The sequence below is a fragment of the Hakea prostrata genome, chromosome 3, assembly GCF_041222555.1.
Source record: "Hakea prostrata isolate BN-2017 chromosome 3, UWA_Hpros_2, whole genome shotgun sequence".
Lineage (NCBI taxonomy): Eukaryota > Viridiplantae > Streptophyta > Magnoliopsida > Proteales > Proteaceae > Hakea > Hakea prostrata.
Genome location: NC_142602.1, coordinates 22,206,060 through 22,328,064, shown reverse-complemented (window position 1 = coordinate 22,328,064; position 122,005 = coordinate 22,206,060). Strand labels below are relative to the sequence as shown.

The window sequence follows — 122,005 nt, the reverse complement described above, 5'->3', positions numbered from 1 at the left end:
ATAATTTTTGTGGAGTGATACTGATACAGCTGCTAAGTACTGTTGGCATCGTTGAAATTAACAGTTTCTTCTTCGTAGCTGTTATTTCAAAATCTTGTGTAACCACTGGAATTTTTTTAGGACTTTCGTGTAACCATTGGATTAAGAAAGAACGGATGAGTCTGAACAGATAATGGAATTGAAAACAGCTGAAGAAGAGCAGATGATGAAATTGACCTAAAAAACTTGCATATGAAGAAACTCTGAATACAGATTTCTATATTTAGGAAAGCTTATTCTATTCTACTCGAGATAAGGAACATTAAATTGAGAAAATTTAATCTCACAGTTGAAAAAAAATTAATAACTTAAAGAGTTTAAGTTATTAACCCTAGAAATCAACGTTAACTTATGATTTTCAGTTCCTAACTCCAGAGTTGAAGAAATTTAAGAATTTAGTGAGGTAAAATTTAATTTGAAGGGGGCGGTGAGGTCAAGTTTGATCTTAATGGTAGCAGGTTTACTTGAACATAGGTTTCGTCATAGATCAAAAGAACAACTTCATTTTGCAATTTGTTTCCAACAACAAGTCCTCATCAATGAGAGTTGAGACTTGTTGAATGGGAGAAGAAGCTGCCCAAAGAGCTACTCCTGATGATCTCGAAGTACTACACCTAGACCCCGTTTGTCTGAGCCTTCATTCCTAGCATAGTCACAGTTAAGCTTCACGAAGGGGGGCATTCGCTGAGCACAACATACCTGCCTGTACTGCAAATGAGCCTTCCTTGCTCTATTCATAACTTCATTAAGAGCCCAATCTTCACATTTAAAAACCAAGGCATTTCAAGACAGCCACAGAGACCAACAGATATAGAAAGCCAGGCCCAACGCTTATTTTCCAATTGAGGAAGAACTCTTTCATGCCAAGAATTAAGAACTGCAGCCATACACCCTTGTTGAGCGTCTCCTTTGAAACCAGCAAAGATGCAATCAAACCAGTCCAACAAAATGTGGTCAATGGTTTCCAGCTTATCCCCATATCTCTTACAACTCTGCTTCACCCGAACCTGCCTCTTTGTAAGGTTCTAATTAGTAGTTGCTAGGCCTTGTCCAACAAAACTAATCATGTTTACTGTCTATGTATGCATAGGTTTTCTCCAATCCCTCATAATTCTTCAATTGTCCATTTAGTAGAGCTTTATGACATTTAATCATAAGAACATCCAAAGGTTCTTCCACTATTCCTTGGCCACCAGCTAATTAAGGAGGATAAATAAGAGAAACAATGTAAGTTTGGGTTGATGAATATGAGATCGTCAGTATGTGTGCTGAGAAGCCAACATGCATGTGCATGATCTATACAAAATGTATGTGATGTCCATACGTGAGGAATAGAGCGATAGTCATAGCTATTAGGTGATGAATGCAATCACATTGATACATGTTTATTAACATCCAATGCGTTGAAATTCTGTTGTTCCATTGGTTGAGATTGCATGTGTTATTATTGGCAACCAAAATGTAGTGTGTTCTAAGAATGCATGGCTTGTACTGAAGTGAAGGTCTCATAGAGGGCTTTGGGCATTCGCTATGTTTTTAGAGGGTGATTAATACTATGACAATGGTTTTGAGTGTTTATGAGAAGATTCAAGTCTTTTGGGTGAAACAAAGATTCCTTAAGATGATGGATTTCATAGGTCATTGTAAAAGGGTCATCTTTGATGAATTTGTGGGTAGTCATCCAATTGTTTTTTAGACTTGACTTCAACTGTAAAAATGTAGTTCATGATGTCTTCTTTCCATTGTACTTTTTGGATTTTGATTCCGATATCAAACAAGGAAGTTATAAGGTTTCTCATGAGAGTGTGCGATATGGAAGCAAATTTGGGCAGTGTAGAAATAAGATGAAATTTGGTTTTTTATGATATAATCTACATTCAGAGGTTTGAAAATAATTTTTAAAGAATTTGGAGTCTTTGTGAAAGAAGTTTTATATATCAGGGAGGAAAGTGTAATTTTGAAAGATTGAATGGTACCAATCTAATGGTCATTAGAAAAATATGGATGAAGATCCAATTTTTAGGTTCGAGATTGATGTGCTTGGTTTTGTAAGTGTCCAAGACAGAAAAGATTCTATCACGTGCTTTTTGGTTGGTTGGGAGCATGAAAAGTGGTGCACTATAAAGTATATGATCAACATGATCTTGTGTGTCACAAATTAAAAGTAAGAGTAGAAAAAAATTTTATTCTGAATAATTTGGTGAAGGGTACTTTAATCTTACACCACTTTATCTAACGGTTCAGATCTCACCCGCCATTTTAAAGTCGATATCCAACGGTTGTGTGATTAGATTATCTTTGGGACTCATCCAGAAGATGAAATCCAACAGTTCCTGTATATCAATGTTCATTCTCTTTAAAAGCCCGAATTTGAGCGAAACATAAGTAGGTTTTTGAGGATTTCAGCTTGTGGAGACTAAGAAAAACAAGGAGGGGAAGCCAAAAAGCAAGATTGGTATGGAGAACAAGTTTGGATGCGTATTTTGGTGAAAACGTTGAAGAATAATGTGAGTAATATATTGTAATCTCCCTCATTTGAAATTTTTTTACCTTTCAAGTAGTTGCTTGTGAGGGTTGAGTTGTTTGTGGTTGTGGCCTTATAATTTTGTGGGTGCAAGAGTTTGTTTTGGAGTGGGTCTTTCATGTTTTGAATGTATTAAGAATGAATGCTCTTTGATCATTATATTGATCAAGATTTTAGTTGAAAAATATTGAATAAATACGAAGCTTTATTTAAGGCATTACTTCGTGGATATAGGCAATTTAACCGAACCATGTAAACTTGGTGTCTTGTGTTTCTAGTTTATTTTTAATTGCATATATTGGAGTGCTTTGATTGCAGAGTGGTGGTGCACTTTTTGGTAGACCTAGCCACATTGTGGTGTGTGGTGGATGTACTAATGTGTAATTGATAACTACATGATTATCTTGACCAATATTGTCTTGAGATTAAAAAAACGTCACATCAAAGAGAATTTTAGAAGACACTCCCCCTCCCAATGTCAACTTGGAAGTAATTCTTTTGAGACCAGGGTGTTCCCTTGCATCCAAATGTCAATGGTTGTTAGAAATATATCATTCAAACATGCATTATTGTAATGGGGTTTATTCCTCTTGATTTATGACAAACTCATTCATTATGTTGCGTTCGTGCCTAGAAATCATGATGTGGGGTTGAATCCTAATGTTTGCCGTGTTTAACATGCGTGCATCATCGGGGTTGGGTCGGCTTAGCGTGGTTTTGCCATGGTCCAATCTCATGACTTTGATTAGGATCTTATTATAGAAAGAAATTTCATTAGGTTTCGTTTGATTGAAGGGGAATCAAAGGCAAAGGAAATAATACAAACAAAGGTGGAAGAAAGGAGATTCTTTCTTTCCTGTTTTTTTGGACAAAAGTTTTGTTATCTTCATAAATGTAGCATTATAATCATTACTCTAGAATCCTGATAGATTTGAACCATTAGCATTGATAATGGTGTATTAACATGTAATGCATCATAACAAGGGATTGGGTTGGGCCTGGTAGTGAGGTTTGTCAAGGAAAATCCAATCTCGTGACTTTGAGGAGGATTCTATTGATCATGGCTTATAGAAAGAAATTCAATCAGGTTTTGTAAGGAGAATCAGAGGAAAAGAAATAATGCAATCAAAGGGGAAGAAGGAGAACTTTTTTGGGCAATATTTTTTTTATACTTCAGAAATGTAGCATTGTAATAATTCCTCTATGTGACTAAATGTTTATTTTACATCAATTCCATATTTTTTTCACCATTATTCTATATGTCGTTATCAAATTCACTGTGCTTTTCATTAATTCTCTCTAATTTTTTACCCTCCAGAAAAATTCCATTTGATTTTAACTAGTAAATAAAAAAATTTGCACGTATAAGGTATCATTGCAATTATGATAAGAAATTTCTTTAGCTTATACCAACATATGAAGTTATAATTAAAAAGGGTATTTTTTTTTAAGGTTTGAAGTCTTTTCTTCCATTCCCATTAATCCTCTTGCAACTACATGAAACCTAAGGGAAATGTCATCTCATGGTTGCTTCTCATTGTCTGATTTCAACTGAAATCGACACTCGATCATACTATATTTTGAGTCTTCATCCTGGCTAATTGAATGAATTAATTCATTTTCTAAAAAAATTGAACAAGAGAAGGAAAAAAAGAAGAAGAAGAGAAGAAGAAGAAGAGAAGAAGCTTTAGTTCTCTGCTTCAAAACTTATTCAAGAAATTTATTTAAGACAAGAAATGAAGCTCAGCCTCTGTAAGAAACGGCTCTAGAAGTAAAAAAATAATAAGGTTCCTATTTATTTGTTGTGATTCCCTATTCTTTTCCACATCTTGTTAGGTTCTCATTTAATTTCTATGGTTACTGGTGCTAGGATCAATCCTTGTTTGATGTTGATATTGAGATGGTACAGATGTCTATGGAGTATCATATGTAGAACCCACCAAATAAATATCACAACCAGACGTCCCCATCCATGCATGAACCATCAACTGAATATTATCCAGGTGTTCTCAGTTCTTGGTTGCTCGAACAGTGAAATTAGGGTTTGCACTGTCTTGGGTTGTCTGTTTTTTATATACAGTTGCAGCAGCCAGCAGGTAAGAAAAACGTCATGTTGCAGTACTTCTATTTACAGTAGACAGTTACACCTTAAAACTTTTCTCACTGAAACTGCAAGACAAAGAGAGAGGGAATATGGTGAACCTTGCAAGGTCATCCTGATAGAAGAGAGACGAGAAGAGATATTTTTATGCAGAAGTAGCAGTAAACCAGTAAGGTTCGTATAGTGTAAGGAAGTGGATTTGTGTGGTCGAGAGAGTGAGAGAGAGGACTCTCGGCAGATACTAAAGATCTTGGTGGGAAGAGGGTCATATCGTTAGCAGATAACTGTTCCAACTACAGGGAACATCAGGATTTGGTGTGCCCTTGATGATTGGTTGCATGGAGTAATATTGGACTCCTATTGGGTTCATCTGATCTCGTTGTTCACTTCTTTCTTTTCAGTAGAGTCTCAATCAAGATAATAGCGACAATTGCAAGACAGAGCAAGCAGACGAATTGCCTAATAGGAGGAGGTGGTGGTCACCTTTAAAGCTAGATATGTAATCAGTTCCACTTCCAAGGGTCTTGTAACCTATCCAGAATTCTATAAAGCTTGACCACCGTGCACTTCTAAAGTGTTCCCATCAGATGTTCTCCATCACATATATTTTAGAAGGATCGATAGGGTTTTCTAAGTAAGCAAAACATAAGGAATCAAAAACTTTTCCAACCACCTATCTACCAGAGCCACTTTCCTAGTCGTTATCACTCCCACTATATTTCGCGTCCAATATACAGTATAGGGGGTGTATGGTAACCTTACTCTTCTTTTTTTGTGTGTGTGTTTTTGAGGTATATTTTTGAAATAGAAAGCTCCAAATCATGTATGCGTATTTTGGTCTATTTCTTGTGTATTTTTCTTCTTCATTTTTTAAATGAACCAGCACTATGACATGTTTTTGAGCCCATTTTGAGAAACATTAATATATATATATATATATATTGAAAAGGCGGAGGGATATTCTTGTGTTTTTGACATAAAAAATTACCTCTTTTCTTGACAAAGTTTCTTCTCTATTTCAATCATTTTTTTTTGGACCAGTTACATTACATAGCCGCCCAAGACAAGACATTCGGTGCTAAGTCCACTGTAGTCGAAATTTTATCTCAACAAACTCAGTTCGGACTATATGGTCACTTTCCTTGTAAAGTAAGACATGATCTTGGATCTCACTAAGAAACTTTTAACTACCCTAAAATCCGACAATCAAGGAAGAAGAGTGCCACCCTAATCTAATCACTCATTATTCACTCAACATCCAAATTGACCAGTTTATGTTATATCAACCCTTACTTCTAGGTTAATTATGGTGAATTTATCACTGGATGAAATGTTTAAGTTATCTGGATGTGCCTTGTTTAATTATAAGTTCGTATGAGTCACATTTCTATGGTTTAGATGATGAACACAACCAAAGTTGTTTTGGAGTATTTGAATTGGTTTTTTAGGGTATATATATATATATATATATATATATATATATATATATATATATATATAATCCAGTAAAATTGTGGGTTTGTTTGATTTGATCAAGACTGAATTGAATGATTGTGTCGAGAGATTAGTCCATTGTCCATTGCTAACAAGTCCACAACCCTCTTATATGCCAGGGAATCTCTTCTCCAAATAAGTCAAAATTTTGAGATGAACATTTTACACAATTCCTCTTTTCATTTGCTAAATTGTATGAATGTATGATACCTTAGGCTTGAAATGTCCTCTATAACCCTTGGTGCATTAAATTGTTTTATGGCTAGTGATGCATTACTCTCGATGCCACTTGCTACTGCCTCTCCAGCTCTCCTTTCATACTTGCATGAAATTAAATAAAACGAGCAACTTTGCATCTGTAACTTGAAATCTTCAATTGTGCGTTAGATTTTAGAATCTAAGATTACACAATTGTGGATCGGAACAAGATACATAATTTCTTTGGCTACCCTCGGGGTCAGGGGCGAAGTCCCGCGCGCCTATATTAATTATATAAAAGCTCCACTGAGAATGTAGTCGTGGTGTGCGATAACTGCCCAGATGAACCTTAGATCAAAAAAGAAAAAATAAAATAAAAAACCATCAGTACCTGCCATGCAATAGGTTAAATGGGACTCACAGGAACCCGAAGGTATTGCCTGCCATGTACTAGTCTTTCTGTGTGGGACAGTACGTAGTTTCTCTTCAATTCCTTCCAACCTCACATAAAAATCAAAGGATCCCATTCCGGAAATGATTTCGAGGAAGCGTCCGAAAGATATCTTACCCTACCTGTACAATCCTTTACTGTTTTTGTTCTGAAGTATCCTCCAAAATATTTCTGCATGCAACCATTCATCAATGGAAATCTGATGATGATAACAAATGTCATCCAAACAAAGCCCATTGTTCCTGTAGCTGGAACACTTTGTCCATTAGTCATGGTCCTCTTCCCCACCAAGATCTCCAATATCTCCCAGTAGTGCTCTTCTTCCCATGAGTTCATGACCCTACAAATCCACTTCCTTATACTATACTGACCTTCCTGTCTCCTCTTCAAGGACCACACCCTCTCTCTCTCTCTCTCTCTCTCTCTCTCTCTCTCTTTCTGTCTTTTATTTGAAGATCTTATGTGTAACTGTAAACTTTAAAACAACTCTATAGTGAAGCTAGCTTGACGTTATCCTGATCTCTGATGCTGGTGAAAGAAGCAACCCCACACCCAAGTATGTATATCTCCATCGTTACTGTCCAAGCGAGTAACAATACCTGAATATAACTTTGTTCCTATTAGGTGTGTTATGAGGAAGGAATATTAGGATGGAATTAGGTTTCATGCATATTATATGGGTTCTATATTTGATACTCCAGGAGACCTAGAGTCTAAGATCCTCTCTAACTAGAATCGTTTTTCTACTAATCATTCTAGTCTTTCTTGCTCAAACCTCTTGTGAACACTTGATTTCTTCCAGTTTTACCTTCTTAACTTAGGGAGAATTCTTAGAATTTCTTTTATAACTATCAGTTCAATATTGAAAGAAAGAGAGATCTGGAAACCATCAGTATCGTATATATAGAAAATTAGAAACTGCAAGTAAAAATAAATAATGCTAACACAAGCAGAGCAACTAATGAAAATTAAGATGCGCCTTGTATGTATGAGTAGGTATGATTACATTACGCTCATGGTTCAAGGTATTGAACATAGATTTCATCTATACATAACTGATATAGATATGGAGTGACGAAATACTAGCCAAAATGGTTTGTTTTTGAAGATGAGATCTACTTCACCATTTATGAAAAGTAAGGTTATAGCTCCTCAGCCTCGAACCTCTTTCAAATAATTTATAAAGAAAATAAAAAATCATCACTACAAATGTATAATGGGGAAAACCTTATGAAAGACAATAATTTCATAATACCTTTGTTATGTATTTATGATGACTTATTCATGAAGACTTCAGCTCACTAATGTATGAAGTGAGTGGAAGACACTGTACTTCCAACAGTTCATAAGGCCTGACGATTTGATGTGAACCATCATATAAGATAAAGAGGAATTATCTTACTGTATGCTTTATAACAAGGAAAAGTTTTTCAAAGCCTTCAGTGACTGCAGAGATATTTTGAATGAAAACAACTGATGCGTGCGATGCATTCTACTTTCTAATATGAGTCACCACCGACAGAGTTAATTTTCAAAGATGTTCTTTAGCACAGTTGATAATAAAACTCAAAGAGATTTAGAGAGACGAAATTCTTCCAAGTATACCAACATAAGGTTGTTCTATTGGAAGATCAACACCTTTTGAAATATTCATTAGTAAAAAAAAAGCTTCCTTGTGCCACTTCTTCCACACATGGTCTGCTTGTTGAAATATTTTATTTATATAATATAATTTACAACAATCTTTCGAGATTCAAACACACATAAAAGATCTCATCCAAAGTGCAGGTGTGAGTCTAGATATAGTACAAACTCTCCTATTCTATTAGGGTTTGACTAATAGAGTTTGTATTTCTTTAGTTTTGAATTTGAGTTTGGATCTATTACACTCAAATCGAATACATCCATATTTTTACTAGGTTCTAGACTATTACCATAAGAATCATGTTAAAAATGGTGATACGTGCAATGAAGGAAATCTCAACTTGAAGTCAAAAAAATTGAATGACTATGATCGATCAAAGACAGCATGGTCTATATCCTGCGTTTTCACTTGGGTTTCATACTTCATGGTTGCCGGCAGGTTTAAACCTACAGCGAGGATTACATCTTAAAACGACACAAACCCAGTGATGTCTCCATCCAACTCAATATCGTAAGCAACTAGAAAGATCTCGAACAGAACACAATGTGTCTTGACACAGATAGGTTAGGGCAAGATCTTTGCAAATCATTCCAAAGAGGAAAAAGTGAAGGGAATCTCAGAAAAATCTGGGGAAAACTCGTTGGAATACCAAACTTTGACCCAAACACCATTCTTATTCAAATGGGAATAGTACTACTCTTCAGTCTTCACCAGCTCCCACCCCACTTAGTTCTTGACCTATGCGATTCTACTTAGGACCAGGGGAAGTTGGCAAGTAATTTCATCAAATCTGGACCATATCTCTCCCCATTGACGGGTTTGATCCTTCAGCCAAAATAATGGTAGGTGGGTGAACTTCAGGGTGTCAAACCCTAATCTGAACTGGGCCATTGGGCATCATCCCAATTAAACCAGATTCTTGATGGGTCAACTTCGGAATTTTAATTTTAATTTTTTTTTTGGGGGGGGGGGGGGGGGGGGGTCTAGGGCGATGTTCTGTGGTGGCTTGGCCCAAATTAAACCAACCCAAAATTAATGATCGACCCACCCATATCTAGGGGTGTAAACGGATTGGATTCGGATCTAATAGTGGTAATAGCATATCTGCATCATATTATATTTGGACGGATTTAGATAATATCATATCGATTTTCGGATGGATTCAGTTGGATTCGAATGATAATCGGATAGTTATTTTCTTAAGTAGATTATTTTAAATCGCCATGTATACATATTGAATATATGTTTTCGATTACTTGTTAACATCTTTACCATTTCATTTGTGAGACTAGATTTGAAATTTAGGAATTTAGCAACTTTGGTAGTTACTTTTAGTAGAAAATCTATAAAAATAGTCACATAACTCAAGTAAAAAGTTATAAATCAAGAAAAAAATTCAAATAAATAAGTTAATCAGATAATTTTATCTTACAGATAATAATCAGTAAAAAAGAGGTATGCCATATCCGTATTCTATAAGTAATCGAACTGATTCAGATATCACTAAATGGATGCGGATTTCAGTTTTCCATTTACACCCTTACCCGTATCCAAATCGAACAAAAAATAGGGCTAAATCCTGCCTAGCCTATTACTCGTTGGTTCAAGATGAACCAAACCGTATCACATTGAAGTCCAACATAGTTGGGCCATTGACGTTCTTTGGGTCAATTTGGAATCTTCCGAGACTTTAAATGTTTTACGAGGGGGTCTTGGTCCGGATCTACATCCTCTATAATTCATTTCCCTGCAATTCCCTCCCAGGATTGTACCATGTGGCATTTACGTAATCCAACGGTTACCCAATTTAAAATAAATTTGAATTTTATTTAAACCCACCCATAAATTTGAATTTTATTTAAACTCTAGGTTGTTGAGTAACCGTTGGATTACTTAAATGCCACATGGCACAATCCTACGAGGGAATTCTGTCTTGGTCCACTTGTTTATTGCAGCGTGGGAATTTATTTCCCTGAGAATAAATCTATGTGACTTTTGATGGTTATGATTCTGTTGTCTGGTTTGGCCCGGTATCTTTGACAAAAGAAATTACATGTGCATCCAGACACCAAGATTTTCCTCTGCATCCAAAGATTTTATCCTCGTTTTTCCAGCGAGTCTGCCGACCTTTCTTCTCTATATTATAAGTACAAATACTCTTGAGTGTATCTATTCTATCTCTCTTAAGTTTTCTCTACTCTTTTGAGCTTTTCTCTGCACATCACAGGAAAATGGGTAAGAACAAGAGCATTAGTAGTTGTTTCATGGTGATTTTTTTTGTAAAACGTTTGGTATTGATGATAGGAAGACCAAGAAAGCCATGGCCTCCTTCATTGCCACGGGAGCTTCAATCACTAGATGTGGCTCCGAGGCTTCGTGTTGATTCGGACGCCATTAGCATGGCCTCTACCGATTTTGGCAAACTGAGTCGAGTGTTACCTGCTGCAGTCCTCTATCCATCGTCTGAGGAGGACATTGTGGCTCTCGTGAGATCTTCTTACGCTTCTTCCCCTGGTCCTTTTACCATTGCAGCAAGGGGTCAAGGTCATTCGCTGCATGGACAAGCCATGGCTCACAGGGGTGTTGTTGTGGACATGAGAGCCATGGGCATTAAGCGCCATGGAAATGGTGGATTAGGTGGAAGGATTAAAGTATATGAGTCAGCTTTGTATGTAGATGTTGGAGGAGAGCAGCTGTGGATCGATGTGTTGAATACAACGCTTGAGCATGGGGTTGCACCCAGGTCCTGGACGGATTATTTGTATCTAACAGTTGGAGGAACCCTCTCGAATGCCGGCATAAGTGGCCAAACCTTTCGCCATGGCCCTCAGATCAGCAACGTCTACGAGTTAGACGTCATTACTGGTATATATAACTCATCTGCTTCACACATATCTTATTATCAAGCTATCCCAGTGTCTCTTGGATTCCTTTGGCTATACTAACTGAATGAACCTGCAGGGCGTGGCGAGCTGATGACCTGCTCCAGACACATGAACTCAGAGTTGTTTTTTGCTGTACTCGGAGGACTTGGCCAGTTTGGAATCATCACCAGAGCAAGAATTGCCCTAGAGCCGGCTCCAACCAGGGTAATATATATATATACAATTTTTCCTTCTTGGGTAAATGGGTTTTTAATATAAAAATTCAAGGAATATTTAGGTCTGGGAGATCATTTTCTGGAATTAGCAACTCTAGCTTTGCATTGCAATGCATGTTTGGTTCGCTTAGAAAACTACAGTGGTAACTTTTTAACCCACTTACTTGCCTGGGTGACAACTACATACATCCAGAAAAGTATAAGAAATCAAGGATCTTGATTGATCTATGGTTAACTGGGTTTGATTAGTGTTTGTAGGTGAAATGGACACGTATGCTATACCTTGACTTCTCAGCTTTTACAAGAGACCAAGAACATTTGATCTCCGTCAACGTTAATGGAGTGCAAGGGATGAAGGAGGGATTGGATTATGTGGAAGGTTCTCTTGTTACGTCCCTGAGTCCTGCTAATAACTGGAGATCCTCATTCTTCTCCCAGGCTGACCATTCCAGAATTACTTCTCTTCTAGCTACCCAACATGGTGTCCTTTACTGCTTAGAAGTGGCCAAATACTACGACCATCTCAATGCTGATACTGTTGATGAGGTATCATATATTTGTCTTTGCAATCAACTACCTTTTTCTCCCTCTCTCTGTCTGATATTTGAATGAATTGTGGATCAAAAGACCAATGGAATGGAATTTTCATCCCATCTGACACAGGGACAACGAGATCAAATGGATGGAGATTCCATTTCATGCATGTGAGTAAAGTATCCAGGCTTGAACGTGGAAAACCTTAACATGTTCTCACAAACTCTCTCTCTCTCCAGGAATTAGATCGGTTGCTGACAGGTTTGAGCTTCATTCCTGGTCTGATCTTTACAAAAGATGTGTCCTATGTAGATTTCCTAAATAGGGTTCGAAGTGGAGAGCTGAAGCTTCGTTCAAAAGGACTCTGGGATGTTCCTCACCCTTGGCTTAATCTCTTCGTACCCAAATCTCGAATCTTGGACTTTGATGCAGGTGTTTTCAAGGGAATCCTTCAACAGACCTCGGACCTCGCTGGTCCTATCCATGTCTACCCCATGCTTCGAAGCAAGTGAGTAATGAAGAATTAGTTATTGAAGAAAGAATGGTGAACTAATCAAAGTAATCAACTGTGTTTATTCTGAACTGTTCTTGAATCAAATGCACTTGGTTTCGCAGGTGGGATGATAAGATGTTGGCATTAATTCCAGGTGAAGATATCTTCTATATTGTTGGACTACTACAATCTAGGTCAAGAGAGTTACCGCATGAATGCAGAGAAGATCATTTATTCGCATTGGAGGAGCAGAACAGGAAAATATTGAAGTTCTGTGACGAGGCTGACATTAAGGTGAAGCAATATCTTCCCAATTACAGAACTAGGGCAGAGTGGATGAATCATTTTGGTTCCAAATGGGAGTTATTCAAAGAAATGAAAGCCAAGTTTGATCCATTAGCGATATTGTCTCCGGGTCAAAGGATTTTTAATTAATTTTTAATGTTAATGTTGACGTTTTCACACTATGGGGTTGCTGATCAGTAGTTAATGTTAATGTTTATTTATATATTTAAATATCTTGAAAAACTAGCTAGCTTGGATGTTAATGTTATCTCGCATCATGGAAGGGAAATATTTTTGGTGCCCTATACTCTTTAATTATATTTCATTCTTATTGATGCACTCACTATGAAATCTAGATCCTTTTCAGTGACATTTAAACACTGGAGTAAGGACCCATAACTGATAACAGGAAATAAACATTTCAACTAGAATGATCGAAGTTCAAAATATAAGGGTTATTATAAATTATTTGGAAATACTTATATGGTAAATATAAGCACTTTTTAGAGAATGAGGGGTTTTCTAGGAGACAAAGAAGAGGAAATTTGACTTTCACCCCTACAAATCTACCCTTTACCTTAGAAACAGTAGTGATAATCCCTATTTAATTTTCTTTCTTTTTTAGGATTTCTATGCCCGCTAGACTGTAGCTTAATTACATTTTGTTCCTTATACTTTTGAAAATTACTAATCCCCCTTTGCCGTTAAGAAAAAATTAACCCCTAATTAAAAAGATCGGGCACTTTTTTTGTTCTTATTAATACTGGAAATGGAGGCATTAATGTCTTAGCAAGAATTCAAGCTTGACCAACAAGAATCAAACCTATGTCTTCTTCACTGAGTGATGTTGGCTTACCAATCAAGCAACACTACATTGGCTATTTATTTAATTTCTAATTTGATGTCAATAGGTTCTCTTTCTTTTCTTCTACTTCTTCTTTTCTTTTCCCTAAATGATGATAATGTTATATTTTAAAAGTTTCTTAATTCTAAAATGGTAAAATAGACATTAAACATCTAACCCTAACGATCTCTTAACATTGTTAGAACTGAGAGGACAACAATAATTTTTCAAATAGTATGAAACCCTTCAGTAATTAAGTTATTGCATAGGGGAAATATCAATTATGCCTTTATTTTTCTTTTTTGTTGATTCAGCCATGTAAACCATGTTATTCAGAATGAGAATCACCTTTTCAGAACAAGAGACAAACAAAGATTTTCACTCAGAAGTAATGTTAACCAGATATATCTACAACATCCTTTAAACACATCATATTCATCAAGAGTTACTGAAATTTATATTAATTAATTTTTCATCTATATCATTTGTTGTGGGAGGAATTGTTTTCTCGTTTGGTTCAGGTTCTCTTTGAGCCCGGTTCTCCTGGGTTTGTTGGAAACAAAACAAAGGTAAGAGTGGGCCATCTCTAAGGACGGGAAGCCACCTCCAATGATTAAGTAGTCCTTGAAGAAGAAGTTGAGAACTCTTTGAAGAATAAATGCTCAAAGACGATGCAGGAGATTAATGGAAGGAATGTTCTTGGTGGAGTTATGAAGGAGAATAATGGCCGGAGATCCTTGTCCCCCTATCTGTGAGACTCGTTGCTATTTATAACGAACCTGAGACCTCTCTTCGTCTACGATGACAAGTTGATCCCCTAAGAAAGGATTCGGTGGTGGAGATAGTTTCTACACAAGTATGACGCTACACTCTGGTAGCCGCAGCTCTCTGGACAGCTGTTGATCTCCCTCGCGGATTAGAGGGTCAACTCGAGTATCACTTTGATGTGACACTGTTCCTTGGCTGAGGGGACAATAAGAGGCCTTGCGGTACTCGAGACAACCTCAAGCCGAATGAGAAGCTTCCATGCTGTCTTGATCATTAAATAGACGCTGGGGCATTTATTGCTGAATTTAATGCTTAGGGACGACGTCTGAGATGGGATATTCCAAATCCCCTATTTGCCGCTAACCAAGTTGAAAAGTCATTGGGCGGCAGCGCTTGTCATCAAGCTCTGCCATATCTGCGTTGTCTACTACCATCTAAGAAGCGCCTTTACCTGGCTGGCGAGTTTGGCCCGTATGGGTTCTTGAGCCAAAGGTTTGGTCTGATCGACTCGTCCCGGTCTAGCGGTTCTTTCCAAATCACCCATAACACCATTCAACCAAATTCAAGATTTTTATGTGAGAGCATAATGATTACCAAAAAATAGAAAGTATGAGGGAGCATAAGATTCCATCAGCTTTGTGGGGTGCTTGGCCACTTTCTCCTACTCCTACTCTGCAGCTGCTTTTTTATTTTTATGCATTAAGCTTTATCTCCTGTTATTCACAAAACTAATCACAGGGCATTTGTCTTCCCTATTTTTTGGTTTCTTCTAATCTCTTAAAATCATTCAACTTCTTTTTCTTTTAAGAAATCATTCAACTTTTCATATCTTATATAAATCAACCATATTTCATCTGAAATATCAGATCCAAGGTCTTCTGTCAAAAGTGGGATGGAACTGTGTTTTGTACTTCTCACAACATCCCTATTTTTTGGTTTCCTCTAATCTCTCAAAATCATTCAACTTCTTTTTCTTTCTTTTTTTTTTTTGTAAGAAATCATTCAACTTTTCATATCTTATATAAATCAACCATATTTCATTTGAAAAGTCATATTCAAGGTCTTCTGTCAAAAGTGGGGATGGAACTGTGTTTTGTACTTCTCACAATGTAAAAATCTAAGTTTGATTGTTGAGCAGCTATAACCCTCAAGTTGTTGGAGAAGAAGAGATCAGATCGATGAACCCCAGGAACAAAAGATTGGGCCTTTGAAGGAGACTTGCAAAATCAAAATTCCCTACACATACCATATTAAGTTGAGTTCCACTCATACGAATGTGATTTCTCTATGCTGACAATAGAGAAGAGAAAATTTCTTGCATGATTTTTCTTTTCATAAGAAAGAAATGAAATCCTTACAGCATTTATCCCTTTGGATTAGCATGAGGAAGGTATTTTCAACTGGGACAGTTACCCAATTAAAAAATAATAATAACAATAAATAATATATATATATATATATATATATATATATATATATATATATATATATATATATATATATATATATATATATATATATATATATATATTTCGAAAAAAATTATCAAGAAAATGCATATTCACTTTCTTACCTAGAATGATATACATATAGATTTTTCGAAAAATTTTATCAAGAAAATACATATTCACTTTCTTACTTAGCTAGAGTGATATACTTTTGAGGTTTCTCTACTTGTATCTTATTAATCAAAGAGGTTTTTAAATATCAAATCTTGTGGCACGAATTATGAATACATGACACTTTTAAATATCAAATTCTTCTGGTACAAGATATTTGGAACGCCGTTCTCTTAAAAAACTTTATCCATATGAAAATTTCATGTATATGAAACTTGGTTTATGGGTGACAGATGGAAACAGTTTCAAGATCTCTTAGGTTCTTTTTGGTATCAATTCTCATTCTCTGTTATGCGTATTTAAAAGAAATAAGTACAAGAATTCATTATCGGTCAAGAATGAAAAATGGTTTAGTGAATTTTGTTAAAAATAAATTATGGAATGAAAAATAAGTTTGGTGTGTCAAAATTAAAAATGGTTAGAAATTGATAGTGAGCAAGTGAGAAAAAAGAGAAAAGAAGAAAAAAATATGGTTTTTTATAAAAGAATGTGTATTGACTATTTTACCATTATCTCAACTATAAAATTTTAAGTAAACTTTTGTATAAATGAAGAGAATGAAATTCTTACCATAATCCATAATAGACAAAAAGTCTATTATGGATTTTGAAAGCTTTTCTATTATTTTAAATAAAAACAAAATTGATAATAGATGCCAAACAATTTAAAATAATAAAAAATTCTTATAATTGAGAATGATAATTGATACAAAAAGAGCCTTAATTACAGAATAGGAGAAAGAAAAGAACTCAAGAAAAGTTAGCGTGGTTCGGTTAATTGGTTGTGTACTTTTTCAACCAAAGGGACGGAATTAGGATTCAACATTGGGGACCAAAGAATAAAAGTTCATATCACTTTCCTGTTGGAGAAGCACTAATGTTTTTTTGCCGTAGATATTGTGTGGGCCCTTATAAGACCCACTGGGTGTCCACCTCCGAATTATTTTATTATATTAAGGTAGGGGTGTCTATTTATAGCCCGAACCGTTAAAACCGAACCGAATCCGACCAGACCGAACTTTAATGGGTTGTGTTTGGGCTGAGGGTGGTAGAGCCCGCACCAACTCAAACCCAAACCGGAACCCGTTATAAACCGTTTTACAACCCGCTTTATAGTTTTGCATTTAATATTTTTTTTTTTTGGTAATGGCATTTAATATTGTTTGAGTCATCATATTACCGCTAGGTAGTTGGAATAGACTATCAGAAAAAATGAATATGAATTCAAAGATCAAATAGTTTTCTACTACTTGCAAACAATTTGAAGGTTTAAGCATGAATGTCCAATTGAATGTACCAAGTTTGTTTAAATTAAGTAAATATTTATCTAATCCAAATGTATTTCTTTCTTTGCATATTAAGCTAAATACCAACAAAAAAATAGACGGATTTCATATAAGCGGAAAAATTCAACATTCTTACAAAACAAGAACTCAATTTTAAGACAATCAATCATAGCACAAGTTGGAATTTAAAAATATTTTTAGTTTGAAGATTTGTTTTAGGAGGACTATTAGGTGGAGCTTGATGAATGAACTTGTAGTTTCTATGTTACTACTTACTATCTGAGTTCTTAATTTCTATAAAGTGGGTATAATTTTTACATTGTGGAATGACTTTTTATTATTTAATGGGAATTGATTAATAACAATTTTGCTTTTCATAGAATTTTTGCTCTTGTTGCATGATACTCAACTATTTATTTTTCTTGCATACAATAAATTGTTAGTCCAAACCGTTAGTCGACCGAAGTATAGACCGTTAGCCAAAACCGTTAGTTAGAACCCAAACCGAAACCGTTATTTTTCTAACGGGCCGTGTTTGGGCTGGATATATTTGAGCCTGAAACCGTTAAGCCCAACCCAAAACCGCTCCAACCCATCGTTGACACCCTTACCAAACCGCTCCAAACCACATCGTTAGATGCATCCCTATATTAGTAAAAAAAAAAAAAAAAAAAAAAAAAAAAAGGGGGGGGGGATAGGTCCCCTCCCACCCAATGTAATGTAGCTCCGCCTCTACTTCAACCTATGTCCACAGTGAAGAGCAACTGCTAGTTTTCATTATTTCATTTAAATTGTATTTGTACATGACTTCATATAGAATTTACAAGAGTTTCTTGCCATGCTACAACTCTGGAAAATATTGCTGCTGGGATAAGAGTGAGTGATGGTGGAGTGATCGATACAGCTCTTCGCAACTGTTATTTCAAAATCTTGTGTAACCACTAGATTTTTAAGGACTCTTATAGATGTAACCATTGGACTCGGAGAGAACGGAAGGATGAGCAGAAAATGAAATTGATCTAAATATAACTTACATGTGGAGAAACTCAAGGTACTCGACCAAAGATAGGTTACAAGAAATTGAGAAAATTTAATCTCACAGTTGAAAAGATTTGATAACTTGAACAATTTAAGTTACTAATCCTAGAAATCAAAGCTAATTTGATGAGTTTAAGTTTCTAACTCCCGAATTGAAGAAAGTTAAGAACTCAGTGCAGTAAAGTTTGATTTAAGGGATGGTGACGTTAAGTTTGATCTTAATCATAGCAAAGCTTATTTGAAAATTGGTTTTTTCATAGATCAAGAGAACTGTTAAAATATTAATCAAATATTTCACATAAAATGAGCTTCATTGATTGTGTTATACTTTGATTTGGTTTCTTTATTGGTCTGATATGGGTATTATATGGTTACTAAAATTCTTATATGGACCGTTTAGTGTGGGCTAATAGGGACCGTTAGATCTTGATGGATGATCTAACGGATTTGCCTATATAAAGGATGCTAGGTCCCTTCTTTAAACCCTAATTATTATCACATTATTCTCTATGTTAATTTAGAGAGGTTATACAATCAAACCAGAATCTAGAGGAGAAGATCTAACATCAAGTCGATCATAGAATCAACTTCTACCTTAAGTTCGTTCCTAATGGAAGACAAAAGAAGATATTCCTGCACATCTCCAATGGATCCTAAAGAATTTATGTTTATCATAATCTTGTGATATTATCATACTAAAGTGTTTTTAGTCAATCTATGCGATCTTTGATAGAAATATTCTTACAAGAACAACTTCATTAGTTGCGTTAAAACTCTGAATGAAATTCAATTAAAACTCATCATGTTAAGTGTTTATGTATGTATAGGTTTTCTCTAGTCTCTCATAACTGTTCAATTTTCCATATGGTAGAATTCTATGACATTTAATTATAGCAGCCATAATCGAAGGTTTATCCACTATTTTTTGGCCGCTAGCTAATCACCAAGATTAAGGAGGATATAATTAATACAAATAATGTAAGAATACAGTTTACGAATATGAAATTGATTGTGTGCATAGAAGCGAACATGCTTCATGCATGATCTATGCAAAATGTATGTGAAGTCATACGTGAGGAATAGAGTGGTAGTTGTAGTAATGGGTGATGAATGCAATAGCACATATAAAGGTGTATTAACATACAATGCAATAAGTTCTTTTGAGACCGCGGTGTTCCTTTGCATGCAAATGTTAATGGTTGTTGAAAATATGTCATTCAAACATCCATAAGGTATATATATAATCTAAACCCCTTATTATAAATATCTTATGGATGTCTTTTGACAAAAAAAAAAAATCCATAAAGGTATGTATAACAGTTTTTTAGATCCATAAGGTATATATAATCTAAACCCCTTATTTAGATCGTATATGTCACGACTCCAGTTTTCACAGGTTTGGTGGGGGCCACATTACAGACATCCAACCAGGGTATCATGATTGTTTCTCTCAATATCAACCTATTTATAGCCACTAAAAATATTGCTAAACTAAACATTTTCAAGGACGAAAATAGATAACTTGTTTGCCAATTTAACTCATATACATATGTACACGGTCCAAAGTCTTGTCTTATTGACATTGAGTTTCACCCGTGCCTTGGTTAAATATATACAACCTCAAAAGAGTTATATACATTTGACAGTCCAATTTAACAAAACATCAGTGTGTGTTTGTACTTTTTTTAAATCTCTGAATAAAGTGTTGTTTAACAAAACATCAGTTGCAAAAGAAATTCTCATCATTTACTTTAAACTATACTCTTGGATGTTAGTATCTTTGTCTTTGTCATGTATCTGGGGACCTGTCAACATTCACAATAGTGTATTTTTACGGGCCCAGTAAACAATGTAGACAATCATTGTAAGTAAATCAGATAAATCCTCATGCATCCATTATCACATCAAAGTCTTGTAACATTATGCATTCCAATTTTCTTTTCATTTTCCTATTCTATTTCTTTATTAATCCAAGCCTAAGTTCTACCTATAGAGATTACACCTTCAGTTTAAATCACACAAGTGGCATCAGTCTTAAAGGTTCTCATTAAGAGATTCTTTTTTCAATCTTTTGGCACAATGCCAAGTGTTCTCCACAGGATATCATCATTGGTCTAGTCTATCTTTCCACTTTTTAGTATCGCTTCATACTTCCCATTTGAGTACATTAGGTATAAGGACTTACAAAAGTCATTAACATTTTATTTCTTTTTTTATTCTTATTATTTCATCTCTTTTCTTTCCTGTTTTTATATTCAATTTCAGTCTTGCATTACTATACCTTGTCCATTTTAATGTATTTCTTGTATTTCAATTATCACTTAGCCTTATCTGAATAAGACTAGACATAATTCATACAATCCCATAATTTAAACAAGAAAGCACGATAATTTTAAATTTAACAAGCATAAACATCATTTCAAATTCTTAATTTAAAAGTTCAAGAATACTATCAGCATTTCAATCAAGTTCTTAAGTTGTCATTTGATCTCATGTACTTCTGTTCTATTCACAAAGCAATATATCATACGTTTCCATAAATTGCATAAGTGAATAAATAAGGTAGATTTTTATATTAACATGTGAATGCTACCTTTTTACTAAATGGAATCACCCACTTATGACATACATTGGTTAGTCAATATCACTTGCATGTTCTTGTTCCGGATGCATCTCTTGATTTTGACTTAGTTAAAGTCCGTCTTTCCACATGTATTTAGGATGATTATCGTCTATTTTAGAGTATGCTGGAACAAAACAGCCTTCCCTCTGTTTTTTACGTTCTCTCTTTTTTCTTCTCTCTCCTCCCCACTTCTCCTCTCTGTGTTCTATTTCTCCTCTTGCCCTTTTCTATTTTTTAACCGTTTGTCTTTGTTCTCTTTCTTCTCCTGTCTTTCAATTCTCTCTCCCCTCTTTAATCATTTTCTCTTCCCTTTCCTCTCCTTAACTTCCTTCTACACATTTTCTGTATATATAAGTATTAACACCTCATATCACCTTTTTCATAAGTTCACCACGTTAGGTGGGAGGGAGAGGGGAGGTGTCATCTCAACCTTCTCTCTCTCCATATAATATACTATATAATAAATATATGTATATATTTATACACTTAACTAGTGGGTTTACTTTATAGGCTTTTAGGCTCACTCTATTTTCTTACACAGAGCCCACATAGGGATGGAAATACTAATATCTTCAGGTTTAGAAAATTATGATGAACATTTATGATGAACATTTCTTCGTTTTCAATTAAGTCTAATTTCATCGTTGGAGGACCCACAACTGATGTCCGATCTCAACCTAAGTACTAATTGGAATCCAATTCTATTTAACCTATAATTTAATTACACTCAAACCATTTGGTTAAACCATCTTGACACATGGTCCAACCACCATAATCCTTTAATAATCTTGTGAATTGAAACATTCCAACACAATAATAAAATAATTAAAAAAATATGCGGAGGGTCACAAGATATGATTTGTAGACAAACTCATTCAATTATTGACAATTACAGTATCATGAACCTAAAAAATCATGAATGATGGGAATAAATCCTGATAGACCCGAACCAATAGAATTGATAACGGTGTATCAATATGCAGTACATTGTAAGAAGCTTGGATCGGGCATATCAGTGAATTTTGTCAACAAGTCCAATCTCATGACTTTCATCAGGATTCGATTACTGATGGCCTATAAAATGAAAGTCTGTTAGACTTTGTTTGATTGCAAGGGAAATCAAAAAGAAAATAAATAAAATGCAATCAAAGGGGAGGGAAGTGAATTTTTATACTCAAGAAAGAAAGGTTTGTAATCATTACTTTATGGGGCTAAATGACTCTCTTTACATCAATTCCATTTTCCCCCCATCATTCCATATTCTTATTATCAAATTCACTTTACTTCTCATTCAACTCTCCATGATTTTTTACCTCAAACGAAAATTCCATCTGATTTTAACAAGTAAATAAAAAATTTCATGTAAAATATATCATTGCCAATTATGACAAGAAATTTATGTAGCTTGTACCAGCATATGGGATTATAGTACAAAAGGTTTTATTTTTCATTTAAAATATTTCACTTCAATTCTAATGTCAAATGCTTTAAGGCTTCCATTTTGAGTTGCCAGTACAATTGCTCTCCAGTTCAAAATTTATTCAGGAAATCTACCTAGGATGACAAATATGAAACCAAGAATGAAGATCAACCCTGTAAGCAACTTCTCTAAATGTATAAAATGGTTCCTATCTAAGTAAAACTTTTGGTTTTATGTTGTTACTGCTTGTGATTTTCTGTTCTTTTCACCATCTTGTTAGGTTCTCATTTTCTATGGTTGCCAGTGTTTGGATCAATCCTTGTTGATGTTGAGTCTATAGAATATCATATATAGGACCCACCAAATAAGTACGACAATGAGACGTCCCCATCCATGATCCATGCATGAACGAACGCATAGTTTCTTTTATCAGAAACAAAAGTCTATGATCAACTGAATATTATTCAGGAATTCTCAAATCTTGCTTGCTGGAACAGCGACACCGTCTTGAGTTGTTTGTCTTATAGCAGTTGCAGTAGATTAGAAAAATGTCACGTTTTCTGTACTTCTATTTACAGTATAAAGTTACAACTAAAAACTTTTCTCCTTGAAACTGCAAGAGAAAGAGAAAGGGAAAGGGAAATATGGTGAACCTTGCAAGGTCATACTGATATAGAGAGAGAGAGGAAGAGATCTATGCAGAAGTAGGGCGAGAGAGAGAGAAAGGACTCTGGGCAGATACTGAAGATCTTGGTGGGGAAGAGGGTCATATCGTTAGCAGATTACTGTTCATACGACAGGGAACATCTGGATTTGGTGCGTTCTTGATGATTCATTGCATGGATTACTATCGGTCCCCTACTGGGTTCCTGTGATCCTTGTTTGCTTGTTTCCTCTTAGAGTCTCAATCAAAAAAAGAACGACATTATCAAAAGATTCAAAACAGAGCAAGCTGACAAATAGCCTAGTACGAGGTGGTGGTGGTGGTACCAGCTGGAAAGCATCGGTTCCACTTATCCAGAGTTCTATATACTCTGAATTCTAAAGCTTGGCTATGCACTTCTAAGTGTTCAACTTAATATAATTTCATATATTTTTTCAAGTAATAAAATTTTTCCAGTGACGATTTAGATGTTATAGTCTTTTCCTTTTGAAAATTGTTTTCTACTGTTTTCATCAAAGAAAGATAATCTGAGCATAATTGGTAAAACTTGTGTTCATACATGTTTTTGAGAAGGAGATTATTTATTTATTTATTTATTTGAAGGTAGTAATAGTAAGGAGTTGGAAATTACATGTGAATGAAATTTGTGTTGAGTCTCCTTTTCTGTTTCTAATTGTGAGACTTGTTGTTTTGCAAAAATCTTCTCAACGGTACAAATTTGACAAATTTGTTTTCCAAGAACGATAGAATAATCCATTTTACCAAGCACTTTTTGGTCGTTTTTTGTGTTCTAAGAATGGCAAAACGTCAAAAATAGTTGATTTGCCCATTACACAACGTGCCCCAACTTTCCTAACCTATTCCTTGATCATAGTCACACCCACTTCACTTTGTGGATGGTAAAATAATTGGAGTCTTCCTAAATTTATTCTCTTACTTGGTTGAGTGTGAGTGGGATACTAGCTAAGTTGTTACGGTTGAGAGAAAAAGAAAATCATAAATGAAAGGAATACAATGGAATCGTTTAAAAAAAAAAAAAAAAAGGATTTCCTCCCCTTGCTCTCTATCACTTTTTTCTGAAAAAGAAAGTTGATCATTTACCTCCATCATCGTGATTAGTTAATTTGGAACGTATACAAACCATTGACTATAGGAACACAAAGAGACACCTCTTGTGGATGTTACTTTATTTAATGCATACCATACAATGGATGCAAAGATTTACTCTAGTGGTTAAATATGTCAATGGAAAGGGTCTAGATTCTATAATGACTGCATCAATAAGAATGAAACCATTCTATGCACACTACAAAAAAAATTGTTTTTAGTGGCGGTTTTTTCACCACTAAAAGTGCTAGAAACCGCCAACATTAGTTTGGTAACGATTTAAAAAACCACCACAAATCGGCCATGAATTGTGCCATGCGTGTAACGTGCAATTAGTGGCTTTTTTTTTTATCATCTTTAATACAAAAAAAAGCCACAAATATTCATATAAAGATGTGCAATATAAGAACCATTCACATGAAATCCACTATCAACTTGAGTAGTTCCTAAAATTTTGATGATGTATGGGAAGATGATTTTCTCTTCTCAATTGTGGATTTACTCCTAGTAATCATAACCACTATGGTAGGGTATGGGGGCACCAAAATGATTTTCCTTTCTTAATATAAGAGAACATTAACATTTTTATTGATTGCATTATATTAAAAGGTGAGGACTGTTACATATATACCATGAGAGTCGAGGTGATGGCCATTTACCAACTTAGACAACCCTACGATAACATTAACATTAAAATTAAGTACTGACTATTCATTAATTATGAACTTTCAATAGGAATAAAAGTTAATTAAAAATCCTTTGACCAGGAGACAATATCGCTAATGGATCAAACTTGGTTTTCATTTCTTTGAATGCCTCCCATTTCGGACCGAAATGATTCATCCACTCTGCCCTGGTTCTGTAATTGGGAAGATATTGTTTCACCTTAATGTCAGCCTCTTCACAGAACTTCAATATTTTCCTGTTCTGCTCCTCCAATACCAATAAATCATGATCTTCTCTGCATTCATGCGATATCTCTCTTGAACTAGATTGTAGTAGTCCAACAGTATAGAATATATCTTCACTTGGAATTACTGCCGACATCTTATCATCCCACCTGCAAAACCAAATGCATTTGATTCAGGGACGGTTGAGAATAAACCCAGTTCGTCACTTTGATTAGTTCACCATTCTTTCTTCAATAACTAATTCTTCATTACTCACTTGCTTCGAAGCATGGGGTAGACAAGGATAGGACCAGCAAGGTCGGAGGTCTGTTGAAGGATTCCCTTGAAAACACCTGCATCGAAGTCCAAGATTCGAGATTTGGGTACGAAGAGATTAAGCCAAGGGTGAGGAACATCCCATAGTCCTTTTGAACGAAGCTTCAGTTCTCCACTTCGAACCCTATTTAGGAAATCTACATAGGACACATCTTTTGTAAAGATCATACCAGGAATGAAGCTCAACCCTGTCAGCAACTGATCTAATTCCTGGAGAGAGAGAGAGAGAGAGTTTGTGAGAAGCATGTTAAGATTTTCCACGTTCAAGCCTGGATACATAACTCACATGTATGAAATGGAATCTCCACCCATTTGATCTCGTTTGTTTCTGTGTTAGATGGGATGAAAATTCCATTCACTTGGCCCTTTGATCCACAATTCATTCAATATCAGACAGAGAGAGGGAGAAAAAAAGTAGCTGTAAAGACAAAAATATGATACCCCATCAATAGTATCAGCAGTGAGATGGTCGTAGTATTTGGCCACTTCTAAGCAGTAAAGGACACCATGTTTGTTAGCTAGAAGAGTAGTAATTCTGGAATGGTCAGCCTCGGAGAAGAATGAGGATCTCCAGTTATTTGCAGGACTAAGGGACGTAACAAGAGAACCTTCCACATAATCCAATCCCTTTCTCATCCCTTGCACTCCATTAACGTTGATGGAGATCAAATGTTCTTGGTCTCTTGTGAAATCTGAGAAGTCAAGGTATAGCATACGTATCCATTTCACCTGCAAACACTAATCAAACCCAGTTAATTATAGATCAATCAAGATACTTAATTCCTTATATTTTCTGGGTGTATATATGTAGTTCAGTAGTTGTCACCCATACATGTTTCCAAAGCGAACCAAGCATGCATTGCAATGCAAAGCTAGACTTGACCTAAACATTCCCAAACTAGTTTGTATATTACCCATTTACCCGAAAAGAAAAACATGTATATTACCCTGCTTGGGGCCTGCTCTAGGGCAATTCTTGCTCGGGTGATGATTCCAAACTGGCCAAGTCCTCCCAATACAGCAAAAAACAACTCTGAGTTCATGTGTCTGGAGCAGGTCACAACCTTGCCATGCCCTGCAGATTCGTTCAGTTAATATAGCCAAAGGAATTATACGAATTAAGAATAGACGTTGGCTAGTCAACAAGGGCCACAAGTACTGTTTTCCATCTATCTTCCCTTCTTCACATGTGGTCAAGTGAGAGAGGACAAAAACTATTGGGTGGATTGAGGGTCTCACAGGTAGGATTATTCTCTCTACAGCAAGGACCAGCAAGAAAGGATGGAGGAGCAGATAAATTAAATGAACAGATCGAAACAAGATACGTGTGAATTGAAGCAGATGAGTTATATATACCAGTAATGACGTCTAACTCATAGACGTTGCTGATCTGAGGACCATGGCGAAAGGTTTGGCCACTTATGCCGGCATTAGAGAGGGTTCCTCCAACTGTTAGATACAAATAGTCAGTCCAGGACCTGGGTGCAACCCCATGCTCAAGGGTTGTATTCAACACATCGATCCACAGCTGCTCTCCTCCGACATCTACATACAAAGCTGATTCATATACTTTAATCCTTCCACCTAATCCACCATCTCCACGGCGCTTAATGCCCATGGCTCTCATGTCCACAACAACACCCCTTTGAGCCATGGCCTGTCCATGCAGCGAATGTCCTTGACCCCTTGCTGCAATAGTAAAAGGACCATGGGAAGAAGCGTAAGAAGATCTCACGAGAGCCACAATGTCCTCCTCAGACGAGGGATAGAGGACTGCAGCAGGTATCACTCGGCTCACTTTGCCAAAATCGGTAGAGGCCATGCTAATGGCTTTCGAGTCAACACGAAGCGTGGGAGCCACATCTAGTGACTGAAGCTCCCTTGGCAATGAACTAGCAGCAGGCCATGGCTTTCTTAGGCTCGTTATCATCAACACCAAACGTTTTACAAAATATATCACCATGAAACAACTCCCAATGCTCTTGCTCTTACCCATTTTCCTGTGATATGTAAAAGAAAAAAGCTCAAAAGAGTAGAAGAAAACTAAAGAGAACTAGATTAGATACAATGAGATTTGGGCTTTGGTACTCGGGGGTATTTATACCGATAATTATAGAGAAGAAAGGTCTGAAGACTTGCAGGAAAACGAGGATAAAATCTTCGGATGCAGAGGAAAATCTTGGTGTCTGGATGCACATACAATTTCTTTTTCTTTTTTCAAAGATACCGGGCCGAACCAGACAACAGAATCATATCCATCAAACGTCATATAGATTTATTCCTCATAGAAATTAATTCCCAGGCTGCAATAAACAAAGTGGACCAAGACCAAGACCCCTTGTAATTTGTAAAAGACATTTAATGTCTCGGAAGATTCCGAAGTGACCCAAAGGATGTCAATGGCTCAACCATGTTGAACTTCAACCCGATCCGGTTTGGTTCATCTTCGGTAATAAATAGGTTGGCCAGGGTTTGGCCCAAGTTTCGGTTCGATTCAGATATGGGATTATCACTAATTTGGGTTGGTTTAATTCGGTCCAAGCCAATACCAAACATCGCACTAGATCGAAAACCGAAGTCGACCCATCAAGAATCTGGTTTAAATTTGATGGTTCTCAATGGCTCGGTTCAGTTAGGGTCTGACACCCTGATCAACTTCACCCACCTACCATTATTTTGGCTGAAGGATCAAACCCGACAACGCACAGATATGGTCCAGATCTTATGAAATTACTTGCCAACTTCCTCTGGTCCTGACTCCTGAGTAAAATCTTATCGGTCAAAAACTAAGTGGGGTGGGAGCTGGTGAAGACTGAGAGAGTAGTAGTACTATTCCCATTTGAATAAGAATGGTTTTTGGGTCAAAGTTTGGTATTCTAACCAGGTTTTTTCCCAGATTTTTTTTTGAGATTCCCTTCACTTTTTCCTCTTTTAATTGATTTGCAAAGATCTTGCCCCTAACCTATCCATATCAAGAAACGTTGTGCTCTGCCCGAAATCTTTCTGGTTGCTTACGATATTGAGTTGGATGGAGACATCTCCTGGTTTTGTTTCGTTTTAAGATGTGATTCGCCGTGTAGCTCTAAGCCTCCAGGTAACTATGAAGTATAAAACCAAGTGATAACACAATACCATGCAGTCCATGATGAGATTTTTTGACTTTTATAATGGTGATTCGAACTTTTTGACTTCAACCTGAGAATTGTTTTATGTACAGTATCCCCATTTTCACATAAATTCTTATTCTAAAGAGTCTAGAATCTAGAACAATGAATGTATCCAATATGAGTTTTTATCAACTGTGCAAAGGAACATTTCTGAAGATCATCAGTTTAGTTGATGACCGACTTATATTAGAAAGTTGAGTCGATCACATGGATCTAGGGTTTAGTTTTTTTATTTTATTTGGGTAAAAGGATGTAGAGATTGTAATCATACTGGGAAGTTTTCCTCTTTTCACATTAGGGATGGCCTTTTTCTCCATGTTAAAATGATAATTTACAAATAAAAATATTAACTAAGCAAGCAATCAAAGGTTACTAGCATATGCCTACCTAACCGAAGGCTTTGAAAAGCTTTTCCTTATTTTATAACATAATTCTCCTTTATCTAATATAGTTAATATCAAATGGACACAACCCAATCTAGGTCTTAGCTAGATATGAGAATTGTTGGAGTGCACTATCTTCCACTACGAGTCTTTCATTAGTGAGTTGGTTCTGAAGCCTTGATTATGAAGGAGCTAACCGTAGAAGAAATTGTTTTGGGATTTTAAAGTTATTCTGTAAACAACTTTCTCCATAGGATTTTCTCTATTATACATCTGGAAGATGGTTTTTTTCCAATAAATTATCTGAAAGAGGTACAAGGCTAAACAGCTATAACCCTACTCTTCTTCGGATCCACATCCTCTTTAATTTCTTTTCATACAATTCTCTACAATTCCCTCATAGGATTGTGTCATGTGGCATTAAGTAATTTAACGATCACCCAATTCAAAATAGAGTTTAAATAAAATTCAAATTTATGGGTGGGTTTAAATAAAATTCAAATTTAGTTTGAATTGGGTGACCGTTGGCTTATTTAATGCCAAATGGCACAATCCTAGGAAGGAATTGTAGAGAATTGTAGGAAAAAGAATTACAGAGGATGTGAATCTCTACTTTTCATTAATAGTAAAGTAAACCTCATCTCACCTTCTATATAAACAAAAACAAATTGTTATAGGAAAAATTCACGGACCTAGTTCAAGCCGGAACCAAAGAATCAATATAAATAACCCAATTCGACGGTTAAATGAAACAATGAATATGAGCCATCAGATCAGGACAAAAGAATCCGATGGTTGGCCAAGGCTTCAATACGTATGACGATGAGTACATATAGAAAAAGGGTGGGAGTTCAGGTAAGAGGTTAATTCATTTTTCTGTTCCGAAAGACTACAGTGAGCTTTCTCTTTGCAATTCCATATCTAAGTGCTCTGGCATTCTCCCCTTCACAATTAAAGCTTCTTAACTAACTTGATCTTCGGAGCCAGGTTGATGACAGCAATTGGCTCCATGTCTAATGAATTCTCCTAATGGTTGCAGAGTTGAAGTTGTTCAGTGACTTTCAGACCAAGCAGCTCAAGTCCGAACCAAATCAAATCCTTTTAGTGTTGGAGTTGGGTGGTTCATCAACCTACTAAAGGTATGTGCAAATACCTTTAACCATAAGCTCAATATAATCATACCTACTCATACATACAAGGTATGCCCTAATTTTCATTAGTTGCTCTGCATGTGTGCAAATAATTATTCATATTTAATCACTTTTCTAATTTTCTAAACAATACTGATGACTTCCGGCCTACTCTTTCTTTCAATATTGAACTTGATAATTGTTACCCCAAAAAAAAATTTTCAAAAATTCTGCCTGACTTAAGAAGGTAACACTGAAAGCAAAGAGCATCAAGTGTAGATGACAAGAGGTTTGAGCAAGAAAGACTAGAATGATTAGTAGAAAGACGATTTTGATTAGAGAGGATCCTATAGTTGACTCTAGGTCTTCGGGAGTATCAAATGTAGGACCCATAAAATAAGTATTGACAGTGAGATGACCTCGAACCATACATGTGCACTGTGAAACCTAATTCCTTCGAAATATTATTCCTTCTCCATAACACACCTAATAGGAACGTACCAAAGCTGTATTCAGGTATTCTTACTTGCTTGGACAGTAACGAGGGAGGTATATTTGGGTCCCGGTTTGCTTGTTTTACCTGCAACAGAGATCTGGAAAACGTCATGCGCGCACTGTATATACATTTGTTTTACAATTCACTGCAGTGACACAGAAAATCTTCAAATAACAGTCAGAGAGAGAGATAGACGGTGAAAGTTGCAGAGGGTACCTGATCCTAGCTTGGACAAGAGACAGTAAGGTCCGTATAGTATAAGAGGATTTGTAGGGTTATGGGAAGAAGAGGACTACAGGGAGATACTGGAGATCTTGGTGGGGATTCTGGGCATGCAGAGTGTTCCAGCTACAGGGAACTAACTGTACAATGGATTTAATTTGTTATCCTCATTAGATCTCCTCGATCCATTGATGAATGAATAATGGTTGCATGGAGAAAATATTTTTGAATTGGAGGATAATTCACTAGGGAAACGTGCAGCTAGCAGGATTGGGCTCCTCTCTAAATCATTCCAGTTGTCCACCAAATTCATACTGCCACTAGTAGGGTAACATATCTTTCCAATGCTTCCTCGAAATCATTCCCGAAATGGGATTCTTTGATTTTTTTATTTATTTATTTATGTGAGGTTGAAGAGAGGAGAGGAGAGAAAACTGGATCCCACACAGAAGAAAGAGTGAACGTGGCAGACAAATACCATGGGCGGTCCCGGTCCCCAAATGAAAATGGTTTCTTGTGAATCTCATTTAAGACATGAATGGCATTGCAAAACAGACCAAGCTGATCACTTTAATATTAACCTAGTGGCAGGTGCATGCGATGGTAGCTCTCTCTCTCTCTCTATATATAGAAGTTCTGTATTCTGTTCCGATCCACAATTTTGTACATCTTAGATTCTAAAATCTAACGTACAATTGAAGATTTCATGGGGCCCTTGCAAAGTTGGTCGTTTTATTCACTTTCATGCATAGAAAAGCTGAGGCAGGAGCAAGTGGCATAGGGCATAATGTATATGATGCATATGGGGTGGTCCATGAGGTATCTTGGGGTTCCGGATTTAGAATATACTGCAATTCGTCACATTACCCAAAACAAGCCCGTGAGAAGGACTCAGTGCTCCATAGTGACGAACGTCGTTTTTTCGCATTTCGGGATTGTTTTGAGGGTGTTTTGGGCATTTTACTGTTTTCAATGACATTTTTGCAATTTTGTATTTTTTAAGGTTTTCTTAGCCCTATAAAATCATGTTTTGTGCGTCTTTTAAAGAGCAGCTGAATATTGTTTTTTTTCAATAAATTTTTGAGAGATAGAATTCTCCATTTCTATCCAACCTTTTGTTTGGCCTTGTTCTTAATTGTTTCGACATCAACATCCATGGCCATAGCCATAAAATGGTTTAATGCACCAAGGAATAGATCAAAAGTTTACAGTGATGTTGATTTCCACAACATCTATTTGCCTTATGTTTCTGCATCTTTACTTCAATTAAGTGCCTCAGAATAGTCCTAAATTGGAGATGTAAAATTCTATTTATCATACGTGTGAGACTTGTCCTTCAAAAGGCTGCACATATGACAGCATTTCACATTCTACTGTGGTTGAAGCATAGATTTTGAGCATGCAGTTTCTCAAATGTATGATAGTTTTTACTTCAATCCTTATTCATGGAATAATATACCACAATGTTAGAAAAAATAAAAAATAATGTTCTACACAAATAAAATTATGGATTTACTTTTTTTTTTTGGTAGAAAATTATGAATTTATTCCGATCATACTTATATATACTACTATTATAAAAGTACAAACTCATAAAGGATGGTTAGATTTTACTATTCCTAAAATGCTTTCAATCATTTACTAAAAGGATATGACTAATGATATCTAAAATTGTAATTTTATTTTCATTATTTTTTATTTAATTTTATATTAATATTAATTATAATTAATCTTCTCCACTAAAACTCAAACTAAGTGTTTCTTGATGATATTCATATATAGATTCCAAGTGTCTCAATTCCCATTAGAATTAAATTTATTAAAGACATCCCTCATCCCTAAGAAAAGAAAAAAGAAAACGAATAGAAACACCATTACCAATAAATCAATCAATTATTTACAAAGGCTAAAGTGCAGCTGAACTAAACGTTAGATAAACGGCTCTAAATATTCCTTGTCAAATTTATTAAACTAAATTTGAATCGTACAATAAAATACATATTTTTCCTCCCATATTTATGGGTTGGTTAAATTTAACTAGTATCACCGGTTGTGAATTCTCATCAACGGTAACATTGCCTCTTTCTTCTTCCTCTGTTCATTCTAGCTCATCACTGAAAACCCTATGATTCTAGTAGTTCTTTTGTTGTCGTCTTGAAGACGCTAGTAACCGCAGCGTTGTTTTTCTACTTCTTTTTTTTTTTTAAATTTAACCGGTGATAGAAGGTAGACGATTCAAATTTAATTAATAGATTTGACGGTAGATATTTGGAACGGTAGCTAACATGTTCACATGTCCGTTCAGCTACACCTTCCCATTTACAGAACCAAACAAACAAAAATGCTAACATGTTCACATGTCCGTTCAACTACACCTTCCCATTTACAGAACCAAACAAACAAAAATAACCACTTTAATTTTTAGATGTACGCTTTGCAGAGATGTAAGGTGCCATTCTAGGATTCCATTTCCGAGTACCATGGCCAAAATGCACTCCTACTTCCATCATCTCTTCCAAATTGATGTTCCAATATCTTTTTGTCATTTCTCTCCACACTTTCTCTTTTTTCTTTTTTTTTCTTTCTTTTTTCTCTTTTTTTTTAAAGAGACGAGATACCTTGAAATAAATAATTGTTACGACGGAACTTTCTACGGATCAAGCCATTAATTCCTTTTTATTCGTTATTATCTTTATTACCATTACCAACTCAACGAATCAGACAAAATAGTTAAAACAAAATGATAAATCCACTCTTAGGAATCATACTAGAGCAAGGGTAGAACCCAAGACCTCTCCACTAAGAAGCATGGATTTTTACCACTCAACCAACCTTGCATTTGCTGCATGAGTGGTATTTTACTAGTACATATAGGAATCCACATACATAATATCACCAAAGTCCAGAACTTTTCTTTTTCAAGCCGACGTGTGCAGGGCTACAATTAATTATTATTATTATTTGGCACAATAATTTTATTCAGAAGCGGGAACATGCATAGAAGAGGAAAAGCCCTCCTTCAACCACGGAGGGCTTCAACGATGTTGGTCAGCTTTGAAGGGTAGATGGTGATGAGGGTGGTGGTAAAGTTCTACTGGTTAGCTTAGCTGAAATGCCTATTTGTGAAAGAGAGCAGCCCAATCCATACTTTTCTCGAAAATTTTTGGGGAGAGATTTTTGGTGGTTAGGATATATTGTGGTTCTTTCACAGCTCACTACATATTTAGGAGAAGGGTTTACTTCCAATCTATCATTCACATTGTGTAGAGGTAGATCTTTTAAATATATGATAAAGGTGTGAGGGAAGTAAATAGAAAATCCAAACTCAACATTTGATATCAAAGAAAATTAACTAATATCATCCAAAGATTATGATACATCTTTCACAAAAATTGAATATGGACAATCTACAGTACAATTAAAAAGTTGTGAAAAAAATTAAGAATAATTTTTTTTTATATATGAATTTTACTTGCATATACAATCAAAAACCCACCGCATGATTCAAACCCACAATCACAAGGTTAAGAGTCTTACGCTCTACCAAGTGACTTAGACAGGTTTGACATGTAGAGTAACGAAGTCAATTAAGATTTATTTACATTGTTTCCTCCTAGAGGTCAAAAACATGGGATATGACTATAGCATTAGGTTTGGTTTGCTCCAATCTCTCAGTGCCTAATGTTATACATCCATAATATTGAGAATACGTCCGATTACTAAAAGAATGCGGATATAGTATACTCCTTTCTTACCGATTATTATCCATCCGATAAAATTATCCAATTAAGTTATTTATTTAGAATTATTTTTCTTATTTTATAATTTTTTAATGTGATATGTGACTATTTTCTAGATTTTTTACTAAAATAACTACCAAAGTTGCTGAATTTTAAATTTCAAACCTAGTCCTTAAAGATAAAATGGTAAATATGTAAACAGGTAGGAAAAATTGTATTCATTCTCATTTAGAAAAATCTACTTAAGAAATAACTATCCGAGTACTATCATACTATATATACTACTATTATACCAATACAAACTCATGAAGAATGGCTACATGTTATTATTCCTAGAATACTTTCAATCATTTACTAAAAGAATATGATTAATGATATCTAAAATTGTAATTTTATTTTCACTAATTTTTTATTAATAGTAATTATAATTAATTATCTCCACTAAAACCCAAACTCAAGTTTTTTTTGATATTCATATATAAATTCCAAGTGCATTGCATGTGGTATTTTAATAGTACATATATTCTGTTTCAAACCAACGTTTCAGGGCTTGGCGATGAGGGTGGTGGTAAAGTTTTACTGGTAAGCTTAGCTGAAATGCCTATTTGTTAAAGAGAGCAGCCCAATCTTGTGACATAGGATTCTCTTCTAAAAAAATTTGGGCAGAGATTTTTTGTGGTTAGGATTCATTGTAGTCCTTTCACAGTGCACCACATATTTACGAAAAGGGTATACTTTCATCGTTCACACTGTTCGGATGTAGATTTTTTTAAATATATGGTAAAGGTGTGAGAAAAATACAATCTTTTACCTTTTCAGTTAGAAAATCTAAACTCAAGTTTTGATATTAAAGAAAATTAACTAATAACATCAAAAGATTATGATACGTTTCTTCTTCTTCTTCTTCTTCCACGAAAATTGAATGTTTTGATGGAATATGGACAATCTACAATACAATTGAAAAATTGTTTAAAAACTTGCTCAAAGTTTTACCTGCACATACAATCAAATGCCCACCGTATGATTCGAACCCCACGATAAGGTTAAGAGTCTTGCGCTCTACCAACTGACCTAGAGGGGTTTGATATGTAGAGTAACGAAGTCAATTAAAATGTGTTTACATTGTTTCCCCTCAAAAATTAAAACCCTGGGATATTACTATAGCATGATGTTTGGTTTGCTCCAATTTCTCAATGCCGAATGCTATACATCCATAGTATTGAGAATGATGTCATATTAATATCATCTCCACGGTGAATTTGAAACAAATATGCATAAATAAATATATTCCTACTTTTGTTTATCATTGCATGAATTCTGAACAAAGATTGAGTTGTTTGGAAGGTGATGATAATAAGAGCAAAGAATAAGGATGTAACTTGTAAGGTTATGCAGGGAACTCGAAGGAAATTTATGTTTTGAGATGAAATTAATTACAAAAACAATTTGCTATTTCCAGTGAAATTGAATTCTAAAATGCAATTCGCATGTAATTATGTGAAGAACAACCTTGACGCATCGTATGCTCATAAACTAAATACAAATCACATGCATTGTTATATTAATTTATTTAAATGAGAAACATAATTATTAAAATAAAAGTGTCAAGGAGTTGGGACCCTCTACAGGCAAAAGTAGAAGATGTGCTATCCTCACACATTTCCACCATATATTTAAGAGGGAGTCACCTCTAATGCATTTTATCAATGCTAAAACATGGGCCCTCCAAGAGCGTGGCAGAGGAGTGTTGAGGGAGCACAATCCTCTACCCCGCAAAAATAGAGAATCTGGACTTAGTGTATACTCACTTATCTATTAAGTAATTTGGTTTTACAGTACCTTAAAAAAACTAATAAACTCATTTTGAGAGTCATGATCAGATTAAAAAAAGGGTTAAAATTTTTGCTTTTCGCTTGTGTTGGTTTTGAAAGTGATGATAAAGAGGGTTAAATATAGGTGGTAGGTAGGGGAATTTAGAAGAGATTTATTTTCTTATATGAAATTAACTAACCGCATACAAACACCGATTACATCTACCAATTTCATTAAAATTGAATGCTAAGTGCAATCCGCATGTTATCTTGTGGAAAGCAATATTCATGAATCTCAAGCCAATCAACTAAAACTAAATATATATCTAACAGGGAAATGCATGCATGATTATATTAATTTATTTAAATGAGAAATATAATTATTAAAATTAAATAAATTTGATAAGGTATCTTGCTTGAATAGAGAACCTTACCAATGTCTACTCGAGGAGAAGACATTGGTATCCATGAGGGAAGTATACGGAAACAAGCTGATCTTGTGCAAATGTGATTCATGATAGAGTCTTCCCTAGAGGAGTGGAACATGAATGTTGCGCAGCACCTGTTGCCTACGGTCTAGATCTCGATTTCCACCATTCGCAACACAGTCCTATGCATTAATTACCCAGCACTGAAGTTAAGCCCGAACTTGGACTAGTGCTTACATGCATAGATATTTCAAGCATTAAGTGTCGTTGGTCAAAACAAAAACCATTAAGTGTCACACAATAAATAAATAACACAATCGTGTCTCATGGATATATTAAAAAGATAGAGCAAATTGCATTGGCACCCCGAAATAGAAGCCTTAAAACACTGACGTTGCACTTTATATTTAAAAAACACAAAAATCCCAAAATTGAATTTTTATTGGATATATTTGTTCAATTTATCACTGAAAACCTTTCAGACATAGTTTATTATAGGGCTATTTTTTAAAATAAACAATAATTTAATTATTTTCAATGATAAATTTGACAAATATATCTAAAGAAAATCCAATTTTGAGATCTATGTGCTTTTTAAATTATGTCAGTGATTTAAGGCCTCTTTTTGGGAGTGCCAGTTCAATTTGTTCTATTAGAAAACTAATGCATCGTTCAGCAGAAATTCTGTTGGTAAACAAAACCTCAAACCCACTCCGGAAAGCACTAGAGTTAAACAAAAGAAAATTAGTGTTCATCTCAAACTATTCATAGACATTTCTACTACAAAAGGTAGAATTTTGAGGGGGAAAAAAGAGATCATAATATTTTCATAAGTTTCTAAATGAACAAAAAGACTAATTTAATCCATTTACCATTTATTATCATCCTTTTTCTCCACCTTTGACCAAAAGGCAGTACATGCCAAACCTGAATTGCCCTGAAATGAACCAAAACAGGAGATACTCTTCCTCACATCCAAAGACCATCTAGATACTGAACAATACAGGTTAATTTAGGCCATTTCAATTTACACATTATATATCATTCCGGGGATCACGAAGCAAAGAAAATGTGTAGACATCCAGATAGGTTTACAGCCACGAAGGGGAAAAAGAAAAAGAAAAACCAACCATGTCCGTCATTCATAATGTGCAATGTAGGTAAAACTTTATCAAACACCAATTAAGAATACTAGTCAAAAAAAAAAGAGCTCAGATCTATGTACACAAGACAGCCTTCGCTTTCCTACAGACATTTGAATTGCAAAAACAGGTTTATCTCCAGCAAAAAGGTCAAATAATTAGTTCCTAACCTGTTTACTTAAAAGCACCGTGACTGTGAAGTGGAAGATCAAATGGCCCCAATCAAAAGTCAGCGCCAATATTTTTCTTAAATACCAATTTATGCAGCAGCCACCTTTCTACCATCCTCAATGAAATAAATAGCAGTTCCTGGCACCTGAAAAAAGCAGAGGAGAGACTTATTTCACGTCTGCAGTTACCTAGATGGATGGATCAAAGAAAATTAATCCATGAAAAATGCCAAGCTCTTGCTCGACACTACCTTGCCAGCTACTCAAGAAACATGAGGAATGAGTACCACCACAAAGAACCATAATTTTCATTTTTTGTAAAAAATATTGATGACAAACACAACCACTAGTGTAATGTTTAGGTCCAACACAATTGATAGGCATTGACCTCATGCAAAAACCATATGTGGTACAAATAGATAACGTAACAAAATCACATAACCAAAGATGAACTTATAAATTAAATATTTGAATATCCAAATAATAATTAGTTTATCCTATTTGTTTCTCACACATTAAAAAACCTATTAAAAAAATTCTGCAGTTCAGAATTGTAGAGAATGTAGAAAATGGTATTTCATATATTCTGTAAATGATAAGTACAAGGGTATTTATAACCCTAAGAATATAAATACTATACTGACGGTTTACTTTGTCTAACAAGAATCCTGAACTGAAGAAATGAAATATGAAGCAATATCATTCTTTTTTTTGGGGGTGTTGTGGGGAAACGGGTAGTTGCGATCACAATAAATTCAGAAAACTTTTTCTTCTCCCCCAGTAATGGTTATACTTCAGGAATATTCAAGAGATTTGTTTGCTTTTCAAACTGTAACTAACTTTTGAAATCAAAAGTGTCAAAAATCAGTAACTTCCCATTTCTAGAACTGCCATAATAAGCAACAAGTTTCCTACAAAATGTAAATGCCCAAACAAAATTACAGTTTCAAAATTTTCGAAAACTTTATCTGCTGAACACAGGAATCACCTGGTTCTACTTTTAAATATTTGTGATGCAAGGTGACAGCCAGTTCTATCTTTTCACCCCCTCAAACAGAACAGAGGATTTCTTGAACAAATTTTCATGGCATCATGTTATCCTAATAACTGGATATGGCTGAACATAAAAAATGGAAATAACCACCACAATGTTGCTGATAGAGAATTTTAGTTCACATGCAACAATGCTTGGTTTACAAAACTGAAAATCACTTAAAAGAAGTTAGAGATTAGTTACTTCTAGAAACCATCGCCAGATTTCTAATCATACTCATACGCCCTCCCCCCTTGGGGGGCGCGAATAGCATCAGAATACATCATGAGATGAAGATAGTAGGAACTGAGCACCATACAAGCTCCACTGATCAGTACATTAGAAGCATTGAACTTATTATACAAAATGGATAACATGGTTCAGTTAGCTTAAAGAAGGCATATGATAATATCCACTAAAACATTTTCAGTACAATAGCAACTCAAAAACTCATATTCCCACAAATCAGAGATTCTATATTAGTGAACTGCAGCAAGAAGAGACCCTCACTAAAAGCAGAAGAAACAAAACCATAAGAAGAAGAAGAAACAATGGCCCAATAGACCACAGTCTACACCCATCCAAAACAGGAATAAATTCCCATACCTTAACACTTACCCAAACCCCAAAAGAAAGCACCCATGCCTCTAACAGACCATGCATAAAAGAAAAATACAAAATGAAACTCAATTCACAGGATAACTTGATGCAAATAAGACATCTTCATCTCCTCCATTCATGATGTAGCCTCAATTAAATGAGCCATTAACCAAGCTTGTACCAGAACAAGCTTAATGAAACAAATGGGACAGGCTTAGGGAAATTCAGTTATGATGTATGGGATATCTCTATGGGATGGTTGCAAATGGAGCGTTAAGGTAAGGGATGCTTGACTAACAAATAAAATGATCCAAATGGGATGGAATCGGGTCAAGGTCCACAGATTTGTGCAGAATTCTTGATATGAGGCGATAAGGGTGAATAATTGAGATGGGAATTAAAGTCTGTGGATATAAGGATGGTGAAACTTGGATCAAACCAAGCACTTATGGAGGTAGATGATGTCCAAGTTAGGTCAGGTTTGGGTGGGTAGCCTATGAGATACAAGGTTTCTTGGATTTTAGGGTCTCAAAGTCTTGAATTTCAAGAGGTTCCTAGGGTTTGGCTCATCAAAATCACTAGGATTGGATAGGGTTTCAATGGGCTATAGGGCGGGTTTGAGAAACAGGGGAAAGGGGGGAAGGGAGAGGAGAGGTGTGTGTGGGAAGAAGGTGGGGATGGTGCTGGGTTTCAAGTTTACCTGTTGAAGAGCCTTGTCTTCAAATGTGAATGTGGATATGATGATGAATGGTAGGCTGAATCCATAGCCACAGCCGGATCTCGGATGTTACTCACCAAGAAGCTAGTAAACCAGCTTGGAGGTGACTCAGTATGGATCCCATGCCTGTTAAATATTACTCACCAAGGAACCAATCTAATCCCAGGCTTCGATCAGACAATTCTCACAGATCAGCACCAAAGCTGACCAGCAACTTAGATATCAACTCGCTTCATCCCAACAATTATTTTCTTCTTTTCCCTTTTCTTTTTTTTTTTTTTTTTTTTTTTTTTTTTTGGGGGGGGGGGATGTTGATTAGGGAGGGGTAACTAGATGCCTAATCAGCAATGCGATTCCTCGTCAGAATAGGAACTGGAAAACCTGCTGGACTTTTTTGACTCCTATTTTAGATCTTGGAACTGAAAAGCACCATCATGGAGGCTTTAAAAGCTAATAAACTGATCACATAAGTAATAGAGTCGTTGACCCCCCCAAAAAAAGAAGGTAGTGGACTCTTGTGCTCCTATACCTTAAATTGGACCCAACTTTATCTAAATTAAACCAAAATTAAATCACTGGTTCAATTAACTTGTGTTCACGAGATAAACTAAACCAAGTATGCGGAATTTTGTTCTCCGTTCATGTATCCATGTTTCGACATATTAAGTTGGTCAGTTACAAGGGAAACCCATCCAATGAGGACCCAACCCTTACACATATCAATTTCTAGGTGGTTGACTCCTAACAAAGAAGAGGCCTCTTTGGTGCTGGATCTGCATCAAGCCAATCACACACAGAATTCCCAAAGCTTTATTAACTGGGAAACCTACAAGAACTTCAATTGACTAAACTGGCAATGTTACACTACAAAGGGACATATATTTTAAAAGGAAACATGATCACTCACACAAAATGCATTTTACATGGAAACAAGAACTTTATACCCATAAGCATGGGTCATAAACAAAGCACATGAAATGTCCATCCAAATGAGAGACACTAGCAAAAAAAAAAAGCTACATGCGAGGTTTAAGGAGTAACTATAGAAAATACATACCATTAATGCATCTCACTCCAGAATAAATTTACACATGGAGATAATGTTCAGAAGTGAATATTTTTAAGGGTCAGTTATTATATGCCTATGTGCATCATAGCTGTACTTTGAGCCAAAGTTCCATCATAAAATGCATGTACAGCGAAGGAATATAATAGACTGCCTCTACCATGCAACAAGTTAAGAGACTTTACATCTAAACATGTGTGAATTTTTATATGACAAATTCAAAAGAAGATGGTGAGAGCAATTTACATTCGGCCAGGTCTGTGTGATGAACTCCACGATATCGTAGGATACATCGCCTTGGACATCAATCTGCTCCTTCTCAGTAGGGCCCTAGAATTTTGAATTTCATATAAGAAATGGGCAAAAAAGGGTTCAAGAAACAACTCACAAACACATGGAGTTCTGATGCACCTTAACAACAGATGCTCCAGTAGCAAATTTTTTCCCAAGTTTCTTGGAAGCATCACTGAGTTTAATTCCTGAAACATTATTCCCCACAAACTGAATAATTCATTCATGACCAAAATTTTTAAGAACAGAAATATCTTCCTAATATACTTCTGAATTACAAGATAAACTAGTATTTCTCACCGAAAAGGTCCAGTCCTTTCACCATGGTAACACATTTGCGTTTGTTACGAACAACTTTTTCAATAACAACTTCTTGCTTATCCTATAGAAGGCACCCATCAAGAATAGCATTCTATATCAATCACTATTAAATATTTAACGCCAAACAATATAAATTCAAAAAAGAATATTGGAGGCAGTTGTTGCCACTATTTTCATTCAACTGTATTACTGTAACTACTTAAAACATAAACTGCTAAAGCTCTGTGAGGAAACAAAACAACTAATTTATCAGCAATCTACATCCTACACCTGTTGAACCAAATTAATTCCAATCTAGAGACTCATGATCCATCAAATCCCTTAACGCTTCACACAACCTACTGCAAATCGCAATTCTCTTTTCCAATGTCAATTTTCACCCCAGAAACAAATCCAGATCTTTGTCAATGTTTTTTCCCCCATTAGTCCTAGAACCAAAAACTTGAATCTAACAACCAAGTAAGCAACCAACCACCAGTTCCCTTTTACTCCTTAACTACCCCAATATATTATATCATATCATCAGCTGAACATCATAGATGTTGGACAACCAGCATTCTAAAACAAACTGAAGAGAAGCATCTAAACAAGAAAATACTGATATGCCTATGGCATATCTAGAGTTCAAATTGCCACTCAAAATTATGCAAAACCTAGTGCACAAAAGAAATGCACTAATATAGGACAAGCATAGAAAGTATACACTAGAAATGAATCAAGGGAAAAGGTTGCAATAAAGGACAACAAGTCGAAAAGGATTGTTGGTATGCACAAATACAATAGGGTAAATGCCATGCCAATACATAATATTGTATCATTATTCACTTATTGGAGAAACTATTCAGAGCTCTTACTTTCTTCTTTGTCTTTCCACCAGGAAGACGTTTTACTACTTCTTCCTTCGATGTTGATGTGCCTCCTGATTAAAAGAGAACGAGTAAGCATGTCACTTTAGCTTTCCAGAATGAAATTAATCAAGTTTCAAAAAATTCAACAGAACGAAAGAGAAGGTGAATCAGAAGCTGATACGAAGAGGGCTATTAATTGAACTAGCAAAATCAAGACTAAACAAGTGAATAAAGAAATAAAGGAGACCAAACAAATAGGACCTGCAGGAGCCGCAGTAGAGGACCCATCAACACCGGCTGAAGAAATTCCAACCGACTGGAGCTGTGCGGAAACCTTATCTGCTTCCTTCTCATTTGCTTCTGAAATGATCAAAATTTAACTACATGAGCATACCCACATCCGGGGAGTGTTTACAAAAATGGCATTCAAACAAAGATCGAAAATTTGGATTCCTGAAACTAAAAACGAAGGAAGGTTTAACCTTTGATTAGATCGGGATATATCTCGGGCGCGTTTTCAATCAGCCAGGGTTTACATTTCTCAAAATCCGGACCAAATTCACAGTATTCTCCAGGGAGACTGCAAACCGTACAGTACAGAACGCGAACCGGTTGCGGCTTCTCCGCCATTGAATCTCCTCAGTCCTCACCGAGAGTTCACGTTTGCCTTACCAACAGTAAATGCTTTTAAAGCTCTCCGCCTCTCCCTGCTTTCGTATATCTGCAATACAAAAAGCGTTGTCGGAATGAATTTTGGTTTAGCTCCTTTGGAAAGGGCATTCCAGAAGGAACCGGGAAATAAGTTTCGTAATTTCAGTATCAGGATCGGAACCGTAGATCGGATTGGATCGGGTCGGATCGCATCACAATGGTTCCAAACTCGGATCACACCACTGAGAAGAAAAGTCCATATAATTTAAATACAAGACAAAACTTCGCCCTTGATTCCAAAGAGATTATGCTCTTAGCCAGAAATTGATAGAGCGAAGCAACTAATAACGTAGGTAGAATAATTGTTGCCTTCTATTAGGGGTATTGCTTTTGTCCTACGCATTAATGTGCAGGACACTCAAGCGGTACATCTTGGTCAAGATTTTGAATCCGACGATCCAAAATTTCGCTTAACCGTTTTAATACGCATGACTGAAACAATTTCGTTCTGTTAGGGTACGGTTGTTACTTGCTTGGCCTAGATATGATTGTTTCATCTTCCCTGTAGTCTTGATTTTCTGTTTTAAAAACTGTCAACCTTTGCTGAGACTGAATTTTACGAGTAAGCATATAAGAACTCAGGTCTTACAAGCCACAATCTGGGCCCTCAAAATCTTCAAGCATAAATTCTTCACTTCGTAAATGAACTGTAGCTATCTATCAGTCTCCTGCTCTAGTAAAGTAGCAATCAAGACGAAATGGGGAATAGATGATTCCTTCTTGTTCCTGTTCAATCTCCTGAGATAGAATGAATGTCTAGTTCCATGCTCAATGCTAATGCAAACCAAATTGCTGGTAACATTAGAATGGCTGCTATACCATTACCATACTCTTCACTCTGGAAGAGAAAGGTGCATTTTTTTATTAAAGTGGGTGTTTGTATCTTGTGCCAGGAGACGCCTTATAAGTGAAGAAAAGAAAAAACTATTGAGCATTTCACCATCATGTTGAGAAGGTTACAATTGAGTTTTAGGGTACAAAAGGATGTCCTTAATGATTACAGATGAAAGCCTCCAAAGCTTGACATAACAGAATGAATTAGCTGATTCCACTTGGCTTTGGGTACACAGGAACAAGGAGAACCCAGAAGCTCTGTATCATAGGTGGTTATGAATGACGATTCAAATTGTGAAAGAGCAATGCTACAAGCATGTGTTGAGGCGATGAATAATTCACATGGTGTCAAAGCTGGTGCACTTTTGAACTGCATGCATAGTCTGCCTGATCAACTGAGATGACCAAAAGCTCTGGGTTGGGATCATCAATCTCTAAAATGACCTATAACAAGACCAGAGGAGAGTGAGACAACATCCCCTGAGAAGGAATGTAAATTGTGACGGTATACATTGAGCTGTGATCAGGAAGATGCGTAGTACACAGAAATTTAAAAACTCAGGTTTTGAAACTTCAAAGAAGTCATACCACAACGTTTTCCCCAACTTGAAGAACTGGGCCAGGGACATAAAGGTTACATTGTGGTCCACGTGACTGCAAACAAATATCAAAAGTTTTCAATCAGAAACTACAATGGACGAAGCATTATCTTAGGGCACAATGTCATTAATATATAGAATACAATACTAGCAACAATACATTAGTTTCAGTTGCTAACAGTCACTATTTCCGGGTCAGTGGACTGGTCTCCGAATTGCTGGTTTATGAATTTGGGCTCATGTGACATTTATACGGAGTTTGATTAATTAACCACATCAAATCAACTAACTCACCATGTCCCAAATTAAATGGAGTTGATATTACCTAAACATCCTCATTTCAGCCATTCCTATCTTTTTAGGTAGCAACACTGGTTCCTGTTGCATAACATTTGCCTCTGTACACATTGCAGTTCTTATTGCTACCCTATAGAATTTATTTTTATTTTTTCACTTCTTCATTTATTAAGACTAAATAAACGCCTCTCCACTTTAACTACCCAACTCTAATTATTATTATATGAGTAAAAGGGGGAAAATCATCTGCAACTCTCCCTCTTTATTTATGATTGACCTTAAATAATGAATACTATAAAACATTACTGTACCACTTAACCCTTACTACTTAATTTGCTCCTCATTTTTACAAATTCTACAATTTGATTGATTGACCAGATTTCATATTTTCCTACCCTGCAGCTACTTTCTTCTTAAGTTCACCATTAGCAGAACACAGCACCAGTAGCTCAGATCTATTCCTATTGATTTAAAGTACCACTATATATAAAGCACATTCTTCTCTACTTTCATTTTTGCTCCTAGTTTCCTGTACATCAATATCTGCATAACCATTCCCTATTGTCCACATACTCTTAATGGAATCACCTAGACTATGTGAGACTTTCCCTCTCTCTCTCTCTCAACAGCATAGTGTAAATATCTATATAATTCCCCCTGCTAACTTGATTAAATTTCACCCTAGGGTAGTCTATTGAAGCCTAACTCTCCACTGAAACCTAATTCAAAGTTTAAGCTTTACAGTTTTTCTGATTAAAATTCATGTTCAGAGGGTGTGATTTTACACTGTTTTGAGACCAAGCCTGGTCCACTGAGTCTGACTGCTAGCACATGTACACCTGTTGTGAAGTGGAAAATAGACTCAGGGGGCCTAAACTTACAAGCCTACCATAAAGTGGATTCACCCATGGATAGAGTAAGAGACACTTGAAGTTAAATAATGTTTGAGACAAGGCACAATAATGTCGAATAAAAAGCTTGCAGGACAAAGGTTTGGAAAGTAAATGTGACTGTATAGGTTCCTGTTGTTTCCTAAGGGAAGACTTCTCAGAATGTAATGCTTTATTCAAAGCCCACCATGGGTGTTTATAGGATTACATCTGATGGAAATAAGAAATAAAATTAAACTAGAACAGAGGAAGTTGAATCCAAGTGGGATTAAACAACATAAAGAGAACAGGAGAAGAATTTTCCCTCCTTAAAACACCCCTGACAATAGTTCCCCAGTTCAGCATGCATGGCAATACTGCACTTAGATGATCTGCACGTGGCAGAACCATCATATAATTTGAGTAAAACAGGGTTTGAGATCATAGGGATGAATTATAATAAAACAGACCTCATTGAAAAGACTGGTTTAAAGGACTATTACAAGGATCAACCTTTCACATAAAAAAGTTGACATGTGAGAATAATTCCAGGAAAACAGACAGCCACTGTCATGAACAATGTTGAAAATTGGGCATTTGCCATTATATGATCTTGGGTTAGCAGTGTATCACAATTGGCCCCGATGCAAAAGTTCTTCAGCACTAGAGTTGTCAAAAGTATATAACAAGGTGAGACACACCAGTGTGGGTATGCAGGATCTAAAGGCCTAGCTCCATATATTATACGTAGACCGGATGTCCAGGTATCTGTTGTCTCATATATGTGTGTAGGTGTGCATGGTTGTAAAGGTCAAAGTAAACAAGGGAGGAGAGGCAAAATTTATGTGGGAATGGCAAATGAGAATTCTGGAAGAATCAGGATCACCCTGATACGGCGCCCATGCTGTCTATAAAGAGCTTCAATCCTTGAAGCCACAAATCTGTTATCACCGTACTCAAATCAATCACAGTTAAAAAGTAATTACATTTACATGCTGAAGCCCCCTCAACGAAAAACCTTTTATGGGAAAACAAACCTTTTAAAAATTTATGCAGGACATTACTAATTGTTACAACAAGTTTAGCAAGGGCAAAAAGGAGCAGAAAATAGAACTCAGCATTCGAGAGGTAATTGGTATCTAATTATTGGGCTCTTATTCTCCTTTTTGAACTCTTAACTCCGATGTTCTTGGTTCTCTATATGCAAGGAATAAATTTGGAGGTCTTCACTCATCAATTGTGAAGCCTCCTTGGCTGTTACCATCCTTTCTTCTTTTTCTATTTCTCACTCTCTTTCTGGTTCTCTTATTTTACAAAAATAAATGCTGGCTGCCACTACAGTCTTCATTCCTTTTGTGTGTGTGTATGTTCTTTTTTCTTTTTCTTTTTTTTTTGGGGGGCAGGGGGTTGAGGAGAATCATCAAACACCATCCCAAATTTGCTCAATGAAATTACTAACAATGAAATGGAAGAATATTTTACCGGCCAGAATCTTCCTATGTTGAAACCATTGACAAATGCAACCCCTTTACTCCAGCCATGGAAAGATAAATATGTATCTTTAACTTCATTCAAGGTCCCAATATTGAAGTTCCCTTCATAAAATCCGGGTTCTTTGGGGTTCACCTCTGCAAACAATAAAGAAAAAGAATATGTAATCAATATCAACATTTTTTCCTAATAATTTGTTTCATTCTTTCATTTTGGTAATAAGTTGGACTCATATATGAGCTATCAGCTAAAAACCGAGGCCAGCACCATCATTATTCATATCCACTAACGAGCCTTAGCAGTAGCAACCCAGCTTAAAGACTTATGATATCCACCAACATAACTTGAAATGCCAGGTGATCTCAGTCAACCTACTGAGTGGAATAAAACCAATAGCCATAGTTCAAAATCTTGTCTCACTAAAGTAGTGCAAGCAAGAGAACTTGAAGCTAACGCAGAAAATAATACTTGAGGCATGTCAAGTCAGTCTGATGTAGGACCCACGGCTATCCCCAAGAAGACCCAAGGAAGGTCTAGGGTGGCTGCCCATCTACCAACAGCATAGGGAATTTTGGCCAGCATGGAAGGTACTTTGGTAATTCGGGCAGTCCTAAGTAGTCCAAAAATGTAGGATTAGATTGGCATCTTCAAAATAGGATCTTTAATAGGCAAGAGCTTAGAATTAAAATGTTACGAAAAAATAAGGATTACTATAGCTTTCATTTGAGACTAGATGGAAGAGTAAAAAGGCTAAAGAATTCGATGATTCTAAACTTTGAAATACTAGGGTTAAAAGTAATAAAAGTGGAGTAGGTATAATAGTGGATAAAAATTTAAAGAATGATGTGGTGGATGTTAAAAGATTAGGTGATAGGATTATTGCTATCAAGCTTGTAATGGAGAAAATTATCGTAAATACAATAAGTGCAAATAGGACTAGATGAAAGTCGGAAGTTCCAATTTTGGGAAAATATGGATTGATTAGTGCAAGGAATTCGTCAAGGAAGAAAATTATCATAAAGATTTATCTAAAGGGACATATTCTGATGAAACCCGAGACCTAGGGTTAGGGTTTCTAGCAATCCCCCTAAATTAGGGTTAGCCCAAGAAAGTCCAACAGGGGTTTTTGATCAAACTGCAGGGTTTTGGGATGGTTTTGGGATCCAAACGAAGGCTGAAACTGGGGTTCTAGGACTGATTTAGGCCAATTAGGGTTTTGAGAAAACTCTGCAATTTCAATTGAAGAAGAAGAAGATGCAGAATTTTTCCCAGAACTCTATGGTTAGGGTTTAATTGGCAATGGAAGGTGGGAATGGGGGTTCTAGACTTAGGGGCAATGCTAGGGAAGGGTAATTGGGTTCAAAAGGGGCTATGAATGATGGTCGAATGGGGGAGGGGAACCTGCAGTGATGCAGGAAAGGGGAGGAGTCAGTGGTGGGAGAGGGGGGGGGGGGGGGGGGGGGGGGGGGCGGGAGGGCTGCAACTGTAGGGGATGGGTTGGGGCTTCTTAACTTACTAGCTGGAATTCACCAATGGAAGCTTGAAGGTGTAGATGGAGTTCTCAAACTTGAAGAACAAAGCACACAAAGCCAGCCGCAGGGTACCCAAGAGGGATCCGATGACTTTACCAAGCCAATTCTCAAACTCAACTCATTCAAAAATCAATAACTGAAAAATTACATGAAAGACTAGGCTATTTTTAGCCTCCACAAACCATCCTAAACTCAACTAATGAATCCCTACCAAATTAGGATCCAAATACTACTAAAATAGGACTTGATTAAAATAGAGCTACTTTTAAGACAAGGTTCCTAAAATTAGGGAACCGGGAACCCTATCCTCACCTCCTAAAAACTCCTACTAACAATCAAATACCAAAATTAACTCAACAACTAGGACAGCAAAATAGAAATAAAAACAGAATTAACTTTCCTAAATTAAAGTGGACTTGATCAACCAATTATGGCTCGATCTAGGATAGGAAAATGACCGTTCTACCCTTGGACAAATTCGGCCCTGGGTGGGCTCCTACTCTCGGATTGGCTTGGACCTTCTTTGGGGCCTGTCAAAGGCTGGTTACATTACATTCGGAAAGATCAAAGAGGCTATGAAAGTGTACATGGAGGATATGGTTTTGGAGAGAGGAATGAGGAAGAGATCTCAATTTTAGACTTTGTTGTTGTTTTTTTATCTATATATTGTAAATACTAACTTCAAAAAGAGAGAGAGATATTACATTACTTTCAAAAGCGGACATGATGGAAGCCAAGTAGATTTCTTCTTTAACTAGAAGGTCTGATAGATTGTTTTGCGAGGATTGCAAAGCGTTACCAAGGGAAAGATTAACCGTACAACATAGATTAGTGGTTTTGGATGCGTGTCTAATGCCACAAACTCATAAAAGATAAAAGGTTAATTATCCTAGGATAAGGTAGTGCAACTTAAAATGTGATTACTTGAAATGTTTCACTAAAAAGGAAATTGGGAATTTGAGGGGGCACCAATAAAATGTGGAATGAGATGGCTACTATATTAGGAAGCTAGCTAAAGATGTCATAGGTGAATCAAAAGGAAAGCTTCATCTTTAGACAGAGACTTGGTGGTGGGATGGTGAGGTTCAACCATTCAAGCAGCCATTAAGAATAAGAAAACCAGTTTATGATATGGCAAAGGACTAAGGATGTAGAGGATCTACAAAGGTATAAGTTGGCAAGAAATGAAGCTAAGAAAATTGTGGGTCAAGCAAGGGAGAAGAAGCATTTAGTTTTATAATAAGCTAGGCATGAAGGAAGGGGGAAAAAACAATTTATAAGATTGTTAAAATAAGGGATAGGAAGAGAATAGATCTAGACCATGTTAGATATATTAAAAGTGAAGATGGTAAAGTACTAGTACGTGATAAGGACATCAATAAGAGATGGGAAATTTATTTCTCTTGTCTACTAAATGCATGTACTTCAAGTATTTGTGATTCAAAAGATTACATCATTTGCCATGGAACCGATTTTCGAACATATATATGGAGAATTTCGATGTCTGAAGTAAAAGAAGCTCTAAGGAGGATGAAAGTAGGCACGGCGCAAGGTCATCATGAAATCTCAATAGAAATTATGGAAGAGCTCAGGAACCTTAGTTGACCAAGTTGTTTAATAAGATTATGAGCACAAGGAAAATGCCAGATGAATGGAGGAAAAGCATCATGGTTTCAATTTACAAAAATGAAGGAAATATTCAAAGTTGTAATAACTATAAAAGCAACAAACTAATGAGTCATACTATGAAATTATGGGAGAGAGCAATTGAAACCCGTTTAAGAGTTGAGACAAGTAACACTATTACGGAGAACTAATTTGGCTTTATGCTAGGCATATCTAAAAGAAGCTATTTACCTTATTAGAGACTTTTAGAAGGTACAAAGAGTGTAGGAAAGATCTACATATGGTCTTTTGACCTAGAAAAAAACTTATGATAGTCCCTAGAGTATTAATTTGGCAAGTACTAGAGAAAAGAAATGTCACAAATAAATGTGTAGACATAGTTAAAGATATGCATGATGGTTAAGTGACAAGTGTGGGGGGCAGCAAGGTTGTCAATTCCAAATTACAGTTGGGCTACATCAAGGATGAATTTTAAGCCCATATTTATTTGCATGTATAATGGATGAATTAACCAAAGACTTTCAAGATGAGGTTCCTACGTGTATACTTTTACTGATGATATTGTTTTGATAGATGAGACACAAGTAGGGATCAAGAGAGCAACTTTGGGTTCAAAAGGCTTTCAACTAAATAGAACGAAGACAGAATATCTAGTAACTTTGGTCATGATTGGGTGGATGATAAGGTAGTGAAACTTGATGAGAAGGAGATCCCAAAAAGCAATTATTTTAGGTACCTTAGCTCATTCATATCATAAATAAAAAAGGTGAAATAGAGGATAATTTTTACCAAGGAATTTAAATAGGGGGGATGAAGTGGAGAGGTGCATCTGAGATCTCATGTGATCAACATATTCCTTTAAAATTCAAAGAAAAGTTCTATAGAACCGTCATACAACTCGCTATAATGTATGGTGTAGAGTGTTGGGCTGTTAAGAAGCATCATATAGAATCATAGATAAACTCAATGTAGTAAAAATGAGGATGCTAAGATGGATGAGTAGAAAAATTAGGAAAGATAAGACAAGAACTAGGCTTTCCAAGCCCAATTAAAGCAATCCTTAACTAGTGTGCTCTTAGAGCCCTCTCGATCGAGCCGGGAAATAGAGGCATCAAAGAATCGATTATGATAAAGTGCTTTGCTTCATGGAAGTTGATTCCTAATATATGTCATTAACCGGGCTTCGACAAGCAATAGATCAATGGAAGACAAACCCCTTTCTTTGCAATCAGGCGATCTCCTAAGAAGACTTAACCCTGGCGCATACCCTTATGAGAGGATCAATTTCCAAACTCACGAGTAATCAACTAATCATATTAGAGCCACTCTGGGAGTAGCTCCAATGAATGCTAAGCCAGGAGAAGGTATTTTAAGGTGGCATGGCCACGTCCAACAACAACAACAACAACAACAACAATAAGCCTTGTCCCAACTAAATGGGGTCGGCCGACTTGCCCTCCAACGCTCGTTCGAGCCTGCAGATCAGCCTGCTATACATATCCTTTCTCACCACTTCTCCTAGGTTACTTGGTACCCCGCTCTTTGTCCTTCTATGGATTTCCTTCTCCGGGGAGCTTTATAGGTCTCCGTTGCGGGGTCCCCTCACGCTTTCTGTTATCCTTATGGGGACTCCCGCCACTCTATATGTCGTTTTTTTTTCTCCTGTTTTGCCACTCTCCATCTTGCTCCTCTTTCGCCTGTTTTCTTGTTCTTTCGCCCTCGCCGTCTCTGCTGGTCGCTCCTTTTTTCCTTTGCTTTGGTCGCCGATCCTGCCCGGTGCCTCTCCCTTCTCCCCCTTTTTTTCTTTGGCCTCTCTTCCTCCCTCTTTCTTTGTTGACCTGGTACCTCTCGCTCGGGTCTCTTTTCGTCGTTCCCCCTCTCTCTCCGTCTGCTGTTACCTTTTCTCTTTGTCTCTGTTTGCCTTTTGTTCCGCTAATCTCCTGTTCTTTGGTATTATCCCCTGGGTCTCTCTCCCTTCATCCGCTCCGGGGACCTCATCTTGTGTCTTTGGTTAATTCATCCATTACCTGCTGTATGGGCTTGTTGACCCTTGTGTGCCCCGTTTCGGTTCTTTTTGTCCCCCCGTTCCCTAGTCCCGACCATCATCATTCCTTCTATTCTATTTTTACTTGCCCTTCTTTTCTCGTACTTGCCTTCGCTCTGGGCTCTTCTGCTTTTTCTGGTCTTCCTTGGTCTTTCCTCTTCTCTCCTTTCCATGTCTCCTTTGTTGCCTCCGTTGTGTCTTCCCGGCTCCCTTGGTTCTCCGCGTGTTGTGTCTCCGGGTTTCATTTTCTCTCCCATATTTCATCGTTGGCTCATCATTTTGCCCCTATGTTTTCACTTTGATATCTCCTTTATTTTTGTATTGGCCCCACTTCTCCTCCAATCATCGGCTTTTCCCGTGCTCTCTTTTAACAACTTAGTCACCAAACTAGTCCATGGGTTCCTGTCTTACATAATTCTTGGGTTTCATCGGGCCTTGTGTCTTGCCGGTTTCATCCTCCTTAAGCTTCTTTTACTTCGGACATCGAAATTCTACGGTATGTTCGGCTTGGTGCCTTGGTGAAAAGTGTAATCGTCCGAAACATAAGATAACTTTAAATGCCCCTATACGGAGAAAGCAGTTTAATCCAAATTGAAGGAATTAGAAGAACTAGGGGCAGACCTAAGATAACCTTAAGAGAAGGGGTGAAAAAGGACATGCATAACTTAGGCCTTGTATCTAGTATTGCCTCAAACAGAGATGATTGGAAGAGAAGAATCCATGTAGCCAACCCCATTTAGTTGGTATAAGGCTGCTTGTTGTTGTTGTTGTGGGCAGTCCTAGGCATGCCCAATTTGATCTAATTAGAATCAAAGTTTTATTGGGACTCTAGTCTTAATCTTATTTTGTTAATTGAGTCAGTCCTTGTTAAGTAAGAGTCATAGTCTAGTTAGGAGTTCTATTTAAAGTGGGATTCCTTTATTTGTTGTCCAAATGTCACAAGGAATCTAGTCCTACTCTTATTGTGTAATTTGGATCATCTGGTTGAGATAAGGAAGACTCCTAATTGGATTAGAAGTCCTATTATTTTAGTAATTCTTAACTCTTTTGCTTTCAAAGTTTGAGCAAATATGAGTCCTTTTCAATGTAGGTTACAAATACAGCCTTATACATGTAACCAGATCAGTTTACGTTGAATAAAATTTGATTGTAAGGAGAATTTTAGTGGAGTTTCAAGAAGTCCCAAGGCAGGAAACCTTGAGGCAGCCTGGTGATTGCATTTCTTTTATTTAATTGCCTCTTCCCCAAGCCCTAAACTGTTAAGCAAATATCCCCCACCCTTCCCCCTCTCTTCTCCCCCCCATCACTCCCAACCTAAACCATCTCCCCCATCCCTATGGCACTCTTCTTCCCTAAAGCCCTAACCCTTTTATCTCCCCAGCCCCTCCACCAAATCCCACCCCCTTTTGGAATCCTCACCCCCTCCCCCTCCTTAACACCCATTCCCAAACCTAACCCTAATCTATTGTTTCGTCTTCCCCTACACCCCTAATTCCCATATCACCCTCCTTTTCTCTTTGAATTTTCAGACTTTTCTAAGGACCCAAAATGCAAGGTAAAATCTATGTCAATCTGACCATTAGATCTGTTCCAAACTTTAGGAACCTTATCCCCCTAACCCTAGCAACCTTCCATACCAATTTCAGCCCTATTGGACCAACCAAACCATGGTCTATGCCCTAATTCTTTTTGCTGCCCAAAATTCCCAAACCCTGTTCTAAACCCTAATTCCCTGCAGCCCTAGATTTTCAAACCCTGAAACCCCTAAACAGCCCTAAATCCCTAGCTGTGGGGTTTTAGAAACCCGAATCATGGAGATAAATCTCTGTTTGTAAACCAGGTTGTCCACATGGACTTAGAATTTTGTCTCTTTGGTTGAAAATGCATCACCTCCCTCTAAAAAGCAAAAATAACAAGATTTCCAGCACCAACGTAAAAGGACTTAGTTATTAATCTGGACTTTCTAATATTATTTGGGAGGTGGGAAGTAGGGAGCATTAACTGCATAATTCTATCGCTTTGAGGAAAAAGAAGTTCTAGTTTTCATTACTCCTTTTTCCACAAGTATCAACATCTTAAAGTTTTATGTTTTCTCACTATCACATGGAGATTCTTAATCACGAAAAGTCGAAAAGCAAAAACAAGTAATACCATACAATGTTATGGAAAAAGTAATAGTATGAGCCTAAAAGTTTAATAAGTTTAGCTCCCCAAAAGAATATTATGCTTATGTACAGTTCAATTATTCCACCTTACGAAATATATATTTTCATTTTTCGGAGTATGAGTTGTGATTGTGAACATACTATGGTGATGCTTTAATTTCTTCTGGAGAACTTTAGTGGTTCTTTGATCTTCCACTTGCAGAATTGGATTGACTTCCAGCAGCTTATTCAGATTGTGTAGGGGAATCAAAAACATCTTCCATCCATAAAGAATAAATCCATCTAGAATAACAGATGACAAAATACCCTGTAAAGAAAGCAAAAAAACCATCCATCTGAAGGGAATAAGTAGTTGACTCAAATCACTCGATTTAAACCTTGTTGCAACCAGTTGAAGCGAAATGAATCAGATCACAATATTCTAACGTCGACAACTTGAAGTGAAAAAAGGATAAAAATGCATTTCCTGAGTTGAACCCAAAAATTTTACTGATTGAAAGTAATCACTCTGGTTTTGTCATATGCTTTTGCAACTCTGAGAAGCACAAATACAATTTTCAATTATGGCTATAGATTGAACATGCAGAGAACTATCTTCAAAAATGAATTATTGTCCTTAAACATGTAAGTTCCAACCAACACATTACAGAAAATTTAGAATATCATTAGTGAAATACTGTGTATAAGGTCAATGAGGAATGCTTTCTAGCTCCAACCAAAGCAGCAAAAGACTTGAAGAGGCATGAAAAGTGGAAAGGCAAGTGAGAAGATGAGAACGGAAAAGGAGAAGAAAACAAGCTAAGAGAAAGGTTTTGGAAGAAACGTGTTTGTAAGAGTGTGTTTAGTAATCCTTTTACATGAACTAACACAAAAGTCCCATTACACATATAAGCAACTTTAGGCTATTTCCTAAGAAAGAAGTTCACTTGGGTTATGATTCTACGGCAAGTAGACCATTATTTTGCCCAGGAGAATCTGGATCAAGGAGTAACATATATTTTCTTTGTCAACCTAGTAACTGGTTGACTGATACCTTCACTGAAGGGCTTAGTAGCAAGGTGTTCTATTCTGTTTTATGCAAGTTGGGCATGTGCTTTACATATGGACAAACTTGAGGGGGAGTGTTGCAATTTAGCAGTTTGAGTACTAGTTTAGGTACTATCTATTACGGGTATACTAGTAAATTTAGTCTAAATAAAGCTTGGCTGTGATCCCAAGGGACAAAAACAATTATTCCAGCGATCATTTTCATCACTTGCTGTGTCATCCCATAATCTTGAGCTAGTGTCTAAAACATGGTTGTCAAGGGCGGCAAGGCGACCAAAGCGGTTGGGGCTTTTGCCTAGGCGATTAGTCGACAAAACGGCATCTAGGCCGCAATAAGACAACCAAAGTGGTTGGATCAAAATTTTTCAATACAACTATTTTTAAACTAATTTTCAATACAATTACTTTCTATAATAAGTTAAACAAACATTCAATAATCACATTCATCCGGAAAAAAAACAAGCATTCAAGAATGAATGAATAATTTTCGAATCGGAATCGGAATTGATATATCCCTTTTTTCCACTTTTTTTACCCAACATGATAAATTAATAGATCTCATTATTCCGATTTTCAAGTTATTATCCAATTAATGATTCATTGATTCTCGATGTTGAGTATGGCTCATGCTTCACATTCTATTGCCAACGGACACAGGGGTCCCGCTCCCCGGTAAGCGGGTTGGGGTGTGGGGGCAGCGCCCCTGAGGCCTGTAGAGGTCCTATGTCCTCGGAGTTCCTTTGCAATTTGTGCCTCGATTCCGAAATGACTAACTATTAAATTTATATACAACTTCGTAGAATAAAGTTTGATTTGAAAATAAAATTAAGAAAAAAATATTATGTATAAAATGTAATAAAAGCAGCTACTTTAACATCTAAGCGGCAATAAGGCGCACAAGGCGACAAAGTTGTGCGCCTAGGCGGAAAAAAGGGTAACATAGCAAATCAATTTAGCAGTTCAAAACAAGGCGGTTGAAAAACTGCCTTGTTGCCTAGGCGAACACTTTGACAACCCTGGTCTAAAAAAATTCAATATGAATTTTACTGTTGGAACAGTTATAGTTTAACTTTTCCAAGAATGGTATTAATCATGGCCAAATTGCATATAAAACTTATCTAGCAAAAAGAAACACTTCATCCAAAAGATGGACAAACCTTATCAACATTAAATATTTAAGACAGCTAAAAAAGCAGTGGCGCAGGAATTTCACCTTCTGGTCATATAAATATGGTCCATAATTCACCCGCCCCATGTTTTCAACCTATCAACATAACAAAGAAAGAAGAGCATATAAAAGATGCTCTGTTCAAAAATATAGAACTACAGTTAATATATAATTATGTAACTTTATTGCAGATGTAAATAGATTGCATCTTCAGGTTCATTGATTCAATATATTCTGATTTTCCAAATACCATTCAGTGCAATTGAGATTTTTCTACTATTTTAATCATAAACATGTTGTACTTGAAAACATAAAGAACAAAAACAGAAATACAAAGGAACCAGGCAGCCTCACCATGAATAAATGAAGCACACCTCTAGCTAATTTGGACCATTTAAAAAAAAAGCAACCATATGAAAAGAGATATATCCCTTGTATTGTAACAGTTTCATGAATTTAACTTTCAATTCGTTGTATTGAACTTAGGAAACATAAACAGCGATACGTGAAATGCAAAAGACTGACAAAGATTTGTACTGTAACAGTTCTATGAATGGGAATCAGTTGTCATTTTACCAAGGGGAAAACCATTTATGAAAGAACCAAAAAAAGGTGCTCAATCACAAGCCCAGATAAGACTACTCCATTCTACTTGAAAATGCATTAAGGTTCTTGTTGAGATCTCTGCAATAGCATTTTATCACTTTATACATAAGGGTTCTATATGATTTCACTCCTTCTGTTTCATTCTTGTTCATGAGCTCAGCATACATTAATGACATCATTTCTGATCAAACTATATAATTAATCATAGTTCAGTTAAAACCTTAAGTAAGCTGGATATAGATTAAATGATCTGAAGATAGCATACCAGAAGAAATAAGCTTATGTTAGATGGACATTCAATATAGGGAAGGCCAACTGCTCTGTTCGACCATCTTTCAATTGTACCAACATATTTTGGACTTTTTCCATCATTGTTGGATGGGCATGAAGCAAACACTTGGGCTCTGTCATGTACCTGCAAGTATATTACTGAAAGATGTCAAGTTCCAACTGATCATTGTAAAAACTGAACTGGGTGGGGCAAGAAGGCAATTATAATTGCTAAGTGCTAAGTAAATTAACTACAGATTAATGAGGGTGGTTGGAGTATTGTGCTTGAACATCAATTAGTGGAACATTTTGACACACGGAACTCCAGCAGTATCAAATAGATACGCATAACAAACTACGAAAATACAAAGACAAGGGACTGAAGATGGTAAACCCAGAAAATCACTGCCCTGAAGAATCCTTGCCATCTTGCAAAACTTTGAAACGGTATAATATTGAATACTAGCATTGACAAAGAGTTCGCTGAATCCATGTGGAGTCCAAATATGAAACCACATGACAGCAACATGAATATATGATGAATGCACAAGAATAGAATAACAACAAATCAAGGTTTTAGCAGTTTCCATGTCAAGTAGTGGGCTGATAGACGTTCTCAACATGATAGCATCTTGAATCTACAAAGCCTTGAGGATCTCTATAACCCATCCAATATGAAAACAAAACATAAGGAAGACTAGTAATTAACTGTTGACCCTATTACGATAAAGCCAAAGTACACAATCTCTTTGCTCTTGGAATTCCTAGGTCATTTGCAGGTTTTGCAGCTAAAACATAATGAATCTCCAAAGTTTTGGTTTTTAACATGATAGAATAGAAATATGAATAAAAAAAAAAGGAGAGAATGGAGATGAAATAGGAACCTAGAGGAATTCAGGAAGGTGGAAAGAAAGGACAAGAGAAAAATAAAGAGAGGCTGAAAGTTTTTAAAAGTTTGTCCCAGACAAACAGATCCAGAGAAGAGAAAAATAAAGAGGTTGAATGTTTTTAACAATTTGTCCCAGCCCAATAGATCCCTATACCTCATTAACATTCTTACAAAAATTTCAGTGCTAAACTAAGTCTTGACCTGATGCAAAACCAAGATTTGAGACCTTGATTGATATAAACCCAAGTTCTTTTTCCATATGAATAAAATGAGGAATACTACTGATGGATAGAGAGAAGATTCGTTCACCACATAATATGTGCAAGGTCAAGTTTTGAGTTTTTAATATCTATTCATGGCATATGATAAGGTGAACTGCTAAATTTCTAATATCCAACCTGTCAGCTAGTTCTTCAGGTCCAAATAACTTACCAGTTGCCTTTTGCAAAGGCAAGCACTCTTGCACCCTTAAACCTTCTCCAACATATCCTATTGCGATTTATTTTCAGACTCCCATCTTCCTTCCATGCATCGTTCTTTTTTGCTTTCCCTGTCCACCACTAGGATTCCTAAATTCCATCAGGAGGCGCTTTCTCATCCTGGGTCAAAACTTGCAATGGACGTTAAGATGGATGTCTTGTCATCCCCTCAGACATGAGCTCCAGTGCATTTAGCTCCTGGTAAAGACCTAGTTTATTGTCAGCAGGTCTATCAGTTAAATATCTTCTAGATGGCTCAGTTGAACATCTTAAGGCATGACTGATTGCTAAGGATTATACTCAGACCTTTGGTCTGTACTATTTTCAAACATTCTCCCCTGTGGCTCAAACTGAATACTCAGACCCATCCAGAAGATATTTGACTGTATACACCCACCAGCAACAAACAAATCTTTAGGAGGAGGTAAATCCAAAAACCCAGAAATCGAAAGAGAGCATGAAGGGATAAGTGGAGGCTTTATATAAAAAAGGAGAAAATCTAGATTTAGGAACTTTCCTAAAACTGGTTACATGCAGAAAAATGGAAACTAATACTATTCACGTACAGTAGACTTGTTTGACACTCAAGCTACAAAAGAGAGAAACAAAAATAGAAACATATATGTGCATGACCCATGTGCACGCCAAACACACACAAGGATCATGTACCCCTTTTATATAGCATCCATTAACAAGCTTGTATTATTTTCTTCCCTTTTTCCCCTTAGGCAACCTAATGTGTGGGGGTATTTCTGTAAATTGTCCTTTTATAAGTAACTGTGCGAATATAGCAGACAGAAATTGATTTTCTCATGAGATATTATTACAGCACATTCTCCTCCTCCTTCCTCTCATCCTCCACTTTCCTCTTCTATTTCTTGCTCTCTTCCATTAATTTATACTTTGTTAGAAAACAAGCATTAAATAATCAAAACAGCAGCTGAACTTGAACAAAGAAAAGAGAGAAGAAGAAGAAGAGAAGAGAGATAAAGAACTAGTAGAAGAGGCTTGTGATTCTTGCTTAAGAGTCTAGAATCACAGAGCCTTTTATTTATAGCTTCTAATGAATCTAATACAACTTGAGAGACAAGTAATTGTCCTCTAGAAAAAGGAAACAAAAAATTACAACTTTAGTAACTTCCTAGCTCCTAAAATAGAAAATTCTGAAAATAGAAACTACCACCAAAATAGAAACTATGCTTTCTAAAAACTCCCAAAACTTATGTAGCAAGACTCCTACATTAGAAATAGAAACTATGCAGTTTTTACTGTTCACGTGAATAGTAACACAGTTGTTACTATTCACGTGAACAGTAACATACTAACATGAACAGTAAAATAGTCCAGACTTGCATATACTTCAACACTCCCCCTCAAACTGGAGTGTAAACAAAGAAAACTTCAGCTTTCACAATAAGAATAAACTTGAAAGGTAGCACCAAGTTAACTGTTCACGTGAACAGTAACATACTAACATGAACAGTAAAATAGTCCAGACTTGCATATACTTCAACAATCCCCCTCAAGCTGGAGTGTACACAAAGAAAACTTCAGCTTGCACAATAAGAATAGACTTGAAAGGTAGAACCAATCTTGAATCGTGTAGCAATGGCAGATGTCAATAAACACTGAGAAAACTTCACCCAGGAGATAATCAACACCAACTTAAAAAAAAAAAAAACTTTAATTCTTCATGTCAATAGAACCATCCAATAATAAGAACAATCGACAATGTTGAAGACGAACAAAGTCCATAAGTATAACAGGATCAAAGATACTATCCATATAATGCCGGTAGTAGGAGAAATATCCACACTAAATCTTCAAAATTGCAACTCCAATGTCCATAAGTATAGCAAGATCAAAGACACCATCCAAATAATGCTGGTAGTAAGGAGAAATATCCATACTAAATCTTCAAAATTACAACTCCAATGTCCATATAAATGCTTCCCAAGAAGGCAAGTAATAGGCATAGTATAGGAAGGTAAAAGGCAATATTGATTACTGTGGACCAAGTAGGTAGGTAAAAGACAGTATAGGTTATTGTGGACCAAGTAGGTAAGGTAGTATGGGCTACTATGGACCAAGTAGGTAAGGTAGTATGGGTTACTATGGACCAAATAAATAAGGTAAAAGACAGTATGGGTTACTGCGGACCAAGTAGGTAAGGTAAAGACAGTATGGGTTACTGCGGACCAAGTAGGTAAGGTAAAAGACAAGTATGAGTTCTTGTGGACCAAATAAATAAGGTAAAAGACAATATGGGTTACTGCGGACCAAGTAGGTAAGGTAAAAGACAGTATGGGTTACTACGGACCAAGTACGTAAGGTAGTATGGGTTACTACGGACCAAGTAGTTAGGTAAAGGACAATATAGGGAAAGACATGTAATGATATCGTTGTAGAATGCCATAAGTTGAGGACAAAGATCTTCACAAATAATATCCATCAGTACATCTTGAGTAGATATAGAATCAGGTACCATTCTCCCCCTCACGTGTAGCATTACACGTGGACAATTAATGATGACCAGTGACAAGCATCTTAAAGTATGAACACAAAAGAAACCCAAGAAGGAAAAGTAGTAGCCACAGAGCAGTGTATTATTCACCAATAAAGTTGATCAAGTAGCAAAAAATTGTCTCACAGGACAAAGTCTTGTGCACCAAGGGGGGAAAAAAATTCTGGACCACCGCTAACCCTTAGGCAGGAGCAAATTAGATCAGGAAAAAAAATATTGAACCAGCTTGGAATCTCAAAATTGCAGTAGTCGTTGCAGCAATCCACTCGGAAGAAGTGCAATAACGTTGCGCTGCAGTAGCAGATAATATCAGATCTCGAACCATAGCAGCAAACTTCTGCTAGATTTAAAACTTTAAAAGATCTCGATATGAAGGAAAAATAGTCCTCTAGGTCTTTGTAGAAGTATTAGATAAAAAAAAGGCTAAACTTGATTCTGAAATAAACAACGGAAGAAGTAGTAAAGCAAAAAGGTAGCAGCAGAATTTTTCAGAAGAGAGAAATTCAATGAAACAGGGGTACTAGTATACGACTTGCAACTAAACTTATAGCACAAACAATGGAAGACAATACTTAGGTCTTGCAATCCGAATTATGGGCATATCTTTGCAAGAATCAAGAGGAATCCCAAGACATCAGTATAGTGTAGATTGAACTTCAGATTTGCACACAAAAAAAGGGTAGTAGCAGCCTTAATTGAATCAAATAGGTAGACATATCCCCAAAATGCTTAGGGCCTTTTTGTAGTATTAATACATAGATACTTGGTGCTTCAAAAGTTAAAGAAGAAGGACAGCCATGCACAATTATTGCAGCGAAGGTTGAGGCTGCCCTAGATAAGAAAAAGGAAAAAAAAGAAGAAGAAAAAAACTAGGCAGCCAAGAGAGAGAAAACGGTCCCTAAGTTGATTAAACTTGCTCTGATACCATGTTAGAAAACAAGCATTAAATAATCAAAACAGCAGCTGAACTTGAACAAAGAAAAGAGAGAAGAAGAAGAAGAAGAGAAGAGAGATGAAGAACTAGTAGAAGAGGCTTGTGATTCTTGCTTAAGAGTCTAGAATCACAGAGCCCTTTTATTTATAGCTTCTAATGAATCTAATACAACTTGAGAGACAAGTTATTGTCCTCTAGAAAAAGGAAACAAAAAATTACAACTTTAGTAACTTCCTAGCTCCTAAAATAGAAAATTCTGAAAATAGAAACTACCACCAAAATAGAAACTATGCTTTCTAAAAACTCCCAAAACTTATGTAGCAAGACTGCTACATTAGAAATAGAAACTATGCAGTTTTTACTGTTCACGTGAATAGTAACACAGTTTTTACTGTTCACGTGAACAGTAAATATTGTTCACGTGAACAATAACATACTAACATGAACAGTAAAATAGTCCAGACTTGCATATACTTCAACATACTTGAAATACAGTGAATGTCTGTCTCAATATGCATGAAACAATGTAACCTCTCAAGAATGGTAGAACTTGAGTCCAAACCATAGTCAAGTTTGAGCTGCACTCAGTCCATCAGCTAACCAGGGATTGGCCCTCATTCAATAATTTTAGGGTTAAGTATAGAGTTGGGCTAGCAGCACTAGCTGCTGTATCAAGCATCTTTGTGGACAATGTTTAAAGTGGGGCCCCAGCCTTAATCAGGCATCAGTAGAAAGGAAGATACTAAATAAATCTCAAAAGAAAACAAGAAATCATGCAATTAAATCACGTAAAAGTGATAGAAACAGAGTTAAAGAGGGTTACCTTTGCTATAGAAAGAATGCTTCCATTTTCTTTCACTGGATATTCAGCTACATACATCAAAAATCCAAACAACTGGACATACATTTAGCAGAACTTTTTGTTAAGATATTTGAACTTGAGAAGTCAAATTTTCTCCAAAAGAAATGTCAAATTTGCATGTTTACCTGACCAACTGATTCCATGGGAAGTGGATTTTCAGATTTAATCATGTGAGAAGCATCAAGTACGTCAAACAGAGGTGCAACCTTTCGCATTTTGATGTGCCCATATCCCATCCTTATATTATTTGAAGGAATTGGTGGAAGAGATACTGAACTATATCTCTGTATAACCCTCCTTATGGCTGAAACCAGTAACAAGTTGATTAGTAAGTAGCAACTCATTTTGTTGTAAACACCAAATCACTCTCAAGAGCTCCTAAGAAAAACAACGGTGATGTAAAGTAAGCCATATACTAACTGTAATGGCCCAATGGCAGAAAAAATATTGGAGCACATCAGAAGATTCTTGCCTATAGAATTGTTTGAAGCATAATCTGTGGTTCGAGAACTCGATCTCCGCAATCATCTTGGTGGGCCAAAAGATGGAGATCTCATGAGATTTTGGCCAGATCTAGGCGAGTTGGAGGAAAGTTTTCCCCCCATCCCACCCCAACTAGGTGGCCCATCTTGGTGACTTTTAAGGGTCCTTTGGGGATGGAAATTGCTGCCCAGCCTATTTTAGGTCTTTTAAACACATTGAAGGCCTCAAATTGATTTAAAAGCAACTGTAAATATAAGTTTTACTTTGACTCTAAGTTTGAAACTGTTGCATTGAAGAAGTGAAGATGCAGACTCATAAAACCTATTATACACGTCATTTACTTGATATATATGAACACATTAAGGTTCAAACCAGAACAACTATGTTATATTGTATATTGCACATGTTCATCTTCATCATTAATATTTAAATTAGTATGCTAACATGACAAGATGGGCATAGTTATAAATTACACCACAAGAGTACAAGACTATAAACACTAAGCAGCTCCTCTTCAATCTTTGCTATAGATGTTGTAGGAGTGTCATTGATTTAGTCTAGTAGGTACTGTAGCCTCAGGTGAATGAGGACTAGAAAGCCAAGATCCTTAGATGAATAACAGAATAACAGTGAGAAACTAGGGTTTAAGAGATCTTGACGAAGACTGGGTTAAGCTTCTTTTTAGGACCAAAACAGAATTATAAAACTGATTTTGGACTCTCAACTAGGTCCACTGTCCTGGACTGTTTTGTATAACGTAATGCTGATTTGAATCCCTCAATTCTTGGTCTTTGGAGCTCTTGGGTGGGTGTAACAGGACTTGTTTTGGGGTTTTTAGGGCTTTCAGGTGAGGTCTAACAGGGACTGCTTTAGGGTTATAATGTTAAGGTTCTAGAAGGGAAACTCAGCACTTGAGGAGCTAGGGTTTTGAAGATCTAGGGCTTGAATTACAGTTTCAGAATTAGGAGTTTAGGTTTAAGGTTTGGGAATCTAGAGAAACACGGATTTAAAGAATTAGTGGAGCAAAAAGGGCTGAGGCAGGGATCGAGTGTCAGTGGTTGTAGAGGGATTATGGACCTGCAAGGAGGAAGAATTCTACTGGGGTTTTAAGAATTATGCATTATAGGGTTTATGGAGAAAAGAAAGGCCAAACAGGGTAGAGTTTGCAGAAACAACAATTTTTAAATAGGGAAGGTGAACAGAATAATGCTGACTAGTTACTTACCTGTAACCAAATCTGGTAATGGTTGAGATGAAGATGGGCTGATCTAGACAGGCTGTAACCACTGCCGAAGAGAAAACTTTCAGTTTGAAACCCTAGACCGCTTACTTCATCACACGTAGGTACCTTACCACTGATAAGAATCTCTTCTAGCACATTGCTCTTATGCACTCTTTATTGATTGTATTCTGAAATTTCAGTTTTATTACACACAAAGGCCTTGTGTTTATAGCCTTTGTACTGACTTTCCTGGTTGTACTCAACATAGACTCTAACTTGAATTTAAATAGGACTACTATTGCTAACCTATATATGACTTAATACTTGCAATTGCTTTTTCATCAATATAAGGCCACGAATGTGTTTAGATGGCCTAAAATAGGCTGGACACAATTTCAGTCCCAAAAGACCCTTAAAAGTCACCAAGATGGGCCTCTGAGTTGGGATGAGATGGGAAGAAAATTTTCCTCCAACTTGTCGAGATCTCAAATTTTTAGCTCACTAAGATCGAATTCTCAAACCATCCCTTCTGGAAGATGTATATATGGAGCAACCTCCTGGGTATTTTGCTCAAGGGGAGTCGTCAAGCGAGGTGTTCTGAGTTAGACCAAGAATTGAGGGATTGACCATCCCTCAACTAGGGTTTAAGAGATCTTGACGAAGACTGGGTTAAGCTTCTTTTTAGGACCAAAACAGAATTATGAAACTGATTTTGGACTCTCAACTAGGTCCACTGTCCCTGACTGTTTTGTATAACATAATGCTGATTTGAATCCCTCAATTCTTGGTCTTTGGAGCTCTTGGGTGGGCACAATCTTCAAACCATCCCATTAATTTCCTGTCAGAAGTTCTGATTTCACAAGTGTGATATCGTGACAGGAAAGCAGCGGGTGAGGCATTGAAAATAGACCGAGAACCACTCAAAAAATGACCCAGACCCGTCATGTCCATAGAGGGTGGGAAAGAAATGGGTGAGGCATAGAGAAGAGGCATACATCCTGATCCATCAAGTCCCGAGGGATCAGAGACATGTTATAGTCCATATTAATGCATTCATGAGTTTAGTGTGAGTTTCTTATACGCATGACTTAGTTATGAATGTGATGTAATCCTTCTCACTGGGATAGTTAAGCTCACCCTATCATTACCATGTCATACAAAGCCTGATCATATCCACTACTGATGCATTTTTGGAGATCAAGGGACTTATATCCATCCCTATTGACCGATAATGATAATGATACTGGAATAACAGATATTCTACTGATGCATTTTTGGAGATCAAGGGACTTATATCCATCCTTTCAGGAATGATGCAATATGATACAGTAATTAGAAAGTAGTCGGCGGAGATTCAGATACAATGTCAGTAAGCTATTGTCTCAATGAATGTGTAGTCAGACAGTGGATGATATAGTTGTGAAATGTAAGTTTGGCAACGATGAAATGGTGAAGACATTTATTGCATCGTTGATATTTATGTCTTAGAGATTATGGTGCCACCAAAGCCAAACATAGTAAATTGTTTACGATGTTTAGTATTCCATTGTAGTATTTATGATTATGAATTTCAGTAGTCTGCAGCTTAATGCATGGCTTAAATGATCAGCTGTTATTAAACTGCAGTCCAAGGAACAGCTCCATACCTTTAACCCAGATTTGGTGGTGCTAAAGCCTACAGGTGAAGTCCATTCGATCGATAATCCATAGAGTAAAGGCTTCCCTTTTCAATCACTAATCAAGGATAAAATTTACCACTCGACTTTGTGCCATGGTAATTTCCTTTTGAAACTCTCAGAATATATTAAATGTTCATCAAGTGAATGCATTCAAATTTCAATCGGAATGAACAAGTACCAACTCTCCATAATACTGCTGAAGGCCATGATAATTACCAAATCACTATGTTAACTATGACTAATTCCCCAGAGCAGTAATCACCCCTTCCAAAGGATTATTTCTTAATGGCAAAATAATAAATTTTGCAGAACAATAGAAAATCAATATAACTAAAGTCACTGCATCACTTGATTTCACCAACTCCAAACAAATCAAGAAGCATAGAAAAATACCACTGAATTTTGAATTTTCCACGTCACCAGATTCCTTAATTGGGGCATCCTGGGAAGGATCAAATTCAATAAATTATGCAAAGTTATTGATTCAGAAAAAAGGAAAAGGAAAGGGAAAAAAGAAACATGTCAGAATATCCATAGTGATGCACTGATGCTCACATAATCATAGGAAGTAAGGTCAGCCTTGTAATCGGAATCATCTATACCCGTGTTTGCTCCATTATAAAATCCAAAGTTTGTACCACCGTGTGCCATCTGCAATATTTTAAAAATTCTATGTTATTGTCGCATTTAAAAGCTAAAACAATCACATACAAGAAGAAAACTTGTGATTGTATAGACATACATAAAGCACTGCGGAACCATTTCGAGACAAAATGGCTTCCAAGGCAGATGCTGTAAAACTAGCATCAGTCATTGCCAGCTTCTCTCCCCAGTGAGTTAGCCAGCCAGTATAAAATTCCCTGAAATAACAAGCTTCAGGAACATCAGACTTCCCACCAAACATATACTATAGTAAGAAAAAAGGAAAATACTAACGCTGAAAGAGCGGGTGATCTTCCAGGGGCATTGAACTGCTTCTGCAAATCAAATATAGGCCAAGGAGCATCCCCAGTTGTGAAGTCAACAGCTGCAAATTAGAAAGGATATAGGCATATAGCTTTACTGCAATTATGAAATCATTATTGTGTGTAAACATGCTAAAAAATTATTCTTTGTTTATGCCTTCTACTTTCTCCTTTTTTTCCTTCACAAAAATTAAAAAGGATATTATTCAATTAATGAAAGAGATATCAGATAATATTTTTCTTTTATTTGTTCAATAAGTAAGCTAGAATCTGTGGATAAAAAGGAGGCATAACCCAGAACTTTTATAGGGTCCTAGAAGTAGTTTGCGGAAGGTAATAAATATCAGCATTTTAGAATTTTTTTGCATTAAAGTGGCTATTATACTCAAAGCCACATCTTAACACTGTCATAGTTTTTACCATCACACTTAGCAAACACCATTATTAGTAGATCCATGTCATGTGTATGTCTATTTTACAATGGTACTACTAGAAATATTTGTTAAGACCATAGTGTTCTTACATTATTAGATCTGTTTTGTTCCACCCATCACAATGTTATAATATGCTCTCCTTTTTTTTTGCAGGGCCAGGGGGGTGAAGAAGAGGAAACTTTATATGACTGTCACTCAACCAGCTATAATGTATGGTGTGAAATGTCAAGCAGTTAAAAAGTGTCATATAAATCAATTATGTGAAGCAGTGATGAGGATCTTAAGATGGATATGTGGCAAAACCAGGATGGATAAATTAACTAGACCTGGGTGGGAGCAGCTCCAATTAATGATTAACCTTAGAGAGTCGTTGAGGTGGCATCAACATGTACAACAGAGGCCTGACTATGCCCTAGAACAGAGATGTGATTTGATTTAGATTGAGGAAACAAAAAGAACCAGGGGCAGGCATAAATAACCATAGGCAAAGTGACAAGGAAGGATATGCTAAGCTTAGGGTTTATATCTTGTATGGCTTCAAATACAGCTGAATGGAGAGCAAGCATGTGGCCAACTTCGTTGTTTTTAAGGGGTGAAGTGAGTAACAATTAAAAATACACTCATCTGATAAGGAAGCTTAGAGTACACCATACAAATACTACAATAAGCAACTAGGAATACCCCAAACACTTGAATTCCCTTAAGCAACAATGTGATTTTCAGTTTTATTGGGCAGTTGGGAGGGGGGAGGCAATATAAGAGAATGTAATCTACTACTTGGCCTATTGCAAATCCACCACCAAATTTTCAATATGGATATATATGGGCTGAGGCTTCATTCTATGGGTTTACATTGTAATCAACCAACTAATAGGACCTAAAATATGGGTGTATGAGTTGAGTACAAAGTTCCCCATACTTCAATTATTTTAAGTCTTTAAATTTGATTTAATTTATGTTAGTATTCTGATCCAACTTTAGTTTTGAGTAGATAAGTCTTTTTTTTTTTTTTTTTGGATGAATAAATAATGATATTAAACAAACAACGAACTACAAGGACGATCCAAGCGGGAAGAATCAAGGAGAAGGGATGATTTGGGAGTTGAGGCCCCAGGAGACAACAATGAGCTTGTTTCTTGGGGAATCAACAACCGGGGGATGGGGAATGCTAATGAGTCTAGCCAATACATCAAAATAAATCGCATTCCAAATCAAATCAAGAGAGCGGGATTTAGAAGTCCGATAGGTCCCTAGTAACACAAGTCTACACTCGACACGGAAAGTAAATCCCTAAATTCTATGGAGGACGAGGATGAAAGTCCTATTGTATTCGGTACTTTTAGGATTAGTTGAAGGCATATTACATCGTTACTTTAAAGTCCTCGTTCGGGGTCCTTCTTGGGGTTCACGATCTGGGGGGGGTGACTGTTTGCTTGAGTTTGGGCTTGCTCTTGGGGGTGGCCCTGGTGTGTTTGTTTCTTATTCTTTATTGTCCTTTTTCTTCGGTTTTCCCCTTGTGTGCCTCGGTCCTAACAAAGTCCAACGCCTTAAATTCCGCTCCCACCAGAGATGATGGATCATACTATCATAGCACCATAGACAAGCTTACCTACCCAATCGCAAATTAAGGAGCCTGTGAAGTTACTCAAAATCCAAAACTAGTCACGATCAAACCCAAATGAAAGCAAGGGCTTTTCTCCGAGAGAAACTGGAGAAGGGGCAGGAGAAAAATAAATGCTCAATGTCCTCAATACCGGTCCAGCAAAGGATACAGTTTGGGTTCGCAGGGAAATGGCGGGAGATGAGGAAAGCCTGGGTTGGGAAGGCATAGTTTAGGGCTCTCCAAAGGGTGAGGGCGTGCCGGGGAATGTGTCCAGGGAACCAAACAAGGGGAGGCTGTTAGGACCCTAGGATCACGAGTCTACACTCAACAGCGTGGAAAGCAAATCCCTAAAATCTAGGGTAGGAAACGATTGGAAGATTTGAAGAGTCATATTACATTCAAGATACTTTTTAGGATTAGATTTGAAGAGTCATATTACATTCAAGATTAGATTTGAAGAGTCCTATTCGAATTGGGATGATTCTGTTGATTAATACTATAGGAACGTAATTGCTAGAAATAAGGGGAAGGAAGAGTAGAAGAAACAGTTTTTGAGTTATTGGGGAAGTTTAGGTGAGAGCTATTGCTCTTGGGTAGCCGTAGGATTCACCTACTGCTAGTAGTTTGTTTTGTTTCTCATTCAACTTTTATTCAAAGTCCATTATTATTATCATCTTCTTGAGTTATTCCATCTTTGTTAAGTTGCCTCATTCGGGTACTTAACAAAGGCCATGGAGGGGAAGGGGAAGGGGAAAGAACCAAGTTCCAATCAAAAGTCAAGGTGAAGGATTTTGAGGTTGAGGGGAGCCAAACTTAAGTGTCATGAGCGGAGGGGATGATGGGCGGGAGGGAATTCCAGACTTGTGTGAGACTAGGGTGGGGGCCAGGGGTCCATGATCCATCGGAGATGAAGTCCAATAAGAGGAAAACTTGGGGATGCTGGTGTCATAGACGGTGCGGGAGGGAAAAGAGAGAGGGAGAATACCCATCGGATGCCACGGATCTAGCTAGAACTTAGCGGAGAGGCCTGAGGAAATTTGAGTGGTGATGGCAAGGAGACTTGAGTAGATAAGTCTTTTGCATCTTTAATTAGCATGTAAATTGGATGCTATTCTGTTTTGTGTCTGTTTGTGGTCGTTATAGAGTAAGCTAAAAGTCAGGAGTCAGAGTTTTTAGTCAGCTACAAGTTAGCTTATAGATTAGCAAGTTAAAAAGTTAACCCCAAAGGGTTGGCTCAGCTGGCTAAGACCAACACGTCATAAGTAAGAGGTCAAGAGTCCAACTCTCTTCAGGGCTGGAGGCCTTTCCCCTATATGTGTGTGTGTGTGTGTGTGTGTGTGTGTGTGAGCTGAAAAACAGAACAAAAACAAGCACAAAGACAAGATTTTACATGGTTCACTTCACCCAAAGGCTACGTCCACGACTCAAAAGATAAGGTGTTTATACTATGAGGAAGAAGATGAACAAGATTACATCTACCCTCTCAACCCCGTTAAGAGACTTTAAATAGTTATAGGTAAAAAACCTACTTCAAGGAAGAAATGGCCGAAATGCCCCTACACCCAAAAACCGACCAAAAAGAAACATAGGACCACCAAACAGTTAGGGGCCCACAACCTATCATTTTGAAGAACTCAATCCGGGTGCTTTTAGGCCTCTAAACATTTCATATGGTGAAAATTGATCTTCACCACAACAATATAACCCCTCCTGAGGATTAGCAGAGGCGGGCACAAGCTGGCCTGGACACCTTAGTTTCCATGCAAAAAAAAAAAAAAGGGAAAGAAAGCTAGTTCCATTCCTAATAAGAAATCACTTGTAATTGCTGGCTGTTAACCCAAATAAGTATAGCTTGGGGTGAATGCAAGTAGATTTGTTTCCATGCAAGCTAATTGCTGGCTCATCTCAATTGAGAGACCTAGTCCAGTGAGTGACATCTGGATTTAAGAAGCCTGGTGAGTCATTCCCAGGTTGCATGCTCCTTGGCGTTTGGGATCAAAGTTGCTGGTTAGAGTTGGTGAGTCATCCATCTCAGATCTGACTGTGGAATCATTCTACATCATCCCTACAGTTCCAGCATTTATAGTACTGCAAAAGGTAAGAAAACCAGCCCCCATTTTTCCCCAGGAGTTTTCTATTTCTCTTAACCTAGATCTCTCCCCTCCCACTGGAATCTGAAAATTCTCTGTTCTGAGAATCAGAATCTCAAATTCCAGCCGCCATTCCATCAGCTTATTCCCCAAAAAGTCAAAAACAACCCTAAACTCCCAGAAAAGTGACCTACCTTCAATTCCTTTTGCAGCTCCCACTAAAAGCCCAACCTCCACTAAAGCCCTAACTACTCTCAACAACTTTTTTTTTTATAGGAAAAACATAAAGAACTAGATTAAAACGCAGATTGAGAGTTACAACTACTCAGGGGAGAAATACTACTAAAAGTCCTATTTATTAGGGATCCTATATTAGTTCTAATATGACTATTATCCTTGTGTACTTCCATATCTGCCAATTCAACGAAAAAGTTTAAAAGAGTGGGGGATTGAAATTTAGAGCAAATAGCCTTTTCCATTTTTGAGATTAATAATAGCAGGATTGTCAGATGTTGAAGAGGCGATGGTGTCTTCGAGGGTTTTGGTATGAGAGCCATGATTCGTTCATCATTGCACCAAATATGTGATATAGATATGCTTCCTTTTGTGCTAGATCAAGGCCGGTGTTCATTGCAACTAGAAGGGCACCAATCCAATCAATATCATCCACACATCCTGTCTTTACTATAATCATTTTGCCATTTATGCTTATCCCCGCACTTCATCCAGCTTTCTTTAGGGATTCATTAGATACCCCAGCACAAAATAAGACCGGTAAGTGAGCCATAGCTAAGTCATTGTGTATAATATCTTCCGTTTGCTTGAAAGAGAAGTTGTCAATACAATAATGATAGGGCTCATCTGGTGGGTGGAAATATGGGTTCCTTAATTGGATCTCTGACACCCAAAAACAAATTTTATTTAGCACTCTAATTAGGTTGGGTTTTTGTTTATTAAACATCACATAATTTCTTTCTATCCTTATGAAGTAACAAATGATACTAAAACAAGAAAAAAAACAGGTAGAAGCTTCTTTGTCTAGTTGTGTGTCAACTAGAAAAGAAGCGCAAAAGTGTAGGAGAGGTTCTTTGGTTAAATGTTGAGTTCTGAGTCCCAATGGTCATGCTGCCCAGATCCTCTTGGTCCATTCGCAAGATAAGAAAATATGCCATATAGTCTCTACCTGATCTTCGCATAATTCACACACAGTGTCCAAGTCCGACCATTGGGAAAGAATAGACTTAACTAGCAGTCCTACATTCAATAGACGCCAAAAGAAAGATTTAAATTTCGGGTGGATGGGTAATTTCCAGTGGAAATTCCACCAAGGTTTGAAGGTATTGCAATTGATTGGGTATTTTCGTCTCTGCAATGCTCGCCCCGCCAACTTAGCAGAGAACTCGCCATTGGAAGAGACTTTTGATACCCACATATCAACAGACGAAGTTAGCAAAATGTGAGAGAGAACGGAAGAAGGAAGATTAAAGATAGAGTGTTACTCCTTGTTAAGTTCAAGGTTTCGAACCATTTGAGCAACTATGAGTTCTGGTACCCAAACTGGGGCATCCTTGTATTTGTTCACGATGGAGTTTTTCCCTTAAAGAGCCATGGGTCAAACCAAAAAGAAGAGTCAGCCCCATTGCCAATACTTTTGTGGACCATACCCTCCAGCTAAGGAATAATACTACAAATGCTATACCAAGTGTTGGAAGTATGATTAAGGTTTCCTAATTGGAGTAGACTCCTCTTTTAGTTATATCCTTTTATGTTTTTTCTATTATATTTGCTTTGTATTTCCTTATCCTACTCAGAGTAGGATTTACTCAGATTGTAACTATAAATACCCCATTGGGGCCAATGAATGAAAATAACCTTCTGAGCAATAATTTCTTCAAATTCCAATATGGTATCAGAGCCTAATATTTGATTAGGGAAGAAAAGGGAACTAGAGAAATTTTCTTTCTCTTGATTTCCCTCGCCACCGCTGCGCTGCCGATATTCTCGCCGCCGCTGCTGCTACTGATCTCTTGATTTCACTCGTTACCGCTGCCGCTACCGATATCGCTGCTCTTCAACTCAGCATCCATCGCTTCCAGCAGTTGGCAATTTTTTTCCCCATTCCATCGCCTTCCAAAGCAAAGCAAGGTTTTGTTTTCATCCTACGGAGGTGCTATAGATTTTTTTTTTTTAAGTTGCTATTCACGTGTTTGTTTCCTTTTCGGGTATCCTGGAAATGTATATTGGGTGATTAAGTGCATGTCTAGGAAAATTTTGTCTAAGGAGTCTGGTATTTAAGCGGACCGGTTGTGTCCCTCCAGTCTTTCCTGGAAACTTTCCTGGTGTACTTTAGTTCAACAATATACCAATTGGAGGTAACCTGAGGAGATACTTTTCACGTGAATTAGTGGGAGTTATTCTGTAGTCAACAACAGTTTGTGATAGAAGCAATGACAGCTTTTTGCAAAGTTGAAAATTTTCAGTAACTTCGATACAGCCCCTATAAGTATCACCATCATTGTTGGTATCACTTCCCCATCACTTCTTCTTCTTTCTTCGTCAACCTCTGAAACCAGACCTGAAATTTCTTTCTTTTTTTTCTATTGTTGATATCTTCTATCAAATTTTAAAAGACCATCATTACGATCCTCTTCCTTCTGCCATCGTGAGATTTTTTCTTTCCTTACGCCATTGAGGGTCTTTGTCGAACTATTTCTCCCTTCTTAAAACCAGTGACAATAGTATTTATTTCTGCTGAATCAGTGACAATACCAAGAAAAGGACAAAAAAAAACTGATGTTCCAGCGTTCCAGGGGTCTATTTCATGAATTCAAAATTTCAGGGGGCTAGTTTGTGAATTCACATATTTATAGAGGGTTTATTGTGAATTCCTATACATTCAGGGGTCTTCATGATTTCACATATTTTAAGGGGCTAATTATAAATTCTCATATATCCCTGGGTCTATTATAATTCCTATATTTCTAGGGGTCTAATTGTGAATTTCTATATATTTAGGGGTTTGTCTATGTTTCTCATATATCCAAGGGGTCCCTTTCGTTAAAAAAAAAATAAAAAATAAAAAAAAAAAGTGTTAGTTGGACCTTTCAAATTTTGTTATTTTCTCTAGATTTGTTTTCATGATACTTTCATCTTACCACTACAATTTCTTCCTTTCCAAGTTTCCCCATTGGTTTGAAATTTTGTCTTCAGAGAATTCTTCTAATTACATTCAAGCCATTATCTTACCTTGGTGGACCATGGACCATATCATTTAGGGATTTCCTTTGTTATTGTTTTTCCCACGTGTAAAGCTACACGTGAGGGGGAGAATGAAGATGTCTACAATTCAATGTTTACTTCAAGAGTGTTGTCTATATTTTTTTAGGTCATTGTTTAAATGCCTTTCATGTAGACTTCCTTATGTAGAATTTGATCTTTATTACCTTTGAAAGTTTGTCCCTTACCTTCGCAATCTTCCACTTTGGAGATCTAACATTGCTATAGAGATAACTTTTTTGACTATGCAGAACTTGATCTTTGTTAACCCTGGAGATTTGCCCCTTACCATGACATCGTCCCTTCGGAGATCTAACCTCGCAAAAGATTTGGCGTTTGACCTCTGCAGAACTTGATCTCTATTACCTTTGGAGATTGTCACTTATTTTGACAAATTCTCCCCTAACTTTGGAGATTGTCCCTTGGCAAACTTTCCCTTTAAAGATCTAACATTGCTATAAATCAAAAGTTTCACTTTTGCTGTTGTACCCTGGCAATTGTTACCCCAAAAATATATTTTCCCTTAGATTTGCGCAGAAATTAGTCTTCTCAACATTTGAAGATTCTACCTTTTTTCTTGGGCGTTCTTCCTTGGAGACCTAAAGTTGCAGTAAAGATGAGGACAAAGCAAATGGAAGTCTATAAGGTAGACATAATCTATAAGCTATTAATGAAGTTTGAAGATCAAGTTGCAGATGTTTACCTGGACAGATGTTTTATACTATTTTGGTCAAGTTGGGCATGTGTGATATCCATGCCTCAACTTGAGGGGGAGTGTTGGAAGTATGATTAAGGTTTCCAAATTGGAGTAGACTCCTCTTTTAGTTATATCCTCTAATGTTTTTTCTATTATATTTGCTTTGTATTTCCTTATCCTACTCAGAGTAGGATTTACTCAGATTGTAACTATAAATACCCCATTGGGGCCAATGAATGAAAATAACCTTTTGAGCAATAATTTCTTCAAATTCCAATACCAAGGCCAAGAACCCTTTTTCTTTCGCACTATAGGGTTGAACCAAAGTAGTCTTTGGAAAATATCGGGCTCTAAGCGGTGACACCCACAAACTGTGGGACTCATTAAGGAGTCGCTACCCCTTTTTGAGAAGCAATGCCGAACTGATATCCTTCAATATCTTAAACCCCAATCCTCTTGCCACTTTGGGACGGCAACATTTATCCTAGCTAATAAGATTAAGGCGCTTAGATTTCTGGGGATTACCATGCCAAAATCTTTGGCATATAGAATCAATTTTTCTGCAGAAATTCCCAGGGAACCGAATGCATTGCATATGGTAAATCAGTAAAGATTGCAGCACAGATTTAATGAGAACTTCCCTTCCAACATAGGATAGGGCAGCAGCTTTCCAACCAGCAAATCTTTTGCCAATTTTGCCTACTAAAAATTTTAAATTCTTAGTCCTATTCCTGCAGTGAAACAAGTTGGTACCCAAATACAAGGTATCATGTTTCATTTTCGAGATACCCAGGATCGACAAGATCCGGTTTTTTGTACAAGCATCCACATTCCAGCTGAAGTAAGCTCCACTTTTTCAAAATTGATTTCCTGTCTTGTGACATCAGAGAACAACTCCAATGGAGCCTTAATCGCAAGCATATCCTCAACTTCCGCTCGACAGAAGAGGAAGGTGTCATTTTTGCAAAAAATATATATGAGATTTCAAGAGTAGAGGGTGCTATTTTAATACCCTCAAACAGGTTCAACCATCTATACTCTTGTAGGAGTATCAAAAGAATTTCCATAATAAGAAGAAAGAGGTAAGGTCCCGAGAACCATTCAAACGGGCATCCATTAAATTTGATAGAATAGATAGCAAAGCTAATAAACTTGAAAATCAAATTGCACCAGTGTTGATTAAACCCTAGGAAAGAGAAAATGCTAGAGATTACCTTCCATTCAGTTCTGTCATAGGCCTTGGACATATCCAACTTGAGAACCACAAAACCTTGTTTTCTCCTTGTTTTCTTCATAAAGAAGAAAATTTCATGTGCAAGGAAAATATTATCAGTTATTTGTCTTTTTGGAACAAAAACTCCCTGAAGGGGGGAGATGAACTCGACAAAAAGAGGTTTGAGCCTATGAGCTAAATTTTTCACTAGGATCTTGTAAGTAACATTATAGAGACTAATTGGACAAAAGTCAGCCACACTATTGGTGTTGTCATTTTTAGGGATAAAACATAGCAGGGTATGGTTGACCCAAAGGGTAGACAAAGGTCTCTAAAAAAAGAAGTCACAAAAACAGAAAGATCACTATTAATCATCTGCCAATGCTTTTAAAAGAAGAATGCATGGAACCCATCAAGCCGAGGGCCTTATAGGGGTCAATGGAGAATAATACTCTTTTAATTTCATCTTTCAAGGACGCATTAGATATACCCTCCAGCAGAGAAGCATTACCCAAAGGTGGGAAGATGGGTTGAATAAAAGAAGGGTCCAAAGGGTTAAATGAGGTAAAGAGGTTTTGCATGTGACGAGCAAAAGCATGCGCGGTATCTTTAGGTTCCAAAAGAGTAACTCCCTCAGCCACGATGGAATCGATTTTTCTAACATGATAGTGAATCTTGGTGGCAAGATGATAGTATCTGGTATTACAATCCCCTTCCATGATGTACTTGGATCTGGATTTTTGGAACCAGAACCATTTTTCAGCATCAAGAGCCCACATTAAGAATTGTTTTTTATCCGTTATTAGGTCCCGGTCCGGAGAAGACTGTCTTTCTAGCACATCAATCTCATTAGACAAAGATTGAAAGAGATTATTGACATTTCCAAAGACTTGGTTGTTCCAGAGTTAGAGATAATGGGATAAGTTAGCCAACTTAATCTCAAGCGGGCACCCTTCATTACTAAGCCAACTTTTACGCACCGGCTCAGGAAAGGATGGATTCAAGTGCCAAGCCAATTGATAACGGAACAATTTTCTTCCAAAATGTGGGTTGGGAGAAGTAATCAGTAACAAAGGGTTATGATCAGAGCAAGTGCTAAGGAGCCTCGACACTTTACTGGAAGGAAGCAAGCCAACCAACCAGGTGAGGCAAAAAAATGGTCCAATTTTTCCTTAACCAATTTGGGTGGTTTTTGCCTATTAGACCACATAAAATAGTGACCAAGGGCCAAGATCTCCAATAGAGAGAAGGAAAACACCAAATCATTAAACATAGAGAGAAGGGGTATGCTTAAACTGGCCTCCCAACTTAGACCTGCAACAACTTTTTATTATTAGATCCACATGTAGGGATTGGAATCAACCTTCTACTTTTAACATAAGAACTAAAATAAGTCATATTTATGTCAGCACTAAAACAGGAAAATAACAAGAAACATGAGAGAAGTAAGTTACGCGGTTCGGCAAAATTGCCTGACATAACCCAGGGTCTGGGTTAGACCTTCCAGAACCTTCTTTAATTAGAACCAGCAAATGATGTACTGTCCAAGGATTAGGATAAAATCTGTGAGTTGACAAGGAGATGTTTTTGAGATCCTAGGAATCTATGGGTATCCCAAGGGAGGGTTTGGATATGCTATGGGATGGTTAAAATTTATGTGATACCATATCATATGAGATGGCTTGAGTGAGAGAAAAGGACTATTATTCATGTATCTTGGGTTGTGGGAATACCCAAAGATCCTAGGGAAATAAAGTAGGGTTAATGGGAAGGGGAAAGGGATAATTCAGATTAACAAAGATTGGGTGACATATGCCCAACAGGGAATGAGGAGGGGAAAAGTTTAGTCAAATAATTTGGGGAACCCAAGGGATATTCAAACTTATCCTGAATGGGCCAGGGAAGCCTGCAATAGGGTGGGGAACCTTGCAGTTTGCGATCTTTCTTTCGTTCTTTTTTCTTACTTTCTTCTTCCTTTTCTATTTCTTTCTTTCTTTTCTTCTCTTGTCTTTTATGTTTTTTTCTTTTCTTGAATTCTGCCACAAGAACCAAAAAAAGTACAGAAACCAGAAAAAGAAGGGAATCGCAAGAAAGAGAAGGGGGGTAATGGCTGCTGTCGCAAGAGGAAGTAGGGGCTGAGGAGGTTGCTGCGATGGAGGGGTGGGGTTTGGGAGAGGGCTGCGATGGAGGGGAAGGGCTGGGGGAGCTACGTGATGGAAGGGGAAGGGAGTCGGGGGTGTGCACTTACTTGGAGAACATGCTGTGATTGTTTGTGGATGCTGGAAACAGGAAGAAGAATACTAGACCCTTGAAGAAGGTGCTGAACTCAAAGAAGAATTCTCAATAAGGCCACGATCCCTGTGACTCAAAACTCAATTCATTATTCAATATTCAGAGTTAAATTACAATGAAAAGACTAGGCTACTTATAGTTATAGCCTACACTAAAAGACTTTGATCTACTTGGGAATCCTTCATAATTTAGGATCTCTCAATCTCAACCACACAAATAGAAGACCAACTTGAACTAAACAACTAATAGAATCTCCTTGAAAATAGATTACCCTAGACACTAATACTCAAACATAAAGGAAAGGAACCATCCTTGAAATAAAAAACATATTAAGACTTAAGAGTCCTACTTCAAAGAAAGACTCCTAAGGACTCAAGAACCTCACAAATCAACCAAGACTTCTAAACAAAACAAAACTCTGAAAGTTAAAAATAAAATTCTGAAATTAAACTCCAGCAGATAATTAGGTCTGAAATTGACAAAAATACCCCTCTTAGGGTTTGGCCAGCCCTAAGTGCGGCCACTTTGGTGGGGCCTTGGGGCCCACAGCAGGGTTTCGGCTAGGGGGTGGATCCTTGTTCACATCACCGCCATCCACAAAGTGATATGATCTTCCAATAAGAACAAGAGAAGAAAAGGAAGTACTACAGTCCTTGCTATTTCAAACCCAAGCCCATGTCCCTTCTATGCCCTTTCTCTCTTCCCTTTTCACACTTATTCACTTACTCACCTCCTCTTTCTCAACTTCTTCTTCTTGTTCCACTGTCTTCTTTATTCATTCTCCATGTTTAGTCTAGCTATGGAAGACATGTTATTCTTTCATCTAATCTTTTCAGTAGCTTGTTCAACCAGAATTGACTCTCTTTCTCTCTCCTAAAGAACATCCATATCTCTTCCGAAGTGACTCTTGAAAGACTCCATTTAAACATCTTCAACCACTATCTTTTTCTTTTTCTTTTTTTTCAGTAAGAATCTTCAACCAATTTCACTACCTTGGAAGACCAAACCTTGTTGAAGATTCACTCTCTCTTGGAGACCAAACCTGTAATGGCTCCACTTTCGAAGACTCCACCTCTTTCACTAGTCCATCCAAACCATTGAAACGAACCTTCAACTTGTCCAGATAAAAGACAACCAACACCACATCTCTATTTATGCTCAAAATAATAGTCACAAAATTTTACACTAAATGTCCAAAAAGGCATTATTCAGGTCTTGCACATTATTTTGGGTGACTTAGGTTCCAGTTTTCCACTAAGACCAAAGTCAACCAAAATCATAAGTTTATTTCAAAAAAAGTTACACCTTAGGAATTTCCAAGGAGAAAGTGAACCACCACATTCTCCTCTTTCTATTTTTCCAACCCAAATGAAGTTCAAGGGAATATGATATTCCTCTTACAAGATTGGGATTCTACATACAAATTTTATGTTTCTTTGATCAAACAAAATGTAATTAAATGATTATGGATAAGTTGCACTCAATATTATGACATAGGAGTTTTTTTTTAAGAGTAATCTTGATATAGTCAATGACTTACACATGAATTTCACTTTGATCCATACATCATCATATCATCGTCACGAATATAACCCATTTCTCCATCCCAAAACAAGGGGAAGGGGGGGGAATCTACCCAATCTATTCAAGGCCTGATTGTGAAAGAGTAGTAACTACATTGTCCACACTTAGAACAAAACGATGCACAATGAAGGTTTGGTTTTGATTCTTAAGCAGGGAAGAAGAGGGATGTCAATTTATTTTCATTTGCATAAATATCACTTACCTCCACTGTTAGTTGACCAAATGCACTTCGACCCCTTCTTAGTTGGATAGTATCACTTAGCTCCCCTCTTATCTAGCAAAAGTATCAAACACCCCCCCCCCTCAGTTAAATTCTACTTTACCATTAATTTTTTTTTCAAACACCAAACTACCCTTAACTAAAAAGATATTTTAGTTAAAACTGCAATTACCCTAGTAGTTAAAACCCTATATTTCCCTTTACTAACTCCCCCAATGACCAAACCATTTGGCTTTCATCCCCTACCAAAACCTTCTCCACCTATTCAGCCTGGAACCTTCTCCGTGCCCATAACCCAAAACCCCCTTGGCGTCCCTGGTTTTGTTCAAAGGCCACATTCCCCAACACTCCCTTACCCTTTGGAGGGCCCTAAACCTTGCCCTACCCACCCAATCCTTCCTAATTGACCTCCATACACCTGTAAACCCAAGTTGTATCCTTTGTTGGAATGGTTCGTGTTAGGACCCTAGGATGAGGCCATGTGGAGGAGAGAGAGAGAATTAGGGTTAGTTGAGGGTTATAAATAGAGGGACAAGTGAGTGGAGAGGATATCGAATATTTCACGAGAGCTTTCTTAGAAAATTTATACAAAGTTGCACGAATTAACAAGATAGACTCTGGTTTCTATGGTGCCAATCACCCCCACACCTCACAGCAGTGTCCCTCAGCCTACAATTGCCTAAGAAAGCTCTCATAAAATATTCCATATCCTCTCACTCACTTGTCCCTCTATTTATAACCCTCAACTAACCCTAAATCTCTCTGTCTCCTCCACATGGCCTCATCCTAGGGTCCTAACAGTTCGGAAGACCTTGACCACCTCTTCTTTTCTTGCCCCTTTTCTAGATCTATCTAAGAAAAAGCCCTATCTTCCATTTGCCCCCGCTCAAGGCACTCCTTCGGTTTCGCTAGTGACTGGTCTTGGATTCTGAGAAACTTTTCAGGCTTTATCATTTGTGACTGGGTTGGTAAGCTCATGTTTTGTGCCATTGTCCATCATCCTTGGTGGGAGTGCAATCTCCGAAGAGGACTTCCAAATCCCACTCCAAAGATATGATTTGGAATGCCATATTCTTTAATGTTTCTTCTAGACTTGTAATTTCTCCCCTCCCCCTTATTAGTGATACCCTAAGGAATAGGTTTATTGTTGTCTCCTAGGCTTTCCTCTCTTCGGTCTTCCTCTTAAAGGCCGCTTTGTATTCCTTTTTTGTAATTTTTATTATTTATTCATCCAAAAAAAAAATTTATCGTTAAAACCCAAAATACCCTCATTACCTTGGTAGTTAAAACCCTTAACTAATTTTACTGTTAAAATTAATTTTATTTTGGGGTTTTAACAACAACATTAATTGAGGGTAGTTTAGGGTTTCAACTATGAGCTTAATTGAGTGTAATTTGAGCTTTAAACTAAAACATCTTTTTTAGTCAAGGGTAGTTTGGGGTTTTAAAAAAAAAAATTTGAAGGCAAAAGTAGAATTTAATTGAAAAAGTAAACAAAAGGGAGGTATTGATATCTTTGCCAATTAAGAGGGGAGGTAAATGACATTATCCTACTAAGAGGGGGTCCAAATGGAACTAGGGATGTCTTCACTGTTTGATGGTTTCAAAGAGTATAACACTATCATAAATAATATGGTTACAAAGTTCACTATTTGATGGTTTCAAAGAGTATAAATTATCATAAATAATATGGCTGCGAAGTTAAGGAATCACCCCACAACTCAACCTGAAAATACATCAGAGCCACGGACTGTTCCTTTGTCAAGTGTCTCCTTTGAACCCCCATCTGTAGTATACCTGAAATAATCAAACACAAAAATAAAGTCAACCAAAGTAAATCAGAATGAACAAACAAACCAGAGGTTTTTATGAATTTATTATCAACAGTTATGCTTTCAAGAAACATATTCCTTCTAATGAATAATAGACAACACAAAAAACTGACAGCGGAAACATAAATCATGACTCATGAGAGACAAATATACATCTGAATTAAAAGGTAGGCTGGACAGCACACACAATTGTGCCACCGCAGAGGATGATAATATGATTACGACTGTTTGAAATCCAAGGAGATGACTGGATGGCCATGTTTCAAATTTCAGGCTCAAATTCAACCATATGCCCAACCCTTGTATGTCCATGCAGCCTTCTATGTTCATATCCACCATTTGATTTACTGCTAGGCAGACTCCACTTGTTTTGAAACTTGACACACGAGCATCGGGTTTTTAGCCCCATTTAACATACCAAATAGCACAGGTAGATGTGCAGCCCAACTAAGCTAGGTGTATATATTTGTAGTTTTGTTGCGAAAAGAGTACTCAAAGTGAATATGAGAAGGCTAATGTGACACAGGAACTCATATACACTTCAAACAGAAAAATGAGAAAAGCATAAGAGAAAGGACAAAGAAGAAGAAACATTTGCAATTTCAACTGAAAAAATTGTTGAATCACATTAACGGTCCATGATAATACATACATTAGAACAAAATTTTCCTTCAAAAAACAATTGAAAAGGTGTGGAGAAAGAATATTTACAAGATTACGCCATCTCCAAGGTGTGTCCTAGCCAAAGTAACAAGATGGCGAAGATAGCTTTTGTCATCTCCATACGAACCGAACTCATTTTCAATCTGGCACAGTAAGGCTTACTTAATGGTAGAAGTAAAAGAAAAGCATAACGCAACATTTCTGCAGACAACAATAAATGTAGTTCTTGAATCGTTAACAGTTCAATATTCAGGTCAACAAAATGAATTCCAACTATGGTGCATTCTTGCCACATGAATTGGATATAGGCCTCTACCCATCATTTTCTGACTTGAGAATTTGGTGAGATGTGGTACCACGAAGGCAAAAGCCCTCGTATGGATTGTGGTTGCATAATTCATCATAACCTTGACAGAGGCTTTCTTTACCTTCTTGTACCATGAAATAGTCATTTCCTTCTCAATATGACAGCTAAGTATAAACGAAAGGTTCTTGTCTTCTTCTTCCTTTTTTCTTTTCTAAATGAGTATGTTTGACAGGAAGTGCGGACTATCTCTTCTTAAAGGTCCAAGAAATATATGAAGATCTCTTAGCAGATTATTATATGCCCTTATCTTGGAGACAACTGACTTTGCAAATACGTCATCCATCATTCACCAGCTGCCATAATTATTTTTCAAGAGCTTTTAGAAGGAATCAAATTACTTATCTCACTTAAGAAAATCAAATTAAGAGTTTCCAGAATCTAGCAAGGTGTTAAACAAGCATTCTTATCTCGAAGAAACTATACTTCTTCCTATATATAGCGTATATGAATAAGACCTAACGATAAACACCATAACTTTGTCAGAGATCTGACCAACCAAGTCCCATACCTCAAACCAAATAGACCAAGATAACCTGCACTAGATTTCCTATTCCTATCCAGCCTAACAACTACGGGAGATATTTTTATGGATGACAAGAAGGATTAGAGAATTCTATGTTATGCACAATTGGTCATAGAAATGTGTTATAACATAGATACACTCATGCAAGATAGAAGGAACTTATATCTTTCTTTTGGAATATCTTCAGTTTAAGGTGAACACTCTCAAAGTAATGTTGACAGCAGCAGCAGGTTGGGCATTTTGCAGATCCTTAGGTTTCACATTGAGATTCCAAGTGGAGCTCTTCTGTACTCCAATGCAGTATTCGTTTGATCAAAACAGAATACTTTGCCTTTCACAAAGAATGAAAGATCTGCAGCTCTTCTTCTGAAACTTTTGGCAACAAAGGTGATTTTAGGCAAATTGTTGAAGGTTAGCAGCCTTAAGAGGTTCACATCTATTGTCGAACCTGTCTTGCATCATCATTGAGGTCCAATACAGTCTTATCTCATTCTTACAATGACTAATTCAGAAACTCTCTTGCATGAACTGTACCTAAGGCCTTTCTGGATAAAGGGATTCATTCTGTACATGGGTATCATTCATCTTGCCAGTAATTAAAAGAAAGAAATGACTCAGAAATTTTCTTTTATGAACTATGCCTAAGCACTTTCTGCATACAGGGATTCATTCTGATCATGCATATAATTTTTCAGCAACAAGAAGAAACCTTAATCCCAACTAAATGGGGTCGGCTACATGGATCCTTGCCTTCCAATCTTTTCTATTTGAGGCCATACTAGATACAAGGCCTGAACCATGCATGTCCTTCCTCACTAGGATCAGCTACATGGATCCTTGCCTTCCAATCTTTTCTATTTGAGGTCATACTAGATACAAGGCCTAAGCCAGTATCCATTCTCATCACTTCTCATAACATTATTTTAGGTCTGCCCCTAGCTCTTCCAATCCATTTGGTCTGAATGAAATCACTTTCCTAGATGGATCCTTGCTGTCATGCGTATTATTTTTCTTACCAATAAATAACCAGTAATTAAAAGAAGCGCTTATCAAGAACTAAAAATTTCACCTACCTGTACCATAACAATAGGACCTCCATTACTGTAAAGAAGAGGAGCTATTTTAGGAAGTAGAACACTCCACCACTTATCCACCTGCAACAAACCACAAGAAGTCAGTCCAGTTCATCAGAATGTGTCTTAACAAGGATGGATAGGAAAAAGACCAATTTAATCACTGTAATCATGTTTATAAAATTAGACATGGTTACGGTCACAAATTTTAAAATTTTCTATTGCAGAAGCATGGTCAGTGCCTTGCAAACATGTCTCTTACAGAGCAACCTGATGCCCCATGCAGATGAGGGCACTCCAATACCTGAGTAGCACATTTCTATGCCTCTATACCCCTTATCACTCCACCCTATTTGGAAAGAGCATCCTTGGATCCTTGAAGACATTTCTGAAGGAAGTTGTGAAGTTAAAGAGAAGAGTAGAAGACAGTCCATGCCCTCAAATTTTGAGCTGTACAATGGTTGACCAAACATCTCCACGAGAAATTGCATTTTGACCCTTCAAATCTTTATAGCTACAAGCCTCTCAAACTATATAGATTACATATTACATGTAATTGGCTCCAAAATAAGTAAATCCTGTCACAGGCTGATAGTTTGAAGTATTTCTGTTAATTTCTAGATTCACCTCAGTTTTATAGGAGCTTGAGTTTACTGAATTTCCAACTATGAGCATATTTGACTAAGCTTCTGGTGCCTCACTACTTTTTGGCTTTGATAAGACAATTCTGAGGTCGAGGCAGATCCCAAAAATAATTTTCTGTTTGAATATATTTACCAACCCAAGTTGAACCCCTGAAGCTAAGGGGAGGGACCTCATTCTTGGCTTCTCTAGCTTCCACAGGAAATTCCCAAAAGAAATAATTTTGCCAGGCATACATTTTTGAACCTGAGAAGCTGGAAGGCCATAAGAAAAAGCCACAGAAGCTTAGCCAAACATGCATCAGGTCTAATCACCACTAGTTGGAACTCAGCTACATAAATCCTGTTTTGCCCCTTATCTAAAGATAAAGCATGTTAAACTCAAAAGTACTCTTTTCCTTCCTAATCACTTCAATATAGCCTTATTTGCAATTCTCCTTGTCCTTTCACAATATAGCCCCTAAGTCAACAGCTGCATAGGTAAAGGAAAGAAAGGATATTTGCACATAAGGTTGCTAGAATCATGGCATTGCCCCACAACGTTTGTGGTGAGATGCAATAGTTATCCCTGGGAACAGACTTTAGGAATTTGATTTTTCAAACCTCAAACAAGATTAGATTTTATTCATTAGAGGATGAGCAACAAGAGCTAGAGTTTTGCAGTTTCTCCACTATTTAACAATCTTCTCAGGTCCTTTACTTATTCCATCCTCTTTCTTGCAGTTTGAGGATGGGCACCTTACCTCCCGCCCCCCCCCTTTTTTTGTGGCGGGGGGGGGGGAGAAGAGAAATATTCTTTTGCAGTTAGTTTAATAAATCAACTTATAGTTGTGCTTATTTAGTTTTTTTGCATGCATATCCCACCTTTCTACGTTATATAGACTCGTCTGTAACTCAGGATCAAGTTATTATAAAAAAATGTAAATTTTCCGTGAAAAAGTTTTTGTGGAGGATAACATAAAACTAACCAGACTCAAATCTTATACCAGCATCTCCTCTCCCCCATTCCTAATGCTCCTCAACTTGACCCACGTTGCCTTTGTTGGTGATCCTATGATCTTCATGAAAGCCACCCTTTCCTCCATCTCCTCCATCCTCTCCTCATTCAAACTATCTGAATTTCTCCCTAGCCCCCAGGGTCAACCTTTAAAAGTCCCATATTTTCTCGGCTGGTGTCTCTGACTCAATCAAGGCCACCTCCTTCAGCTCATCATCTACCTTGCCCTTCCTCTCATCCCTAGTAGACTCACCAACCACCATAGTACCCCTATGATGGACCTCAGCCAAGCATATCACCTTCGCCAGCAGATTGTCCTTGTCCAATCAGTCCTACAATCCTCCTACCTCTATTGTTGTGGCATTTTCTCCCTCCTTAAAGCCACCATTAGATCCATGAAGTCCTTTTTTGCTTCTTCCGTTGGAAGGGTAAAGAATCTTCCCACTTCCTCCATCCCAATCAGCTGGTCTTCGGTTTGCCTTCCTATTTCTGAGGGAGGATTAGGAATTCATAGATTTCGTGTTTTATAGCGTTGCCCTCCTCTTGAAGCTCATCTAAAAAATCTCTCCAAGCATGACTTCATATGGGTTAACTAGGTGTGTTTAGACTTTAGATCTACTAAAAACTGACTCCATCTAGATTGTCTCCCTACCTTCAAGTCCCTCCGAGGTCTAGTGAAAACTCCTCCTCCTAAGACCTCTTGCACTTTCTACCACCTCAACTATCATTTCTCATGGCTCCACTATTTCTTTCTAACTGGACCTTGGCACCCTCTAGGCATCCTACACAATATCCTATGTCCCTATAGTCTATGGGACGTGTATTCCAAGTCCACTAAACTCCTCGCTTTCATCTCCAATGCATCTTACCTTCCCCCCTCCCCCCAAACGTCTCATAGAGGTTTGCTTCTCTCTCCCTCCCCTAACTAGACCATTTGGTTACCCAACACCTCTAGCCTCTTCTCTTCCTTCTCTACTTGGAACCACTCCCCACTCCCCTAGTCCTACTGATGAGCACATTTATGTGCGAAATCTTAGGGCATAAAGCATGCATTTTACACACTTAGAGTGGAGCTACCTTGGGTTTTATGTTGTTTTTGCAGATTTTATGACTTTTCAAGATTTAAGCAAACATTTGGAGTTTTGGGTATGAAACAAGCAATTTTACATGTCAAGAAATCCGTTTAAATTTTCAAGTGCGAAAATGGGCCTGATCTAGGAGCATGATGGGCCAGAGATGTGATTATGGGCCAACTCCAAAATATTTTACAAATAAAGAAGAACATGGAGAAAAAGAGTCCTTGCATGCTTCAATATTTTATTTCCTATTATGGACTTGATAAAAAGAATGAAAAAGAGGAAAAAGAATCTTATTTAGAGAAGGAAGAGGGGAAAATCCCGTTTTTGAGTGTCTTTGTCCAGTTTTGATCAAGCTCTTCATCGAATGGTCATCTGGTGTCCGATCGAGCTGATTTTTTAAGGAGAGCTTCATGACTTCTTGATCCTCAAATCCAACGGTGGAATTGTGCATTTGATCTCTCTAAGTCAATCCGATTAGTACGCCAAAACCCTCCTTGGTTGAGTCAGATAGGAACTCTGAGTTTGATTCAAACTCTGTCAAGAATTATATCCCATGTAAACTCTATAAAAGGAGAGCATACTCCAGCAAGGGAGAACATGTTTTAGAGCTTAAGAGAAGCACACTTTCTTTTCTCTTTAGTTTATTTAGGCTTTCTCTAGTTTTCTTTGATTACTTTTGTGAGATTCTAATTTCTAGATTGAATGTTTAGGTTTGATTTTTCTATGTAATGCAACTCCAATTTCAATTTCAAGTTCAAGTTCAAGTTTCAAGTTTGAGGTTTCGTTTTTCTCTAGGTCTAGCAATTGCAGATCTAGATCATTCTAGATCTGGTTGTTAGGGTTGGTTGAGATTCGAATCGTTCGTTCAAGTTTTTTTTATTATTCAATATTCAAATATGCAAGTAAGTAACCTTTGCCAATAATCTTCTCTCCCCCTCCATTCCCGCTTCTATTTACCCCTCCATATTCTTAACTTAGGATTTATTTTTCAGCATTATTTATTGTTCTCCCTTCCCCCTGGGTCCTTGATCAAAGATGCAAACAGTCATGCCTCTCTTTGGTTTAGGTTTCCCTTTTCCTTTATTGCCTTGTTATTTACTTTCTGCAATTTATTTTCCAGCATTTATTTATTGTTCTCCCTTCCCCCTGGGTCCTTGTTCAAAGATACCTACGGTCGTGCCTCTCTTTGGTTAAGGTTTCCATTTTCCTTTTATTGCTTTGTTATTTTATTTTTGCATTTTTTTTTATGCCTTTTATTTATGCGTTGGTTATATTTGTATTATCTTTAGTCTCAATTTGATCACATTAGATGTATGGATTAGGACCGCTCGTTTAGTTTAATTAATTAGTTACAAAATTTGAATTATTGCACTCTCGTATTATCATTAAGAGGTTAAATTCTAAAGTGGCATATCTCCTTGAGATCGACCCATTAGCTACATGATACCGTGTGCTTGTGGTTATTTTTATTTTGCAAACACCTACCATCCCTAAGTACCACTTGGTTTGGTTCAATGGTCATATTTCCTGCCATACCACCAATGTTTGGAGAACCCCGAACTACCTCCCTACCCAAGCCTTCTTTATATACTGTCACATCCCTATCAACCCTAATTGCATCCTCTACTAGAAAAGTAGATATAGACCACCTCCTCCTTTTTGTTTCTCCCACTCAATCTGGGAGAAAGCCATCTGTGCCATTTGGCCTTGCTCCCGTCATTCCTATGTCTTTGCTCGAGATTAGTTGTTGGTCTTGAGAACCTACTCTAGCTCCTCTATGTGTGACTATATTGGCAAGTTGGTATTTGGGAATGTTGTTTATCACTTATGGTGGGAGTGCAATCTTAGAAGATGCACCTCCAGCTCAAAGTCTTTGGAGTCAACTCGGAAAGACATGTGCTTCGATGTCTCCTCTAGACTTTAGTTGTTCCCTCATCCGCCTATTTTGGATACCCCAAAGAACAGACATATTCTTGTTACCTAGGGCTTTTGGCTCATCTTTGCTCCCCCCCCCCCCTCTTTGCATTTTCTCTTTCTCATTTCCCCTTGGGGTTTTGTTAATGACTATTTATTCATTCAGAAGAAATATTAGGCCAAGAATACCAAAAGAAAATCTAAAATCCAATTCAGATGGTCCATATGTGATCAAGGCATAAATAAGGCTACCTGCTGATAGCGATTGGATATTCTCATTATTCTGGAAGATATACTCTTTTCATTGTTTATTTATTATTTTACTTTTCATGTCTTCATGCACAAAATTCCATTTTCAGCTAGACTCGTAATTTGAATTCTTGAGTTTCTATTTCATGGTTGTACAAGGAAGAAGAAAGGGTTTCCTTTAACACAAGTGTAAGAAATAAACATACCAAGAACGCTAGCAGCAAAAATTATGGAATGAAAGCTGCAAGCTCTTTTCTCCAAACCATATTGATTCATGGTCGAAGTTTTAGATCAACCTTCATGGATCTTGCAGACACAATATTTTTCTCTAATCTTCTATGAGTTCCACTTTGATTAGTTCTGTCAGTTTAAATCCCTGTCTTCAGCACTGCTGTTCTATTGAGGTTTATATTGTCTGTCCCTGCCACATAAATATATACATCCATGGTATTCGCCAGTTATAAGCTCTATAAAATCCTTCTATGTTATCAGAAAATCTTAGCAAAACCAAATCTAGTCGAACCACAGCAATCTAGAAGATTCCGAAATCAATCTTGCTGTAACCACAGGACATAAGGAATGCACTGCCCTAAGGAACATTTCTGCCTAAATGGACTTTTCTTTATATTGTACAAGTTCTCCTTCAAAGCACTGAACTTGTTTTTGCTATATTCTGGGATTTTCTGATAAATTCTACTCCTTTTTGAGATTCTATAAGCCGGTTTCTAGTTGATTCCAGGCTGTTTGCCTAATCTCAAGCTAATTCTGTCCTAGTTCCCTAGCATTAGGTTCGGTTCACTACACTAGCCAATCATGGAATGCTATCAACTTCTTGTCATGCTTTGACCATGCTAGAAGGATAACAGGAAGCCATTGAACCAATGTTGTCTCACAGGATCCCTCTAGGAAATAGACTTCTGGAATCCTGCATCACATTCACAAGTTCAATAGAAATTTTCTACACTGTAAATTATTAAAGTTATGGCAGAAAATACCACTCGGAGGTAAGCAGGATCTGATGACCTCAGTCTGAGCGCAGGTTCTACAGCAAGTAACCAAGCAGGAAAACCTCCCAAATCCCACTCTGCGATCGAAAAATTCGAAGTAGTTTATGAGAATAATCAAATCAATAAAAAGGAAAGGATGGCAGGTGAGATGTTAGCTATAACCTATACATCATCACTGACTAAGTCGTTAGTTCCACATGGTGGGATGTTCCACTACATTGATGTTCCAAGAAATCGTCGGACAGAAAATACAATAAAATATGCAGTTCTGAATTAAAAATATTCCAAGCAGATTTTTTTAATTCTAAGCAAACTTCCCCATCTCGGCTTGCAGAATAGAATGCTTTCAGCAGGTGTAAAAACAGAAAAGAACTTAAACGCTGGTATACCGACCAACCCCCCCCCCCTCTTATTTCTAGCATTGTTCAAAATTTTGGAAATATAGGGTCAAAATATTGGTGTACAAAGTTATGACCCGAATCCCATGATATTTTGATATTTTAGTCCTAAATCAAAACTTGGCAAAATCTGAGGGCTAATGGTGAGAAAAAAAATTATATACACAAGATTTGAGTTTAAATCTCGCATGAGACTGAGATTTCGACTCAAAAACTCGAGACAGAATTTCGACTTCTTGCTTCTTTCTCCATTTTTTGACTTCTAGGGCTCATTCTTCACTCAAATCTTGGGGGTTTTACATCATGTTTGCTGGCAACCATGGGGTGGAGGTGGATTGAGCTTGATTCCATCAACATTTGGGAATTACTTCATATTGAGGTAATCAAGGTCCTCTTGCAGACTCGCTCCGCACCCAGATGTGAAAGGAACTGGAGCACCTTTTCCTTGATTCACTCAAAGAGGTGTAAGAGATTTGGTTCCCAATGCCTTAATGACTTGGTCTATGTGCACCACGATATGAGGCTGAAGCTCCATCACATATGCATAGGCTTATGGGGCAATGGCAGAGGGATACCACATATATCTCATTGATGTCTTCCAGGTGGAGTCTAGTGATGAAGACACCCTATGGTGGATTGGTTGAGGGACAAGGGTGAGCCATTGTTGGATCATCCTAGAGGGAGGCCTAACCCAGCTATAGCTCAGGAGGCCGGCATTGATGTAATCTTGTAGATAAGTTCATGGCTGATGAGAGTCAAGTACAGCCTCGGGAAGCAATTGTACCTCTGATGGCTTCTGGAGGAGCTAGTGTAGATGATGAGGATTGGTCCATGGACTCGGGTGGTGATGGTGGTGATGAGGCTCAGCCTTCTATAGTTAGACCAGATTTGAACGAGAACCAAACTTCTAATATAGTTGGGAATCATGTTGGGGATGATGGTGGAGACTTTCCTACTACTGGAGCTAAGACTAGCAATGCTGGAGGCACTAATGGTGACTTCAAGAGCATTAAGTGATACCAGTGCCAGAGTCATTAAGCCTCATCAGATTCACTGAGGAGAAACAATATACACATGCCACCCAAGACACAAACCATGGTGGCATACCTCGTCATAGGAGTAGGCCCTCATCCACTAAGACTAAGGGTTAACCGAGAGGACCCTGTGGCCTTTAGGACAAATGGTTGCAGACATTGATATCTTATCGGACTCTATTTGTGACATGAGTATTGGGACTATGAGGAGGAGTTCATCTAGGCGAGCCTCATAGCAAAGTGGCTCATATTTTAACCCATACAGTTAGATGTCTGGGATGGGGGTGTCTGCTCCATCTTATTCTAGTGTTGACTATGGTTCCTCCTACTTACGATCATATCATGGCGGCACGGGGTTTTCCTTCATTCATGAGATGTTCTCTTACTCTATCCTTGTCCCTACACACAAGATAGCATACCCGTACCTGCACCCATAACTGACACCAACAAAACTGTATAATCCTTATGATAGGAACGGTGGTAGATTAGTCAATAGTACACCACAGACATCACACTTTGGTGACCCATATTGGTTTGCTCAAGTGTGCTGATGATACCACATACATGGAGGTGGTGTCTGATTATGCTCAATACCTCTCAGCTTCTATGTCATGGGATGCATATCTAGCACAGAGTGAGCGTCGAGTCTGTCCGACATACAACGGGATCAACCCAGGCCAGCATGGTAATTCTTATTAGCCTAGGTCTCACTGATTCATGTAACTTATGTTATCACTTGTATAACTTCTATTATGACTTTATGAACTATGATTGATGGTGTCTTGTAGAGTTGTAGTTTTTTCATTGTAATTGAGTACTAAGTTTTCAAACCATGGTTATGACTTCTTGTTTTCTCACTGTTCTTGTATTTGTTCTTGCATTTTAATGAAAGTCTCAATGTTCTATCCATGTTTACATTTGTGAGAACACATACCTGCATAGAGCTGGGATGTGCAAATCAAAAATACTTTATGTTAGGTTTTAGCCAAAAAAATAACATTGTCATTGTGTTTATTAGCCTCAAATTAGGCTGTACACTAAAAATCAGACCCAAAACCCATTGAAACATGGTACACCATCTCGGTGTCTCAATCAGTACCCAAAACAGACTCACACTGCCACGGAATTGATTACTTGAAAAGTTTAAGTGAAAAATCCATAAAGCTTCTGTAAGAAAAATGTTGTTACTTACATTACAATATTCTTAGCATTCATAAGTAGGACAGTAAATCTCACCTCCACAAATATAAGGCCCAGCACGAAGCATAACAAGGAATCCTAACTCCTGACAAAGCTTAAGAAATGATTCTATATCGGCAATACCCTCAAATATCCATTCTTCAGGTCTGGGTTCATGTAGATTCCAAGGCACATAAGTTTGGATGGTATTCAAGCCCAACGCTTTTGCTCGCAAAAGTCGATCTTTCCAGTACTGCACGATTAAAAGAAATATTTTCCATATACTCCATGGAAGCAAAATGAAAGCATTTAATGGAATGCCAATTAATACAATACACTAGAATTTAGTTCAACAGAACAAACTCAATCACAAGGACCAATAAACAATGTATCAAACTATCAATAAGATCGTCATACCACATTTTTCACGTCAATAAACAAGCACTCATGCTAATCATTAGTTCATTACGGGATAAAAATATGTACACCAAAACCAAACATAGTAGAGACATAAATCTTAGAAATAGAACTCCATCATCTTAAAATTCTGAATCCACATTGTGAACAATTTTGAAATATCATCTAGTTTAGTAGTTAAACTAGGCAAGCACTGTGTTAATTTGAAGGAACCACTCTGAATGACTTAACAAAATGATGGAGCCAGTGGGGATGGACTGATAAGGAACCCTCAATTCCTACTTAGATAAATTTTTAGATTGCTTTTCTAAAGAATACCTACAAGGTTGGCAGTTCAAAAAATAAACTGCATGCTTTTCTTCCTTTTTATTTTAATCCTCTCTTTTTTTTTTTTTTTTTGGATGAGTGACAAAGATACCCAATATATATATAAGGTGTAAAAACAAAGAAGAAAACCAGGAGAAAGCTCCACAAAATACAACAGGCTAAGACATGAGATGCATGGCCACATGGGCTTCGTAGGGAAGGGAAGTTGGCTATGACATTGAGTTGGTTAGAGAGATGGTGAGAAAAGGATTTTTCCCAACCCCCGTTGAAAATAATTCACTAAATCAATCTCTTTGCCATGAGAAGAAGGCATGTGAAGCCAAGAGATTATTGCCTTATTGGAGGAGTGTTTGAGTAAGTGATGTGCCGTTAATGTGGTAAGCTTTACAACTTTGATTCATGTGTTTTGTCAAGAAAATGACTTGAAACCTCAGTTGCCTACAGAACAATTATTTATCATTATTGTTCTACCTAAATCTGCAATATTTGTAACAATACACAACTTTATCAGAAAGTGAACGGCATTGGGTTGGCTTTTTGAAGGAAAAAAAAAAAAGAGACGGAATTTGATGATGAAGATGATGATATTGATAGTGATGATGACAAAGTCATGAGGTGGTATGCACAACAACAATGGGAAGACCTTGTAGGTAAGCTTGTCTTTGCCACCACTATTCACCATCTTTAGTGGGAGCGTAATCTGAGAAGATGGACTTCCAAATCCAGATCTAGAGATATGATTTGGAATGCCATCTATTTTGATGTTTCTTTGAGACTTAGGTCTCTCCCCCACCCCCTGTTGCTGACTCTCCAAGAAATAGGTTGATTGTTAGTTCTTGGAACCTCTTAGCTTCTTTTCTGTCCCCTACTTGACTGGGGTCCCCCCTCCCCCCATTTCCCCTTGTATGTATTTCTTTGGCTCTCAGTATTTAATTTTTATTCACCCAAAAAAAAAACAACAATGGGAAGACAAACTACAAACTAGATCAAGGAAGTCTACGAGGACCGATGATCGGTTGATATGTTTTGGGTTATGTATTAATTGTTTTCTTATTATTACTCGGTATGGTATATGATTGGTGGACTTCTAAGTTTAGTTGCATGTTGTTTGGTATTAACCGAACAATATGAACGACCTACCATCACAGTAGGAGACGATTCATAATTTCATTTTCAAACACAAGTTTTAAAAACCTATCAAAAAAATAAAAAATAAAATTTGCAGAAAGATATCTCAAACGTGATTCTTTAATAAAAAAAAAATCTATTTTACATATTGATCACCAAATAATTTTAGCATTTTGATCCAAAATGATTTTAGTACTGATTTTTGAAAAATAAGTGAAGACAAAAAAATGAAAACTATACTAACGAGAGCCTAACCTACAGTTTAGTCAAGCTGAAGGAAGACCATACACAGATCAACAAACTACATAGGACATAATGAAACCCAAATAAGCCACCACCTGTATGTAAAGTTGACCTTCTTCCCAATGTTACCATTAGAATTATAGGTGGGAATGAAATGAAACAGCCAATCGCTCTTTGGTTCTTCGAAGCTAAGGAGAAAGACTTTCCTGATCTGAAAGGGCACTATTAGATCCAAATACTTCCCTACCACAGGCAGCAAAAGCCCTATCAATTTGCATTAGGTGGAGCAGTTACCACTCACCACTTCTCAATTCAGATTATCAATTGGAATATTCTATGCCAACTCAGATGGAGAATCTAGATGTAAAATCCGGCCTTATCCTAACCCTGACCCGGCCCGGATTTTATACTGTTGCAGGTCCGAAGACCCGAAGTGGAGGTAGAAGAGACTTGTGGGCCCTCTTAGTTGAAGATTCGATGCTTGATCCAGAGCCTATGGACATTGACAATGATGCCCCTTACTTGAGCACATTGTCAGTGTTGAGTGAAAATCTGCGCATCGATGAAGATTGAATTAGTTGAAGCACTTATTGGACCCCCGTGATCAATCCGAAGGTATTGCTTGAAACTAGACTTGTTGTTTGACTTGTAGGAGAAAACCCAACTCAATTCGGATCTGTCTGGCCTTCCAAATCCACTCCTGAAGTTGTTGTCATGCCTTGGTCGACTGACAGTCGACTAGCAGTAATGGAATTCGAATTTTTACAAAATCACTTCCCATTTTGCCCCTACCTTTTTGGAACTCGTGAATGAGGACCTAGGCTAATCATTTGCACTCCAGAGCACGAAGTTGGACACTCTCTTGGGCTTTTCTTGGTGTTTGGGAAGATCTTTGACTCCAATCATTTGTATTGCACATCAATCATCAACTCAAATTATGATTCCTTCTATTCTTCTTCTAATCTATTCATTTCCTACCAAATTATGATCTTAAGACCATGGTTGAAGTGCTGCAACCTTGCAAACACTTAACCATGAGTCTTCCCCAATCAATCCCATGATTATCAACCCATTCTTGCTATGCTATGATTCAATTAGGATTGCTTACCTTTCATTACTTTGATTTCTTCCATTCTAACCTTGTCTTGATTCAAAAACTGATATGTAAATGCATGTTAGGTCTAGATTACTATGAATCCATGATTCTAACTTGATTATTACCATTCACTTAATTGATTCCCATCATTCTTTACAATTCCAATCTATTCCAATTCGATTTGTGATATTTATCATATAGAACATAATGCTTTGATTTGGGCATTTCTAATTGGACCATTGGATCGTCATCAAATTTAGTGTGTAGTATCCCCATACTGTTATAAACATGCCCTCCAAATTTCGTGTTGATCGGAGCACTGGAAGGTCAGTTTCAGACCAAGTTTCCATTTCTGCCCACTGATTAACAAGTCTTGGTCGATCGACAAGCGATCAAACCAAGATATGAGAACACCCCTGTACTTGGCCGAATTGATTCGTTTGACCTCCGATTCAACTGTTTTCTTCTCTGATGTTACTTGTATGTTGTCTAGGGTACCAGCACTAATTTCTAGGACTATTCTTGGTGATCATTGATTTTATTTACAACTCGATTAAGGTAAGGAAGGTCGTTAACTCAAGTATGTTAATTATGTAAACATGCTTATGCTTTGAGAACTCAATGGTTATATTCCTATGTGTATTTCTTTATCATACATGACTATTCTATGCATTCTTATCAGTAGTAGTATGTCACATATCATTTGGAATATCATGTTTAATTGTATTTTATGATTTTATATATGATTAATCATGCTATGATATGCCTTGGTTTATATGATGAATCATTGATTAAGTATGATATGATGAGATTGAACTTGTGATTGATTACGTATGACTTGGGATTGGGAAGTGTCCTTCCGACACTTTTGTCCTTGGACATCGGAGGGAGTAGTATGGGATATTCTCCGAAGGTGTCCATCAACGCTTTCCCGAGTTATTGGATGACATACATAGGATCGTCTAGGTGTATGGTTAGGATATTTCCTTGTCGTATCAGACCCGAATCGGAAGGGTATTGAGACCGAACGACCCGTGGTACAGTATGGTTGATGGGCGCTCAAGACCGGTATCCACTCCGTGAGAGGACTTAAACCATATTGCGGATACCCGAAAGGGGCCATTTATTGGTAGGGTTGCAAATAGATAAACCTGGGCTCACGGGCGCTCAAGACCGGTAACCAACCCGTGAGAGGACGTGAGAGCTTCCCGTTCACCATTTGTGGATGACCAATAGGGTTGATGAGTCCGTAGTCCGAGTTGGTCGGTGCCATAGAATAGGCTGACTCTAGTGTGAAGGATACAGAACCGAGTTGGTCAGTGCCATAAGGAAAGTATCCGGATCTGACATGATAAAACTGAGTAGATGACTTGCATTGGGCTAGGCTTCGCCGTGATATGCGCCAATACTTATACCAATGGTGATGTGAGAGTGGTGACTGAATCCCCAACCATGGTTTGATGAGGACCTTACCCAATTACCACGGCAGACCCAAGATATCTATATGATTGAGGGGAAACGACCCAAAGAAGTATGGTGCTATGGCTTAAAGCATGTCTACCTTAGAGACTAGCATACTTAGGATTAGAATTATATATCATCATTGTCTCATATCATATTGCATCATACTATGATTTTATCGGATGAACTGTGTATTATGAAACGACTTGCCTTGCAGAGTTCTTTTGAACTCATTCCTTTCGTGCAATTTGTTAGATTATCCTGCAGTTACAGAAGACCCTGATGGCGCACACTACGACCCGAGCTATGATCCCGCATACTACCCTTCGGGTGATGACTACGATGAGAGTCAAAATTATTGTACCGAGGAGAATTATGGTTCGTACCAGGGTTAGCCCCACCTTAGTGAGGGAGCGGCCGCGCTGGGTCCACTTCATCCATACTTACGAAGAAACAATCATTAGAATTGAAGAAACCTTTGCGTAGTGCCCCATTTCCTTGGATGACTGTAAACTTATGGATATATTGCCTTTAACTCTTATGGATTTACTCTTAATACGGATTTGTAATTTGGTTTAATTAATCACCTTTCCACTATTTTGAAGGGGTGACTTCTGATCACTCTTTCCCCTTAAAGATTACTTTTATGAGAATTTGATACCTGATATTTCTGCACTCTAATTGATTATCTTTTATTATTATTCATTTGATCTGTTTATTGCTTACTTTAAACCTTGATTATATTGTTAATGATTATGTTATCGTATATGTGGGAGGCATGGCCGCTCGATCTAGATCTTCGGGTTGTGGATCACATCCCAAGTATGCCAGATAGGATACCGGCTGGGTGGATGTGACACTAGAGGAGTTAGTGAAGCTTGTAAGTTGTAACAGATCACCCAATACTATCATCTCAGCACTTATTGATTAAACTTCCTCCAACAGAACTTGATTGCCATTAAGTCAATATATGGTTTCTCCCTCTTCAATAAATGCATTCTTAACATCAAATCATTCTCTAGAACATGTACTAGGGATACCTTCATCAGTGGGAACAACAAGGGTAGCAGATGTAGTGTTCCAACAAATACCCCTCCAAAAAAAGGGGGCGAAACAGGTGCCAAAGGCTTCCACACAATCAGAGTCTTGGGGGGGCCATTTTCCTACACAATCTTGCCCCCAACAATTTATGTTGGGAGGCTGTTTCGATGCCTTGACTTTAGGGTTTCAACTGTCAACTGTGGCCACCAACTGTTGCACCAAGCCCGCCCCTTTGTTCCAACAATTACCCCTCCAGAAACCAACAAATTACCATCTGCACCTTGTTTTTTTTTTCCCTTTCTTGCCCTCAGAGGAAGTCTGGCCATTGACGCCCACAATATCACCTTCTCAATTTGTCCAAAACGGGATCCAGCCTTCATTCAACAAACAACTCAATCTTCATAGGATTGTTCACTTGAGATACATCATTAGGCTCAGGCCCACCGTAGTGGTAATGGATACAGCATAGTTTAATATATATGACCTTTGGGGTTTCCATCAATCAACTTAGAACCAAAGTTGAGGTCATCAAACTGGTCTTTTTTCTCTTTTTCTCTTTTCTTCTTTTTTTTTTTTTTTTTTTTTTTTTTTTTTTTTTGGTGGGGGGGGGGGGAGGGGGTTGTTTGGTTTGCAGATTTTGAGGATCAGCAGCATGAGGGGCAACACTAAAGTGGTAAACCTCAAGAGAAGTACCCAACGCAGAAGGCACAGGGACCTTGGTGACAAGGAGGGGGCACTTCCTGATTCAAAACCTACAATCCTACCTTCATTGGTGGAGAAAGGATCCCATCAGTTGGTGACACATCAGACCAACCATCAAGGTCATACCATTTCTCTTGATTAGAAGATTAGGGACCTATGCAAGAAGCCGTAGGGTCTCGAAAATCTTGCAGAAATTCCAAACAGGTGGTTTCCATTCATAATAGGCCTCCTATGAAAAAGAAAAAGCTGTGTTGTCTTTGTTGGATTCTACTAGGAGTTCAATTAGAGTTTGTATAGGAGTTAAATTAGAGTTTGTATTCATGTAGAGTTCTAGTCCTTGTAATAGTGTACTTTCCACTTAATTATAAATAGAGGGCTTGAGATCATTGATCCATAAGTCATTCACCACAATCGTTTCTTTCAACATGGCATCAAAGCCTAAATTCGATTAGGATTTTTATTCTTCTTCTCTCTTCTTTCTTTTTTTCTCTCTTTCAAACCCATCGCAAACCATCGCAATTGGGTCACCATTGTTTCTTCAGTTACTACCACTGCACTATCTTTTTTGTTGCAAACCTCCAAGACCAAAAAGAAAGAAAAAGAGAGAGAGAAAGGAGAAGAGAAGAAGAACCACGCTCCATATTACCGCCGCTGCTGCTTCCTGTTGCCACCGCTGCTACTAATGCCACTGCTGCTAATTCCTGCTGCTTCCAGTTACCTCCGCTGCTGAGGTACTGCCGCTGCTTCCTGTGCAATCGACAAGAAAAAAAAAAGGAGTCGAAACAGCAAACGCAAAGACCCTGCTACTACTACTGCTGCATCCTGCGCCTAACAGGACCTTATTGTCATTTTCCAAAATTCCAGGGACTTATTTGTAATTTCCAGTTTTTCAGGGGCATATTTGTAGTTTTTTAAAGTAAAAAAAAAAAAAAAAAAAGAGGGGGGTATTTATAACCTTTTTTAGGTGGTTTGGCTGTTGCATTCTGCGACATTTCAGTTACTTTAAAGGGGTGAAGACTGAAGAACTACAGACAATTCTTTCAACATGACAACCACCAATGATACTACTACTCCCACTGGATCCGAATATTATCCCACTCTTCATCCTCTTTTGGTAAGATTTGATGGCACAAATTATTTGATCTAGTCTCGATCTGCTTACCTAACTATTGCTGGAAGAGGACTAGTTGGACACATTACTGGCACCACTATCAAACCTACTACCGTAGGTGTTTTACAGGATAAATGAATATCAAATGACTCTCTTATTATGTCATTCCTTTTGAATTCCATGCATCCAAATATTGCTTGGGGTTACCTATTACTTGATGTTGCAGCCCAAATCTGGAAGGCTACTACTGAAACCTATGGACAGTTGGGGAATGATGCACAGGTTTATGAGCTACGAAATAAGCTTCAAGAGACTACCCAAAAGGAACTGACTGTGGCCCAATATTATGCTGAGTTGCGCTCTCTTTGGCAGGAGTTGGATCATTATGGGGATTGTCACCCCACTAATCCAGATGATGTGACTACTTATAGGAAGCACATTGATAAGATTTGGGTATATGACTTCTTGGCAGGTTTGAATGTGGAGTATGATCAGATCAGAGTGCAAGTATAAAGTCGTTCTCCCTTTCCTACACTAGAACAGTCTTATGCACTTGTTCAGTGTGAGGAAAGCCGACGATTAACCATGCTTCATGCTCCTATTGTGGAGAAATCAGCCTTACAGTCTGTTCACACTAAATCTGATCCGGCTAAAGAGATTGTCAAGGGTGAGCACTATCACAAACCATATCATACCAAGGCCAATTGTTGGAAACTCCATGGGAAGCCCTGCTGATTTTGAGCAAACAAGAGCACAAAAAAGAGGAAAACCAAAAGCTCATATTTCTGAAACAATTTCCACAACACCCTCTGCAAACATTGGTCATTCACAAGAGGAGTTAGCTACTCTGCAACATATTCTGCAATCTTCTACTGCAGGTACAGCCTCTACCACTGCTTCCTCTACTAACCAAACCAACTCCTACCTTGCTACTTCAGGTAAAACTTTTACAAGCTTCCAAGTTTCTTCAGTTTCTACTCCTTGGATTATTGATACAGGAGCCACAAATCATATGACAGGTTTATCCTCTTTTTTCTTTCAATATTCTCCAATTTCTGGAAAGGATAAAGTTTGAATTGTTGATGGCTCCTATTCTTCCATTGCTGGAAAAGGGACCATTCAACATTCTACATCCCTTTCTTTGTCTAAAGTTTTACATGTTCCCTCTTTCTTTACTAACTTGCTCTCTATCAATAGTCTTACACATGACTTGAATTGTAAAGTGACATTTTTTCCATCTTATTGTGTCTTCCAGGATCTGGTCACGGGGAAGGAGATTGGACGTGATAAACTAGACAATGGACTTTATTTGCTCGAGCCGATTGAAGGATCTACTTCTTCTCTAACTACATCTTCTAATCAGGTCCATTCGGTAATATCAGACCTTCATCAATGGCACCGTAGGCTAGGTCACCCACCTTTAGGAACTCTTAAGAAAATATTTCCTAATTTAGTTTCTTCTTTGTAATGAAGATGATTTTTTTTGTGAAGCCTGCATTTTTGCGAAGCAGACTCATTCTACTTATTTACCTTCTCTTCATAATAGAAAAACTATTCATTTTATATTAATTCATACTGATGTGTGGGGTCCCTGCCGACATATGTCTATTACTGGCCATAGGTACTTTGTTATTTTTATTGATTGTCACTCTCGTTCTACATGGATTTATCTTTTAAAACAAAAAAAAATGAGGTTTTCCGATGTTTTCGTGATTTTCATAATATGATTAAAACTTAGTTCAATGCCACTGTAAAGATCCTTCGCAGTGACAATGGCACAAAGTATGTTGATGGTGAATTTCAAAGATATCTCTCTGACTCTGGCATAATACACCAGACCAGTTGCGTTGATACGGCTGCCCAAAATGGGGTTGCTGAAAGGAAGAATCGGCATCTCTTAGAGATAGCCCGTTCCATTATGATTGCTATGAATGTACCTGACCGCTACTGGAGTGATGTTATACTCACTACTTCTTACCTTATAAATAGGATGCCCAGTAGGATATTTGGTTTTAAATGTCCTAATGAGATTCTTCAGGGAACCTCTTCTTTTATTATTCCCCCAAAGGTTTTTGGATGCATGTGTTATACCAAAATCACAACCCACCAAAGTAAGCTGGCTCCCCGCGGCCTACGCTGCATATTTTTTGGGTATTCTGCTACTCAGAAAGGGTACAAATGTTATCATCCTCCTTCCAAGAAAACCATTGTATCAATGGATGTAATTTTTAATGAGTCTTGCCCTTACTATACACCTCTCTAGGGGGAGAGTCCTAGAGGAGAGGTGTTCTTTCCAACTCTAGATCTTCCTATCACACACCAACACAACTTAAGAGTCCCAGAAGAGTTTCCTGACTAGGGGGAGACTTCGGCCAGTATAACTGAGGACTCTAATCCTCCCCCTTCGTTTTCTGAACCATGTGAAGAACCTAGCCAAGGGGAGACCACTTCTGTGAGACACACTGTTGGGGTATTTCAAAACTAGATTAACCAAAATAAGGAGGTGCAGACTTATCAGAGGAAGAATTACAATCGGCTAAAGCAGGTGGAGAAAGGTGATACGTTACCACTTCAGTCTCCTGCTCCAAAATAAGATTCTACTGTTCCCCTTAAAGTATCTTCGTATGATCTTCCTATTGCTATTAGAAAAGGGGTCAGATCTTGTACTCAACATCCCATAGTTAAATATGTTTCTTATAACTCTTTGTCTGACTCCTACCGTGCTTTTATATCATCTCTATCATCTGTATCAGTTCCTAAAAGTTGGCAGGAAGCCTATGCTAATAAGAGATGGAAGGCAGCTATGGTAGAAGAAATGCAGGCAATGAAGAAAAATGATACTTCGGAGCTGGCTACACTTCCTCTAGGAAAAAAACCAGTGGACTGCAAATAGGTATTCGTGGTTAAACAAAATATGGATGGATCAGTCAACAAGTTGAAAGCTAGACTAGTTGCAAAGGGGTTTACCCAGACCTATGGGATTGATTATCAGGAGACCCTTTGCCCCTATTGTGAAACTAAACACTGTCAGAGTTTTGTTGTCTGTAGCTATGAACAAAGACTGGAACTGGCACCAATTAGACGTAAAGAATGCCTTCTTACAAGGGGAGTTAGCAGAAGAAGTCTATATGGAAATCCCACATGGTTTCTCTGATGACAATACTGCAAGGAAAGTTTGTCGGTTGAAGAGGTCAATTTATGGGTTAAAACAGTCTCCTAGATGCTGGTTTGGACGCCTCCTGAAGGCAATGACTTCTATTGGGTACAAGAAAAGCAATGCTGATCATACTCTATTTGTCAAGAAGTTAGGTACTAACATCACACTTCTCATTGTCTATGTAGACGATATTGTCATTACAGGGAATGATGGTGAAGAAATTCAAAAGTTGAAGGACTTTCTTGGCAGAGAGTTTGAAATTAAAGATCTAGGGAAGTTACAGTATTTCTTAGGGATTGAGGTGGCTCGATCAAAGAAAGGTATATTCCTATCCCAAAGAAAGTATGTCCTAGATCTATTATTAAAAGTGGGAATGTTGGGGTGTAAAGCAGTTAATACCCCTATTGAAGCTGGAGCTAAACTTAAAGAAAAAGAGGGAGAACCAGTGGACAAAGGAAGATACCAAAGGCTGGTAGGGAAGCTTATTTACTTGTCCCACACCAGGCCAGACATCGCTTATGCTGTAGGGATAGTGAGCCAATTCATGCATGATCCATATTTAGCTCATATGAAGGTTGTTACCAAAATACTACAGTATTTGAAGGGAACTCTTGGAAAAGGAATACTTTTGTCACCCACTAATAATCGAAAAGTAGAAGCATATACTGATGCAGACTGGGCTGGATCTTCAGACAAGAAGTCAATTTCAGGTTACTGTACCTTTGTTGGAGGTAATCTAGTTACTTGGAGAAGTAAGAAACAGAATGTGGTAGCTTTATCCATTACCGAAGCTAAATATAGAGCTATGGTTCATGGAGTTTGTGAGCTACTATAGTTGAAAGGCTTGCTACAAGATATTGGAGTCCAAGTTCCAAACCCTATGATGTTATATTGTGATAATAAGGCTACTATTAGTATTGCTAATAATCCGGTGCAACATGATCGAATTAAGCACATTGAAATTGACAGGTTTTTTGTCAAAGGAAAGTTGGAACAAAGGCTTATCTGCATGCCTTTTGTAAGATCTGGAGACCAAGTAGCAAATGTTTTCACTAAGGGTTTGAAAGAAAGAGATTTCCTTCCTATTGTAGGCAAGTTGGGCATATCTAATATCTATGCCTCAACTTGAGGGGGAGTGTTAAATTCTACTAAGAGATCAATTAGAATTTGTATTCATGTGAATTCTATTCCTTGTAATAGTGAACTTTCCACTTAATTATAAACAGAGGGCTTGAGATCATTGATCCATAAGCCATTCACCACAATCGTTTCTTTCAACAGTCTTCAATCAAGATCATCTCAAGAAGATATCTCTTGAAGAAAAATACTACTACTGGCAAAAGCAAGACAGTCCAGAAGTTTCTCCTATCCTAGCACAAGAGCCGATCTCCAAGCTAATGGTGCTCAACTCAGTTTCACCCCACAAATGAAAAGGAAGACCCGGCAGAGATAACCAAATGGGGAGAGAGACGAAACATTGATCAGCTTCAACCTGTACAGATTTTCTCCCAGTGCTGAAATATAATAGGTTTCCTAGCCACAATATGAAGACTTTGTTCCAGCACCCAGGCCATGTTTGAATCATCATATCATAAATTTTGAAAAAAGAAACAACAATTTATAGGAACAAAAGTATTTACTCATCCTTTGGTCTTCCAAAGTCTGTTAAGCACGTCTTTCACCAAATGAAATGGATGTCTTTTGAAAATTAAATAACACATGAGAGGCATCGCCAAGTAATACTTCATCTTCTACCCTGAAAAGTTCTCAGTTAAGCAGTTTTAATCTCCCCTTCACAAGCTTAAGAAACAAAGTGCAGAGAATGCCCCTCATTCTCATTGAGGTTTCAAACGAGGAGCTCCAGGTAACATTTACTGCAGGAGGTGATGAACTAGAACGAGAAGAGCTCAAGAAAGGCCTACCCAAATCACTAGAATGATGCACCAAAGTTCCAAGGACATTATTCATGATTACCTGTGTTCAAAAGCATGGTTCAAGAACTCACGAGATATCTTGCTTTTTCAACCAAGCGAGACTAAACGAGTAGCAAGCCAAAAAATTACCAAACTCACCGAGATCTCACTCATATCTCATATATCTTAGTCATATCTCAGATATCTCGCCATTTTGAAATATCAGGGGATAAAGAGAGTTAATAGTTCACTTTTTTTGGAGAGTTAGAGGTGTTACTTTTGAGAGGGGAGTAACAGTAAATGGAGATTAAGTATAGGGGAGAGAGAAACTTTCCCTAAATTTTTTACCCATAATCACATCCCAATAATCCAGATCTGTGTTGTAAAAAATCAATTTGGATCTCCATTAAAAAGTTAGAAAAACAAAAACATGCATGCATAGATTAGGAAAGATGAATACCTAAAGAGCCTAAAGAGTTGCTCCTCCTCCAGCTAATGGTTCTTCCTCTACTAAGTAGTACAAGGTCCCCTTGAATGCAATTCTAACATCTCAAACCAAAAAACCCCAGATTCACCATAGGGAAGCAGAATCTAAAGGGGAAACTGGTAATTGATTAATCAATTAGTTGCACACATCTAATTATATAATTATCTATATCAATTGTCCATGCTATTCTAATATAATTACGTATTTATATAAAAACCAATAATTTTACATAATTGTATACAACACCCTCCACTTTTTAATATTCACAGCAAAGACCGTTGGGCACATATTTAATTACTGTCAACCTGCAAGTCCTTTTTAGGCCCAAGGAAGCCCATGTGCACATAATCGATTTCTAAAAGATCAGGCCAAACATATAATAAGCAAATATGTTTTATAATAAAATAATGAATAAATAATGAATAAATATATTCATAATAAAATAGTTTAAGTAAAGAATCATTTTTCAAATCTACTAGGACCAATTTTATAAATTGATCATGCACTTGGATTCCTTCTCAAGTATCTCTGGCACCAAGTAGCGGATACTTTGTCAGGTTACATGATCATCCGTAGTCCATATTCTTATTCCCAGAAAATCAGCCCAGGTTTACTTAAACTTTGGTCATTGATAATTCAAAGAATAAGAGTCAGTATTGCGGTGACTAGTGTTCCTCAAGTATAAAGTCAAGGTGAAACATATTTTCCTCTCCAAGACAACTCGCGGTGACTAGTGTTCCTCAAGTATAAAGTCAAGGTGACACATATTTTCCTCTCCAAGACAACTCGCAGTACTACATATGGGGAAATAAATTTAATTAGATTCTTCGCCAATACACACACATGTCTACTCATGTTTGCACCCTACCCCCACTATGACTAGGTATACCAAATATGATGACCGTATGACAAGGGCTGCCCAAACCCAAACCGTAGTCATAAGTCATGACAACCAATTTAGCAATAATACATGCTTATACTTTGCTCACAACATTTGAATCACAGATGTTTATTAAACCAACAAAAATAAATAAAAATAAAAGTTTAATAATAACAAAAGAACGGGCCAAAGAAACCCTAAATGGATTAGATGGAGATACACATCCATCAATGCCATCACCACCTTCAAATTCTTTCTGTGGACTAGCAGTGCCACTGAAAGCAGAAAATAGGCTGCAATATCCTTATGTAAAGTCCCACTTGGACCACTTCCTCTTTCCACAACCTGAATACTCAACCTAATCACAGATTCACAAGGAAAAAATTTCTTACCATTAGCCTTTATTTTCCTCAGAAAAGGAAATTAAAATATCAATGCTCCCTTGATCTTTAATTGCAGGCGAAGTTTCTTTTGATGTAGGTGCTGCCATATGAAAAAATATGAAACTTTGAAAACACCTGTGACTCGCCAACGTTGTTGGAACTTGGCATCAAAATTGTCTTACACAAGGTAAAGAACCCAAGGGAACAATACTATGTGTAACATCCAGCCCAAACCTAGCCCGGACACCCTTTTTATTTTGGGATAAGAAAGACTTGTTTGATATTAACTTTAAATTGGACTTTATTTCAATATTATTACTTTGAAAACCTTAGGCCATGTCGACATTTCCTTAGGTGTTGTAATGTTTGGCCTTATCCTACCTTGCCGGCCGGGACCTTCTGTTTGTGGTCGGCCATTGGGATTCTTGTGGCCCTTTTGGTTGTGTTTGTGTCCGTGCTTTGTGCCCTCCTTGGCTTGTTTTGTTTTTTGCCTGGGGTGTTTTTTTCTGAACTCTGTGCTCTCCGTTTTTCCTGCTCTTCTTGTGGCTTGTGCCCCCTCCTTTGCCCTTGCCCTCGTCCCCTCGTTCTGCTGTGTCTGGTCCTGCTTATCTGTGCTTTTGTGGCCTTGCCTCCTGTTGATCTTTTCTGGCTGCTTTTTTTGACTTTGGCCTCCTCTTTGACCTTGTTGCCTTTTCCTCTTGTTGTGTTCTCCTGAGTTTTTGCTGTCATCTTGGTGATCTTTTGTCGATCCATCCTGTCCCCTGTTTGATTCCTGGTTTCCTTTTCTTTTTTGCCTGTTGGCTTTTGTCTTTTTCTCCTGGGCGTGGGGGCTTGGTCCTTGGTTGTGTGGGGTTCTCATCCCTTTTTATCTTGTTCTTGCTTTCTTCTCCTGGTGACTCTTCTTCCCTCTCTACCCTCCATTTTCTCTCTTTCTATTGTCATCTTGCTGTGGGCTTTGATGGTGCTGCCTTGCCCCTCCGTGCCTCTCTCTCTCCTGTTCCCTTGCTTCTTGTGCTTGCTTTTCTCTGCCTGCTTGTTTCTGCTTTACCTATTACATCTCCTTTGATTCCTGGCTATGTGTTTTGTTCTGTTTCTTGCCTTGTTCTCTTCCTTTGTTCCTCTGCTTTGATGCTTTCTCTCTGCTCTTCCCTCTGCCTGATGTTTATCACTTGCTTGTGCTCTTGGGGCTTTTTTTGCCTTGGTTGGGTTTTCTTGTTTATGTGTCCTACTCTGTTGTTTTGCCTCGTTCGTTGTCCCCCGGGCCTTTGGCCTCCCTCCTCTTTTCTCCTTTTGGTCGATCATTTTGGTCGTCCTCCCCTCGTTGTTCTTGGCCTTGGCTTTTGATCATTGACATCCTCTTCCCGATTCCTTCTCTCTTTTTTGTGTTTGTTTGGGCCTTCACTTCTTTTGGCTTTTCTTGGTTTCTCTTCATCATCCTCGCCTGGTGCTTTTGCTTCTGTTTGCTTTTTTTGTTGGTCTTGTGCTCTTTTAGTTGTTTCGGCTCTTGCTGTGTTCCTTTGGTGCCTGCTTTTCTTGCTTTTCTGTTTCTTTTCTTGTCTTTATTTTCATTGTTTTGAGTGTTTGCTGTTTTCTTGTTGTTTGTTGTTGTTGGTGTCTGTGTTGTTGGTTGTTTGGTTGGTCCCTGGTCTTCTTCCTTGGCTGGGGTGTTGTTTCTCTGCCTCGCTCTCCTGGTCTTGGTGCTCTGGCTTGTCTGTGTTGGCTGGTTCTTCGTTCGTCGTCGGGGCTTGCCCCCGTTGTTTTTTGTGGGGCTCTGGCCGTCCTCCGGTGGCTCCTGCTGTCCTTTTTTGGGTTGCTGGCTGCTTGGGCTCCGGCTCGCCGTTCCGTGGGGCTGGCTTCGTTTCTTTTTGGTGCCTGTTTGTCCTTCGGGTTGGCTCTGTGTGTCGTCCCGCGTGCTTCTGCTTGTCTGCGTGTGCTTGCTTGGCTGGCTTTTTGCTGCCGCCTTTCCGTGTTGCGGTGCCTTCCCCTCCTGTTCTTTTTTGTGCTTTCGACTTCCCGGCCCGTTCTTGTTGTTGGGGGGTGCCCCGTTGTGCTTGCTTGCTGTCTCCCTGTGCCTCTTGGTTGTTCTTTTGCTCTTGTCTCTTCTTTCATCTGCTTGTCGCTCTTGTTTATGTTTTTGGTACTTTCTTTTGGTTCTTTGCTCCTCCTTTTTGCTCTTTGTTGCTTTCTTCTTTTTCACCCTGGTCGTTGGCTTGTTCTCTTGGTGGCGATGAACCAGTTGATAAAGCGAGTGCCGAGATTGGGACTTGTTTGTGCTTCGGTTTATATTTCGTGTTAGGGATGGGATGTCGCCTCATTTCCCTTTCTAACCTTTTATTTGAATTGTCGGGACTATAACTTAGTTGTTTCACTTGTTATTTGGTGAATCGGTTGTAACCTTTACTTTTAGTCGTCTCATCTTCCGCTATTATTATAGGATGGGTTTCCTCCCTCCTTTTCACACTTGATTGTTTATACTAATGAAATCCTTTCCGCACTCTGATGTTAATTGTGAAATCTTCTAAGATCTTTTCTAGACTTTTATTATTGAATTATTTGGAAATAAGGAATTGTTCTGCTTTTGATTATATTATTGTGCTAAGTGACTATGATCGTTCCTAAACTTGATCGGCGGGACAGTAATTCACTCCCCGGGTAATCCAGATAGGGTATCCCCTTGGTGGATTTAGGGCGGGATGTGACACTATGTCTTATGCCAAGTAATTACTCAGCATTTCTTACACACATACAGCCTTTCTACAACCATTTCAACAGACATTTTGCAGCTTCACAATTTCTAGAGAGAAGATTGACACAGTGGAGCTCCTTGCAGACTTCTCAGGAATGGACCTTAACTATAGTGTGCAGCTCCTAGTGAAAACTTTTTCTTTTAATCTTTTCAACAATCGGAATACGTTGGTATCAGCTTCAGGTAGACCATGCATTTATCAATCATGAAAATAAGAATTGAAAATTAAAATGATGACCTGCTAGAAAAGTACCTCAGGGAGAACTCGAAAATAATGCAAGTCACCACCAATAATCTGAAATGGATGACCATCTTTCCAGAACATGTCATTATATATGTCAAACTGCTGAGCATTAACCTGATTACATTCACACAATTTTTAATAATGAATTAGCTAAGCTACTACAAACTTAAAAGAAACATCAAGGATGAAACACAGGCCAATATATAAAGAAAATTGGTAATAGAAAGGGTAGGGGGGGAAAAATGTAAATGCAGACAGGGTACATGAAATAAGCTCAAAGAGGAACTGCCTATAGAATGTGCTTCACTGTCATGCTCCTTCGATAGGGCTCACTGTCATGCTCCTTGCATATGGCTCAGTAACATCGTGCAAACAAAAACAAAACAAAAAAAACTCAAATACTACTCATACATACCATTGTTTCATAGGTAGTTCCAGTCTATTTGGTTTGAAAGCAAACTATATTCATGAATCATGGACTAAGCTGATACACATGGACTAAAAGCAGTAGGAAATACTGACTATGACAACTACAGCAATACTGATTGTGATGAGAAGCATCCAATTCAATGAAAGAACCACTAATCAGGCTGTTTGTAAACAAGTTAGAATAGCCACATTCTGGCATTTAAATGTGTAAGTCTAGGTGATAACCATATGTTAACGAAGTAGATTGCTAAATAACAATAGGATAAGCAATTTATGTCATTTGAATTAAGCATGAGCAAATGAAAGTGGTAAGACTGATTTTCAGTCCTCTGAACGAAGATGTTTCCTCCCAAGGTGGATAGATTGAATGTATATTACCAAACCACAATAAATAACTTTTGAATTAGACACTCATTTGTAACAAGGAAGCAATTATAAACATTTGGGTTTAAGAACCAGCAAATTTATTTTTCTACCATCTACCATATTTCATTGCTTATAAACTAGCTTGGCCAGTTCCAGGAGTAACTTTCTATTTGTAGTGTACACTGTACGCCTCTTTATACTTCGAATTGCATTACAAATTATCCTACTTTAAATTGCATATCAGACAATGAGGTATGTTTGGGAAAGTCAATGATGGAGAATACTCCAGCCATATGATAGGGCTACAGGCTACTAACAAACATTGATGCTACAACAAAACTCAGCCTTATTCCACCTTAATGGGGTCGGCTACATGGATCCATCCAATCAGAACAAAGTAGGAAAAAATAGTCATAAGTTCTAATGAAAAAATAAAAAAATAAGGGGGGGAAGAAGGCAAATGAAAGAGAAAAAGACGGGAAAATAGGGATATCGAAAGAGAGGAGAAATTTAATTTTTTTTTTAAAAAAAAGGAGAAAGACAAAGGAAAGGTGAAAGATGAGAAGAAGAAATAGGCAAAACCGAGCATATCAAGATAAATTCAGCTAGATGGGGTCTAAAGTATATAAATCTTTGCCTTGCAATAAGCTCTATCATAGACATACGGTCCATACCTGGTACAACTATATTACACCTACACCATGCGTGTCATTTTGGGACTGCCCCAAGTTCTTTTAATTCATCCAATTGGTATCACCTCACCACTCCCCACTGATGTGTGCTAGGCCTCTATCAAGTATGACCACAGCACTTTAGAACAACTCTCTTGGAGCTTGTCATTGACAGAAGCAACTCCCAAGTTTGCGTTATCCTTTGATCTCTTTGCCCTTTCTTTTTTCCCAAATCCATTTTACTCCTCATCCCATCCACAAGCTTTTCAATTGCCTTTTGTTGGTCGTTCTCTGGCTGCCTCGCTTCTTGCTTTCTTTAAGTTTTCAAGGAATATGTCGATCACCCAACAGTCCAGGTGCATCTCTCCAATCTCCACTTCATCAATCCCACTTTGATTCTCCGTGAAACATCATCCTTTATGTTTCCTTTATTGTTGACTAACCTTAGATATCAAAAAGAAGCTATGTGGTATCTACCTCTCCTTCCTCACTTCATACTATGTCAATATCCATCATACTCTAAGTAGTTATGCATTATATATTTCGTTTTCATTTTAATAATCTTGAAGTCTCTTGCTTCCAACGTGGGCCTTCGAAGATCTAACTTAGTCAATCCCTCTTTGTCTCATCCACCAAAACGATATCCTTAGCGAAATAATACACCATGGGACCTCCTCTTGAATGTTCATAATTAGATTGACCATGAAAAACCCTAGAAAGTAAGGACTTGTGGGTGATCCATGATGTAAGCTAACTATAATTGGGAATTCTTTGCTCAACCTCCCTATTGAGGTGAAAAATGTGCTCTTAGCTCTCTGGTTCGCTCCTGATCCAGACCTGTTTCCTGAGACCAAAATAATGGTGAGAGTGGGCCGCCTCTGAGGACGGAAAGCCACCTCCAATGATTAAGTCTGTTCAGGTAGGAAAACCAGAGACTCCTTTTGAGGAATAAATGCTCAAGGAGATGAAGAACGGAATGTTCTTCAAGAGTAAAATGCAGGAGAGTAATGGATGGAGTATTCAAGTCTCACCGTTGTTCAGGCATAGTGATGGGTTATATAGCTGGTCCATACCTATAGAGATAGTGGATGCTTCATAGCCTTTAGATGTTTATCTGATGAGATGGAGGGTGGAGATGAATTCTTGGAGAGGCATGCTCAGTAAGCTAGATTGTGTGATTTTCACGTCAGTTGGAGACTTTATTGGTAAATCAAGAGGTCAGCGTCATATTGATCTTGATGTGACACTAGCCCACAGTTGGGGGAACAAAAGAGATAGACTCGAGGCAAGCTTTGGACCAATGAGAAGCTTCCTCACCATCAATGAGCATTTAATGGCTCTCAAGGCATTTAATGCTGAATTAAATGTTGTGAGACGCTGACCTCTTGATTTACCAATAAAGTCTCCAACTGACGTAAAGATCACACAATCTAACTTACTGAGCAAGCCTCTCCAAGAATTCATCTCCACCCTCCATCTCATCAGATAAGCATCTAAAGGCTGTGAAGCATCCACTATCTCTTTAGGTATGGACCAGCTATATAACCCATCACTATGCATGAACAACGGTGAGACTTGAATACTCCAACCATTACTCTCCTGCATTTTACTCTTGAAGAACATTCCCTTCTTCATCTCCTTGAGCATTTATTCCTCAAGAGGAATCTCTGGTTTTCCCACCTGAACAGACTTAATCATTGGAGGTGGCTTCCTGTCCCCAGAGGCGGCCCACTCTCACCATTGTTTTGGTCTCAGGAACCAATCCGGATCAAAAGCAAACCAGGGAGCTAAGAGCACATTTTTCACCTCAACATTTGGCGCCGTCTGTGGGAAGGCGCTTTTCACTTCTCGGCTGATCCCTACATTCCAAGCTTCAAGTCTCACAAATATAATCTTCATGACAAGACTTATCATGAAGACTATGGGGCTAATGTTATGGACATTACAGCCTAAATCCCTGAACCGGAGCAAACCGCTTTAGTTGAATCAAGGGTTCAAGCTTGGTCCAAGGAAGACCAACTGATGGGTCTTAGTCATGATACTTCTCGGAGCAGATGTCAGCTGAGAAGTCAGGAATCACGCATCAAGATGGCACACAACTATCATCGTATGGCTTTTCGGTAGAAACAGCGCTGGCAAAAGATTTGGAGCATCCTGGCCCAGATGTCAAACCCTAGCATTTAATTCAACATTGAATGCATTGAGCTTCATTAATTACATATGGGTAGAATAGCAGCTTCTCATTCGCTCCAAACTTGCCTGAGTACTGAGTACCACCATTTTGTCCCCTCAACTGAGGAACGGTGTCACATCAAGATCAGCTTAACACTGATCTCTTGATTGCCTATGGGATCACCAGCTATCTTAGGAACCATGCGTATCAATTTGTTGTGCAAACCATGTCAAGAAGCCATCTCCGCCATTCACCAAAATCATCCTAATCGTGGGGGCCACGATGCGTCAGCCATCATTTTAGGCATGGACCAGCTACATAAATAACCCCTGGACACACAAGTAACGGTAAGCCAGGCAAACTTAAACACTCCAACCATTACTCTCCTGCATTAACCACTCCCATAGATTACACACTAGTCATTTTATCCTCATACATATCACAGTAATCCACATATTTACTTGACACCTTTTCTTCAGTAGAACATGCCAAATTAGATCTTTAAGGACTCAGTCATAGGCCTTTTCTAGATTGATAAAGACCACATAGAGATCCATCTAGCGATCTCTATGTTTTTCCATAAGCCTCCTCAATAAGTAGGTAGCCTTTGTGGTGGATCCACTTGGCAACAAACCAAGTTGATCCATAGAGGTATGAGTTTCTTACTCAAATGGGCTTCAATGACCTTCTCACGTTGTTCCGTAATGTGACTCATTAGCTTTCTAATTAACACAGATATCATCGTTTTTCATTTTTGGGAAAATAGCGTACAAAATTTCAAATATGAAATTGTTTCTAAACTTTCGAACACAGTTTCAGTATTATAATCTCTTCTTTTTTTCATCCCATAACTTTCTTTCAACTTCAAAGAAATCCTGAACAAACATCTTGGTTTTAATATAATCTATTAACGGCCTGTGATCGCAAATTCGCAATCATGACTCATAAGCATCATCTACCTGAGGCAGAGTCTATAACAAGACGGCAATCACGGTTCTAATTCTTCTTGTTTCTAGCTATTATAGAATTTAGCAGATGTAGTAGCAAAAGCAACTGGAGGTACATAAACAGCGGACAAAAGCAAGGACATCAACAACATGACAATAGGAATAGTCTCTTCAAGCAGATACGCTAACCCGAAATAACGGGGGAAATTGTGGGAAATGGTACTGAAAAATCAGAGACAAGAGAACATCATACCCGAGTTTGGAGACTGCGGGGAGTAGAGGATAAATGAGAGAGAGCAGGAAGAGAAGCAAAAGCTGGGACCAAAGCCCCGAAAACTACGATGGTGAGAAGAGCAGAGAAGAAGGTAGTGCTGCCTCGCTTCCTCGTCATTCTGAGCAATTCCACACGCACGCCCACTGGGCCACCAGCCACTTCGCCTATTACTCAGGCCGACGATCCTTTACATAATTACATTGGATCTCGGTGGGTGAGTGGAAGCCGGCTGGACGGCTGGTAAGGGAATGCCTTATTTACGTTTCTACCCAAACTCTCACCAACTTTATCAAAAAAATAAATTTAATTTTTTTCATAACGCCCACCTAAATTGCGCCTCAATTCTTGATTATTCACTGAAGTGAAAAGTATATCAAACAGCTCATTTTTAACCTTTTTTTAAATATCAACTTTTCCCTCATTTATTTTTCTGTTAATTTTAAAATTGAAATGACCGTTTTGTGAATGGAATATAAGTTTAATTTTTATCAAATCGTATTTAATTTTTTAAAATTTACAATAAAACTCGTTCATTCAATTGATTCACCACCTCTTCCCTACTGGCAACCACCGCTAGCAATCACCAGTCTTCTTCCAATAGGAAAAGAGCAAACGAGCACTTCATTGTAGGAACTGATAGAGTAAAATCCTCCCCAACTAGGCTCGTAAAGAGAGACCGACAAACCCTACCATTTAAGCATCTCATCCGCTCTCTCAAAAACAGGTCAGGAAGCCAAATTAGTGGAGTACTTCAAGAAGGAACCCATGGTATCGTGCAGTGCTCCCGTAGAACCAAAAAAATGACTTCCAGTAAGAAGGAAGAAACACAGACATGTTTACGAAAGAGAGAAGAATAGCATGCATCAACAAAACTTGGCATTTTGAAGAGTGAAAAAATCCACATCTAAAGAAATGAGGAGTGAAATAATGATCGATCAGGGGAGTTGAACTGGAGCAAATGGTTTAAAAAACAAATAGAATTGGAGCAAAGTGGTTTTTAAAAACAAATTGGGTGCCATCCCTTATGCCAATAGATGAATCTGAAGAATCAGAAGGAGTGGTCTTTGATGTGCATATTGAGAAATTTGGTAAAATTTAAAGCATGGCAATTCTTGGGATGAATAATGAATGCTCAAGCTTTAAAGATGTTTCCACCAATAGAGACAGTAACCACTCTTCCTCCAACGATTTGGTGGCGTTCAAATATTTGAATGTCATTGATTGAGCGAAGCAGGGAACTCAATGAATGGTAGCTAAGGAAATGGACAACGGATGAACCAGAGAATCTGCTTCTGATGATGCAAACACTTGTAGAAGGAGATGCTTCAAGCGAAGCAACGGCTTGTGCAGATATGGTACATAACATCAAAAGTAAACGAGAGAAAATAGACAAAACCATGTATTGAGCTTTCATTGTGATCAGTAAAAATTGTGTTGACAAACCAATCGGGTCGAACCATGGTCGGTCAGTCTATCCCAGTCATAACTTGAATCTGTAGATTTATGGGTATGAGATTTCACCCCTACAATAAAAGCTTTAAATATTTGAACCATAACTCGAGACAAACAATCACACAAGTAATAAAATAGTTATCTAACATAAAAGAGGGGTGGGCAATTTCACCAAACTCAAGAAAGAGCAATTCCACCAAACTCAAGAAAGAGCAAAGCTCACTAGTTAGAAAATCAGCAAAAACATAAATAAGTTGACTAATGACTTGGATTTTATTATTGATTGACCTCCCAACACTTTGGCCCTTGTCAATTTCCTGTCACTCTACCATTGTCCAATCCAGAAGGTTGGGAAGTTCTTGGTCCAGGAGGTATCAACATCTCTCGCATACTTCCTACTAAAACTTCTAACTGACGACTGTAGACATATAAGAGTATAGGAGGAAGTTAGGTCAATCAACCAATGCCCACTACTTTGCGACAACAGTTCAAGGGGAGCTCATAGCTATAAATTGTGCCTCGGATGTAGCAAATCAAAGGTTTTAAACAGGTGAAAACGGAGTTTATTTGCAATACAACAATGGAGTACATATTGGATCATGCATCAACTCCACCTATCAATTTTGGAGTTGCCATGAGTCATTTAAGCTAATAAGTTTGTTTGTGTTCGACTGTATATAAATTCAATTCCAGATGCTTAGCACATAAAGGCCTTTTCACTTGTATAGATGTTGCTCCTGAATCTGCACTGGACCTGAGTTGATCTTAAACTATATGTTTGCACATGAAATGAATCGTAAGAGTGGGCTGCCTCTATGGACGGGAAGCCACCTTACACAATTTAATCAAATTATGGATAACACAAACCTCGTAGTGCGGAGCTATAACTCAAAGAACATTCAATGCTAAGAGTTATTGCAGGAGAGTAAATGTTGTTGTTTCTCACTTGATATGCATTCTATTGTTCACCCTTTACCTTTATACTTATGATCCAAGATCTCCTTGTGGAGAAGATTTTTCTGTTCCCTTAGATTGGTATATGCCCAATAAAGAGTCCATATTAAATATATTGCTCAACTTGTTGGAGAAGCCAATATCTATATCTTATTGGAGAAGCTTCAAGTGTAACATATCTGGTTTTAGATATTATCCATAATATCTGCTCACATTATCCCTTGCTTTGACGTGCAATTAATGCGGAGTGATATCTTGATGTTAAGTTTTCAAGACAATGGAGTGTCAGAGTTCTGACGCATCTAGTTTTTCCCCGAAAAGTAACATATCATAAGGTGTTTTGGGACATCTACTCCGTAATGTGGCGTTGCCTACGTTGTGCTTATCGTAAAGCTAGCCTCATTGGATGTCACTTTTCGGAATGAACACAGCAGTTTCAGTTCATTATTGTCTCACTGACTAGACCAGTACCTAAACCATTCATACCATGCGGTTTACCCCAGTGTGTTAGCCTTATTCAAATTAGGCGTAACACTAGGTGACAAAATGACCATATTTCATTTTATGGTTTCATGAATTTGTTGATCACGATACCATTGACTTTACAAAAGTGAAAGGTCTTATTTACTTTAAAAATAAAGGGTAATTTTCATCTAGACCCCCTGAGGTTTGGTCCATGTCATTTTTAGTCCAAATAAATGGACACTTTGCATCTGCCTCCCCTGAGGTATTCAATAAGATTAATTAAGGACAATTTATGATTTTTATGACCAAAATACCCTCACATCTATTCTACCATAAGATTAGCATATTTTATTCACAATAAAATCCAACGGTGAAAATCAAAAGAGTGGGGTGTCTACTGGATCATTCCAATCGAATGAACATAAATCCATCTGAAAAAAATATACATTTCTAAATCCCGAATTCTCTCTCATCTCCTTCATCGTCTCCATCTTCAGTACGGCGTCGCCTCATCTCTGCTTTTTTTTCCTCTTCAACTCCGACAACAGTTGAATCAATTGGAACACCTTTTTGCTTAAATCTATTGATTGAAAACTAGAACGATTGAAACACTAGGATCTCCAACTGGAGAAATCCTCTTGTACAGACTCTGACCTGAAGTAGATCTGGAAGTAGAGGCATCTGGGGTTTCAACTGAGTAGAATAAAATCCTAATAGCTCTGATATAATCACGCTACGAGTAGAACTTGTACAATCTTGAGAAAACACGATTCATCTGAAGTTCTCGTTGAGCCCCGACTGGTGCAGAGACGACTGACGAGAGAGAGGGGTTTTGAGTTGACTTTTAGCTTTATAGGAATCAAATGGAAAAGATGATGATTTTAGGGTTTAGGGCTTTAGGCCATAAATGGACTTGTGCAGAGGCCAATAATTTGTTAGGCTCGTCTTTGACGCTTGGGCTCAACGTCCATGGAATTCCATGGAATAATTTATTATATAAATATATCTCCAGTTGATGATGCTGTTTTTTTTTTTCTGGTTGTATTCATATTCATCATCTAGAGCACATTGGGTCGAGCTAGAACTGGAAGGTTGCGGTTTGCAGCAACAACGGGCAATCCCGAAGCTCTCAATATCTAGGTGTGACGTTTTATCGGAGGATTGGGAGATGGGAATCTCACATATGGTTGATATTTACATAAGCGAATCTCATTCTTGCACTTGAATTCGATCCATTGTTGGTTCCTTTGATTCTTAACTTGCTTTTCTTTTTGGTTCCTCTTTTTTGCAGGGATTGTGGAAAGCAAGTTTATTTGGGTGGGGAATTAATCTTCGTTTTGTTTCTTCGCTAATGTCTTTCAACTTTCTGATTGTGATTGTTTTATTGGTGATTTTTCATACTGATGGTGTTGATTTGTCAAGTGGATTCGACACTGCTCGTGCTGCTACTAGGTACCCACTCTTTTGATTTTCACCGTTAGATTTTACTGTGAAAAAAATGCAAATCTTATGGTAGAATAGATGTGAGGGTATTTTGGTCACAAAAATCACAAATTGTCCTTAATTGATCTTATTGAATACCTCGGAGAGGGAGGATGCAAAGTGTCTATTTTTTTGGACTAAAAATGACATGGACCAAACCTCAGGGGGTCCAGATGAAAATTACCCAAAAATAAAAGAGTGAATATGTGAAGGGCAGATGGGCTCAATTAAATGGTTGAAGGATATTAACAATTAGTCATGAAAGTGGATTTAAGTCTTCAATGAGCTGAGATTTTTTACTTGCAAAAGTAGTAGATTATTCTCTCTTCACGTTTATCAACCATAAATTTACAAGGGGGCTGACATTTGGTCCACCTTACTAGTACTTGTATGCAAGGTTTAAAGTATAAGTATCGAGTATCGTATCGGTAAGGTGATATTAAGAGACATGTCGTCCTGTATCGAGTATTGTAATCGCTTTGACTAATGTATTTTAGTGTAATTCAATGGAGAGACGTATCGAGATGTATCGTATTAGTTGAGTCAAATATAAATACGTATCGACTAATATCTTATGGTATACTAGATACTTTAAACCTTGCTTGTATGTGTGACCTTTAAAATGTACGACGAAGATAGGAAGGAAAAGCACAATCCTCAAGTAGCGGAAATGGAGAATCTGGATTCTTCAATCATAGGTCTCGGGCATCAATTACTAAAAACTTGTTGAGACCCTAGAAACCAAAAAAACCCCACCTTAATACAACGCTA

The 122,005-nt window shown here is 37.6% G+C and overlaps 4 protein-coding genes across 4 annotated transcripts; 1 reads left to right on the top strand and 3 right to left on the bottom strand.

The window, feature by feature from the left end:
- Window positions 1–10,683: 10,683 nt before the first annotated feature.
- Window positions 10,684–13,014, top strand: LOC149021606 (cytokinin dehydrogenase 3-like). Its single transcript, XM_089147149.1, has 5 exons — window positions 10,684–11,317; window positions 11,414–11,541; window positions 11,811–12,098; window positions 12,326–12,594; window positions 12,702–13,014. The coding sequence occupies exons 1-5, from the start codon at window positions 10,684–10,686 to the stop codon at window positions 13,012–13,014; spliced, it is 1,632 nt and encodes a 543-aa protein (XP_089003275.1).
- Window positions 13,015–24,975: 11,961 nt separating this feature from the next.
- LOC149021605 (cytokinin dehydrogenase 3-like) lies at window positions 24,976–27,468 on the bottom strand. The gene is made up of 5 exons (XM_089147148.1): window positions 26,815–27,468; window positions 26,406–26,533; window positions 25,900–26,187; window positions 25,400–25,668; window positions 24,976–25,292 (listed from the first exon to the last, which is right to left on the bottom strand). The coding sequence occupies exons 1-5, from the start codon at window positions 27,452–27,454 to the stop codon at window positions 24,977–24,979; spliced, it is 1,641 nt and encodes a 546-aa protein (XP_089003274.1). The 5' UTR covers window positions 27,455–27,468; the 3' UTR covers window position 24,976.
- A 9,985-nt stretch (window positions 27,469–37,453) lies between these two features.
- LOC149021604 (translation machinery-associated protein 22-like) lies at window positions 37,454–43,841 on the bottom strand. The gene is made up of 7 exons (XM_089149831.1): window positions 43,507–43,841; window positions 43,286–43,384; window positions 43,031–43,095; window positions 42,156–42,237; window positions 41,976–42,043; window positions 41,811–41,894; window positions 37,454–38,293 (listed from the first exon to the last, which is right to left on the bottom strand). Exons 1-7 carry the CDS (start codon window positions 43,652–43,654, stop codon window positions 38,237–38,239), a joined length of 603 nt encoding a protein of 200 aa, XP_089005957.1. The 5' UTR covers window positions 43,655–43,841; the 3' UTR covers window positions 37,454–38,236.
- Window positions 43,842–44,556: 715 nt separating this feature from the next.
- Window positions 44,557–117,142, bottom strand: BGAL17 (beta-galactosidase 17). Its single transcript, XM_089149830.1, has 19 exons — window positions 116,861–117,142; window positions 112,031–112,135; window positions 94,743–94,938; window positions 92,063–92,151; window positions 86,188–86,268; window positions 84,273–84,367; window positions 83,456–83,526; window positions 68,292–68,382; window positions 68,098–68,215; window positions 67,911–68,006; window positions 67,749–67,797; window positions 64,097–64,275; window positions 63,933–64,004; window positions 58,279–58,428; window positions 57,453–57,503; window positions 55,334–55,499; window positions 47,817–47,962; window positions 45,158–45,223; window positions 44,557–45,013 (listed from the first exon to the last, which is right to left on the bottom strand). Exons 1-19 carry the CDS (start codon window positions 116,996–116,998, stop codon window positions 44,918–44,920), a joined length of 2,055 nt encoding a protein of 684 aa, XP_089005956.1. The 5' UTR covers window positions 116,999–117,142; the 3' UTR covers window positions 44,557–44,917.
- Window positions 117,143–122,005: the final 4,863 nt, after the last annotated feature.

What these genes read in the sequence shown, in the direction of transcription:
- LOC149021606 (XM_089147149.1), top strand. Translation starts at nt 10,684, where the DNA reads ATGGGTAAGAACAAGAGCATTAGTAGTTGTTTCATGGTGATTTTTTTT. An exon ending in ATGCTGATACTGTTGATGAG is followed by an intron (nt 12,099 to 12,325) that starts GTATCATATATT and finishes CTCTCTCTCCAG; the next exon opens with GAATTAGATCGGTTGCTGAC. An exon ending in TACCCCATGCTTCGAAGCAA is followed by an intron (nt 12,595 to 12,701) that starts GTGAGTAATGAA and finishes TTGGTTTCGCAG; the next exon opens with GTGGGATGATAAGATGTTGG.
- LOC149021605 (XM_089147148.1), bottom strand. Translation starts at nt 27,454, where the DNA reads ATGGGTAAGAGCAAGAGCATTGGGAGTTGTTTCATGGTGATATATTTT. An exon ending in TAGAGCAGGCCCCAAGCAGG is followed by an intron (nt 26,188 to 26,405) that starts GTAATATACATG and finishes TAGTGTTTGCAG; the next exon opens with GTGAAATGGATACGTATGCT. An exon ending in TACCCCATGCTTCGAAGCAA is followed by an intron (nt 25,293 to 25,399) that starts GTGAGTAATGAA and finishes TTGGTTTTGCAG; the next exon opens with GTGGGATGATAAGATGTCGG.
- LOC149021604 (XM_089149831.1), bottom strand. Translation starts at nt 43,654, where the DNA reads ATGGCGGAGAAGCCGCAACCGGTTCGCGTTCTGTACTGTACGGTTTGC. An exon ending in ATATCCCGATCTAATCAAAG is followed by an intron (nt 43,385 to 43,506) that starts GTTAAACCTTCC and finishes TGATCATTTCAG; the next exon opens with AAGCAAATGAGAAGGAAGCA. An exon ending in GTGGAAAGACAAAGAAGAAA is followed by an intron (nt 42,238 to 43,030) that starts GTAAGAGCTCTG and finishes TGCCTTCTATAG; the next exon opens with GATAAGCAAGAAGTTGTTAT.
- BGAL17 (XM_089149830.1), bottom strand. Translation starts at nt 116,998, where the DNA reads ATGACGAGGAAGCGAGGCAGCACTACCTTCTTCTCTGCTCTTCTCACC. An exon ending in GAAATTAAAGCATCACCATA is followed by an intron (nt 47,963 to 55,333) that starts GTATGTTCACAA and finishes TATTGTTTGCAG; the next exon opens with AGGTGAACCCCAAAGAACCC. An exon ending in AAGTTGGGGAAAACGTTGTG is followed by an intron (nt 45,014 to 45,157) that starts GTATGACTTCTT and finishes GTCTTGTTATAG; the next exon opens with GTCATTTTAGAGATTGATGA.